The sequence below is a fragment of the Anabrus simplex genome, chromosome 5 (genome assembly GCF_040414725.1).
Source record: "Anabrus simplex isolate iqAnaSimp1 chromosome 5, ASM4041472v1, whole genome shotgun sequence".
NCBI classification, from domain to species: Eukaryota; Metazoa; Arthropoda; class Insecta; order Orthoptera; family Tettigoniidae; genus Anabrus; species Anabrus simplex.
Window position 1 is genome coordinate 408,073,895 of NC_090269.1, and position 144,179 is coordinate 408,218,073.

The 144,179-nt window shown below is 40.8% G+C and overlaps 1 protein-coding gene across 1 annotated transcript; it reads right to left on the reverse strand.

Moving 5' to 3' along the window:
- Positions 1 to 47,761: 47,761 nt before the first annotated feature.
- Positions 47,762 to 97,199, reverse strand: LOC136874579 (membrane-bound alkaline phosphatase-like). The gene is made up of 10 exons (XM_068227860.1): positions 97,121 to 97,199; positions 92,216 to 92,287; positions 88,700 to 88,920; positions 80,968 to 81,141; positions 78,775 to 78,966; positions 67,927 to 68,128; positions 57,168 to 57,302; positions 51,916 to 52,107; positions 51,237 to 51,359; positions 47,762 to 47,961 (listed from the first exon to the last, which is right to left on the reverse strand). The coding sequence occupies exons 1-10, from the start codon at positions 97,197 to 97,199 to the stop codon at positions 47,762 to 47,764; spliced, it is 1,590 nt and encodes a 529-aa protein (XP_068083961.1).
- Positions 97,200 to 144,179: the final 46,980 nt, after the last annotated feature.

Below are 144,179 nucleotides of genomic sequence, written 5' to 3' on the forward strand. Positions count from 1 at the left end.
CGCTCTCCAAGTTATCCTGTTCCACACTGCCTCCTTTAGTTGTTCCAGGGAGAGGATGGTTTCTGTTTCAATGGTGTCTAATCAACCAGTCCTCTAGAGACCTGGTCTTCTTGCACCACTGATCATACACCCAAGTATCCTTCCTTTGACACAAGTCCTTACGTTTTTATTTAGGATTGGTAAAACTATACCTGAAATGCAAAAATTACGATAAACGTTTTTGAAGGTATCTAAAAACTTGTAAAGTATATGTTTAAAAGGTATTTAAATCGTTTAAGGAAAAGAATCAAATGAATATTCTATCAACTGTAATGTCAAAAGATCTAAAATGCCATTTAGGAGCAAAATAAGAACATGTAAATATTATCAGTTTTCTGAAGGGAAATTCGAGGCTTTTTAAAATCTCAACATTACTTTTTTTTTAATTCAACCTAGCTTAAATATGGAAAATTTCGTCTCAGTTGTTTTCGGGACTATCGAGGCTTAGAATAATAGTAAATGTATGAGAGCGACAGGTGTATTTCTGTCATTAATCTCTTCGAATGAAAGGCTTTTATATCTAAATGCTTTCACTATCTGAGGGAAACAGTTTCCGACCTGCTGCTCACATTAGCTGACGGTAAATGCGTCTTTGCTGATCATGTGTGATCAATAGAAGCAGGTCACGCTTATTGCGTGCTGTTCCCCAACACCTACCACAGCTGGTCATTAATTATTAATGGTGATCTCTCCTTGGTGCTTCCTACTCACGTTCAGCAATCACAGAGTAGCTCATTTGTAAACTGGAGAAGATATTGGAGCAGAAAATGAGCTCTGCACCCGGAAGGGAAACCGTGCTCCCACATTTACTCTAGCCATAGTTCCACGTAATTCAAGAAGGGAAATGTTCAACGTTAAGAGATGACTGCTTTATAAAATAAAGATTCACCCCATTCGATGCACACCTTCAAAGAGAGCAAGCCTTCTCTTTTCCAATGTTAAATTACTGAATTTCCGGTTCGCTAAAATCACTAGACAAATGTATGATTTTCCGGCTGATCTTGTTACTCAAATTCTGAATATTGAACGTAATACTCAAAGACCAGTTATGATGGAATTTTGTACAGAATTTTGCTCTGCAAACGCACACTTTAAAACAATAAGGCATTTCCTTTTTTTTAAATCAAAATATGAATGATAAATTAACAAATATACTTAACAAGGTTAACAGAGACTGGATATATGCTGTATATGCCTTTAGGCAAGCAAATCAATGTTTAAAACATCCTATGGATATGAGCTAAGAATTTTAGGTAAATAAAATATAAAAGTATTAGAATATGTACCTTATTTATTTCTAAACATTACAAAAATTTTCCTAATCATCCTTAACTGGTCGATTAGATTAGCAGTTTGTCTTTTTCTAAAACTATGAGTGCTAATGTGAGTCAATACAGAGTTTCACTGAAGCCCTTATAACTACACTCGGTGAATACGCTTCACAAAAAAAAAATCTAAAAGAACCTGAGGATATTGAACCAAGGAACACATTGCAGAAAGAATTATGTGAATAAATTAATTTGGCTAGGATTTGAATAAAAAATAATACGAGTAAAGGAACAAGCGATTTTAGGCTGTTTTTCCTGAACTGAATTTAGACCGGAAGTGATTTTCGAAATTTAGATTTTAGTTAGATAGAGCTATCCAGGACTCATAATTTTAAACCTTTCCATGTCATTTAGCCCTCCAAAATTCGGCACAATTGAGGAAACTGCTTAATTTTACGTTTCTTGTAGTTTGGGGACCCTAACTTTGCCTGCTTTCAACATTAAAAATTAGGTAATAACTCCAATACTTTAGGACATGTACTTACAAAACGTCTAGAAATCACAAATTAAGAAATAGGAGTTTCAAGTTAAGGCAAGCAAAACACATGACTTATCTCGGGTTAAGAAATAATACCATATTTCAGGCATTTCACTTCCTATCCATTATTTTCCTTATGGCTGCTCACGCTTCCCAACCACATATAAATATGCAGTCCATCAGTCACATTTTCGCTGTGTACATTCTCCTATGATAATTTTTGAAGGAATATGAACATTACGCACCGAACTACTGGAATGTACGAATGTTTGTACGACGTACTCATGCACTCGTACCGTATAATACACTTTACACATAAGCACAGGAAAATAGGAAAATGAGCGAAACGAAAATCGTTCTACTGTACAGCAGTACCGTATGTGGCTGTGAGGCGTGACCAATCCTAAGGATAATAATGGTTAGAAAGAATACAGTCCGATACGTTGTATTGTTTCTTAACCAGAGATATGTTGATCCGAATCCCTACAAATGTTTTACAGTTCAGCAAATAGGAATGCTGAAACTTTCCCTTTCTTATAAGGTATGATCTGAAACTCTGAAAGAATAATTTCAAGATTTATAACTTACAAATTTAACATATTAAAAGAATGATCAACGGCGTAAGATTGTGCACACAAACGAACAAACTCATTTTAATCACGAATAATGCATTAAATTGAATACAACTTACGAATGTGATCTATGACATAATAAGTTGATATTTAAATAATTTATTTCATTTTGTAGGTCGTTTATAAACGCCATATTTAAAAGTACCAATGATAAAAACAATAGCATCTTGCTTTCTCTCTGATATTGTGTATGGAGAGTTGCAGAAGCGTTAGGAATTATAATGGTGACTGTTAATTCGAAGTCATTTCTTTAGTGCTTTGTGAAATAATCTTACTTGATAAAAGTCAGTAGAATTATTATTCCTAGCCAACATTAATATTCCTAACAATATGGCCCTCGTGCCTACAAAATCTGAGTAGGAAGTGCTCCTAAATATGCACACGTATTTAGCGAAAAGTTGTGTAAATCGGTAATATTATGATAAAATTAGAAATATAAAATATTTTAATATGATTATCAAAACAATATTTATGCACTGGATAACCAATTTATAACATATGTATTTAATACATCAAAATAAAATTATCATTCAATTTGTTCACTTAATCCTCCGTGGCTCAGACGACAGTGCGCCAGCCTCTGACTTATGGGGTCCGTGGTTCAAATCCCGGTCACTCCATGTGAGATTTGTGCTAGAGAAAGCGCAGGAGGGACAGGTTTTCTCCGGATATTCCGGTTTTTTCTGTCAACTTTCATTCCAGCTACACTCCCCAATAAAATTTCATCTGTCAGTCATTAATCATTGCCCTAGAGGAATGCGACAGGCTTCGGCAGCCGGCACAATTCTTAACCACTTCGCTAGATGGGACTTCAATCATTCCGTTCCTGATCCAGTTAAAACTGAAAACAGTCTGCCGATTTTCATTTTCAGTTCTAAACCCAATAAACAGGACAGGCATGGCAGTTTCTTGATGCCACCGCAAAATGGATTCACTGCATAATTTACAACTTCTAACAAAGAGTGCAAGGTGTTTAGAGAACACAATAAGCCGATCACACCTTCACTTCACGCCGGGGTAAAGTCGATGAGCTTATTATAACTTAAGATGAGGAGTTGTAATGGAGGAGAGTGAACGTGGAACAAGAGAAGAAGGAAAGGGAGGAAAGGGAAACATAAATCAGGAGATAGAAAGAGGGAGGTGGAATGGGTTCATGGGAGGAAGATAAAGGAGGACGAAGTAGGTTCCCTGGCTTTCAGGAAATATAAGGACGACCAGGAGAGGAGGGGATCTAATGATGTGGGCTGAGGCTGTTTTATTTAGTGCTTAGCAGAACATATCACAAATAATTATGAAATTAGATATAGTAATTACATTATGTACAACTTGACTTTTAAGATGTTAATAAAGTCTATTACAGTTGGACCTGCTTTCATAAAGCCACTGAAAATGCCTTTATATGAAAGTGACGGACAATCATATATGATATGTTGCAGAGTCAGTCTGGGAGCACCGTAACTGTATGAGAGAACCTATACCCACTTGCGAAGAAGATCAGCACATCTACCATGATTTGTCCTAATGCTGTTTAGGGTTGACTTAATTTTCCGGGGCAGACTGAAACCACTTGATTTGTTTGTTGTGTTTTTAAAGCCTTGTCAATATCCTGGAAGATTTTCCACCAAATTTTTCCTCCAGGTTTGCAGGAGGTTGAAATTATTACCCACTAGATGTCCCGCTGTCTTGATGAGTGGGTTTCGCAAACGTAATTTCCGGAATTCAGCAGCGATATTATGTGCTGGCATATTGATAACTGGTCGTTGTCATTTATCTCCTTATACTCCGGAACTAAGGCATGTTTACGTTTGAATTATGCTGGTGAAATGTGACTCAGAGCCGGTAGCCAGAATGTAGTCGTTGATTTGAATGCGTCACTCTCAATTCCCATTGCCTGATTCAATTGAGTATCAGCAAGTTTCGTACAGTTGCTCTTGAGCCACACTGGAACGCAATACGCAGACCAGACTGAGGGCGGTTGTGCGTAGAGTGTCAGCCGAGGAGCCCCATGTAGTACCACCGAGCTTCTAAAATATGTTATTTCTTGATTTAAGTTTTCCTGCATTTTTCTCCATTGTTAGACACGTGGGGAAAATATGCGGAAAAAGAGGATTAGGGATATTTTATTGGACAGACATTGGCTAGAGGGTGATCGGGGATTTAAATGAACCTATGGAGTGAGTATATGTGAAAATGGCTGTGAAATTTGTACTCTCAAAAGGTCTTCGCATGAACCGCAATGGGACGTATAAGTTAGGAAATTTGTTGAGAAGAGTATTAGGGAAGTGCGGTATAGGCCTTTTCCGCGAAATGGGGTAGATTAGGGAGAGGTGATGGGAGTACAAAGAAGCTGGAAGTCAAGTAAATATAACATGAAGATGTTAGTGTTAAACTGTAGGTGGGGATTATTCTGCCCGAAGGCAGGTCCGAACCTCCGCAGAGGTGTTCCTGAGCCGGAGTTTACGTGCGGTAGGGTGGCCAGTTCCTTTCCGCTCCTCAATTCCCTTACCCCCCCAGCAACCGCGCGTGGCAACCTGACCACGCCCAATGTTGCTTAACTTCGGAGATCTCACGAGATCCGGTGTTTCAACATGGCTGCGGCCGTTGGCTGTTAAACTGTAGAAGTACTGTAATCAAACGAACAGAATTAATCAATTTAATAGATAAAAAATTACCAGATATTTTAATAGATATTAAATCACTGCTAAAAACTGATATTATGGATACTATATTTTTCCTATTTTTCAATTTTCTTTCAATTTGCGTTAGGTCGCAACGATAGGGATGGGTGTTATGGCAGCTAATGTGATAGTACCAAACCAAAACCAAACCAAACCCCATGGCACTACAGCCCTTGAAGGGCCTTGGCCTACCAAACGACCGCTGCTCAGCCCGAAGGCCTGCAGATTACGAAGTGTCGTCTGTTCAGCACGACGAATCCTCTCGGCCTTTAATCTTGACTTCCTAGACCAGGGCCGCTATCTCACCGTCAGATAGCTCCTCAATCCTAATCACGTAGGCTGAGTGGACCTCGAACCAGCCCTCAGATCCAGGTAAAAATCCCTGACCTGGCCAGGAATCGAACCCGGGGCCTCCAGGTAAGAGGCAGACACGCTACACCTACACCACGGGTATTGTGATAGGAGTGGGAAGAAACCGGACGTGGCCTTAATTGAGGTACAACTCCAGCATTTGCCTGGTGTGAAAATGGGAAACCACTCAAAACCATCTTCAGGGTAGCCTACAGTGAGGTTCGAACACACTATCTACCGAATGCAAGCCCACAGCTATGCGATCCTAACCGCACGGCTAAGTTGCTCGGTGGAAATGTTTCCCCAGGAAATGGAGTGTTTATCGTAGACACGATAGATACGATAAGAGGGAGAGTGTTCATACTAGTGAGAGGTAAAGTGGTGAGTCCGAAAGTGTTAAGGGTGAGATACATGAAATTCTAAGAGCAAAGGTCATCGAAATATAATAGGCAACTTGATTTTTTTTGGTGTGTACAGAACTGGAAGGAGTGACGCTGAAGCTGACGTAAAATTATCTGATAAGGTAATCAGCTTTGTCGAGAACAACACAGAAAGGAACGTCATTCTAGCAGGTGCTCTTAATTATCCAATAATTAATGTTATTTGCTTTACATCCCACTAACTACTTTAATGGTTTTTCGGAGACGCCGAGATGTCAGAATTTTGTCCCTCAAGAGTTCTTTTACTTGCCAGTAAATCTACCGACACGAGGCTGACGTATTTGAGCACCTTCAAATACCACGGGCAGAGCCAAGATCAAACCTGCCAAGCTGATATCAGAAGGCCAACGCCTCTACAGTCTAAGCCACTCAGCCCAGCTTAATTAACCAAATGTCGACTGAGAAAGTAATGTAAATGAAAGTGTGCATGACCAAAATAACCGTTAATTTCGGAAGGAAAGCTGAATAAGTAAGTTCCAAAGAAAATTTAAAAGTAGTTTAGTGGGATGTAAAGCCGTTAACATTTTTAAAAATTCATTGAATCAGTAAAGAATGGAACCAACTACATGGAAGAATATTCTAGATGTGGTTTGATAAAAACAGATAAAGTGCTAGGTGATAGGTGTTATAGGTGATCACGAAGCTATTTCTGTTGTAGTTAAAAGTAAAAGCAACATAAAGGAAGTGTTGGGCAGCACCACATGGCTTAACAGGAAGGCATGGCCGATGACCTAGGTGTTAGGCCCCTTTATACAACAACAACAATAAAAACAAACAAAATAATGGCGTGGTTGAGTTTAACACTTTAATGGATGCACGGATGTGTGAGACCAGGAGTAAATTTGATACTTCTACAGTCATCAATATATTTGGTAAGGGTCGTTCCCTCGCGAAGTACATCGCCCCTTCTCGCCCTCTCCTCAGAATGCTCATCTGAGTTTAATTGGGTAGCATCGTTCAGTAGTAACATACGGAGAATTAAGAACGTACCGAACTCACATGCTGGATAGCTTTAGTAAACTGTAACTAGTGTTCATTACATCAATATTTTATTACAGTGTCTGTCGTACTTGATTAAATTTTACATATCAGCATGTTACAATGGTCTCTGTTCAGGAACCACGCATGCATAGTTTTTCTTCTCACCAGTCGTAAAGTATCTGCATTTATGACTGTCACTCAGGTGACAAATTCCCTATGAATTGCAAACCTAAAATTTTCTCAAACATTTTCAAAGAACTTCGAAATTTATGGAACATTTTCTTCGATAATTAATTCCAATCTCCTATTCCTAGTTCTGTAAGTGAATATCTGCCCCAATTTGTCCTCTCGAAGTCCGTCTTTATCTTCATATTATGATCATTCCTACTTTCAAAAGCTCCGCTCAAGCTTACTTTACTACTAATATTATTCCACGTCATCTCTCCACTGACAACTCGGAACATACCATGTAGTCGAGCATCTCGTCTCCTTACTCCCAAGTCTTCACAGCTCAAAGTTTGCATTATTTACGTAACACTACTCCTTTGTCGGAAAATCAACAGTAAAATTATGTTTGAAGTATTTTTTTGAGTGTGAGGGACGTGTATTATTCTAAACAAAATATTCAACATTGCCATGAATAATGTTTTAAAAATAAAGTTTCGTCCGCCTCTGTGGTGTAGTGGTTAGCGTGATTAGCTGCCACCCCCGGAGGCCCGGTTTCGATTCCCGGCTCTGCCACGAAATTTGAAAAAGTGGTATGAGGGCTGGAACGGGGTCCACTCAGCCTCGGGAGGTCAACTGAGTAGAGGTGGGTTCGATTCCCACCTCAGCTATCCTGGAAGTGGTTTTCCGTGGTTCCCCACTTCTCCTCCAGGCGAATGCCGGGATGGTACCTAACATAAGGCCACGGCCGCTTCCTTCCCTCTTCCTTGCCTATCCCTTCCAATCTTCCCATCCCTCCACCAGGCCCCTGTTGAGCATAGCAGGTGAGGCCGCCTGGGCGAGGTACTGGTCATTCTCCCCAGTTGTATCCCCGACCAAGAGTCTGAAGCTCCAGGACACTGCCCTTGAGGCGGTAGAGTTGGGATCCCTCGCTGTGTCCGAGGGAAAAGCCGACCCTGGAGGGTAAACAGATGATGATGATGATGATGATGAAATAAAGTTTCTCTCATTGTATTCAACATGTTCTGTAATTATATTTTAATTTAAACATAATTTCATAATGTAGAACCAGACAAATTTGAATTTTCAAATGAATGATTTATCAGTCTCAGGGACAGTATGGCTCTCATAATGTCTACAAGAGGGATGGCTGCATTGTACCATTAAGAAATAATTATGATCAATGTAAAACTGTAAATTCCCATGGGATTAGTTTAAAGCAATTGTTGAGCAGTGTGAAAACAGATGCCCCTCGAAATACCGTTATGTGACAATGTTGAAGGGAGAAATACTGACCCGCAGCGCATGTATCACTTGGAACGAAAACTCATTAATAATAATAATGTTATTTGTTTTACGTCCCACTAACTACTTTTTAAGGTCTTCGGAGACGCCGAGGTGCCGGAATTTAGTCCCGCAGGAGTTCTTTTACGTGCCAGTAAATCTACCGACACGGGGCTGTCGTATTTGAGCACCTTCAAATACCACCGGACTGAGCCAGGATCGAACCTGCCAAGTTGGGGTTAGAAGGCCAGCGCCTTAACCGTCTGAGCCACTCAGCCCGGCGAAAACTCATTGGTAATATAGTTCATGGAATACTGAACCTTAGATGACAGAACCTTTCTGGTCATAGTTCTAAGATGAACAATGTCACATAGCGTTTCTCTAGACACAATGACGATATGTACCTTTAAATGCGATATGTCTGGTAAGGATCCACTATATCGTCAGCGCTGGGACAAAATCTTAGCTTAGGACTTTGGCCGGTAAGGTTCTCTCATCTAAGGTGAAATATTGTCAAGGCATTCTCGCTCTTCATAATGTATGTGCTGCGGGTCAGTATATCTCCAAAAATATTATCACACAGGAGGTTTTGTCCCGGCAACGACGGTATTTTAACAGATAAATCTAGTGGTTGAGGAGCAGGTACACGTAGAATTAGGAATGCTTGTGGAAGTATGGAACTTACTAGAAAATTGAATTTAGTTTAGAAGTCAGCTAAGAATAACACGTGATGCCAAGATTAATTAGTAATCATCGTAATTTTGGCTCTTTTTACGGCCTGATGACCTTGATGATTCTAACGCTATGTCGCGAAATGTAATCACCGTTATGTGGGGGTTGTTAATGTGGTATGTTGGTTGAATATGAAAGAGTAGTGTCTTTGTACCAACACATACACCCACTCGCCGAGTTTGACAAGTATACCTGATGCTCTTAAAGTCTTCGAGACCATGCCGGGAATCGAACACGGCCCTTTTGACCGAAGGCTCAAATTTCAAAATTTACTGAATCCACCCAGAATCTAAATTTCATAAAATTACTTTCATAATTTTAGGGAAATGATTTGGTGTAAATGAGTTCATGAGTCTGCGTGAAATAAAATACATTAAAATGTCGGTACAAAACTTGGTGTGGTGTTGAATAACGTTCACTTTTGCGTACAGCTGCGGAGTAGTGAATGTGTTGACTCGTGAATTAATGAGCCTTAGAGGACACGGCACTGGGGAGTGCTAAAATCCATTAGAGGAGGTAATTCAATAGGCACCAATTAGTGTGGTGACATTTGATGAAAAGCACGTCTGATGCCTAATGATGCAATGAACAGCTGCTCCTTCTCAGATAAAATAACAGAACTGTATTGAGCAGTTCAGTAAGCTCACACTCAACCACTTTCCTGGGCCGTAGCTGGCTAGGAGGCGTGGGGGAAAGCATAACAAGCTGAATGCAAATTCATTGCTTTTGTATGGATCATCAGTCCATAGACCGATTTGATGCAGCGCTCCACACTACCCTGATCAGTGCTAAACGTTTCATATCTACGTAACGATTACATTCTTCATCTACAGCGATCTGCTTGTCATATTTATACCTTGGCCTACACATCCCTCAAAAACCAACTGAACAAATCCTGGGTGTCTTAAAATATCTGTCCTATCATTCTATCCCATCCTCTGTTCAAATTCCACCGGGCGAGTTGGCCGTGCCTGTAGAGGCGCGCGCCTGTGAGCTTGCCTCCGGGAGATAGTAGGTTCGAATTCCACTATCAGCAGCCCTGAATTTTTTTCCGTGGTTTCCCATTTTCACACCAGGCAAATGTTGGGGCTGTACCTTAATTAAGGCCACGGCCGCTTCCTTCGAACTACTAGGCCTTTCCTATCCCATCGTCGCCATAAGACCTATCTGTGTCGGTGCGACGTAAAGCCCCTAGCAAAAAAATGGTCTAATTCCTTAAAATCGCTCCTCTATCACCAATTCGATTCGGTATCCCTTCATTCTTGATTCGCTCTACCCTTCTCACCTTTAGCGTTCTTCTGAACACCACATTTAGAAAGCTTATAATTTATTTCCTTCTCAGCTAGTTATCGCCCGTGTTTCAATACCATACAATTCAACGGTCCACATAAACGTGTTCAACAAGGTATTCCTAATTCCTCTATCAACGTTTGAAGTGGGCTAAGTTCTTTTCTTATTAAAAGCCTTCCATGATTGTGCTAGTCTGTATTTTATGTCCTCCTTACTTCTGCCATCGTTAGTCATTTTACTGACCATTAAAATTATTCATCTACTTCATTTAGGACTTAGTACTACCTGGTCGAGGCGATTAAGGCGTGCTTGGCTCGCCTGGAAGGACGTGGGTTCGAATCCCCGTCAGGAAACCGTAAAATTTAAGAAATGAGATTTCCACTTCCGGAGGTGCATATTGCCCTGAGTTTCACTCAGCCTACACCAAAAATGAGTACCGGGTTAATTCCTGTGGGCAAAGGCGGCCGGGCGTAGAGTTAACCACCCTATCCCATCAAGTGCCGAGGTAACGGATAGTGGAAGCCTTTACCTTCCTCCCCTCCAAGGGCCTTCATGGCCTGCACGGAGATGACTTTGCTTTGCTTTTTGCCTTTAGAACTTAATTTTCTAAAGTAATGAAATATTACCTGCATCGCCTCCCTGCATTCGACTGCACTCTATTACTTTTGATTTGGATTAATTTATTTTTATCTTACATCTTTCTGCAGGACTATATTCAGATCATTCAGAAATTTTCCAAACCTTCTGCAAACCCAGGCAAAGTAATGGTATCATCATCAAATGTGAAGTTTTGATTTCCTTTCATTGGATTTTGATTACGTTCAAAAATTCCTTTTCAACCTTCTTTGCCGCCTCTTCTATATAGACACTGAAAATGAAATATATATTAATCACATTAAATGCTGCCTGTATATAAAAGCGCGGCCTAGTGTGACACCTAGATAAACTAGATTTGGGCAATATTTCAGTCTTTCCCCTCGCCATGTGACGTTCAGTTGTCGCCGCGCTTCCTTGCTTCGTAGATGAAGCGCACACACGCCTGTTTTACTGGTGTTTAGATGGTTGGCATCATAATACTTGGAGAGTTCATCCATCGCTGAAGTCAGCTTTCCTTCTACTTCTTCAAAGGATGATCCATGAGCAGCTACCGCTGTGTGGTCGTCATAGATGACGAGAATGGTGCTTGCTGGAATTGGCTAATCATGTGTGTAGATGTTGTACTACGCTGGAGCAAGCACTCTACCTTGGGGAAGACCGTTCTTCTGGGTTTGCCTTACCCTGTAGCGAGACTCGGAATCTTCTGTTCTGAACGAAGGTGCTGATGAGGGATGTTAGTTGGTGGCCCCTAGTAATCCTTTTGGATAGAGACCGGTTGTGAAAGGATCTGCCATCAGCATCGCATGACGTTGTTCAGGGACAGCAATGTCTGAACACGAAACAGAAGGTCAGTGCTCGCAATTGCATACTAAAGAAGGTGATCGGAAGCACCTAGAGAGCCAGCCCGCATATCCTGAGGACGTCAGCACTTGCGCTGTGTCTGTCTCTGCTATGTGGAACGCTTCATCACATGCTAAGCAGCTTGATACCGCAGTTAACGATACTGCAAGGATAATCTCGGGGTGCCTAACACCAACACCAGTGCAGACACTATGCCCGATTTAGGAACAGCCCCAACCCAATGTAGCAGACGCCTAGAGAACAAAGCGGGAGAATGATCATCGACGTCCACTCCATGGTCACCAAGCAGCAAGTTCTCGCCTCATATCCCGCAAGTGCTTCCTTGCTAGGAATTTGCCGTTGGAGGGAACACCGGAAACAACTCGTCTTAACAGATGGAGGAGCTCACTGCCCACGGACATGTTACCAAAAGAAGAACCTGCTCCTGGCACCGACCTACCTTACCCTGTATGGAGGTCCCTCAACCGCTTAAGAGTGGGCGTCCCTCGATGCAAGACCAGCCTGAAGAAATGGGGATCCTTCCAGCAAACGCAGACATCTTGCCTGAATGTGGTGTTGAACAAGACCGAATCCACCTACTTATCTGTCTCCTCGCGGACAACCCATGCCAATCACAAGATGTTTGTACGAAACAACGGCGCTATCGTAACTGCAGTTTTTCTGAAATCCTGACCAGACGCGGACATGAATGAAATAGTATAAAATGCCGTTTTGCTTAGTTGAAAATTATTACAGCCATATGTGTAAAACCTCTTTCTATTCCTGTCACTTTTCATAATGTCCTGGGGTTAGTACTCTGTGTTGATTTAGTCCACTTTCACGGTTGAATATTTCTCTAACTCTCCGTGGAAGAATGCGTTGTGTTACGTTTTTTTGTAGTGGATCGTAGTCTTGTTTATCGTATTTATACGAAGAGGTATAAAAACTAACCCCCATGGCACTACAGCCCTGTAGGGCTACCAAGCGACGCTGCTCATCCCGAGGTCTTCAGATTACCAGGTGCCGTGTGGTCAGCACGACAAATCCTCTCGACCATTATTCTTGGCTTTCAAGACCGGGGCCGCTATCTCACTGTCCGATAGCTCCTCAATTCTAACACGTAGACTGAGTGGACCTCGAACCAGACCTCAATTCCAGGTAAAGAATCCCTGACCTAGCCGGGAATCGAACCCGGGGGCTCCGAGTAAGAGGCAGGCACGCTACCACTACACAATGGGGCCGGCTACGAAGAGCAATGCATTAAGAAAAATAAAATAATCTTGTCCACTAGCCAGAGTTAAAATCAACGTCACGATGGGGATTCGAACCTAGGAGCCTTTGAACTGAACTTCAATAGGATAGGTTTCAAGGCACAAAGTTCAGAGTCGCGGGGATACATTCGCAGTTCATATAATAGATAAGGTTTCAGCTGCAAGTATTTCAGTGAGTCACATTGCACTCTTAAACAAGCTAAGGACCTGGTGAACTAATCTTTCCTCAGCTTACTCCGGTATTCTAACTAATTTTGGGAGTTTGACGGGTGTTGATGACCGGATGCCCTTCTTGATAATACGTGATTTCTGAGGAAAAAGCTGCAATACTCAATCGACTGGCCTTCTAGATAGGCAATCAGCAGCTGATTACGGCTCCAACCATGCCTAGGATAGTGTATAATTAATATCTAATGTATAAAGGATATGTCAGCCTCTGTGGTGTAGTGGTTAGTGTGGTTAGCTGCCAACCCCGTAGGCCCTGGTTCGATTCCCTGCTCTGCTACGAAATTTGAAAAGTGGTACGAGGGCTGGAACGGGCCTCATGAGGTCAACTGAGTAGAGGTGATTTCGATTCCCACCTCAGCCATCCTGGAAGTGGTTTTACGTGGTTTCGCACTTCTCCTCAAGGCAAATGGTACCTAACATAAGGCCACGGCCGCTTCCTTCCCTCTTCCTTGTCTATCCCTTCCAATCTTCCCATCCCCCGCAAGATCCCGGTTCAGCATAGCAGGTGAGGCCGCCTGGGCGAGGTACTGGTCATCCTCCCCAGTTGTATCCCCCGACCCAGAGTCTGAAGCTCCAGGACACTGCCCTTGATTTGGTAGAGGTGGGATCCCTTATTGATTCCGAGGGAAAATCCGAACGTGGAGGGTAAACAGAGAAAGAAGAATAAGAAGTATAGAGGATATTACAAGCTGTATCATTGGAACATACATTATAGGAGAAGGTGAAACATCTCAGTGAACTTGGGATCACATTGAACAGTTTACAAGTTAATGGTGTACGTATATGAATAAGAGATTGCTCTCTTGTTGGAACGTATTACACGGGGATACATTTGCTGTGCACGTACGAGAAGATAAGGTGTAGTGGTTAATGTGATTAGCTGCCACCCCCGGAGGCCCGGGTTCGATTCCCGGCTCTGCCACGAAATTTGAAAAGTGGTGCGAGGGCTGGAACGGGGTTCACTCAGCCTCGGGAGGTCAACTGAGTAGAGGTGGGTTCGATTCCCACCTAAGTCATCCTCAAAGCGATTTTCCGTGGTTTCCCACTTCTCCACCAGGCAAATGCCGGGATGGTACCTAACTAAAGGCCACGGCCGCTTCCTTCCCTCTTCCTTGTCTATTCCGTCCAATCATCGCCCCCTCCGCAAGGCGCCTGTTCAGCATAGCAGGTGAGGCCGCCTGGGCGAGGTACTGGTCATTCTCCTCAGTTGTATCACTCGACCCAGAATCTGAAGCTCCAGGACACTGCCCTTGAGGCGGTAGAGGTGGGATCCCTCGCTGAGTCCGAGGGAAAAACCGACCCTGGAGGGTAAACAGATTAAGAAAGAAAGATAGAAAGAAAGAAAGAAAGAAAGAAAGAAAGATTTCCGCGAAGTATTTTTCTTAACAATTAAATAAATTAATGGGAGAAATTATCTGGAAAAACAATAGAGATTGTAAAATGCTTTTTTTATAATTCCAAATTTCAGGGTTTTTTAAACTGTTAGGTTTTTCAGTCTGCTGAAACTAAACAAAAATCAGGTTGCTAAAATGGAATAAGTATTTGTTATTCTCCACAAAGTGGGGTCAAATGCGCCCCTCGTCCTCCCCCGACCTAATCGCCGCTACTGGAAATTGTACGAATCGTTCGCCGTGATACACCAAATTTCTTGCCGTTGCTGACATTTTCTAATTGCATATTAAACACTCCTTGACTTATGCGACATCATCACAGCGATACTTGCCTTACAGACAGACTAATCTGAAATTGACAATAACAAACGTTATAATGTTGTCAGCAACTCCAATTACGCAACAAACCAATATCAAAATTGGACGTTTATTTATGTAAAAATTTGATCAAACGTCGTTATATACGATATGTCGTAATAAGCGATTATAATGCAGTGATTATATACGATTTAGACGGGGACCGTTAGATTTGGCTGTTATATCCAATACCTCGTTATATGCCATATGTCGTAATAAGCGATTTTTTTTTGCAAGTTGCTTTACGTCGCACCGACACAGACAGGTCTTATGGCGAAACAGGGACAGGAAGGAGCTAGGAGCGGGAAGGAAACGTCCATGGCCTTAATTAAGGCACAGCCCCCGTATTTGCCTAGTATGAATATGGGAAACCACGGAAAGCCATTTTCAGGGCTGCCGACAGTGGGGTTCGAACCCACTGTCTTCGGAATACTGGACACTGCGACTGCAGCTATGGATCTCGGTAAAGCGGTTTATAATACAGTGTGTAACTTATATATGATTTAGACGGGGACCGTTAGATTTCGCTGTTATATCCAAAACGTCATTATATACGATATGTCGTAATAGGCGCTTTTAATGGAGTGTTTCTATTAGATTACGCTGTTATATCCAATACGTCTTTATATACGATATGTCTTAATAAGCGTTTTTAATGCAGTGTTTATATACGATTTAGACGGGGACTCGTTAGATTTCGCTGCTATATCCAATACGTCGTTATATACGAAATGTCGTAATAGGCGATTTTGAATGCGGTGTTTACATATTATTTAGACGGGGACCGGTAGATTTCACTGTTATATCCTGGCTCAGGCTGGTGGTATTTTAAGGTGCTGAATTCCGGCACCTCGTCGTCTCCGAAAACCGTCATAAAGTAGTCAGTGGGACGTAAAACCAATAAAATTGACATTATAAATTTTAGGTATAAAGTATTTCAAGTCAAATAAACGTATTGCCTAGTAGAATTTAGTTGTGAAGGTAAGGTATGTACGCTTACCTTTAGTTCTACAGGTCAGTTCATATTAAACAGGAGAGAACTGTGCAATGACACAACAAACGAAGAAGATATTCATGTAAAATGTAAATGTATATTTCTTTATTAGTTCGATCAGCAACTTAATGCAACTTTTCTCTTCAGTTTACTTGGTGGCACCGAGGCGTATCTCAATAATTTTAATTAAACTACAGTCAAGGTGAAATGCGATGTTTTGGTTCTAATTTAATTATTACATCAGAAATGAAGAACACTACATTAAAAAGATGAAATGAAATGGTGTAATGCTTTTAGTGTCGGGAGTGTCCGAGGACATGTTCCACTCGCCAGGCACAGATTGTTCGATTTGTCGCCCGTCGTGATGAGTATGAAATGATGATGAAGACAACATATACACTCAACCCCCATGCCAGCGAAATTAACCAATTATGTTTAAAATTTTCGACCATGCCGCGAATCGAACACGGGCCTCCTGTAACCAAAGGCCAGCACGCTAACCATTTAGACTTGGAGCGGGACTATTAAAGAGATAATAATACATATGCTCATCAAATAATGCGAAAGAGGTAAAACACGCATAAACTCTACTGTGTAGAGGACCAAAAGCTGGCCACGTCGAGAGCATTTGGCGTTGCCTTGAGCAGGTCTTCCACTGTAAACGGGCTGGGCAGTATGTGTGATGTGATCTGATGTTCTCCGCATTGATGCAAACTGGAATCTGCACTGAGGATCCACTTCTTCGGGCTTGACCTGCATCTAGTGACTTCCAAGTCACTAAACAGACTGCTATGTGACCAGGATGGAAATGTTAATTTATCATCATTAGAGTCCGGATTTTTAGGTACTGATATGTTAAAATTCAAATTTACTTAAGCGAACAGCAAGTATTTCCTACCCCGTATAGCGGTTATTCTATGAGATTTGCATAGATATTTTGGGGTATGGCCTATATAACTCCTTGAATTTATGTTAGTCTTACTACATTATGGTACAACGGGTCGCATGACACTTCCTACAAACCAAATTATTTTGCATTCTAACCTATTGCCACCTAAAAATCCGAGGTCTAATCATCATATATTCATTTGATTTTGTTTCAAGTTGCCTTACATCGCACCGACACAGACAGGTCTTATGCCGACGATGGGATAGCAAACGGCTACGAGTGAGAAGGAAGCAGTCGTGACCTTAATTAAGGTAAAGTGCCACCATTCACCTGGTATGATAATTAGAAACCACGGAAAACAATCTTCAGGGCTACCGAAAGTCGGGTTCGAACCCATGCAAACCATTCTTATACCTGTTCAGACTTATCTTATTCAGATGTTGTCGCTCGACTCCATCTTAAGGATTGATGTGATGCCCCATAGCACCCTGTTGGTCCTGAGATGTGTCCTCTTGATTCGGCAGCTTATAACGGTCCATGGTAGTTTCGTTCACCGGGTCCTTCTGGATTCCAGTTGGAAATTGTCTTTCATCGACTGGATCGGCGGTCGTTCGTTCACCGGGTTCACCTTCGCCTGTCGTCGCTGCACTCAGCGTGGATAGCGTGCTAGTTATCTGTGCAATTGGGTACTGGCATTTTGTTTAGTATTAAATAACAGATTCAAACAACGTTCATTACTTCCGCCTTTATCTGGTTTTCCCTTCGCGCTTTATTCGCTTACTGTCCTATAGTGGCCTTCGATGTCTGGTCACATGCTCTATCCTAGAATTCAACGCCGTAGTTTCAATTTCGACTTCAATTAAATACTCTTCTCTCCTAGTCCGTTCAGAGACTATATTGGATAATTGCTATTACTAGTAGTCTGCCGTAGTACGGATCTACAATTCTATTGTTTTATTGACTCGTACTAAGTCACACGCACAACCTTCTTCGTCGAGCTCAGGATCAAAATAGCCTGCGCGTTCCCTTGTCCTTCAACCTTTTATCATACACGTGGGACGACGCCTCACGAGGGGAGTCACTGACAGAACCACGTCAACTCTTTGTGTTGAATACGCTTCGGTTCCCACGGTATGTAATTTCGTGTCCTCCCCAGGATATGAACCCAGGACAGCGGTTCTCTCCGAGAATCGACCTGAAAGGAAGTAGGAGGAACTACTGTGACCTGACATATTAGAATTAACCGGCATAAAGGCTGGGACTTAGTACTTACTAAATGCAGTACTTGTAAATATGGTAAAACACTTTAAAATGTAATTCATAATTGGTAATTGTGGTTGAGAGTATGATGTTTCAGGATGTTGGGAAATCTTGAGAACAAGTCGGTCTGTCACTAATAATAATATTATTTGCTTTACGTCCCACTAACTACTTTTTCTAAGCTTTTCGGAGACGCCACGGTGTCGGAATTTAGTCTCGCAGGAGTTCTTTTACGTGCCAGTAAATCTACCGACACGAGGCTGACGTATTTGAGCACCTTCAAATACCACCGGACTGAGCCAGGACCGAACCTGCCCAGTTGGGGTCAGAAGGCCAACGCCTGAACCACCTGAGCCACTCAGCCTGGCAGGTCTGTCACGAAGCCTTTCCCCTGTGGGCGGGGGCAGTAGAATAACACACACGGTATCCCCTTCCTGTTTTGAGAGGAGGCTAAAAGGGGCCCCAGGGGCTTTGAACTTTTGAGCGTGGGTTGGCGACCACGGAACACTTAGCTGAGTCCTGGCATTGCTTCCACTTACTTGTGTCAGGCTCCTCAATTTCATCCATCCTGTCCGACCTCCCTTGGTCATCCTTTGTTCTTTTCCGACCCCGATTGTATGGTGGGGTGCCAGATGCGACCGTGCCGCATGCGACCCGTGCCACTAGCGACCGCATAATCTGTAACCGTGCCGGATGCGACCGGCGTTGACAGGATGCGACCGGCGTTGACAAGCAAATTGTCATTTTATAAGTTGTGTCATCACCCAAGATAAGGAAAGCTAAACGAAGTGCAATGTAATTTCAAAAAGTCTTATAAGCAGCTACTGCCCCTACTTTACATAACACTTCTGGGGGAAACTCGTTTTGCAACACGAAATATGGTGATGCGTTTACGTCTTTTCCCACCGGGCGAGTGGGCCATGCGGTTAGAGGCGCGCGGCTGTGAGCTTGCATGCGGGAGATAGTGGGTTCGAATTCCACTGTTGGCAGCCCTGAAGATGGTTTTCCGTGGTTTCCCATTTTCACAGCAGGCAAATGCTGGGGCTGTACCTTAATTAAGGCCACGGCCGTTTCCTATCCCATCGACGCCATAAGTCCTATCTGTGTCGGTGAGACGTAAAGCCATTAGCAAATAAATAGTATTTTCCTAAAATATCTTCATATATGGAACTGCGCCTCCACGTCTGGGAGAAGGTACCAAGCAGGTTAGGTCAGTGCGTTGCCGGACGACTAGTTACAGCTACTTCGGTAGGCTGCTGGGTTCGAATACCCCGTCGGCCACCCTCGAAAATTATTTCTCGTGGTTTCCCATTTTTCATCTCCAGGAAAATGGGCGTGGTATTTCATTTCGTAAATCCCACAAATATTGGCCGGGATTCAAACCCGGACTGCCTTGGTGAGAAGCGAGCAGTGATGCTACTGGGCTCGTTTCTATTACTCCCCACTCTATCCGGTTCTTACTGCGGGTCAGGGTGTGTAGCAGATTTGGCATTTGGCATTCTTTTACGGCTGGATGCTTTTCTTGACGCCAACCATTAGAGGAGAAATGCTACGTGTTAATGTGGTGGTGGTGGTGGTGGTGGTGGTGGTGGTGTTGGTGGTGGTGGTGATTATTGTTTTAAGAGGAAGTGCAACCAGGTGACCATCCTTTATTTAACACTAATCAGGGAGAAAAATGGAAGAAATCCGACACTGCGAAAGAGGAAGATATCAGCGAAAGAAAGACAAGAGCCACGAAGGGCGTGAAAACGAACGACTCTCTAGGCCTAGAAAGTTCTAATCCCATCGGGATTGGAATAGAACAAGATTTGACCAAGGAAAGTCGGATAGGATAGATGAAAATGAGGAGCCTGGCACAAGTAAGTGGAAGCAGTGCTAGGACTCAACTCAGTGCCCTCGTGGTCACTAACCCACGCTCCCAAGTTGAGAGCCCCTTACGACACGCAGGGAATACCGTGGGTGTGATTCTACCGCCCTCCACAGGGGAATGTGGAGTTAGATAACTTTCTTCTTTAGCATGACTTTCCTCTGGTTCATCGATTTTCTGGTACTACTGGTACGTAACATACTGGTTTATCATAGTACTCCACGCATTTGATTCCTTCTCTGTGGCACTGATTGGAATGAGCAGTGTGCACACTTAAAGGAATAATGGCAGAGGATTGTTCACGGCTGTCTGCGGCCTGGTCATTCCAGGTCGGGAACTTTGGACTGTTAGATCGGCAGCATAGTACTGTTAAAAATGAGAAAATGTGCGGTTTTATATTTTATCGAGTATTTCATAATTATGATAGCATTGCTTGTAACTGCGACATTTCTGTTGACTTCATTGTAATGACCTATGATGATTTCAGGTGGCAAAACCACAAAGACAGTCTTTCTCATGATGTAAAAAGTCAGGTAGAGAGTGAGTGCCTGCCATTATCATCAAACTGCCCAACTCCACTGACTGGCAGTAGGCAAGTGGGCCTACCATCATAATGAAAACTTACCAAGTTGATTGTGACTGACAGTAGGCAAGAGGACCTGCCATTATAATTTCCTAACCAAGTCTTCACATGCGAAAATACGTATGGTGACTTGCCCGTCGCTTTTCTGAGTAACTTTAAGAGCTATGTAGTTTAATATAATCTTATTCACAACGTGTAGAGTATTTAACCTAGAATTCTGAATACAATGTAGAATTCCGTAGCGAAGCACGGGTACATTAGCTAGTCATATCTAAATTTGTAATCAGAATCTAATTACGCTGTACCGGGGACTCCGAAATTAAGTTTGAATCCCTTTCAGAAAACGATAATGTTTGGTAACAAAACACACGAGTAGCGTTGCGAAAATATTGCAAATCTTGGGCTAGGAAGACTTAGAAGTAAGAAGACGAGCTGCACGACTAAGCGGGATATTCCGAGCTGTCAGTGGTGAGATGGCGTAGAATGACATTAGTAGACGAATAAGTAGGAGAGATCATAATATAAAGATAAAGTTAGAACTCAAGACGACATATTGCGGCAAATATTCGTTTATAGGACGAGGAGTTAGGGATTGGAATAATTTACCAAGGGGGATGTTCAATAAATTTCCTAGCGGGCGAGTTGGCCGTGCGGATAGGAGCGCGCAGCTGTGAGCTGGCATCCGGGAGAAAGTGGGTTCGAATCCCACTGTCGGCAGCCCTGAAGGTGGTTTTCCGTGGTTTCCCATTTTCACATCAGGCAAATGTGAAAGTCAATGTGTACTTTAATCAAGGACAAGGCCGCTTCCTTCCCACTCTTAGCCCTTTCCTATCCCATCGTCGCCTATAATATATATAATTTCGTGTGGCTATTTCTAGCCGAGTGCAGTCCTTGTAAGGCTGGGCGGCATCTGCCATATGTAGGGAACTGCGTGTTATTGTGGTGGAGGATAGTGTAATGTGTGGTGTGTGCGTTGCAGGGATGTTGGGGACAGCACAAACACCCAGCCCCCGGGCCATTGGAATTAACCAATGAAGGTTAAAATCCCCGACCCGGCCGGGAATCGAACCCGGGACCCTCTGAACCGAAGGCCAGTACGCTGACCATTCAGCCAACGAGTCGGACATCGTCGCATTAAAACCTGTCTGTGTCGGTGCGACGTTATACCACTAGCAAAAAACGAAGATCCTAATTCTCTGAAATTATTTACGACTTAGGCCTACTTACTTATCGTGTCCTATTAGTGCCGGGAGTGTCCGAGGACGTGTTCGGCTTGCCTGGTGCAGGTCTTTCTACCTGACGCACATGGGAGGCCTGCGCGTCTGTATGTGAGATTATGATAATGTGGTAGGAAAAGATGAAACCCGGTGTCGGCACGTACCCTACTCCTCTTGAATAATACCAAGGGGTCTGCTCAATGCTTTACGTCCCTATCCGACGGCCGAATCACCATCAACAGCATCATATTCCCCCACTTCATTTGAACACTGTGAAGAAGTTTAGATTTGAATCCAGGCTTTTGGTACGCAATCTAGTGATTACAAATTGTATACACCAACTTTCCTAACCTGCCGGCCTACATTCTCATGGTGAATTTTTTTTCATCCGGGCTAAGTGGCTAGACGGCTCAGACGGTTGAGATGCTGGTCTTCCGACTCCAACTTGGCAGGTTCGATCCTGGCTCAGTCTGGTGGTATTTGAAGGCGCTCAAATACGTCAGCTTTGTGTCGGTGGATTTACTGGCACGTAAAATAAGTCCTGCGGAACTAAACTCCGGCACCTCGGCGTCTCCTTAAATCATAAAAGTAATTACTGGGACGTAAAGCCAGCAACATTATCATATTTTTCTTTCGACCAACGGCACTCGAACCTGCTAACAACGGTGTCAGACCTTTATTTTAGAAAAGACCAAGTTAGCTACTGATAAGCAATCTGCTACTTGGTGACAGCCCTTACTGCAGATCAATTGTAAGTGATTGATGGGTCGCATGCGGCACGGTGCATATCCGCTCGGTCGCTATTGGCACGATAATGGCCGGGTCCTCCATGGCTAAATGGTTAGCGTGCTGGCCTTTGGTCACAGGGGTCCCGGGTTCGATTCCCGGCAGGGTCGGGAATTTTAACCTTAATTGGTTAATTTCGCTGGCACGGGGGCTGGGTGTATGTGTCGTCTTCACCATCATTTCATCCTCATCACGACGCACAGGTCACCTACGGGTGTCAAATCAAAAGACCTGCATCTGGCGAGCCGAACATGTCCTCGGACACTCCCGGCACTAAAAGCCATACGCCATTTCATGGCCGGGTCGCATCCGGCACGGTCGCATCTGGCACGTAACCGATTGTATTACGTATGGAGGCCAAGGGAGTCTTTCATTTTCATGCCATTTGTGGCCCTTGTCTTCCTTTGGCCTATATCTTCATTTTTCGAAGTGTCGGGTCGCTTTCATTTTTTCCCTCTGATTAGTGTTATATAGAAGATGGTTATCTAGTTGTACTTCCTCCTAAAACAGAAATCACCACCACTACAACCACCACCACTTGTCACGAGGCCATGACTCATGAGTACACAGACCAGAGGTTAGGCCGCTGACAATCTTGAGACGCAAAGGAATTATACATGGGATACAGGCCTCTGATTGGTTAGAACCATAGAATATTCTACGGTGAGGTCTCATAGAATATTCTAGGAGCTTCGGGAACATTAGGTGGTACCGGGAAGCCTATATAAGCCCCAGCAAACCCTCCTCGAGGCCTTCTGTTAGAAATTCACGGAGCAGTTGTTAGGATAATCCTTGTCGGTCGATAAAACGATTATGACCGAGCTCGATAGCTGCAGTCGCTTAGGTGCAGCCAGTATCCAGTAATCGGGAGATAGTGGGTTCCAGCCCCAATGTCGGCAGCCCTGAAGATGGTTTTCCGTGGTTTCCCATTTTCACACCAGGCAAATGCCGGGGCTGTACCTTAATTAAGGCCACGGCCGCTTCCTTCCAATTCCTAGGCCTTTCCTATCCCATCGTCGCCATAAGACGTCGGCGCGACGTAAAGCAAATAGCAAAAAAAAAAAAAAAAACGATTATGCAACTAATAATAATAAAAACAAGTTTTCATAACTTAGTAGCCAAGTGCTAAGGCTTTACTGGACCGACTTCAACTCAAGACTCAATCACTAAGAGTCTTATATCAACTGTATATAGTGTACATATTAAATTCAGAAGAATACAGTAATCTCTTCGAGGGACATCAACATCTTCTTTATATCCTTCTTCTCCCACCTTAGTTGGAGCTTCCTAACCCACACGTTCCAACCGCTCGGGAACTTTCCAATCTATCATCCTCTTACGAGGTCCAAACCCTGCCTATCACGACAGTCATATAATGACTAAATTTGAATATTTGTTATAACTTAATAGACCTAAGATATAATCAACTCGAGACTAGGAATCCCATCAATATTCTCTGTCGTTCCAGTTTTCCGTAATGTTGCTCCAAGGCGTAATTACCCGTTATTCTCACAAGCATTCAACTACTGTATCTCCCCGCTTTTTTATACTTGCAGTTGGCACTTGGGTGGCTTGGTTAGCAGAGTTTGAGGTTAATCTGTGAATCCCGATCGCGCTGGTCGACACGTCCCTCTCGTGGGTGGCTTAGATCAGGCGCACTTTCCTAAGTTCGCATCCCCCCGCTATGTTTAATACTGTATAAGCATGAAGTATTCAATAAATGACAATACCAAAAAGATGTGGCACGGTACAAAACTCATAGATTTAACAGAGGATCACCTGCCACATCCGTTCTCACGAGAACTGCTCTTGTTAGTTGTTAAAAACTCTTCCTCTGTATGACTGGATTCGTTTTACACACTCGTTATTAGTTGTAAGCCAAGGCCTTTGACACAATTCTCAAGAAGAATTACTGGAAGCATGTTCCAGAATGTTGCGCTAAACTTGTGAGAGACAATTTGATAGCTGCACAACCTTGCTTGCCAAAGGTAAGTCGGCATGGATACGGGGTCGAGTTCTTAGAGTGACTACAACCTCCTCATATTATATCACTTGGCAGCACGCATTGAATGTCCACCATCTTGAAACAATCCGTCTGCTCTCTTCTCTCCCTTGCGGTTTAGTATTTAAAAATACATCCTCGTTATTCCCTTCCTTTCATAGAAGGTAACTAGAAGGGGGGGGGGGGGGGTGGTTCACAACTTTTGAGCTTGGGTTGGCATTTACAGTTCTCTTTGCTAAATCTGGCGCAGCTTCAACTTACCTTTGTCAAGTTCATCGCTTTCTTCAACCGCTTTTCACACACACGATGGTTCGAGGGTATCACCTGTGACACACTTCTGGATTTGGCTTGTTTTATGGCCGGATGCCCTTCCTGTGTGGAGGGATGTAATCACTATTACCTGTTTCTGTGCTGGTTTATAGTCGTGCGGTGTGTTGTCTGAATATGAAGAGGACAATATTGGAAATAACACTCACGCCCAATCACTAGGACACAAGAATTAGTCATTCTTCTTCTTAAGACGTCGTCTCCAAACAGAGGTAGACGATCCACACGGCCAGCTCTGATCCTGACGTTGCAGCCATGCCATGTGAATTTATTGGAATATCTCTCAGGATCTTTAATGCAGTGGTTTCCCGTTGTCATCTGTATCCTAATGCCGTTGACCAAACTGGTTCCTCTGCCTTTGGGATCAATTTCTTGTCCCCAGGACGATAGAGTGCCCTTACACATACCTGCTCATTTACTCTCAAAGAGACTGTTGGCACTTGGTATAGGGGATCTCCTTATACCGGGAGATAATCGGTCCCTTCATTCGTTATCCGCCTGCATATAAAATATTATTTTTATATGCAGTCGTTGCCCCCTCTCTACCGCGGGGAGGTGAATGTCAGGATTTCACAGTCATTGAAACAAGGACCAAATGGCATTTCCTTGTATACATCATTAAAATCCCCGATCCATGGGGAATCGAACCCGGGTCGCTATGAAACGAGGGCCTCAATGCTGATTACTCAGTCAAGGAGTCAGGCAGGTTCCTCGCTTTCATATTTCTAGGAATTAGGCTTGCAAGACCTAGGGAGTTGTTTCATGCCTTTCGTGGACCAGCAATTTCTTTTGCCACTATCGTGATTATTCGAAGTGTCAGACCTCTTCCATTACAAAACGTTTTTCAGCTTTTTCCAGTTATTCAAAGCGTCACTGGAGCCTCCCATGCTCGGTTTCGCTTTTGCTGGGGGTTTAATATCTCGCCGAGGATCGACCGGGATTCGAACATCGACCTTCATGGTGGGAATACAACCGCTAAGCTGCTGAACTAATCACGCTCTCTTGTCAGACCTCATCCATTGTCCTTCTGAAAAAAATGTCAATTGAGAATGGTTGACCATTTGTACTTTTTCCCAAAATAATAACAACGAGCACCATCACCACTACTTGCATGCCATTTCAGCATCAATCTCTACCATTTCTAAGGTTTCACGTCCAAATGCATTGATGATATTGAGAACTCGCCCTATCAGATACATGTTTACAGCCAGTAGTAGTTATTAGGGGGTGCGAGGGGGGCTATTTCCCCCCACTTTGTGGAGAAAAATACTTATTCCATTGTAGCAACCTGATTTTTGTTTAGTTCCGGCAGACTGAAAAACCTAACAGTTCTTTAAAAATCGCCTGAAATTAGGAATTGTAAAAAAGCAATGTTTGTACATTCTCTAACGTTTTTCCAGCTAATTCCTTCATTTAATTGATTTATTTGTTGAGAAAAATACATGGCGGAAGTACGCACAAAATATCGCGTTCGTTGCGGGTAATCGAACAGTTCAGCGTCATAGCAAGTAGTGGAGACTTGCGCAGCAGCATGTAACTTGTCAGGAAGGTTAGCAGGGGTATAATTTTGTCAAGGTCACGGACACTGCATATTTGGTATGATTCACCCGCTTGCCGCGCGCGTACTTCAGTCTGGCAGTCTCACTCAGTGAACGCGCCTGTTAGTGTGTTAGTGTGTACTCAAATACTAAATGACATTTTAATTGTATTTAAACTTCTATTTAAATTTAATACATGCGTAATTATTGTCCCCTTGGTGAAAGTTTTATTGTGTAGCACTCTTGTTACCACACTAAAGTCGGTAGAGACAGAGCAAGTGGCCGTGCGGTTAGCTGTAAGCTTGTATTCGGGAGATAGTGGGTTCGAACCCCACTGTCGGCAGCCCTGAAGATAGTTTTCCGACGTTCCCCATTTTCACACCAGGCAAATGCTAGGGATGTATCTTAATTAAGTCCACGGCCGCTTCTTTCCCACTCCTAGGCCTTTCTTCTTCCGTCGTCGCCATAAGACCTATCTGTGTCGCTGCGACGTAAAACAAATTCCAAAATAACAGTTGGTAGGAATTCGCTATGTGACAGCATGAAAAATATTACCATTTTTTAGGATTTTTAATTAAATGTCTGATGTCCTCTCCTCCGCCACTATAGCCCTCGGACTCGGGTACTTTTGGTTGCCTGTACATATTTGTGCCCCGCCCCCACTTCAAACCCCCAATCACCGCTACTGATAATTTGGAAGGATAGAGAGAATATAAAGTATCTTTTCTAAAGAAAATCCTTTAAATAGCAAATGGACCATATCTTTTGAGTACAAAGATATTGAATAATCTTTACTTAGATCGTTTAAGCAGAAACGAACAAATAATGTGCACCTACTCTTCAAGTGAAAACCAACGAAATTACTCACAGTTGCACTCCACATAAACTGTAGTTACAGTGCAGTACTTATTTCAATTACTGGTACGTTCTTCAATTTCTAAGTGTGCAGCCTAAAATTTAAAGATATGTCACTTTTAGCAACACCAAAAAAAAAGTCGGTTTGTGCGGATATCGCCAATAAGGGCCATTCATTGGCGGTCGTTATACGCGAATTTGGCTGTAATATTCTCTTACAGTTACAGTGATTCAAAATTTGCTGGAAGAACATCGATAGAGACTGCTGCACTTAGTTAAACATCTCATGTTACTGGGCGACCACTATCAAAACAACTGTAGTCCCTATATAATGGGAACAACATTTTCAGAATAACCATTACTGTAACGAAGTATCAAAGCACCCAACGTTGCCTTCTACTTCGTTCATTCATCTCTTGAACCTGGAGATACACAGTGGTGTATTTAGGTGACCTAGTTGGGAACTTAATATGTCAGTACCCTCTGCTGTTATATCCCATTATCTTTGTTTAAAATTTGTTTCACATGTTACACAATTGTAATGCAGAAATGATGAAATCTCAAACGGACTAGAAAAGACAAAGGAAAGGTTTTCTTTGCTGGAAATATTCTCGTATTTCATTCTGTTACCAGTCCAGTAGAGCTGAAAGGAATCTCGATATCACCATTTATATTTAGACGCGTCGACCGCGCCTGCCTCTACCATTATGATTGTGTCTCTCTAAGAATAGAAAGTGGTCCGACAAGAAAAAGAGCAAGGATAGAAGAAGAAAAGTACGGGGGCAAGAAAAATGAATTCATAAAGAGAGAAAAAAGGAGAGCAGTCTCTGCTTCTGCTCCGTCGAGCACAGCATACAGAGAAATTCTGATTTTCCGCTCCAACTTTTCCCTAACTCAGTTTTAACAGCAGTCGGACTCTTTCTGCGCCCGATCGTGCAACGTGCTGAAGTGAAATACCCCGCTCTGGAAACACATGGTTTTTTGACGTTACTTAGCCTCAGCAAGATCTTGTCTGGCTTCTTCAACATGTAACCTTATATTCGAGAGGAAAAATGTACGGATCTTTGTTCATAGCGCAAGGAGTGTTCAATTGAAACTAGTCTCTTGCTTGATTTATGAAGGCTTAGGGTATGATATTGTCTTTAATGATCTTTTAGTTTCAGATTTTAACCGATAAACCTTAGTCATGGAGTGTTGTTTGTGTGACGATGCCAGAAAATTAATGACGGCATCTCTCCTACTTATCCCAATCAAGATTTTCTCGTTTATAACACATTCCTTGCTTAATGATATCTATCACTCACGTTCATCTTATTGCCCTTGGTATCAAAGTGTCCGTGATAATAAACGGTTGTGTTTTATAGTGATCTGAGAGACCGGACTTCATTAACTTTAGCCGGAGACAGAGCACCGTGAAGAGCGACGTCTCCTATCGTGGTATGTTCGCTCACAACAAGCAGTAATATTATTCCATTGGCATAAGTTCAACAACATATGAACGACTTAATTATTTTCCTCTTTATTTATTTTATGTCTCTGTATGGGACAATGTTAAGGCTCACGGCTCTCTCTTCCACCAGGAGAGTCATAACTTGAACAATAACATTTGGAGCTGATTAGTTAATTGCTTGTAATGTTACCAACAGATATCTCTTATTTGATATGTTGAATGAAATATTCTTTCCTGTACATTTTTCATTTCTTGCTATAATTTGGCAACCTTGTGAAAACTACTCTTATATAATTTTTCAATTTTTTCTTATTCATTCAGTAGACAAGAACTTAGTTTCGTGCTAATTTAGGAACAAAATTATTAAGGTAATATTGAACTCAAGATTTTTTGACAAGTATGTTTAAGTCGCACCGACACAGATAGGTCATATGGCGACGATGGGAAAGGAAAGGGCTTGGAGTGGAAAGGAAACGGCCGTGGATGTAATTAAGGTGGTTTTGCCTGGTGTGAAAATGGGAAACCACGGAAAACCATCTTCAGTGCTGCCGACAGTGGGGTTCGAAACGATTATCTCCCGAATACTGCATACTGGCCGCACTTGAGCGACTCCAGCTCTTGAGCTCAGTCAACTGATAATAAAATGCAAAAATACTTTTAATTCCTGTTCATATTCAAACAGTCTCTAAACATTTCACGTGAAACTGATAAGAACGCTGCCGCAAGGAGCATTTTATGCATGGAAAAGAACTGAGAACGTTTAAGATAGAAAAAAGCAATTGAAAGTTTTAAGAAACGTAATTGCTTTAAAACTGCCGTGGATTGGAAATTACTCCCTGAGATGTCTTTCTCCTCTTACACAAAGCGTAGACCTACTACAAGATAAATATATTCCAGTGGTACTATTGCAATGGTAGTCAGAAAGGACACTGAAGTTAATGTTGAATTGAATTGAATTTATTGATCATGATTTACATGCCACTGAGGCTGAAAAGCCCCTTTATGTAGCGTCTTCTTATAATACAATACAGATTTATGATCACAGTAACAACATTTTTATAATATTAAAGTATTAAACTAAACATGAAACAAAAAAAATGAAAATACAGATACCAAATCCAGTAAGGTTAATGTTGTATGTCCGGCGCTCCCTTCTCGCTCCGCCAGCCAGCTGCACGCGCGCCTGTGTATCATTCTGCTAGCTTCGACGCGCAGCCCTCAGTGCGCGTGCCTGACCATCGAGTGTACTATAAATAGGAGCTCCCGGCCTGCTCACTTGCCCACTTGCCCCGGTGTCCAGCTCCAGAATACACCCTACGTCGAGCACGGAGGCTACTCCTCTTGAAAATGTGCTTCGACCAGGTGGACTGAATTTCTGGCAGTACGAGGTCTCACCTCTGGTCACCGCTCCCTTACCTGTTTCCGCTGCCTAAGTCCCGTAATTCTTTTACAAGCCATTTTCATTCCCTAACTTATGCAAGCTCCCTTAGTTTCGCTAGGTGGAATTTCTTCAATCAATTGAACTTGCTTTTTAGGAATTCAGGCACTTCAACAAACAAGGACTCTCATGAACATTTATGTTAGTGTGCCAGATAGTTCTCGACTATCAACGTGTCAATTCTCAAGACTATCTTTTCAAGATAGAAGTGTATATAAAGACTGCAAACCTGTACATATTGTATAAAGACAGACTTTTCTCAAGATTCAATATTCCTTTTTGCTTCAAAATAAATTTCAGTTATTTGTGTAAATATCATAAAGTGAAGCAAATAAAGTTGTGTTCTGTAAACTTCAACCTTGGTTACAACACAACTCTATGGCGACGAGGTAAAAAAAGCAACAAACTACAATTCTTCGGCCCCAGTTGCCAACTCTATAGCGACGAGGTACACACGAAGCCAACACTACAATTCAACGGGCCCAGTTGTCAGCTCTACGGCGACGTGCTAAACAACAACGACACTCCAAACAGTTCTGACACACAGCTTACCTTACTATTTCTTGCACGCATCTCGCAATGGCTACTGCGGAACAACTCGCTACGGTTTTCCAAGCCTTACAGCAGCAACAACAACAGTTTATGCAACAACAACAGGCAGCATTAATTCAGGCTATTCAAGCTATTTCTGTCTCTACACAGCCATCAGCTATTCCTCCGTTCTCTGCTTTTGATCCGGCTAAGGAAGAATGGTCAGTTTATTTAGCCCGCTTGCAACAGCATTTCATCTGCCATTCTGTCACAGATGATCAACGCCGCCGCGCACTATTTCTTAGTTCGGTTGGCAATGCTACGTGTGAATTACTACGTAAATTAAGTCCAGAAGAACACTTATCTGAGGTACCCTTCACGCAGCTCTTGGCCCGTCTCACGGAACACTATGCCAAAGCTCCTCACATAGTGGCTGCTCGCTATAAATTTTTTCAGAGCAGAAAGCAACCCCATCAGACACATACTGAATGGATAACTGAATTGCGTGGTCTAGCTAAACCCTGCCAGTTCATCTGCTCCAAGGCCGGTTGTGGTTCATCCTACACTGATTCTCTCATTCGGGACATGATCATTTTACATACTCCTGAAGACAAAATACGTTTTGACGCTGTCAAGCAGAGTAACCCTTCTTTAGAAGACGTCCAGCGTATTGCTACGGTTTATGAGCTTACTACCAAGACTGCCGCAGCCATAGCTTCTACACACGAAGTTGCACAAGTCTCTCCTCAGGCCCGCAAGTCCTCTGCTACAGTGAACCGTACGGATAAGGCGCTCTCCACCAAGCATTCTCGCCAGGTTCCCTCTCGTAATGCTACACGGAAGCCCAATTCTAAAAACACCTCGAAACTCCTGCCTTCCTGCCGAGGTTGTTTCAAGCATCATGAACGTCGTGACTGTCGTTTTTTCAAAGCTACTTGTGAACGATGTAATAAACTTGGACACATTCAGACTGTCTGTCAAAGTTCGCTCCGCCCTGCAAAGACTACTGCAGCGCGCCGGAAGCATATACAGCCCCGCCAAGACATGGAAGTTGATCAGATCAATCTTATTCTTCCCACAAAGGATTCTCACAAAATCATCATTCCTCTCTCATTCTCTGATCGATCTGTCGATTTTCAATTAGACACTGGATCACCTGTCTCTATTATTAACCTGACTACCTACCACGACTTAGCTTCACCTGCATGCTCTCCAGCTGACATCCAGCTCGTGACATTTAACAAGAAGAAAATTGACATCAAAGGTCAAATTAAGCTTCAGGCTAGTTATAAAGGAATTCAGAAGGCCATTCCTCTTCTCGTAGTTAACAACTACACTGCATCAAACATTATGGGCATGGATCTATTTAACTTATTTGGTTTCCAGATACATGACAACATTAACGTCGTATCTACATTGCATCCTACTTCTGACGTTACCGCACTCCTAGCGCAGTTTCCTGAAGTCTTCGACTCTCAGCTCGGAACAGCAAAAGACTATACAGCTCACATACAGCTGAAATCCGGAGCTAAGCCTCGCTTCCTCAAAGCACGTCCAGTACCCCTAGCACTTCAAGACCAGGTCACGAAAGAATTAGAAAGATGGATACAAACTGGAATTGTAGTACCAGTTACTTCTAGTCAATGGGCTACTCCACTCGTGGTAATCAAGAAACCTGATGGTAATGTTCGACTTTGTGGCGATTTTCGATCTACAGTCAACGCACAACTCGAAACCGATATCTTTCCTATTCCACGTCCAGAAGACTTATTCCGTCGTCTCTCTGGTGGACAATTCTGCTCTCGAGTTGATCTTAAAGAAGCATATCTCCAGCTACTTTTAGACGAAGAATCTAAGAAATTTCTCACACTCAACACTCCTCTCGGACTGCTCCAGCTCCAGCGGCTCCCATTCGGTGTTTCATCCTCAGCGGCTATTTTTCAGCGCTATTTGGCTCAACTCACCGCCTCAATTCCCGGTTGTGCTAACTACCTGGATGATATTATTGTTACTGGAAAAGATCATCAGGAACATCTAACCAATCTCCGCCTTCTTCTTCAGAAATTGAAAGACAATGGCCTACGAGCGAATCTCGCTAAATGTACCTTCTTTCAGCCTCAAGTTCACTACCTCGGACATATACTTGATAAGAATGGAATTCGTCCTAGTATACAGAATGTCTCCGCGATAGTAAACATGCCAGCACCTCAGAACCTCAAGCAGCTTCAGTCCTTCATAGGCAAAGCGAACTATTATAATAAGTTCATTCCACACTTCGCTACAGTGGCAGCTCCATTAAACGCTCTACGTAAAAAAGGTGTTAAGTTTCAGTGGACTCCGCAATGCCAACAGGCATGGAAAACAATCAACAACGCCTTAATTCAAGCTATACAACTCACTCATTTTCAGCCCGACAAGATCATCACGCTAGCTACTGACGCTTCAGACTACGGTGTCGGTGCAGTTCTCTCCCAGAAGGATCGTCATGGACAAGAACGCCCCATCGCCTTCGCTTCGAAAACACTTAATGACCATCAACGTCGATACTCACAGATAGAGAAAGAAGCTTTAGCCATCATCTTTGGTATTCGCCGTTTCAATGAATATCTTTATGGCAACCATTTCCTGATCATTACCGATCATAAGCCTCTCGTACACTTATTCCATCCTGGTAATAAGATCCCAGAGAATTCCCTCAGAAAGCTTCAAAGATGGTCCATGTTCCTTTCTGATTATTCCTATCAGATTGTATATCGAGCCACATCCCAGCATTGTAATGCTGATGCCCTCTCCCGCTTACCCGTTGGTCCTGATACTGCCTTCGATTCTCAAGAATCTGAATGTCTTCAGTTGGACATAGAACTTGAAGATACTGTATCCAGTTTTCCTATTGATGCTACCTGCATAGCTAAAGCTACGGATAAGGACAGTACACTTGCTACTGTACGTACTTACATCCGCAACGGTTGGCCTCTTCAGAGCACACTTCCTGCCCACCTGGCACCTTATCATCGTATGCAGCATCGTCTCACGACTCGTGCCGGAGTTGTACTACTAGAAGCAGGCACCATCTTCCGAGTGGTTATCCCACTTAGCCTACAGAAACAAGTTCTCGAATTATTACACCAAAGCCATTGGGGTATCTCCAGAACAAAGCAACTCGCCCGTCAACACTGCTACTGTCCCGGTATTGATGCCGCCATCGAAAAGCTAATACGTCATTGTGAGCAATGTCAAACGAATCAGAACGCCCCGTCTTCTGATCTTGCTTCATGGCCTCCTGCTACTACTCCATGGGAACGAGTTCACATCGATTTCGCAGGTCCTTTCCTCAATTCCATGTGGTTAATAGTCATCGATTCACTGTCAAACTTTCCATATGTCGTGGATATGCATTCGACTACTACAACCGAAGCTACCATTCGTGCTCTCCAGAAAATCTTTACTACAGAAGGTTTACCGCAAGTACTCATTTCGGACAACGGACCTCAATTTACAGCTACTGCTTTTCAGAACTTTTGTACACATAATGGCATTCGTCATATCCTAGCACCACCTTTTCACCCTCAATCTAATGGTGAAGCTGAACGCTTCGTACAAACATTTAAAAGAAGTATGAAGAAAGCTGTCTCTTCAGGCTTAACTAAAGACCAAGCCTTGCTCCAACTCTTAAACAACTACAGAACTCTACCCGGCGCTGATAATATCACTCCTGCACAGAAGCTCCATGGACGACCTCACAGAACTTTACTTTCTCTGTTACAGCCTCTTCCGGCCCAGCATAAGACCTCACCAACGAAGTTCTCCCTCAACGACAAGGTCTACACCAGGACATTCAAATCCAACCCACTCTGGATACCTGGAGTCATCTGCAGATCTTTGGGTCATCGTCTCTACGAGATACAGACTACGGAGAAACGTATCTGCCGCCATCAAGATCAGATACGTCTGCGCTACCGCCCCTGTCCAGCTATTGATGCTATTGCTAAACCAGATAAATCTATTGCTGAACGCGCTTTAGATCATTTAATAACAATGGGTTCCTTTCAGGACGAGACAGCGCCACTCCGCCCAGTTCCAGCTCCGGACAATACAACAGAGATATCAGCAGCTCCGCCCCAGCATCGCAGTCGCCGCCAGCGCCGCCGCCGTTTCACGCCGTACCGGCGTATTTAGGAGGGGAGGGTGTTGTATGTCCGGCGCTCCCTTCTCGCTCCGCCAGCCAGCTGCACGCGCGCCTGTGTATCATTCTGCTAGCTTCGACGCGCAGCCCTCAGTGCGCGTGCCTGACCATCGAGTGTACTATAAATAGGAGCTCCCGGCCTGCTCACTTGCCCACTTGCCCCGGTGTCCAGCTCCAGAATACACCCTACGTCGAGCACGGAGGCTACTCCTCTTGAAAATGTGCTTCGACCAGGTGGACTGAATTTCTGGCAGTACGAGGTCTCACCTCTGGTCACCGCTCCCTTACCTGTTTCCGCTGCCTAAGTCCCGTAATTCTTTTACAAGCCATTTTCATTCCCTAACTTATGCAAGCTCCCTTAGTTTCGCTAGGTGGAATTTCTTCAATCAATTGAACTTGCTTTTTAGGAATTCAGGCACTTCAACAAACAAGGACTCTCATGAACATTTATGTTAGTGTGCCAGATAGTTCTCGACTATCAACGTGTCAATTCTCAAGACTATCTTTTCAAGATAGAAGTGTATATAAAGACTGCAAACCTGTACATATTGTATAAAGACAGACTTTTCTCAAGATTCAATATTCCTTTTTGCTTCAAAATAAATTTCAGTTATTTGTGTAAATATCATAAAGTGAAGCAAATAAAGTTGTGTTCTGTAAACTTCAACCTTGGTTACAACAGTTAAGACATACATTATATAATAAGTAAGAAAGTAAATCATTAAGCCCTTCTGTTATTTTGGACTACATGGATTTAAAGAATATAAAAAGGCACAGAAACAATTTTCTTCGAAATATACATATTTCTGATTGTTCGACACAAGAATGCCTGATCTCAGCCTCTTGCGTACTCCTCCAAAGAGATAGATGTTAAGGACTGCTTTAGTTGTGTACAGTTAGTGTTATTTGCGAAACGGTGAAGATTAAAGACGTTAAAGATACGTGATGCAGTGCAAACAAAGGATTTGTTAAATCTAGTGGTACGATGAAGGGGAATTTGAAGGGTGGTTTTTGTAAATCTATTAACTCTGTTATGTACCGACTCCATAGGTTTAAATCTATATAAATAAAATTTTACAACAGTTAAGACATACATTATATAATAAGTAAGAAAGTAAATCATTAAGCCCTTCTGTTATTTTGGACTACATGGATTTAAAGAATATAAAAAGGCACAGAAACAATTTTCTTCGAAATATACATATTTCTGATTGTTCGACACAAGAATGCCTGATCTCAGCCTCTTGCGTACTCCTCCAAAGAGATAGATGTTAAGGACTGCTTTAGTTGTGTACAGTTAGTGTTATTTGCGAAACGGTGAAGATTAAAGACGTTAAAGATACGTGATGCAGTGCAAACAAAGGATTTGTTAAATCTAGTGGTACGATGAAGGGGAATTTGAAGGGTGGTTTTTGTAAATCTATTAACTCTGTTATGTACCGACTCCATAGGTTTAAATCTATATAAATAAAATTGTTCGTGTCTGTTTGTCTGTCTGTTTGTCTGTTCCACCATCACGTCGAAACGGCTGGATAGATCTCAACCAAACTTCATATTTAGAGTATACTCATCCCGGGGAAGGTTTCGATATGCATATCATTTTAAAATCTTTGAACACACGGGGGGTTTATAGGAAAACCAGAATGGTTTTTCCACCATCACGTCGAAACGGCTGGATAGATGCCAACCAAATTTCATATTTAGAGTATACTCCTCCCGGGGAAGGTTTCGATATTCATATCATTTTAAAATCTTTGAATGGACGGGGGTTTATAGGAAAACCAGAATGGTTTTTCCACCATCACGTCGAAACGGCTGGATAGATCACAACCAAACTTCATATTTAGAGTATGCTCCTCCCGGGGAAGGTTTCGATGTGCATATCATTTTAAAATCTTTGAATACACGGGGGGTTTATAGGAAAACCAGAATTGTTTTTCCACCATCACGTCGAAACGGCTTTATAGATCTCAACCAAACTTCATATTTAGAGTATACTCCTCCCGGGGAAGGTTTCGATATGCATATCGTTTTAAAATCTTTGAATACACGGGGGGTTTATAGGAAAACCAGAATGGTTCTTCCAGCATCACGTCGAAACGGCTGGATAGATCTCAACCAAACTTCATATTCAGAGTATACTCCTCCCGGGAAAGGTTTCAATATGCATATCATTTTAAAATCTTTGAATACACGGGGGTTTATAGGAAAACCAGAATGGTTTTTTCCACCATAACGTCGAAACGGCTCTATAGATCTGAACTAAACTTCATATTTAGAGTATACTCCTCCCGGGGAAGGTTTCGATATGCATATCATTTTAAAATCTTTGAATACACGGGGGGTTTATAGAAAAACCAGAATGGTTTTTCCACCATCACGTCGAAACGGCTCGATAGATCTCAACTAAACTTCATATTTAGAGTATACTCCTCCCGTGGAAGGTTTCGATATGCATATCGTTTTAAAATCTTTGGGGGGTTTATAGGAAAACCAGAATGGCTTTTCCACCATCGCGTCGAAACGGCTGGATAGATCTCAACCAAATTTCATATTTAGAGTATACTCATCCCGGGGAAGGTTTCGATATGCATATCATTTTAAAATCTTTGAATACACGGGGGGTTATAAGGAAAACCAGAATGGTTTTTCCACCATCACGTCGAAACGGCTGGATAGATGTCAACCAAATTTCATATTTAGAGTATACTCCTCCCGGGGAAGGTTTCGATATGCATATCGTTTTAAAATCTTTGAATACACGGGGGGTTTATAAAGACCAGAATGGTTTCTTTCCACCATCACGTCGAAACGGCTGGATAGATCTCAACCAAACTACATATTTAGAGTATACTCCTCCCGGGGAAGGTTTCGATATGCATATCATTTTAAAATCTTTGAATACACGGGGGGTTTATAGGAAAACCAGAATGGTTTTTCCACCATCACGTCGAAACGGCTTGATAGATCTCAACCAAACTTCATATTTGGAGTATACTCCTCCCGGGGAAGGTTTCGATATGCATATCGTTTTAAAATCTTTGAATACACGGGGGGTTTATAGGAAAACCAGAATGGTTCTTCCAGCATCACGTCGAAACGGCTGGATAGATCTCAACCAAACTTCATATTTAGAGTATACTCCTCCCGGGAAAGGTTTCAATATGCATATCATTTTAAAATCTTTGAATACATGGGGGTTTATAGAAAAACCAGAATGGTTTTTCCACCATCACGTCGAAACGGCTCGATAGATCTCAACTAAACTTCATATTTAGAGTATACTCCTCCCGGGGAAGGTTTCGATATGCATATCGTTTTAAAATCTTTGGGGGGTTTATAGGAAAACCAGAATGGCTTTTCCACCATCACGTCGAAACGGCTGGATGGATCTCAACCAAACTTCATATTTAGAGTATACTCCTCCCGGGGAAGGTTTCGATATGCATGTCATTTTAGAAACTTTGAATACACGGGGTCTTTATAGGAAAACCAGAATGGTTTTTCCACCATCACGTCGAAACGGCTGGATAGATCTCAACCAAATTTCATATTTAGAGTATACTCATCCCGGGGAAGGTTTCGATATGCATATCATTTTCAAATCCTTGAATAGACGGGGGTTTATAGGAAAACCAGAATGGTTTTTCCACCATCACGTCGAAACGGCTCGATAGATCTCAACTAAACTTCATATTTAGAAATACTCATCCCGGGGAAGGTTTCAGTATGCATATCATTTTATAATCTTTGAATAGACGGGGGTTTATAGGAAAACCAGAATGGTTTTCCTCCATTTTCTCTTATACTATTGATTTTCTGTAAGCTTCGTTTACCGTACGTGAAACGTCTCTTTATTATAAACAACTTTCGTTATGTTCATAATTTACCTTACTCGTTACATGACGGAGAAATTTACAATTTTCTGCTGGTACCATGCTCTGCATTGAGTGACCGACAGACCGACAACGAACCTACAGGTTACCATGGCAACGTCTCTGCATACCAGCAGGGAAGTAACGTATTGCCATTTTCCTCATCATGCTTTTAAATTCGTGGTTGTTCCTTAGGTAGAAGGCAAGAGAGGCGTCAATCGGCCTATCTGCGGGATATTGGCGGAATATCGTTGGATGTTATAACCGCCTTCGAATAGATTAAGTAATAACACCATTAGTCATCTTCTTATTATTTGTTACCTAGGAATCAATGGACCTCACTTTCTCCTCTGTTACCGCTTTATTATATCCATAACTCACACTAGCATAATTTATTGAGGGGCATTTGATTTTCCAATACATTAACTTGGCATTTACATATTTGTCGTAAATGGCTGTCCTCAGTTATAATCCATTTTCTATTACTTTCAACTCTCTTAACTGTATTATTTTCTTCCTTAATTACGCCGTATGTACGCGAGTGCTACAAACTACTGGATGTATTTCCACCAATACTCATATTTAGAATACACCTGTCCTTGATAGGTTTTAGGGCGAATATTGTTTCTAAATCCCTGAACTGACTGGGGGTTTATACGAAACCGAAACAGTGATTTTGCACTTCCACAAAATATACACAACCAACGTTAATTTAAATCTACCTGCCTTGGTAGAAATAAATTTCTAAACCTTTTTTCTCATGTGCATCATTTCGATACGAGGATTAATAAGGGAGATGTCATTAACGGACCGTTTTTTTGTACAAGTCCCATCGGACTTAACTCACGAGCGGGTGCGTGTAAAGCGTATTCCTTACAACTTGAAAACTACTGAAGACATTCGAACCAAAATTCATATTTAGCATCCACCTGTCCAAAGGTAGGTTTTAAACGTAAATAACATTTCATGTTCCGGAATGGACTGGCGGTTTATAGGGAACCGAAGTGGTGATTTTACTCTTCCACAATATACACAGAATAAGACCAACCTGACTGGAAATCGACCAAACGTGATGGAATTCCACCTCTAAACCTTTTTTCATGTGCATTTTTTCGTCAGGAGGATTAATAAGGGAGATATCATGAATGGTCAGGTTTGCAGGTTTAAGTCCAGCGGACATAGCCAAAAAGGTGTTTTACATGGAGCAGATTCCTTATCTATATAAATCAAATCGTAACGACTGTGTGCCTCTACACTGACTATTTTGGCGAAATTTTCGTACAGCTTTCCGTTTAAGGGGTAATAATGACCATCTGCATAATTTTTCGTTTGGTTTCCTGAAAGTCCTAATTTTTACCCGCCTCGCCCAAAATCGAGATTTCGGCATAATCTGCCAGAAAAAAAGAAGATAATTGAAATTTGACAAAATTATACGTTTTAGCCTGTAACGAACGGAAAACATCCAAGATCATTACATTTTTCACTTTTTACCCCGAAGAATATCGAAATATGCAGGCAATTTTAATGATGGTGCAGACCTTCGGAAATTCCTATCACATAACAGATTGCACAATCTCCGTTCAATTTGGAATGATCTACAACCTTGGTCTTATGACTTTTTGCCGTATCTGTATCCCTTTTACGTTTCATTTTTCTCTATTAATGGATGTTAAGTCAATTTTGAATTTTCACATGCATAATTCATACCTTCGATTACTTATATGAAATACAGAATCATCAAACTGTTCACGAAAATTGGCCCACCCAATAGCCATATATGAGCCAAATGCTATGTATGTAGCTGTCACATAATTATCCGGAAAGTAATGTAATGTGAGATAATCTTACAAGAACGTTACCCTGTTCCAAGTTTCTAACTCAATCTGACCCAAGAATAGATGACATATCATAGGACCAGCCATTTAGGCCACTAAATCCGGCGTGTCTTATGGTATAATCCTTTGTCGATATGACGTACGTTTAGTAGCAGTTAATCTGTAAATGAAGGTCTTCAATATTGTAAACACGCATATACTTTCGTATGTCGATCTATATATATTCACTGATGTCGATTTTTAGTGATCGAGAAAGGGTTGGTCTGCTATTGTAATCAGTACTCCCCACACCGACTTTGACTGGCAATATGAAAGGGTTCCTTCTCCAACTCCTGTGTAACTGGCATTAGTAAGGAAGGTCTACAATTGTAATGAATAGTTCACTTCTCGATTTGACTTGCAGAAGGCAAGTGAGCATGCAGTTTTGTTTAAAACTCCCCTACCCGATTGTGTTTTGCAGTAGGCAAGGGTGCCCGCCATTATAAAGAAATGTCCTCATCTAAAATGTGACTGGCATTAGGCATAGTGGCCTGCTATTTTGATGGAAACTCACCAACTTGGTGTGACTGGCAGTAAGCTGGCTGGAAGTAGGAAAATGGGCCTGGCATTATAATGATAACTGCAGAACTCAATTTCGAGTGATAGTAGGGTAATTGCCTGCCATTATAATAAAAACTGTAATCTGTCTGGAAGTAGGAAAGGGGGGCTGCCATTTTAAGGATAACTCCCCAAATCGTTTCTGTCCGCATAGCAGGCAATGGGGCCTACAATTATAATGTAAACTTCCCAACTCGATTGTGAATGGCAGTAGGCAAGTGAGCCTGCCGTTATATCACAAGTCCATAACAAACACTTTACATTGGAAACAACGTACGGGACCTCCCCATGCTCTTTCTCGGATAACGCTAAGAGACATGCAATTTTAAAACAATCTTATTTACTGCATGCACACTATTTACTTCGATATTCGAATACAATGTAGAATACCGTAGCGAAGCACGGGTACATTCGCTAGTGCATTATAAAGGTAGGATGGTGTCTTCAGTTTGAGAATTTTCTGCGTGGCAACAGCTACTGAGATTTCACGACGTTCATGGAGTTTCAACCATTGTAGCTGTATGTAATATGGTGTTATGTGTTCATCACGCCTGGCATTTGTAACGTAACGAACACATGCGTTTTGTACCCTCTGTAGTTTTATGTTCAAAGTTTCAGGTAAGTCGTTCTATACGACTGCTCCAATGTTGTCTGACAGCGTGAGAAAAAGTAACGTGAGCTTGCTCTATATTCGCCATTCCTCCACCCTTTAAATCCGGCATTCAGAACTTTAGAAGTGGTATTACGGAGAAAAAGCTGATAGCGGGATTTTGAAGAGGAGAAATTAGATGATTTTTTAAGGTTAAACTTGAAAATTGAGTTTTTTGATCACAATCGCATAGTTTCAGCCATAACTCCTTTTAACCACAACATAGAGTACATAGTGACATAATTTTGAAAGATATTACGGTTTTATAGAGCAGGGATTGTGAACCTATTCCACGCGTGACACGCGAACATGATTCCAGTGGCACACCACATGCACATATTGTGATTTTTACATACGTCTTGTACTATAGACTATACATTTCTCGTGTATCGTATAGTCATAGTGTTTCAGATTTTAGATATATTCGCAAGTGCATTATGGCAACACTGATGGGTCTATTCGCTCACCCACATCAGTGAGTCAGCGAAGTTTGGCTTGTGCGTGCTTACCAGCAGTGCGTAATTGTTTTTAGTGTGTAACTGTTCACTGAATTTTGTAAGACACACAGTTGCCAGGAAATTGTCCCAATTACCACATTTGGAGAAATTATCGCACTTCATTTCGAAACCTCATATTGTACAAATCACAGATATTAAGGTCGTTTTCTTGAGTGGTTAGAAATTGACTGTTTACAAATGGAACTGACTGAATTTCAAGAAAGCAGTTCATGGTTGAACAAGTTCGTAGATTCGTGTGCTGATGATGGTGAATACTCTCTCAGAAGCTGTACAACTTAACAGTGGCACAGCCTCCCATAAATGTGTTCGGCCAGGAAGAAACTTGCTACACCGCTACTCACTTTGTTTGGGTCTTCATACGCCTGCGAGCAGCTGTTTTCTACAATAAACGTTGTGAAGTCAATAGTTATAAACCGTCTTGGTTCAGAGCTAAGTGCTTCTTGTGTGTTGTTGAGGACAACATTTTATGAGCCTAACATAAATGGTATGTATACTAAGATTCAGCAACAAGATTCACACTGAAGTACAGAACAATATTTCATATGTCCTTCGGCAATATTAGAATTTTTGATATCTGTATCTAATAATACTTAATGACGAAGTGTGTTACAATGGGCACTTATTATATATTTTACAGATAATATTAGGTATTCTTAAAACGTACTGGCAAAATACAACCACGGAACATGCAATCAATAGTATAATAGTACAATAGTAATTATAGTACAATATATATATGTCATAACGTATTATGAAACATAATTTGGAATTACGGGTAGAATTTGGGGGGTGGGGTGGGAGTTTGTAGCTATTTCAAAGAAAATGACAAATGGCACAGTAGACACTTGAGAGTAATAAACCATACTTAAAATGGCACAATAGTTGTAAAAGGTTCACCATCTCTGGTATATCTGGAAATTACCTAAATTAATGCCATAAATAATAAAAAGTTACCTTTCTACATTACCTACTAAATCATACTTGCTCCCCTTCAATCTAACTTTCACACAAGCTGTACATGTACTTAAAAGGAAACCCGAGGAGCCCAATCAAGTGCTGCTTCATACACTGGCAGTGGTACAGATCCATATTGTGTGTTCAAATTAGAATTATAAAAGGAAGTCATTCATTTTAAACCCTACAATTTTAACACGACTGTTTACAGCGATTTGGAATTATAAACATAAACTCTGTCTTCATCTCCCCAGTTCTAAGGTTGCTAGGTAACATGCAAGTATTCCAAACATATATTTTCTCTTGCCAACAGCTTCTAATGGCAACAGGAGTGCTTACCGTTAATGTTGTATATGAACAACAAATGTGGAGAAATAACTAAAGAGAATATCAAACGTTTCCTAACCTCATTCCTTGATGAACATGTAAGTAAAAAGAGACTACTGCTGTATGGTCCTCGGTTAGGCTATATAGATCGTCCCCTTCCATCTGAATATCTTTCAAACAAAGAAGTTACGAGAATCGAGCAAGTTCAAAATATTCAGGGCTGAATGTGAGAGAGCCTACGGACAATGGCAGAAAGGCGAGATCAGAAGTGAAAGAAGGTTCTGGGAAGAGAAGAAGAGTTTGACCAGATTCTGTACCGTCCATAGTTAGCCAAATATTTAAAAATAATCTTGGTTTTGTCACGGTTCAAATCCATTTACAAGTTTATATCTGTATTATTATTATTATTATTATTATTATTATTATTATTATTATTATTATTATTATTATTGGATTTGTGTTATTATTAGTAGTATCACTATTACTATTATTGTAACTATTATTGTTTAATTCAAGTCTGTAATCTGATTTTGCTCTGTAGTAATTGATTATCGCTTGCTTGACTGTAGTTAATTTGTGATGTATGTATATATATGTGTGTATGTGTGTTTGTGCTGCATAATATCAAGTATGGATGTATATTCTGTGAAATAACTTTTAACATTGCAACACATGTTGCAATACTGCTACTATAACTGTCAAGTCATCGCTCTGTCATCGTTTGCATTTAAGGATGAGATCAAACTTAGGAAACACCTATTGTATCCCAGGCAATTTCAACATAGTATGTGACATTTTTAGCCGGGTGGGAGTGATATCATTGTTATTTTTGGAGATTACATAGGTGTGACAGTTAATGGCTATGTAAGCTGTGTCAGTCAGTTGGAAGGAGAGTGAGGCCACAGTTGGTTGGAAGGAGAGACTTGCCATGAAGTATTGTAGCCTAGGTCGTTTGGAGAGTAAGGCCACAGTTGGTTGGAAGGAGAGACTTGCCATGAAGTATTGTAGTCAGAGGGATGGAGCCTTGGTCTATGGATAGTCGTATGGAGAGTAAGGCCACAGTTGGTCAGTCAGTGAAATGGAGAAGCAGCAGTCACATGGGTACTTAGTCGTCAGTCACCATATGGATTAAATGTACGAAATGTGTTTCGTATACCTGATCGGTCGATTTTTGTGTCAGTGCGGTGACAGCTGAATATTAAGTCGTCGCAATTCAGACTAACGGTTACCAGTGAATTACTTGTAAAGTTGGTTGTGAACCGTGAATTGAATTTCAAGCCATGTTATATCTCGTCAGTGAAAAAAAAGTATACATCACCAAATTGGGCTTGAGATACCTTCAAGATACCAATTCAAAGGAACACATCGTAATAACACTCAAAGTGTTCAAGGTACTGTAACGTGAACCAGTGAGGGATAAATTTCCTGTACAACTTTTAAATGTCCGATCAGTAGGATTTCAAATTTAATGCCTATTTTCTTTCAGTTATAATGCCATAGTTAGATATTATAATGTAAATTATCGCAGCAAATCATGCTATTTAAAGTCAAAATTTAAAGAATATTCTTTTTCAATGTCAAAATAATTTATCGTTTTATTTCAATGGTAGAATTAGATAACCTCAAATTTAATGGGGAAACCGAACACCAAACTCCTTTTCTCAGGACCTATATGTTATGCTGTCTATGTAAGCTTATTGCCTCACACCCTAGAGATATTCAAGACACTCATTCTATTATTGCTGCATTGAGTTGTAGCTGGCGCCCATCAAATATTTTATGTATAAGTAATCTGCTATCTGTTTTACGTCGTTCAACATAGATAGGTCTTATGGCGACAATGGGACAGGAAAGGCCTAGGAATGGAAAGGAAGCGGCCATGGCCTTTATTAAGGTACAGCCCCAGAATTTGCCTGGTGTGAAAATGGGAAACCACGGAAAATAATAATACCAATATAAATGGTCCGTTATTGGACATTATAAATTTTCCAGCTAACTCATTCCTGGTTGCCAGCGTTTCGCCCTCGTGTGCTAGGCTGGGCTCATCAGTTGGTACCTAGCACACCTAGCAAGACGCTGGCTAGTGCATACCGGGTAGGCCACTGCGTAGGCTAATTGTAGCCAGCGGCAGTGCCAATGCACTATGAGACACTTTGTCTCTTTATAAAAAATTGATGCCTGCTTGGCCATCAGATGATTAGATGTTGATCTGAAATATTTGTTCCGAATGAGTAAATTTATAATACCAATATAAATGGTCCGTTATTGGACATTATAAATTTTCCAGCTAACTCATTCCTGGTTGCCAGAAAAAGAGCCGGTCTAAAAGATGCCTTCTGCCGAGTCATAACCTGCCTGTGTGAACGATGTTACACTTTAGCTGACAACCGTGAGGTATTCTGAGGAAAATGTGTGTTTAAAGAAAGCTGAGAAGTTACGGAAAATATCAGTGAAAATAAAAACACAATATTTGTAAAAAACATTTATTAAAAGAGCGTATTAACCAGCACCTCATTTGTCAGTTTCTGGTATTATATTCCTTGTAGTGTACAAATTTTATCCGACAATGTGGAAAACAAAACAGACATTTATAAAATATCAAATTTCTACAACTGCTTTAAACTTTCTTCCTCAGTCTCTTGGTGGTTCTTACAATCTGTTTGGTTTCATCCTACAACTGAGTAGGAAAATTTCATATACTTCAGATAAAATAGAATAGATACACTGTATATACGAACCTATTGCTTTATTCCTCGTTGCTTGTTATAAGCCAACTTCGGGTTATTCCTACCAATGACTTTAAAAATCAATTTAACTCCATGCTTTTCTTTTATGTTATTTCGCAGCCAATGTAATAAGAGCGCTTAATTTGGCACAGAATCATTCTTCATATTTAAGTTCACAGCTCTTTAGATATTTTTAATATCTACATAGCTTTTCTACATGGTTATCTTCCGTTCTTGAACTTATTCACAAACTTGCGGTGTTATATGAGAAATTCTACATTTCAAAAGTGTAATTTTAATATATCCAATACAGACAACAACTTTTCTTCCAGGGTAGTAAGTGCCAAATTTAACCATTGGATGTACAATATTTCTGAGAATCCACGATATGTCATTCCAACATATGAAATATTTGTGCATTTTTAATTTTTCATGTGAATTAGTATAGACATGTACCTGTATAACGCTTTTAGTGCTCCTTTACTGGAAATCTTGAATATTGGAATTCTTCCAAAACTCAACTTAGAAATGTACACTACTCAGAAGTATTGTACACTGTAATCCTTCAAACATACTGCATCTAATCATGTACAAATTCCTAAAAGAAAAAATAATGCAAATATTTTGAAATCTTCTAAATTTGTAAGACTATTGTGCCAAAATAAGCATTTTAATTTCACAGTCGACGGTTTTCAATACACAAGTACATATAAATCCAGTCCATGCAAGGCTAATCTCCATGCATCTCTTCACCTAAACTGCAGAATTAGACTCAATACTAGATGCCCAGTTGTGTTACGAATTAAACTTCGACTTCATGTTCTGTATCCGGGTAAGCTCAGCCTCCAAATAACAACTGGAAAACTGTATCAATTGCTATATACTGATGTTAGGGACATTTAACAAAAAATATGTTATGATTTGTTTCGTTGACATAATTCAGCACCAAAGAAGAGATTATTTATATACGATTGGGCATAGGTCTAGACCCATAGGTCTAGAACATTAGATCGAAACCAGAGTCCGTGCATCCAAATACACAAAATCTTGGACTTTGTAGAAAAATTACTGTATTAAATATTAAAACGATGATTCAAACTAAGGTAAATAATAGTAAACTAACCTAAAGGATATTTTACTCATTGTACACATATTGCACATTTCCCAATATTTATGGCGTATGAGTCTATTTGGAGCCGCTAAAATCATGAGCAGTGGGAACTGAATTTTTCACGGCCTGAAATTCAAGTGTCGCTGATTAAGTGGAGTATTTCTTGCTTATCGCTTGTTATTGGAGCAAGCAGTAAGTCCCGATCCAATGCAGGAGGCGTATGCCATTGCATGTGGAATGTAGTTCTGCTCGTAGAGTCCAGTCAGTAGGTGAGCCCATGGCCCAGTAGCGAACACTGCAACATCATCTCCACCATGCGTCTCTGATAACAGAGGAACAAAGGCTGGGAATTTGTACGTGTCAGATCCTGCAACAAATAATAGCAAGTAAGTAAAGCTGTGTAGGAGAGGAATTAAGAACACAAATGGCGCACACGTAAAATACAATTGTAAAACCGTTGTAAAGAAAGAAAGAAAGAAAGAAAGAAAGAAAGAATTGAATTAGCGTCGTGTAATCTGGAATGTCAGCTCCATTCAAAGAACGGATAACGTTCCTCGAACAACTTCGTTAACTCTGTGTCTGCGTTCAGCGGGCTAGTATAAGGAGCAGGCACAGTACGTTAGAACAACACCTAGATCACAGGGGTTAATTGTTCATGTTCACTACATGATCATCCAATATCTACTGGCCATTGGTTAGACAGCATTCATCTAGTCATGCTAAGGTGATCTCTGGGTTGCATGTGCCAAGGGGTTAGTTACTGTTAGGTAGAAAAGAGTCAGTTCCTTCAAGGTCACTGTGGCTATTGCAAGCATGAATAAAGCAGTAGCATGAAAATCCGGAATACATTTTTAGGGGGTTTTAGAGAATATATCTTTTTACTGAAATGTACTTAAAAGAGCTCTGCGTTCGGTGAGCAATCGATATATACAGAGAGTCCGTTAAATTGTAGACCACCGGGCTAGTTGGCCGTGTGGTAAGGGGCACGCAGCTGTGAGCTTGCATCCGGGAGATAGTGGGTTCGAATCCCACTGTTGGCAGCCCTGAAGATGGTCTTCCGTGGTTACCCATTTTCACACCAGGCAAAAGCTGGGGCTGTAGCTTAATTAAGGCCACGACCACTTCCTTCCTATTCCTAGGCCTTTCCTATCCCATCATTGCCATAAGACCTATCTGTGTCGGTACGACGTAAAACCACTAGCAAAAAGGAAAGAAATTGTAGACCAACTTTAGGTCAGGAGAATGCTGGCAGTGAAGGGATGTGAACATAGTTTTTTTAAGATGGTCTATGTTGAGTGCAGTTTGAGGACAAAAATTAACTTGTACCTACAATAAACACTGCCGCTCTTTAAACAGTCCTGGAAAGGCGAACGCGCGCCTGCAGTATGTGAATTATCTGAATACAGGCGTAGTTGGAACACGTGCCAAGCAGACTCAGTGCCGCGCGTAGGCCGTGAGCATTGCTAAGTCGTAATCTTCACTACAATTTCAAGGTGCTATATATTCGAAACTGCACCCCATATAATTTTGAAGCGAAGTGAATTGTGGTTCTCTGAAAAAAATCCATGCCCTGCGGCTTGCTATACCATTTACCGGATACCCTGCACACATAAGTGTGATATGTCACTCACTGACGCCCTCATCACGATATTCCAGTTACCACCAAACTGAGAACAGTGAAATAGGAATTGGGTAGTCACGGGTTTCTCATCAAGGCGACCCTGGTTCGGATTCCAGCAATTCATGTGCAACATTTGAAATGAAATGTCACATCCTTGTTCTGCGTATGTCACGTAAGAAAGAGCAGGTTCTGAGGCTGTGCTCACCATGTCAACAACCACGTAAAAATATAAACTTAGTTTTTTTGAGGGAGTGAAATTTGATATAAAGATTCCTATTAGGACTTAATTAACAGGTAAGAAACTCTTCTAATAATTCATTACCTAAGAGGTAAAAGTAGGTTGCTAAAACGATGAATGACGAGCAAAATTAAGGAACGAGAGATCGTGGGATTCTATTGGTTCACTTTATGATACGTTCTACGTTCATTTCTCTTGCCGCATGTTTTCCTGTGCTGTTAAAGGCAGAAAACATACCTGTCAAAAACTAGTGATTTCGCTTGTAAAATATAAATCAGTGAAAATTATTTAAAATAACACTACAAGAGACACTACATCTCGGTTATGAAACATAATTTCTTGAATTATTGCTTTGTTTTGTCTTGTCGTACAGACTGCAGCACACTCAGTAAGCATTTCTTTCTTTTTACAAGTTTCTTTACGGCGCACCGACACAGAACGTCTTATCGTGATGAAGAGATAGGAAAGGGCTAGGAATGTGAAGGAATCGGCCGTGGCCTTAATTAAGGTACAGCGCCAGCATTTTTCTGGAGTGAAACCTCGGAGAAACTTCTTCAGGGCTGCCGACAGTGAGATTTGAACCCACTATCTTCCGAATGCAATTTCACAACTGCGCACCCTACCCGCATGGCCAACTCACTCGGTAGCGAGGAAACCCTTTTATGACTCAATACGGATATGCCATTTAATTTCTCGGTTTTTTCATAAACCTGACATTTTGATGGTGCTTTCTGAGAACCCAAGGAGCCTCCAGGCTCTTTTTAGATCAGTAACCGGGATTCTTATCTGCACTGTATGTATAGAACACACAGTACCCGTACTCCTCTACGAGTAACTTCTAGTATTCTAGTTATGCTGCTTGAAATGTTGTCAATTACTGTTGTAGCACTGTCCGAGAATAACCATTTCTAAATATTCTGTGAGTGTTCCCTGGAACATCGCACACACTCCTGGATGGTAGGCAACACCCCTCACTCAAAAGTAGTGCAACGGCAGATTGAGTGGGAACATATTCGTGATCAGCGCTATCATCAACTAGTCTAAGACCCTTGGTTATTATTTCACCCAAAACTAGAGATGTATTGGTAAACATGACAGATTTATCACTAGAAAAACTATGAAGATCCTTTCTGTTCGGCTCCATTCCACGGGTGGCAGGAGGGGGATGTGGTAGGTCGACGCTGAAAGCGGAGAGAAAGACGTCAGCGAGGTAAGGCGTACCAAGGTGAAGGCTTGTTTCTGCTCTGGAGATCAGATGAACTAGTGTGGATTCCTTGAACGTTTTAGTGCAGGCAAAAATGCAGGAAATCTAATAACATGATCAACGCCAGTTCGAAAATTAATCGATTTGAATGATCGCGAGAGTGCGAGAATTTAGTGCTTAAAAGTGGTTCCGTGACCTATTAGTAAATTCTTAACAACGAGCCTCTCACATTGCAGCACTTTCCAAAGTCATCTTACTGCGACGAGTTTTGAGCCCGTGACTTTAAGCACTGAAGGCCAGAATCTAGCCAATTATGCTGCAAAGCCGGGCTCTCGTAATCTATTGACGACTTCATAAATGAAGCAGCTGAGCTGGTGTTCGAGTGGTTGCTTGTCTGACTCTTATCTGGAGGAACCGTTGTGCAGGCCAGAGTTTGCATTCTAACTAAGTTCTGCTGTCTGATGGTTTTCGAAAAATATTCAATATATAAAAAAATTAATATGAGCTATAATGAGTTAATATCATCAAAACATTTTAAGATTGATGTTAATAGAACTGTTCATTCTGGTTCAGTCTTACCCATATTATCCCCGGAGAGATCATGTCGCTTGCAGCCATTCTTAAGAATTTTAAAACCAGGGCCATTGGCGTAGCTGAGTGTAGAGTACGGCAGACTGTCAACGTCAGATATGCCAGCCAGTCCTGTCAACATGAAATATATGCAATACATGTTACGTTCCCATTACCATGTCTATTAGTTTAGGAACAATTAGTGAAGTCAGGAGTACTCCCTTCTACACTGTTATTCAAAACCAGAGAAATCGGACCAAATTTTCATTTGTCTGTAGAAGCTGATGTATTCATGGATGTTACCAAACGATGCACAAGGAAAAAATAAAGCTCATTCTGGTGGCATTTGGAGGTGCTCAATTACGCTAGCCTCAAGCTGTTTCGGCACGTCAAGCACAGTTCCAGCCCGACAGCGTCTTCGGAAACCGTGAATGTAGTTAGTGGGACGTGAAAAAATAGACTTATTATTATTATTATTATTATTATTATTATTATTATTATTATTATTATTATCATTATTATTATTAGTATTATTATTATTATTATTGATTTTAAAAAGATTAAAGACCAGTTATTCCTTCATTAAGAATAATTTATATTATTTTTAAGAAGTAAAAAGTTCAGTTTGGCTCAAGTACCAATTCATAACCTGATTATTATTTAGATAAGGTTGTTGTTACTACTGTACCTAAAATGTCGTTGCCACGAGTCGGGTAGCCGCTGTAGGACATGGTGTGGGCATGATCTGCTGTCACAACGATCAGTGTGTCTTCATTATTCGTGAGGTCAACCGCCTTCTTAACAGCTTTGTCCATTTCCAGTGTCTCATCCAAAGCACGTTTAACTGTCGTTGAATGATGGGCATGATCAATTTTTCCTCCTGTAACAAGATATATTAACATTAGTAATAATAATGACAATCTTACTACTACTTATCATTAAATGTCATGTAGTGTTTGACCGTTTCAGTACCCATGATGCAACTGTGAGTGAGAAAAGTATTACTAAATAGAACTTAATAGAACTTGAGATAAGTTTTACTTATTCGGCGAATCACAGCTGAGTGTGGTTTGCTAGATATCTGACAATACTGTTCCTATGCATTACTTCCCTTAGACTGGTCTCGCCTCCCAGCCACATATGGTCCATCACAACAATTGTGTAAAGAAAAATTAACCTTACCGTATCGCACTGTACTAATGTTGTTTTATGATGTATTTCATCATCATCATCATCATCATCTGTTTACCCTCCAGGTTCGGTTTTTCCCTCGGACTTAGCGAGGGATCCCACCTCTACCGCCTCAAGAGCAGTGTCCTGGAGCTTCAGACTCTTGGTCGGGGGATACAACTGGGGAGTATGACCAGTACATCGCCCAGGCGGCCTCAGCTGCTATGCTGAACAGGGGCCTTGTGGAGGGATGGGAAGATTGGAAGGTATAGGCAAGGAAGAGGGAAGGAAGCGGCCGTGGCCTTAAGTTAGGTACCATCCCGGCATTCGCCTGGAGGAGAAGTGGGAAACCACGGAAAACCACTTCCAGGATGGTTGAGGTGGGAATCGAACCCACCTCTAGTCAGTTGACCTCCCGAGGCTGAGTGGACCCCGTTCCAGCCCTCGTACCACTTTTCAAATTTCGTGGCAGTGCCGGGAATCGAACCCGGGCCTCCGGGGGTGGCAGCTAATCACGCTAACCACTACACCACAGAGGATGATGTATTTACGCAATCGTATGGAATAATGTCTTGAGGTTAATTTTCCATTACATGTGAGAATAGAATGAGAATAGAATACATATTTATTTATTGTTTTTAAATGCTATTTGTTCGGGGCTTCGACCTAGAAAGATCTTGATATGTGAGGAACCTGCGTGTAATTTGTAAATGGCGGAAATGTAATGTGTTGAATGTGAGGGAAGGAACGTTAAGGACGATACCAGAACCCAGTCCCCAGGCCAGGAATATTAATCATTTACAATTAAAAACCCCTGCCCGGGTCTGGAATCGAACCAGGGAACGCCGGGTGACAGGCGGATGCGTTGCCCCCGGGGCCGGACATATTTAAAGTTGATTACAAGTTGGACCAGAGGTCCCCTTGGCTATAACCAACTGACACTTTAAATAAAATTTACTAATTTATATACAAAATCATTTTCTTCTTTCTTTCTTTCTTTCTTTCTTTCTTTCTTTCTTTCTTTCTTAAGGGGGCTGCCTGGCCGAGGCGGCAAAGGCGTGCTCGGTTCATCCGGAAGGACGGGGGTTCGAATCCCCGTCAGGAAGTCGTAAAATTTAAGAAACGATAGTTCCACTTCCGGAGGTGCATATGGCCCTGAGGTTCACTGAGCCTACACCGAAAATGAGTACCAGGTTAATTCCTGGGGGCAAAGGTGGCCGGGCGCAGAGCTAACCACTCTATCCCATCACGTGCCGAGGTTAACAATGGTGGAAGCTTTTACCTTCCCCTCCTCCAAGGGCCTTCATGGCCCGTACGGAGGTGACTTTGCTTTGCTTTACTTTCTTTCTTTCTTAATCTCTTTACCTTCCAGAGTTGGTTTTTTCCTCGGACTCAGCGAGAGATCCCACCTGTACCGCCTCAAGTGCACTGTCCTGGATCGTGAGAGTTTGCGTCGAGGGATATAACTGGGAGAATGACCAGTACCTCGCCCAGGCAACCTCACCAGCTATGCCTTGTGGAGGAATGGGTAGATTGGAAGGGTTAGACACGAGAGAGGGAAGGAAGGGACCGTGGCATTAAGTTAGGTACCATCCCGGAATTTGCCTGGAGGAGAAGTGGGAAACCACGGAAAACCACTTCGAGGATGGCTGAAGAGGGAATAGAAAACTATCTACACAGTTGACCTCCCTAGGCTGAGTGGAGCCCGTTCCAGCCCTCGTACAACTTTTCAAATTTCGTGGCAGAGCCGGGAATTGAACCCGGGCCTCCAGGGGTGGCAGCTAATCACACTAACTACTACACCACAGAGGTGGACATATACAAAATCTAAGAAAAATAATACATAAAAAGGCTTAAAATGTATTTTCCTACTGAGGATAAAATATAGACTAAAACTAAACATCCAGGAGATTACAATATTACCTTTACCACTCCATAAACATAGACTATACAAACAAGGAAGATGAGACATAAGAGAAATCTAACAATTTTAATGCCGGGGATGAATATTAAGAATAAAACTGAACATCGAAACTGTATCTAGGGGATTATGATATTTCGTACTATTTTATTAATTTGATGGAAATGCACTTACTTGGCTTAATAAGTGGAAAGGTGGCGGTACTTAAGACATTTTATCTGAGTTTCGACGCTACATTGCTGTACATCAAGTAGTTTACAGTAAGGTCGCAGTATGTTTGAGAGGCAGTGATCATTAACGACTTACTGCACTCAACCGGATGATGCTGTGAAACCTGAAGGTTGTTAGCTGTAAACTTATTGTCCCAATCATGCTCTTGGTTCATCTGAACAAAGGAAAATATGAGGGAGCATTAGATTTTAAAATTCTCAACAGTGAGCAAGCAGCTGGGAAAATGAACACAAAGAAAATTGTTCTGATCAGCTACATGGGAGGCGTGACCTGTCTTAACTTATAGATACTCGCGCTCAGTTATCCCCCTTTATTACTCGCGTGGGGTCTTTAAGGCCTCCGGGATAGTATGCATTGAAAAAATACTCTAATTACAATACAATTGCATCTTATTTTACTGCAAACTCTGCACCACATTCAAAAGCATGTTTACAAGAAATCAATACACATTAAGTAACATTAAGTTCATTACAGTGTTCTTTTTCTCACATTACACATACTTCTCACTTATTTTCTTCATGTGCTCTCCACAGACATTTTCTTTGCGTTTTTCACATCTAGCTTTTATTTTCCCTTCCTTTGACCTAGGGAAAATCACGCATCTCTTTCTTGAATTATCTGGCTCCTCTACATCTTCCTGTCACCATTATCTGTACGTAGTCTTTTCTTGAAATTTCTAGGCAGTCTAGTTATAGCAGCAAGCGCCAACAGCCATGGTTTAATGAGTTTTTTCGCCAGCTCTTTCAAAAATACTCTCGTTGGCATGTTTTTCTCGCAGCTGGAATTGAATTTCAATACAACGAAAGTGTTGATACCAACCACATTGAAGAGATGGTAGGAAACGAGTGTCCATCTGTTGGTTCGACGTACTAGGTTGTAAGTATGGCATAACTTGTCATTTGTGTCTACACCACTTTTCGTGCTGTTATAATACACCATCTGAATCCGAACTCACGAATTCACTTTCACTTCTTCACTTTCGGTGTTATAATTGCTGAATAGTTCACAGTCTGGATCAGAATCAGAAGCAACTGGGACATCACCATCATCATCATCATCATCATCATCGTGTTCTTCTTCTTCTTCGTCTTCTTTTCTTCTTCTTCTCCTTCCTCTCCTTCTTCTAAAAAGCCACTGTTCAATATCCTGTACTTGACGACTGTGCCTTCCAGCTGTATTAATATGAAAGCGAAATACAAATAGAAGTAACCCCGAAATTTGAGAGAAAAACGATAACACATCGCTCTATTTGCTGCACTGTATCTCATGTCAAAGTAGAAGCGCCTTATACTGCAGGTTATAGGCTTACTTCTTGTATATTAACAATTCCTCGACATCACAAGAGGTTCATATGATGGCCAAAATATGTGTATTACGCGTTCTCATCATCAAAACTAAATAAATAGTTAGTTATATGCAATAAGGGCAAGAATATGAAAAGAGTTACCTGATTTTATTTTCATACGTAATTACTCGCGTGGGGTCTTCCAGGCCTGGACAGTGCTCTCCACTGAGTACCTTACTTGGCAACAGTGAGCCAACTACTGAACTCAGCTCCACTCCCCACTACATGAAGCTATTGCATATGTCAAGGTCACACGTAGTCACTTCGGGAAAATATAACAATTTAAAAACGGGGTGGGGCCTCAAAGACCCCGCGCGAGTAATTAAAGGTTAAGGATAATAATGGATGTGAACAAAATTGTTAAATACGTGGTATTAGAACTACCCGTCAAAACGGTGCGCTCGCTCAACAGTAATACATGTTTTCATTCTATCATGTATTTTTTATCGCGGATACCTGTTCTATCGAAGGCATACTGCAGATCCAGTTCAATGCTACCAAGATCATTGCGGCTTTAGAAATACCAAGCGTCGCCAGTTTTGACGATGAGAGCCGTTGATACTTAAAATTATATTTTTAATATTTGCCTTACGTTGCAGCGACGCATATAGGACTTAAGCGATAATTTTTAAAATGTTCTTCCGTTATTAGCCTGAGTGTGATTCTCCCTGTTCAGTTATAAGTATTTAGAACCCATGTATACATAATGTAAGTAACAAATTGTTGAGGGCACGAGATTATTTACTTTACCACGACAATTATATGTGGCTCTTATTTGTACCCTAAATAATCATGCTCTCAGAACACAAACTGTCTGACTCGTTGGCTGAATGGTCAGCGTACTAGCCTTCGGTTCAGAGGGTCCCGAGTTCGAATCCCGGCTGGGTCGGGGATTTTAACCTTCATTGGTTAATTCCAATGGCCCGGGGGCTGGGTGTTTGTGTTGTCTCCAACATTCCTGCAATTCACACACCACACATAACACTATCCTCCACCACAACAACACGCAGTTTCCTACCCCTGGCAGATGCCGCCCACCCTCATCGGAGGGTCTGCCTTACAAGGGCTGCACTCGGCTAGTAATAACCAAACGAAATTAAAGAACACAAACTCATGAGCAGTACCTGTTCAATGCATTCTTATAAAAAAGATGGGTAAATTTATTGTTCACACACGTACTATTAAGGGCTTCATCTCTACTTATTCTTCAGACAGGTAGTAATAGTAGTAGAAGCATACTGATGTCGCTGTTACTTTTTTTCTCATCACTTACCTTCAATGAACAGGGCAAATCCATTTTCTTCCTTTGACAGTAACTTGATAGCAGCTTCTGTCATTTCAGCTAAAGTGGGCTCTGTTTCTTCGTTGGCTTCCAAATGGAATTTCATGTGACTCCCCTCGAATAAGCCTAAAGAAAGAAAAATAATCAGTTGAAAGTCGTCATAATAGAAGGTGGGACTCTGGAAACTGTTTCATTTCAGGTGTTAAAAAATAACTACAATGACCAGATTTCGAGGTATGATATATATTACTGACAGTGAGAGATCGATGTATGTTTTTAATCCAAAGTACCGGTACCTAAAGTTACCTAAGAGATTCTCACTAAACCGGCTAATTGTAAGTCAACCCTCCCGTAATAATTACTTTTGAGTGTGCTGTAGGGAAACCGACATGATTATGGAGTATTGGTATGCTTAAAAAAGCGTAAATTCCTAAATTTCATTTACCAGAAACCCACAACATCTTGGGTCTCATCTGCTATAATTTCAATCGAAGTAAATTATTTTCATATTCAGAATCATTAATTCTGTTATTAAGAAAAGTTATTTTACATAACCAATGATATAATACACAGGATAACTACCAACGTATTCTTATAATTCAGGAAACTGAATCTCGAAACAGTGTTGTCTGCCTTGACATGCCAATTTTTATTGAAATTGGCCGGGCACTGTAGGATTTATTTATTTATTTATTTATTTATTTATTTATTTATTTATTTATTTATTTATTTATTTATTTATTTATTTATTTATTTATTTATTTATTTATTTATTTATTTATTTATTTATTTTATTGTTCAACAGCCATTTTGTCCACCTACAGGACATCTCCATTTAATATTTCTAATGCTATAAATAATTGAAAATAGAAATTAAGATATGAAACCTAATTCTATACTTATCAAATATGGACAGTGGTAAGTGTGTGTTACAAATTAATATTTTAATTTCTCCTAAAATATGCATTGATAATCTGAATGAATCTAAGGAATAAACTATTCATGATACACAAGTATTCTACTCTATTTAATTTACGTCTTCTCTGTGTTTGATTTCCCCTCTGACTGACGTTAAGAAGACACACTGCTCGTGAAATATGTCCACGTTTGGCATTATATTAATTGACTGAAATTTTCTGCTTTACGGTAAATTCATGTTGTGATTTGTGTTTGACCTTTTAGTAAAGAAAGTCAAATTATTTCTATTATTTACAAACGGTGCATAGAGGTTTATTTTGTGGAATAACTCTCGGTTATCTGATTTACCTTTCAAAATTCCATATAGGTATTTTACACTCGTTAATGTTCACCTAGTATGCAACTTATCGATCCCAAAATTAGTTATTAAGTCACTATATGCCACATATTTTGCACTAGTTTTAAAGATACAGAAATACACATATCCTAACAATTTAGCTTGAACATTTTCGATTTTTTTTTTGCTAGGGGCTTTACGTCGCACCGACACAGATAGGTCTTATGGCGACGATGGGATAGGAAAGGCCTAGGAGTTGGAAGGAAGCGGCCGTGGCCTTAATTAAGGTACAGCCCCAGCATTTGCCTGGTGGGAAAATAGGAAACCACGTAAAACCATTTTCAGGGCTGCCGATAGTGGGATTCGAACCTACTATCTCCCGGATGCAAGTTCTACACGCCTCTACACGCACGGCCAACTCGCCCGGTCATTTGCGATTTCTTTGATACGTTTATTAACTGATGGATTCCAGACTAAGGTTGCATAATCTATTACCGTTCTAACTAGTGAATTGTATACCGGTTTAACAGCTTTGATATGTTTTAATTTGTTTGCGTTTCTCATAAGAAATCCTAGGTTCCTGCAGGCGACATTTACGGCGTTATTTATGTGTATATTGAATTAAAGTTTACTATCAAATATTACTTCTGAATCCTTCTTTCCTTCAACTCGTTTAAGGCTGACACTGTTCTTTTCTTAAGAATGGATTTTTGGTCGTCTTTTTCTAGTGAAGATCACTGATTTACATTTATTAATATTGAATTGAAAGTAGTTGTGTTTTCCCAATTCAATAAGTGCTGTGAGGTCATGTTGTAATTTTTCGTTATCCTGGTTTGAAGAAATTTGTCTTCAAATTTTCATGTCATCGGCACATAACTGAAATTTAGATGTTTTCAGTACAAAACCATTATCATTAACAAACAGAATGAATAACAGTGGACCTAATTTTGAACCTTGCATTATGGATGAAGCTACTCCTTTGAAACTAACAAACTGAATTCTATTCCTGAAGTAGGAGTTAAAAATTCGACCAGGTCAGGGAGAAAACCAAAACCGTGAAAATTGTTTAGAATTTTATGATGACCAGTCCTATCTAATGCTTTCTTCATGTCCGTATATATGGCATCGACTTCTCCTCCTTGATCTAAAATAGATGACGCATAATTTGTAAAGTTCACTAAATTTGAACTTGTCTATCTTCCTTGCATAAAGCCATGTTGTTGCTCTATGACGACTTTCTCAACCTGTCGACGGATATTACAGTAAAGTATATCCTCAAACAGTTTACATAAAACTGATAGTATTGGTGTAGGTCTATAATTATGTATGTTTTCAGTATTACTATCTTTGTGAATTTATTGGACACACTCTTGCTATCCTCCACAAATCAGGAAATATTTTTTGTTGCAGAGATTTGTTAATAATTGTATAAAGCGGATATGCAAGAGCGTCTCCACAACTTCTCACTACATACTGGGGAATATTATCTGGACCAGCACTCCTTTTAGACTGTAGTATATTTATGGCACATTTAATATCATCAACAGATACCTCTGAAATGTTGAACAGTCAAGTTATTTATATTGCAGTTCCTCTAGAATATACTGCTCATTGTTCTCGGTGTTATTTTTTGTGTATGTACTATTGAAGTATGAGGCAAATCCATCGGCTATTTCTCTCTTAGAAGTTAAGATATTATCATTCAGTACATATCTGTGACATTCTTGATTATTGGTCATCTCTTGCTTTAAAAAAGCCAGAAGTGCCTGCTATTACTAGCTATACTACTTTCTATACCTAGAATGTATTCGCTATACGCTATTCTTATTTTCTTTTAAAGGATTTCGCTCCTTGTTTTGAACTCTGTCATACTATACTCACTAGGATGTCATCTTTTCCTATGGTACTCCTTATTTCGAATTTGCTGTATCATTTCCTCATTATACCACACTGGATAAGTTATTTTACTATACTTGGTCAGAGGAACACAGCAATCACGAATCTCATAGACTTATCATAGAAGCACTGTTAACGTGTCATTCAATTCTGACCAATCACAAGTGTTTATTATTTCAAAGGGTAATTGAAAAATAATTCTATTTTAATGATGATGCCTGAAAGTTGATCTACCGTCCAATGTACTAACTTTTCTTACATTAACTTCCATTGAGAGAATCAGTGCAGGAAGATAGTCATATTCAGGTAATAAAGGCTGCTCATCTCACTCAATATGAATTTGCTCTGTTGTAGAGGCCAGAAGTAAATCTAAACATTATCCGAATTTATTCGAGACAGTATTCTAGACGTTAGATTCATGATATTTAGGGAGTTTTGAAGCTGCATTCCTGCTGATCTTGCTTTACTTGTACCAGCACCCTAATTTCCCTCAAATTGAACTCTCGTACAATGCAAATAGGACTTTTTATTCACTGTACTGATCAAAGTTGGAATTTGGTGGAAAACACACTACTCCTATAAAATATGACCTATATTTAAACTGAATTTTAACCATTACAAATTCTAATTCACTAGAGTAAGAAATAATCTGATGAGTTTTAAACATTTTATCAACGGCTATATCCACCCCACCTCCCCTCGGTTTACGTGTTACTTTATGTTCTCTATCTGCTCTAAAAACACAGTAATTATTAGGGAGGATTTCACTATCATATACAGACTTAGGGCCGGAATTATAATATCAGTCAATCAATCAATCAATCAATCAATCAATCAATCAATCAATCAATCAATCAATCAATCAATCAATCAATACTGATCTGCATTTAGGGCAGTCGCCCAGGTGGCAGATTCCCTATCTGTTGCTTTCCTAGCCTTTTCCTAAATGATTTCAAAGAAATTGGAAATTTATTAAACATCTCCCTTGGTAAGTTATTCCAATCCCTAACTCCCCTTCCTATAAATGAATATTTGCCCCAGTTTGTCCTCTTGAATTCCAACTTTATCTTCATATTGTGATCTTTCCTACTTTTATAAACGCCATTCAAACTTATTTGTATACTAATGTCATTCCACGCCATCTCTCCACTGACAGCTCGGAACATACCACTTAGTCGAGCAGCTCTTCTTCTTTCTCTCAATTCTTCCCAACCCAAACATTGCAACATTTTTGTAACGCTACTCTTTTGTCGGAAATCACCGAGAACAAATCAAGCTGCTTTTCTTTGGATTTTTTCCAGTTCTTGAATCAGGTAATCCTGGCGAGGGTCCCATACACTGGAACCATACTCTAGTTGGGGTCTTACCAGAGACTTATAATCCCTCTCCTTTACATCCTTACTACAACCCCTAAACACCCTCATAACCATGTGCAGAGATCTGTACCCTTTATTTACAATCTCATTTATGTCATTACCCCAATGAAGATCTTTCCTTATATTAACACCTAGATATTTACAATGATCCCCAAAAGGAACTTTCACCCCATCAACGCAGTAATTAACACTGAGAGGACTTTTCCTATTTGTGAAACTCACAACCTGACTTTTAACCCCGTTTATCAATATACCATTGCCTGCTGTCCATCTCACAACATTTTTGAGGTCACGTTGCAGTTGCTCACAATCTTGTAACTTATTTATCACTCTATAGAGAATAACATCATCCGCAAAAAAGCCTTACCTCCGATTCCACTCCTTTACTCATATCATTTATATATATAAGAAAACATAAAGTTCCAATAATACTGCCTTGAGGAATTCCCCTCTTAATTATTACAGGGTCAGATAAAGCTTTGCCTACTCTAATTCTCTGAGATCTATTTTCTAGAAATATAGCAACCCATTCAATCACTCTTTTGTCTAGTCCAATTGCACTCATTTTTGCCAGTAGTCTCCCATGAACCACCCTATCAAATGCTTTAGACAGGTCAATCGCGATACAGTCCATTTGACCCCCAGAATCCAAAATATCTGCTATATCTTGATGGAATCCTACAAGTTGAGCTTCAGTGGAATAACCTTTCCTAAAACCGAATTGCCTTCTATCGAACCAGTTATTAATTTCACAAACATGCCTAATATAATCAGAAAGAATGCCTTCACAAAGCTTACATACAATGCATGTCAAACTTACTGGCCTGTAATTTTCAGCTTTATGTCTATCACCCTTTCCTTTATACACCGGGGCTACAATAGCAACTCTCCATTCATCTGGTATAGCTCCTCCGACCAAACAATAATCAAATAAGTACTTCAGATATGGTACTATATCCCAACCCATTGTCTTTAGTATATCCCCAGAAATCTGATCAATTCCAGCCGCTTTTCTAGTTTTCAACTTTTGTATCTTATTGTAAATGTAATTGTTATCATACGTAAATTTTATTACTTCTTTGGCCTTAGTCTCCTCCTCTATCTCGACATCATCCTTGTAACCAACAATCTTTATATACTGCTGACTGAATACTTCTGCCTTTTGAAAATCATCACATACACATTCCCCTTGTTCATTAATTATTCCTGGAATGTCCTTCTTGGAACCTGTTTCTGCCTTAAAATACCTATACATACCCTTCCTTTTTTCACTAAAATTCGTATGACTGCCTATTATGATTGCCATCATGTTATCCTTAGCTGCCTTCTTTGCTAGATTCAATTTTCTAGTAAGTTCCTTCAATTTCTCCTGACTTCCACAGCCATTTCTAACTCTATTTCTTTCCAGTCTGCACCTCCTTCTTAGTCTCTTTATTTCTCTATTATAATAAGGTGGGTCTTTACCATTCCTTACCACCCTTAATGGTACAAACCTGTTTTCGCATTCCTCAACAATTTCTTTAAACCCATCCCAGAGTCTGTTTACATTTTATATACCGTTTTCCACAGATCATAGCTACTTTTTAGAAACTGCCTCATGCCTGCTTTATCTGCCATATGGTACTGCCTAACAGTCCTACTTTTAAGACCTTCCTTTCTATCACATTTATTTTTAACTACCACAAAAAACAGCTTCATGATCACTAATACCATCTATTACTTCAGTTTTCCTATAGAGCTCATCTGGTTTTATCAGCACCACATCCAGGATATTTTTCCCTCTGGTTGGTTCTATCACCATATTAACTTATTTGCCATTTGTTGGTCATGCTTCCTGTAGTTAGCATTTCCTTCCCAATTAACATCTGGCAAATTCAGATCTCCCGCTACAATCACATTTCTTTCCATGTCGTTTCCCACATAGCTGACTATCCTATCAAATAATTCCGAATCCGCGTCAGTGCTACCCTTTCGCGATCTGTATACTCCAAATATATCAAGTTGCCTATTATCTTTAGAAATGAGCCTTACACCTAGAATTTCATGTGTCTCATCTTTAACTTTTTCGTAGCTTACAAATTCTTCTTTCACCAGAATGAACACTCTCCCTCCCACCCTTCCTATCCTATCTCTACGATAGACACTCCAGTGCCGTGAGAAAATTTCTGCATCCATTATATCATTTCTCAGCCATGATTCAACTCCTATTACAATATCTGGTAAATATATATCTATTAAATTACTTAATTCTATTCCTTTCCTTACAATACTTCTACAGTTCAACACTAACAATTTTATGTCATCCCTACTTGATTTCCAGTTCCCTGTTCCCTTATCACCGCTCCCTAGGCCATCCCGTTTCCCTGAATGTACCTCCCTATTACCCTTCCAAACAAATTTCCTAACTTATACGTACCACTGCGGTTTAAATGAAGGCCATCTGAGCGCAGATCCCTATCTCCTACCCACCTATTAGGATCTAGAAATTTCACTCCCAGTTTCCCACATACCCACTCCATAGTCTCATTTAAATCCCCAATCACCCACCAGTCAGTATCCCTTCTACACAGTATTCCACTAATAACAATCTCCGCTTTCTTAAACTTCACCCGTGCTGCATTTACCAGATCCCACACACCTCCAACTATGTTGGTACTTACATCAGCTTGCCTTACATTGTTGGTACCAACGTGAAACACTACCACCTTCTCATTCCCCTCCTCCCTCTCTTCTACTTTCCTCAACATCTGCCTCAACCTAATTCCTGGATAACACTCTACTCTGGTACCCTTTCCTCCACACAATTTCCCCACGTCTCTAACGATGGAATCCCCCATGACCAGAGCCTCAACCCTACCCACCTCATTTGATCCCCTCCCCTCCTGGTCAGCCCTATCTTTCCTGATAGCTGCAGAAGCTACTTCCTCCTCCCTTTTCTCATTACCATGACCCTGTTCCACCTGCATTTTCCTATCCTCTACTCTACATTTTCCTTTCCTACCTTTTCCCTTCCTCCTACTTCCACACATCTCAGCAACAGTTCCCTGTCCCTCATCTTCCCTCTGTTGTTTACCTGGAGTGACTCGTACCGATTTCGCACAGACACCTGTCCTGAATTCTGATCCTGAATAGAGCCCTTAGCCTGCAATCTCCTTCCCCTTAGAACATTAGACCACCTGTCTTCTACAACTCCTCCCTTTCCTTCCCCTCCCTCTTGTACACCTACTGTAACCTGTAAATTGTTTGAGGGAGTCCTATCTTCTTTCCTGTCTTCTGTGAGAATCCTAATTATCTCCCTCAAACTTTCCAACTCCTCCCTCATACCCCTCAATGTCTCGTCACATCCACAGTAAGTACACTCGCGCTCCTTAGCCATTCTGTACGGGGGGAAAAATGAAATTCAAAATAAAATAACTTATTTGCAAAAAATAAATGAACGGAGGGATATACTGTCTGGGATAGTACACAGAGGTTTAAACTGTTGGTTCATTTTAAACTTCGGTTTACCTGTTAGTCGTGTATAATAAAACATAAGTTTAACTAGAGATTAATTTTACTGCCACCCATCTACGTTTAAGAAAACATAACCTTAAACATGCCAGAAAGAATGGATCTCGAAGGTATTTTTGAGGTGTTTGAAGAAATACTAAGCGATGACGAAGAAGTGGTTCGAATTATTGAACGACCACGGGCACTACGAGTTTTCTGAGCAAGGTGACGTCACTTTCATATATGGAATGAAAAATAGTTTCTAAATAGGTTTAGGCTTACAAAACAGACTGTAATAACCCTATTTCAGCAAATTTGTACTAGAATAAAACATGCAACGGAAAGGCAAGAATGTACAAATGACTTTTTTAACTGTTTCAATGTCAAAAGTATAAATTTTAGAAAATAAAGTAACTTCCTTCTATTTCAGAAATCATGCTGTAGAACCCCTCACTCAGCTACTAATATCATAGCGGTTTTATGCCTCCGGTAGTATGTTTATTACAATGGCAGATTTCGGAAGAATTCATGAGATCACTGTTTCACGAACTATATACATATTTCTGTACTAATTACACAATCAATTATATTTCCTTCCAAGTAAAATTAGGAAAACGGCTTTTGCTTTTATCCGCCATTTTACCTACAAGAAGTAAACAAAACATTATCGATAGTCATCTTTTCTCGCGAATCACTGCTACCAAGATCGTATATTTCCTTCTTCACCTCAGTTTAACTTAGGCTGGCCATTATAAGACACAACATCGGTTTAAACTCAAGTTACAGTTTAACTCAATCTTCAGTTTAAACCCTCATTATAATACCGGCCCTTAGTGAGCCAACTTTCGGTCATGCAGATTATTTAATGATTATTTTCGGAAGCAGCTAAAAATAACGCTTGATTTTCGTTGTAACTCCTCTCATATTCTGATGACTAATAGTTACCTATTCTTTACTACTATATCTATCTATGCTATTATTCGTGTTTGGTTTTGGCAATTTAATTCATCTTTTCAATGTCTTCTGAGCATTTAATCTGTAAGATTTGATCGCCTGGTTTCCTCCTAACAAATATCTTACCATTCCGCCACCCCCCCCCCCCCCCGCAGCAATTGACCGCTTTCCTCTTTGCTCTTACCTGTGCAAGGAACTTCTTCCCAGAAGGGGAAAGGCGTTCATTTATGAAGGTCGAGGGTTGTTATTATCTTCCCTCGTTTAGCTCTGGCATCCATCAGTTTCTCCTACCCGCTCTCAGCACGAACTTCACCATGATGCCACGAGGTGGTGTTGGAGAACCCGGTCCGGCAATTGTTCTCTATCTGCGCTTTTAAATACTAGGAAAACCAGTGGACTATAGAGAAGTAATTTAATTAATTCTGAAATTATTCGTAAATACTGCCACCGAGAAATATTGGTCAGTTCTGGAATTGGAGGAGCTTTTACTTGAGATAATAAAAATACCATTTTATTCCAGACTTTGCTTTTATTTGATCTAAAACTTAGCGGAAATATGCTAATTTCTTACATGAACTATGAGGTCACTGAGCTAACGATTCAAGTCATCGTCCCTCCCCGAGATATTTCTAACTTTACTCTGAAGGTAGCCCAAAAACGTATCTGTATAGCATTGCACTAACCCTCGATATTAGCCGGTCTTCAACAGTGGACGACAACAAAGAGTCAAGAATACATGGGCGGAAACTTACCGGCACCAGTAAGTGCAATAATCTCATAGAGGGGATAAATCTGTAGATACGTGAGAATAAGTGATGAGTTGGGAACATTTAAAGAAATCGTGCAGCTATCGTTAGACTGTTGCAGCCTTTGTAATTCAGACACCACGACAAGGGCGGGTGGCCACTGGCGTGTATGGGAAACTGCGCCTCCGAAAGCTTTTAAAATTTAATTGGTGAGGCATAAAGCCAATAAGATTACTATCTTACTGTTGTTTGTGGGATTTGAGTTGTAGAGATGTCGGGGACTGAACAAACACGCTGTCTGCGAGCCAACATAAAATTAAAATCCACGACCAGGCTGGGAATCGTTCCCTAGGCCCTCCGGACCGAACGACTCTGCACTGACCATTCAGCCAAAGATCTGGGATAATAAGTAGTAAAACGGTATTAATTACAAGGCCCACGCAGGTCTCACGACAACTTCAACACTGCATCAGCATTGGACAATAATTGTCGTCATTTCCTTACGAGATTACCAGTTATTTACATATATACGTACAGTAGGTTTGATCATTTTTCCCCATTTCACAGAATAAATTAAATATCCACTATCCAGATCACTAATTAAGTTTAAATTAAAAGTATGAATATGAGAAGCATATTAGAGCAGATGTAGGATGTAGCACTTACGTAGAAATGAAAAGTTTAGTATCAGGTAGGTTGGAATGGAACGCTGCATCTCACCAGTCTACAGACTGATGACTCAAGAACAACGACACAGACATAGATTTATGGTTAATTAAGCAATGAATAAAGTAAAATTTGCTCATTTTTACATGGTGGTCTTAAATTTTTCAGCGTTACTCTACACGGTACTGTACCAAGTACCGTAACTATTCTAGATTCGATAGTTTTTACCCCATTTCACAAAATAATTTTAATCTCCACTATTAAGACCACTAATGAAGTTGAAATTTACAGGAAATGATAGTGTCGGGCATCTTGTTTTCTCCTATAAATTCTACGTTATAACGGCTAGTATTAGCTTTGTTACATACCTAGCAAGTAGTCGACGTCCGTGTAGTTCAAAGAGAGGAGCTGTTCACGATTCCAGACGTACCGTCCTTGGAATCCACCGCTCTTCTTGTCATTTTGCCAATCCTGTATGAGATTTCGACCGTCGAGCCGTTTTCCGAACTTTCCTTCTTCATCAGCCATGTCAGCGGGAATGAAGACCCTGCGACCACCTCCCAATATAACCTACGAAGAATGTCAAGTTACATTCTTACAGTGGAACTCGACAATGTTGTGAGATCGACAGCAGGCAATGGTGTGAAGGTAAACAAGGTGAAAAGGCAGGTTGTGAGTTTCTCCAAGAGGAAAAGACTGTGTTGATGGAGTGAAAGCACCTCACAGGAATCACTTAAATGTTTAGGTTGGGGATATCGCATTAACATGACTGTAAGCAAAGAACACAGATCTTTTATAATTATATAGAGGTTATTAACGGTTCTTTGTAAGGCTGTGAAAGAGACGGCATGTAAATCACTCGTAAGACACCTCTCCAGAATTACTTGATTCCAGAAATGGAAAATGTCTACATGAAAGCAGCATGATTTTCTCTGGGTTATTTCTGATAAAGTAATGTTACGAAGTTGTTGCAAATTTTTGGACTCGGAAGGATAGGGATAAAGGAGACATCTGCTCGACTAACAGCTATGTTCCTAGCTGTCGGCGGAGATGTGGCGTGGAATGATATTAGTAGACGAATAAATCACGACAATTTTTAAAATAAAAGATGATAAAGCTGGAATTCAAGAGAGTAAACACAGAAAATATTAGTTTACTGGATGAGAACGGAACAATGTGCCAAGGAAAATGTTCGATAAATGTCCAAGTTCCTTGAAATAATTCACGAAGAGATTAATGAAACAACTGATAGGGAATCTACCAGCTAGGGGGACATAATTAAATGCTGGTCGGACTCAATTTTGCATCATAATGTCTCTGTAATGATGAGGACTTGTTTAGACAAGATTACACAGCGAAACTATAAATATTGGCTGCTAAATTTAGTAAGAAAAGAGATCTCTGGTATAAAAAAGTGACAATTACGCCATGTACAAGCGCGCCAGAAAATATTGATTGACAGCAATGTAAGCTTGTAGGTTCATGAGGCTTTTCATATCGTAATTATACGTATGAGAGCTCCAGTTCTACATGAGATCCGTAACAAACGGACGTCATTTTTGTACCAAAAATCATATGTGCATTTTTGAGAAACACTCGCCAAATATACTTCAAAGAAAACATAGCTGATGACACTAAGGAGTAGTACATCTTAGTACTACAAAAATCGTTTCATGTTAACCAGTCTATTTTAAATTAAAATTGTCTGATAGGTTGTAAATTGAAGTCATTATATGTATGTAGGTCAATGTATGTATGTATGTATGTATGTACGTATGTATGTATATATGTATGTATGTATGTGGATATACTTTTTCTCACAACTTCTCCTAAACCACAGACCCTACTTCAACAAAACTTAGAAAAATCATTAGTTACTAAGCGAGACCCGCTCGTGTGTGGTTCTAAAATTGTAGGGGGTTAACCTTGGTTACCCTCTTTAATTGAAGATCCTCTGCGTGGTGATGGGGACCAGCAGCCCTACTGGGTAACCATTCGGTATACAAGGAGGAGGAAGCTAAAGCACCACCCAACCCTAAGGTGTAACGAGACCCGTGCCGATGGGGTACATGGCACATGGGAGATGTGTCCTGAACGGAGCCTTCGAGATACTTGGCGCCCTCTCGAAGTAAGTAGCCTTACCCGGGTATGCGGGGCTCTGCCTGGGCGGACATATATTTCCCTAGCTACTCGCGGGACCTTAATGAGCACCGTAGCTACCCATAAACCGGAGAGCTCTTCTGGGTCCTCCGAGAGGAACACCAGTTCAGCAACAACCGATGGGGAATCTTCGGAGATACCCTCGGACAGCACGACCTCGACAGTAACAGAGCTCACTCTAGAGGTGGGCAATCTACTAGTCCAGAAGAAAAAGAAGAAACAGCGCTCCGGCGCTGATAAGAAGAGGTATAAGAAGGCTTTAAATGCCCGGGAGCAGGCCAAGGAGGGCCGAACTCCTGGAGCTGAGAGGCCTTCTACTGCCACGACAGCGACGACTGTGGGGGGAATCCAATGGGCACAAGATGCGGGACCCTGAAAAAGGCTCTGCTTCTAGGGACAGAGGACTCCACCCACCAAGATGCCAGTGGGGAAACGACTTCTGTCGGGGGCAACCCCAGAAGAAGATCGGCAGACCTACAAAAAACCCAAGGTGGAGTATGCTAGGATAGCTAAAGCTGGGATCAGGATGGCCATAGTACCTGTAGGATATCCTGACCAGCAGCTAACCGAGAAACAGGTGGAATCTGTGGAGGAGGCTATCACCAATCTGATACACGAGCTTCCGGAGCAGGGGTCCATTAAGCCTCAGTTCCTGGACTGCTATCTGTCGAGAGGTGCGGCCGTCATTATCGTAGAGAATGATGAGACTGTAGCATGGCTTTCTTGTCTTGTTACAGGTATACAACCGTGGGAAGGAGCCAGGCTCACAATTGTGGGCATGAATAAACTCCTTTCCTATAATAGAGTCATGGACTGGATACTAGGACAACCAAAGGACAACAACGTCCTTTCGGGAAGAATGGCTCGCCAGAACCATGGCTTAAATCCCAACAGCTGGAGGGTCTACGACCGCAAGGAGGAGAAGAGAGGTGTCCGACTTGTGGTCAGGATGGACTCCAGAGATGTGGAGAAAGTGGTGGGGAAGAAGATCTTCTGCGGGGTGCATGTTGCTACCTTCACCTTGGTGGAGGGCAAGCGCGACAAGCAGAGCACCATCCCCACCACAGACAACACTGAGACCAGCAGAGGCGAAGAGTGGGAGCCCGGACAGGAGCCGGGGCCAGCCAAGCCTCAAGATTCATCGCGGGAGACGGAGCTGCACGTTCCGGAGACCGCATAAGGTAAAGTATTGCATGAAAGTAAGGAATGATTACTTTCATACAAGCAAACATACAACATTGTATAGCGGCCTCTAGGGTACTTATCAGAAGTATCCAGAAAGGCAGGTTTTCGGTCGCCCTGATACAAGAACCCTGGTTTAGACAGGGGCATATCGTGGGACTAAAATGTGCAGGCTTCACTCTATTCAGTGGAGTAGCAGAGGAAAAGCCTCGAGCATGTATACTAGTTAAGGATCATAACGCTTGGGCTGTACCAGCCTTCATTACTAGAGACCTTGTAGCAGTTCTAGTGAGATATGAAGAGGGTGGACAGCCAAGAGATCTGGTTGTCTGTTCTGCATATTTCCAAGTAGACTCTGAATCTCCACCCCCGCCGGAGGAGTTCAAGAGACTGGTGATATATTGTAAGAAACAAGGACTAAACCTCATAGTAGGATGTGACGCCAATGCTCATCACAGCATTTGGGGAAATAAACACACAAACCAAAGGGGAGAGCATTTCATAGAATTTCTATGTACAACTGATCTTGAGATCATGAACATAGGTGATACCCCTACCTTCATCAACAACAGGAGTGAGGGGATCATAGATCTTACCCTGGGTTCCGTGGGAATGATACAGGAATTTAAAGACTGGGAAGTCTCTTTGGAGCCTTCCGTGTCAGACCATAGACTCATTGTGTTTCATATAGAGGGCTCCTTCGAGATCCCACTTTATGGAAACCCCAGACGAACCAATTGGACGTCCTTCAGGGAGGACGTGAGGAGGGGACTGGAAGGAGGACCCTCAAATATAATTAAGAACAAAGAGGAGCTGGAGTTCAGTGTGAGCTTTCTCACACAGACACTGGTTACCTCTTATGAATTAAACTGCCCAGTCGTTAAGGCAAAAAGAGTAACAGGAAGCTTCAAGTGGAATAGTTATCTTGAACATCTGAGGAGAAACACACGAAGGCTCTGGAATAAATACAGGGAACTTCAGGATCAAGAAAGCCTAGATTCTTATAAAGAATCACAAAGAAGATACAAGTCAGAAGTCAAAAAGGCCTCTAGGGAATCTTGGAGACAGTTTTGTGACTCCATTGAAAGTCAACATGAAACGGCAAGGCTTCATAAAATTCTAGCCTGGGATGGAAGGGAAAGGCTGGGCTCACTGGAGTCACCTTCGGGTGGATATACATCCACAGAGAGGGAGACTCTGAACTTACTGCTTGATGCCCACTTTCCAGGTTCAGCAGTCACTAATAGTGTAGTAGAATCGAGCGGATCCTTCAGACACGATCGAAGTGGCTGGAAGGAAGCCGCGGAGATTGTTATCCCAAGAAGGATGAAGTGGGCATTAGAATCTAATGCCCCCTCGAAAAGCCCAGGAATGGATGGGATCTTCCCGGCGCTTCTTCAGGAAGCGGGTGGGGTCCTTATACCATACCTGGTCAGAATTTTTAGAGCCTGTCTCACTGTGGGGTACGTGTACTCCTTGTGGCGTCAGGCGAAGGTAGTGTATATACCCAAACCCGGAAGGTCCTCATATACTAGACCTAAGGATTATAGACCCATTAGTCTAACGTACTTTCTTCTTAAGACCTTGGAAAGACTGGTGGATAGACATATCAGGGAGAAAGTATTAAGAGACTGTCCCCTGCATCCTCATCAACATGCATATCAACCAGTGAAGTCGGTTGAGACGGCACTACACCAGCTAGTTTCTAGGCTGGAGAGTGCCTTGGATCAGCAACAACTTGCTATGGTTGTATTCCTAGATATAGAAGGGGCCTTTAACTACACATAGAACTTAGTCTAGAGAGAAGAGGAGTGAGCAGGATGCTCATAAAATGGATCATGTTCTCACTGCAGGGCCGTCAAGTTCTGTTTACCCTCAACGCAGTTATGTTGAGAGCTAATATAGACAGGGGGTGTCCATAGGGAGGAGCATTATCACCAACATTATGGTGTCTGGTAGTGGATGAACAACTTACCAGGTTAAATGTTAGAGGAATTTACGCCCAAGGCTATGGAGATGACATTAGCCTGATGGCGGTGGGAAATTTCTCCAGTACGGTTTCAGAGGTCGTACAGAGCTCCCTACGTAGGGTGGAAAGATGGTGTCACGACACGGACTTGTCGGTTAATCCCGACAAGACGGGGCTCGTGGTATTTACCAGGAGGAGGAGGAGGCTAGACGGACTGTCAGAGCCTTTCCTATTTGGGAAAAATTTGGTTAAGACAACCTCAGTTAAGTACCTAGGGGTAATCCTTGAGGCAAGACTGAGTTGGAAGAAACATATAGACCATAAGGCGGATAAGGCTCGCAAGATTATGTGGGCCTGTCGGAGGGCCGTCGGAAAGACTTGGGGCCTAGGACCTAAGGTGGTCCAGTGGCTCTATGTTTCTATTGTACGGCCCTCGATCACCTACGCATCCTTAGTCTGGTGGCCAGGTTCGGAGAGTAAAACTGTGACCACCAAGTTAAACAGTGTCCAAAGGCTTGAGTGTCTAGGAATAACAGGGGCACTGGATACTACACCATTATGTCCAATGGAGGCCACCCTAGGTATTCCCCCCTTACATTTATATGTTAAGGTAATAGCGGGAATGAGTGCCTACCCCCCTCTGGTCACTCGGAGGATGGTCCTTCAAGAATGCGAATAGAGGTCATGCCTCCATTCTTACAAGGCTTCACCAGACCTGCCATACGACAATGATGATCGGGGACCTGATGAAGCCTAGTTTTAATTTGAATTATAAGTTCACAGTGGTGATACCCACAAGGGAGGAGTGGGCCGCGGATGCTGGGGCCCGTCTTAGGTCTGGGGGCTGTACATGGTACACATATGGCTCGCGAACAGAGACGGGTACAGGCGCCGGGTTCTGGGGGCCTAAGACAAGGCTCTCCCTTCCTATGGGTAAATACGCTACTGTTTTCCAGGCCGAAGTATACGCAATACTGGCCTGTGCTGTATATATATGGAACATGCCTGGACACAGAAGATGCATCACCATTTGCAGCGATAGCCAGGCAGCGTTAAAAGCACTATGTTCAGTTAAAACAACATCAAAAATGGTATGGGAATGCCAAAGGATGTTAGATCAGCTGTGTGAACTTAGCTCAGTTACACTATTATGGGTCCCTGGGCACACCGGTATCAGTGGAAATGAAGAAACTGACAAACTAGCGAAACAAGGCTCAAAAGGTCCTTTCATCGGACCAGAGCGCTTCCTGGGAGTGTCACTCCGAAGCGTGAAACTGGTAATATGCCAGTGGACAAACCAGTCTCACTTAAACATTTGGAAGAGGTTAACTATAGCAAGGCAGGCACGTGAACTTATCAAAGGGCCTAGCCAAAGTTATGAAAAGGTCCTGATAAATTTGAATAGGACCAGTTGGATTGTTGACAGGCCACAATACCTTACAAAGACACCTACACATCATGAAAATCAGTCAGGATCCGATGTGTAGAAGATGCGTTACGGAGGAGGAGACCTCCGCGCATGTGTTATGTCAGTGCGAGGCTCTTGTAAGCACTAGACATCGATACCTTGGCTCACATTTCGTGAGCCTGGAAGACATCAGGAATGCCAACATCCGGACACTGGTATCCTTTATAGGAGCACTAAGGCTGGACTAGGCAAACCCGTTTAAGGGACACAAAGGAAATTCACAGACCTACGTGTGGAGCCTTGCGAAGGCAGGGTTCACCCATTCTTTATCTATCTATCTACTAAGCGAGAAAAAGTATTGTTTAAGATATTCCTACCCCGGGTACTGGAGGGGTGAGGGTTATAAATCCTAAAATATTACAAGAAAATAATTGTAGGGGAAACTTGAAATATTAACAAAGGTTAACATTCTGGAAGTTTTACGTGGAAATTTGTAGAGCTTTCTGAAAGTTTCTAAGACATTTCCCTACCACCCGCAGCGGAAGAGATGAGGGGTGAAAACCTAAAAACATTATGAAAGTTTTCTGGCCAGCCACTCTGCTGCCCTCACAATAAACACATAGTTGTGAAAATCTTACTTCCTCTGCCATCTATCGCTCGCCATGGAATTATGTCAAACACATCTTTGACAGGTCGTGAAGGAGATTTATGCTTGTTGCGGAAATTTAGTGGCAATTTCTCTAAAAGAAAATGGATGTGTCTCTGAAGAACTCATGACTTCTAGGAACGTGGGTAATTATATCTAATATCTATACATACCTCATTTACCTTCATTATGCAACAAGAATAATCACGGTTTTGCATTATATTAGAAGGAAAAGTAGACCAAAGAGAACTGTCAAAGCCTTAAATGCTGGTCGGACTCAATTTTGAATCACAATGTCTCTGTAATGATGAGGACTTGTTTAGACAAGATTACACAGCGAAACTAAAGTATTGGCTGCTAAATTTAGCGAGAAAAGAGATCGCTGATACAAAAAATGACAACTACGCCATGTACAAGCATGCCAGAAAATATTGATTGACAGCAGTGTAAGCTTGTAGGTTTATGAGGCTTTTCATATCTTAATTGTACGTATGGGATCTCCAGTTTTACATGATTTCCGTAACAAACGGACGTCTATTTTTTGTTCCAAAAATCATACGTGCATGTTTGAGAAACACTCGCCAAACATACTTCAAAGAAAACATAGCCGACGACACTAAGGAATAATATATCTGAGTACTACAAAAATCGTTTCATGTTAATCAGTCTATTTTAAATTAAAATTGTGTGATAAGTTGTAAATTGAAGACATTATATGTATGTAGGTCAATGTATGTATGCATGTATGTATATATGTATGTATGTGGATATACTTTTTCTCACAACTTCTCCTAAACCTTCAACAAAACTTAGGACAATCATTAGTTACTAAGCGAGAAAAAGTATTGTTTAAGATATTCCTACCCCGGCTGCTGGAGGGGTGAGGGTTATGAATCCTAAAATATTATAGGAAAATAATTGTAGGGGAAACTTGAAATATTAACAAAGGTTAACATTCTGGAACTTTTACTTGGAAATTTGTAGAGCTTCCTAAAAGTTTCTAGGACATTTCCCTACCACCCACAGCAGAAGGGGTGAGGGCTGAGAACTTTAAAACATTATAAAAGTTTTTGCGCCAGCCACTCTGCTGCCCTCACAATAAATACACAGTTGAGAAAATCTTACTTCCTCTGCCATCCATCGCTTGCCATGGAACTATGTCAAACACATCGTTGACTGGTCGTGAAAGAGATTTATGGTTATTGCGTAAATTTAGTGGCAAATTCTCTAAAATAAAATGGATGGGTCTCTGAAGAAATCATGATTTCTACGACCGTGGGTAATTATATATAAATATCTATACATACTTCATTTACCTTCATTATGCAACAAGAATTATTATGGTTTTGCATTATATTAGAAGGAAAAGTAGAACGAAGGGAACTGTCAAAGACGAGTGCCAATCAGTTGATTACACTGGTAAAGAAACCAAATTCGGCCCGCACAGACCACATTGGGTTTAGCCTGCCAAGACTACTGGCGCTAGGGCTGACGGCCTGTACATTGTCATCGTAACGATATTGTCAGTTTCATTGCTTGACCGACTTCGTTGTCTCTCATATCAGACAGCTTCTAAGTTGTACTCTGGAAGTTGGGTCCACCCCGTTCCAGTTCTGGCAATGGTGGCACCCGTGGAATCTGAGTAAAAGGTATATACCCCTCTCCTAACACCGTGGGGCTGGTTGATTATGGCAGGAAAACATTCTCAAATTATTCTTCAAACAATTTCTCTCTTAAGCAGATTGTGAAATATTTTAATCACACAAATAAATACTGAGCTTGAATTCGAGTGAGATTGGGTTAGAACTCCCTTGTCAGTAACCCAGAAGTTGGTCTTCCGTGGGTTTTCATTTTCACACCATGATAATTGGTATTAACTTTGTGAGGTTTGGGACATCACTGCATGTTTTCAATTATTGAACTATATAATTAATTGATAAGATGTATATATTTTATCACTGATAGTTCATATATATATATATATATATATATATATATATATAGGGTTTTTATCATCCATTTCAATCATCATTTCATTTCTTTGTATCGCGGCTATAACGTATTCTGAACGAACAAATTATTGGGTAAAGTATTTCAACATCATTCATATTTATAACTTGCAGTAAATTTTCCAATAGCCGTTGTGAGGTGACCAGAGTCAGCAGGCTAATTTCAGCCCATTTCCTGGAAAAGTACGTCATCTAGGTTAAGAGAGACCTCACTCTCTCTACCTCATGAAGAGACAGTTGATACATTATAAACGCCCACTTTTCGAACTTCGCTACCTGACGCTTTATTTCAGCGGGAAAGTTCAGTCTGTGTGAATGAACGTAATGAAGCAACGTGATGGATTCACAGCAATACATAGGAGAAGGGATGAGACCTCGAATCTTACTGGACAATGTGATATGGCTGATGGAAGGAGACTTCTGAACGGATATACTTCAAAGACAAGAGCTGGGGAGGGCAGTCTTATTTTTACTCGTAAGCAGATTGTCACTCGCATTCGGACATTCTTATTCTCACTCCTGGAAGACACTCTTACTACGACTCTACGTCTGCATATCGGAGAAGATTTTAATTTAGTTCACTTCGCATCTGAGTATATTCTACTCAAAAGTTACTCTCATTGGGACTTGTTATCTCAATGACGAGAGGTAGTCAACGGGAGACCGGTTTTGACAAGTATAGGGGAGGAGAGCTTTTATTATGAGTATAGCTACGCTACTGTTCCGTAATACGGAAGAATACAAGTGTATTCTCTCCATTAACATAACCCATGGTGGTTTTGCACTTAAAATTTGGACCCATTACGACTTTATGTAAGGAGTAAAGTAGGAAGTGTTAAAGGCAAGAAAAGCGTAAGTAGGACTGGAATCCAACAACAGATGAGGCAGCCGGTAAGAGAGATCCACCCATCATCAGCTTCAAGACAACAGACTCTACATATGGTGAGCTTATGGCATAAGATTCTGCAAGTCTTCGCGCAACAGTTCATTTTCTTAGAGTTAAATTCATTCAATTTTTCTTTTGCTTCCGTAAGCTCAGATTTCGTTAACACGCCGTTACGTCACGTTTTTCATCCTAATAAATAGCTGTTTTAATTTGTATGTTCTGAAATTATTATTAATGATCCTTAAATTCCAAGTTAGTGTACTTAATGATTTGTGTTTCGTCACCTCACCCGTGGGAGTATTTTGAGTCTCATTACGTATTATTATTATTATTATTATTATTATTATTATTATTATTATTATTATTATTATTATTATTATTATTATTATTATTATTATTATTATTAATTATCAACTTTCGTTTTCAAGCCATAGGCTTGAAGGCTGGCGCCCATGGGATATTGTTTATGGAGAAACAATGAGATATCATTTATTTATTTTAATATTAAAATGACCCGCCACATTATATTTTGTCGAACATCTGTGGGCCGAGTGGATACGTCACAACTTGACAAACTTATACCCGTAAGAAGTGTTTTGGCAGAAAGTGCTAGAGGGAGGAGCATTGCACTGTGATGCCACGTTCCTGCATTATTTTTCTCCTTCCTTTCACTTCCGGCTCACTTATTCGTTCGTTCAGACAGCTGTGTTCTGTTGTACGTAACTCAGAAGTGAGAGGTTTGGCAACTCCAAGCAACACAAGCTGGTCAGCAGGTGCATCTCCATGGCAACCGCAGTGGATGCGGCCTAGCTTCCATGTCAACCATACCCTCTACTCTCTTCTCCCCAACCAGGCAGGGAGTAAACGGACCTCCCTCTAAGAACTGTCAGAATGTATCTTTCAATATTTTGACTACAGGACTATAGGAGTCAATAAATGAGGAGCTGTCCACGCACCTGGAGCTTCTTGCCCGTGCTACCGAACACCAGTTGCTCAGCGATGTCGTCACACTGCGAGGTATCTAGGCCAGCAGAAGCGATGTCAGCGTCACTTTCCCAGTTACGATCTGCGCTGCTAGCGTATGCTCCAGCTGGGGATGCGTGCGTCACGCGTGTGGTAGTAACGATACCTGTTGACTTGCCACTATCCTGCGTTTTATAAAACATACAATGAATTATTATCCAAAACCTTCTTCTGACTGGTATGGCGAAATGGACTGTGTGTTTGGGAGGTAAGTGCAAATATACATTCTGTTGATTATTTGTAGGGCCCTTAATATATATCACGTCAAAAATAAATAATACAATAATAATAAAAAATAAAAAATAAATATAAAAATTATGTTTGTAGTTTAGGTAGTATTTAATGGTCAACGACCTATGGCTTTGTTGGCGTACATAACAATATTGTCCAGTGTGAAAACGTTCGCTTCTTGTACGTCTTCACTAATCTTGCGCATTCCGCAAGCCGTACCCTATTGTTACATCCTGCATATTATACGGTTTGTGTTAGACTAACAAATCACTGATGACGAACGTTCAAGCAACAGGTTAATTGATTCAACCTTCTAAGTGATTCTTCATTGCATTCTCACGACAGTAGTATCAGGAGGGTCTGAGTGAATTCCCGTACTGGTCGGGTAAATTAGCCGCATCCGTCAGTTCCTGTGACTCGGGGAATATGTTTTTGTATAATATTTAAAGTATGATATTGTTACGTGCCAGCCCTGTGGTAGCTCCTTTTAGTATTTCTCGGAAGGGACTGTTGAGTCAGCCTGGAGGCCATGGCTGCCCTTTCCGTTAATTGCTCTCGTCCGCTGGCTTACCTGTGAGTTTCTTGGAGATGCAGCGAGAATATTCCATCTCTGATCACATCGCGAATATTCTGGTGTACATCGCCCGAGCTATAAAAATGGAGGATAGCCGCGGTCAGCCAGTTGGTGTTGTATTGTAGGTAAGTGTTGGACCCGTGGTGGAGTCAGTATGAAACTCAGTGTGTTGGGGTTCGGTGGCTGGGCTGGGCTGAAGGCGACACAGGTATTGACTGTCGCTAGAGTCCCACGGAGGTCTGAACGAGGAGCTCCGTGCGTGTGTCGGAGTGTCCAGTGAGTAGCCGGACTGTAGATTGACGGCACAGAAGACTTTGTACTGCCTTAGAGTACTTTGTGTGGGTGTACGACTGTGGACTGAGAATATTCGTAGAGTCGGTGACCGGAGCGGATATTGTGAGTGTTATTCGATCAGCGTTTTGTGAGTACTGTCCTGCTGGTTAGCACTGTTCAGCAGTTGATGTTTAGTTGTTCACTGCATGTGACTGTGTGCATTACTAGACTGTCTCTGGAGTCGAACCAAGGAACCGTTTTCGTGTGTTGTGTAGCTAACAGCACTATGTTTACACCCAGCGGTCTGCACACAGCTGCTGTATGAGGTGACTAGACTTGAAGATGTGAAAGTAAGGAATATAGCCGTCCCCAGGTAATAACAACTTGTTGGGAGTTCCTGATGTCTCTAAAGAAGAAAGACTCGTAAATGGATGGTATGGTCTTTCGGGGATGAATCGAATTGTGTGCGCATGTGTGTGTATATTTATTGGGTCATCCTGGAATAAATTAGAGTTTTAATCGTAACACTATAAAATTACCGCATCGTTTCAAATCAAAGTTATTTTTTACGTATCCCAGTACATATTTCATAAATGCTTTGAGATAATATTGCTGGTTATATGGTCAAATAAGACCGGAAAGCGACTTATTTAGGAACAGTTAGATGTATCCACATGATTACATTGCTTTTTTGTGTTAAAACCTGCTAAAACAATCATCAAATTTCTTGTATTCGGGGGATAGTGGGTTGGATCCCACTGTCGACAGCCCTAAAAAGGTTTCTCAGGCAATGCTCGAGCTGTATCTTAATTAAGACCACGGCCGCTACCTTCTCATTCCTAGACCTTTTCCTATTCCATTATCAACATAAAACCTGTCTTTGTCGGAGTGACAATAGACAAATTGTAAAAAGCAAGCTACATTTGTTAGATAGACACAATCTGTGTGAAAACGAAGGAAAGAATTAACACACATTATACATTTTCATAGCTTCTCGTTTGTAAAGGAAAGAATTTAAGTCACTGTGAAGTGAAGACTTGGTACTCACCTGAGCCCACTTCAACAGCGAAGACACTTGGTTGGATTGATTTTTCATGTCTTCGCAGCTTCCTCGGTCCACGGCAGCCGTAACTCCGATAGTCCCCATGTTACCCTTCACTCCACAGAGGTACGCTGTCGCCGTGCACGCTGAGTCAGCAACTTGCGAATTGACACAGTAGGTCTGCAATAAACAACATGTAATTCTTTGCCTACTTATTGATACCTACTTGTGATATACAACATAAAAAGTTCAGTTTTCTGCATTCATATTCCATTTAAAACATTAAAAAGTATTCTATATTCTACGATTGCTATTTTCTTTCCAACTAGCAAAGCAAAGTCACCTCCGTACAGGCCATGAAGGTCCTTGGAGGAGTGGAAGGTAAAGGCTTCCACCATTGTTAACCTCGGCACGTGATGGGGTAGAGTGTTTAGCTCTACGCCCGGCCGCCTTTGCTCCCAAGAATTAACCTGGTATTCATTTTGGTGTAGGCTGAGTGAATCCCAGGGCCATATTGTACCGGTTACGACCTGTACATAAGTATTTTTTTGAGCATAAGTTGCGTTTATTTACCACGCGTAATGTTCCGAGCGCGCCTGGTTTGTTTACCAGCAGCGAGGACCAGCTAGCGAGTGTATGACGACTGTGAGCTGTGACGTAGCCACAGGGACTAGCTAGACCGCCCGCTCGACTCAACGCGTGTTACCAGTCTTGACTGGTATTTTCTGGATTCCACGTCACTTGTTCTAGAGAGTTCGATGGAGAAAATTTTGAAATTTCTATAATAATGATGCTAGCGAATCAAGCGATATGTCATCTTGTTTGGGATCACCTAAACGTCCCAATGCTCGAGTTTCAAGCAAATCCATCGAGGGATTCGGGAGATATTCAATCAAACCGTATTATGACCTAGACATCCCGGATTGAATAAAAGGAGGACCTACTGTAGCCTATTCACACAGTCTCAGCTGAGTAGTCAGCGGGGACACTCTTGCTGCTACTATCATCGTGGAACTCTGTCATTATACAAGTGTGGGAAGACGATTCTTACAAGTACTATAAAGTGGACTCATAAGACTTCGAGTGTTGTAGAAAATTTTCTAAGTCTTCGTAATTGAACTTAGAATATTTACAGGTGTTCGTGAAATGGACTTGTATTATTTACATGGGTTCGAGACCAGAATTCTTCTAAGTGTTCATTGGATGGACTTGTATTATTTTCATGTGTTCATTGAATGGACTTGTATTATTTACGTGCCTTCGAGACTGAAACGTTTCTAAGAGTTCACTAAATGGACTTGTATTATTTACGCGTCTTCGAAGCTGGAATTTTTCTAAGTGTTCACTGAATGGACTTGTACTATTTTCATGTGTTCGAGACCAGAACTTTTCTACGTGATCATTGAATGGACTTGTATTATTTACGAGTACTCGAGATTGGAATTTTTCTAAGTGTTCGTGAAATGGACTTGTATTATTTACGTGGAATATTTGGGACTGTTGAAGAACTCATCCTTCTAATAGACAGTGATTGATTAACATTGCTAGTGATGAACTTTAACTTTCCAATGGCTTCAAACGAAGTTAGGATTTCACTTACATTTACTCAAAAACTTGTACATTTGCCAGTGTTGGTTTAAAAGACTTATAAATTTCGTCAGTGAATTTATTTATGTGGAAGGACTTGTGTTTTCGTCAGTGGTCATTCAAAGACTTTATGAATTTCACCAGTGATTAACTTTAAATATATTCAAACTTCCAAGTGAATGGACTTGTGTTTTCATTCGAGTTTAGGCAAAGACTTGCAGCTTCGCCAGTAATGAACTTTGAGTTTAACTATAATTTCACAAGAAAGGACTTGTATTTTTCGTTGCCAAAAGTTATTCAGGGACGAGGATTTTCCTAGTGATGAACTCTAAATTATTAATACCACTCATATCGTTTTAGGAGTGTTGGAAGTCTTGATGTACAATTATCAAGAACACTGCTCATAATTTGATCATCCAAGGTTTTCATGGACTCAGTGCTACTAGTGACCTTGGGAACATCAATCCTCTCAGTCTCATTGGGCTGAGGTTGTTCATGACTATCTACAACATCGCCTGGATCACCGGGGTTCAACCCGGGCCTCAGAGTTCGAGACATCTCTACTTGCCGTCAATCCAGACAGTCCAGCTGCCTCTGTCTGGAGTATCTGGAGTCCATGGAATCCCTGGAGTCTTCTGGAACGTGCTTCAACCAGCTTGGCTTGGTGAGCTGGAGAACCTGAGCCATACTATTGGAATACGAGGAAGACAATCCATTTCTACTTAGAGGTGATGTGCAAATTCATGACTTATTTGAATAAACTCTTGTGCAATCAGAGTCAAAGTTTTTCTGTAGATAGGACCCTACCTCCTGTACCGAGCCCTAGCTACAATTAATCCAGTTTTTCACCCTGAGAACTATAGTCATGCTACTTTAAAATTTAATCTGAGAGTCGGGCTCTTTTACTGGTACAATACGCACCTCCGGAAGTGGAAATCTCGTTTCTTAAATTATACGACTTCCTGGCGGGGATTCAAACCTACGTCCTTCCGGGCGAAGCGAGCACCCCTTTACCGCCTCGGCCAGGCAGCCCCTTCTTTCCCACTACCTAAACTAGAAGATTAAAGAGTAATTTCAACCTTATTGTGTAATGTCAAATACAGGATATGAAAGTGATACAGTCCACACAATAACTACGTTATTCTACCTACTTGCTAATTCAAAAGCTGTCATATTATTTATTGAAGTAGAAAGTTATATCTACTATTGAATCTTTCATTACAAATTTCAAGTACAAATATGTGAAAAATTGTATCAATTTTTAAATTAAACTATTTCACCATCAAAGTTGTTTATATCGCCGTTTGCATCATATTTTTCATCTAGTTTGTCTTCAGTTAGCAATTTTGGATTCTACAAATATAGATTAAACGAGAGTTTGGCCACAGTTCGTGGTAACTACCTCTTCGCACCAAATCGGGATACACTAGTCGGGTGGAAACATACAGATGGGAATGGGGAACATAAGGTGCTGTTGAATATTTTAATAATGCCGAGTAGGTTTACCAGGTGTACGATACAAGGCGAGAAATCTGTGCTATGAGATCTTTGTGCTACGTTATGTTTATTCTCTGAGAATATTGTTACGTGCTATCCCCGTGGTAGCCCCTTTCGGTACTTCAAGGAAGGGGCGAGTGACTCAAACGACCTGGGGCCGGCCTTTCTAGGAGATTCAACAGTAATTTTCTGGCCCTGGTGGCATCGCGAATTTTCAGGCTTAAATGACACGAGTTATAAAAATAGAGGCTAGCCGCGGAGAGTCAGTCAGTGTTGGACTTAGAGTCAGTGTGACACTCAGTGAGTTGGGGTTCGGTGGCTGGGCTGAGGGCGACAGAGTTGTTGGCGGTCTCTAGTGTCACACCGAGGTCTGAAAGAGGAGCTGCTGTTATGATGTAGTAGAGTCCATTGAGTAAGTGTAGATGACAGAACTGAAGTCTGTACTGTGTGTTGGTGCATTTCTGTGGACTGAGGATCGCCGTGAGCCACCGAGGAAACCCGCTATCGTGAGTGCGAGGATAAATGGACCTGTGTTAATGTTCGCTGTTGTGAGTATCGTCCTGCTGTTGAATACTGTCGAGCTGTTTAGTTGTTCACTGCATGTGACTGTGTGAATTACCGGACTGTCTGTGGAATCGAACCAACGAACAGTCATCGTGTATTGTGTAGCCAGTTGCACTGTGTTCAAATCCAGCGTTCTGCTCACAGCCGCTGTAGGAGGTGGCTGAACATGGAGAGACTAGTGAAAGTAGGATTATAGCTGTCTCCAGATAATTACATTTCATCCTCATCACGACGCGCAGGTCGCCTACGGGAGTCAATTGTAAAAGACCTGCATCTGACGAGCCGTACTTGTCATCGGACACTCCCGGCACTAGAAGCCATTCGCCATTTCATTTTTACAACCGGTCGGGGCTCCAGGGTGTGTGTACAGAAGAGAGATTTGTAAGTAGGCAGTAAATTCTAAGTGTGGCCATTGTCAGCTTGTTAGAATTGTGTGTGTTTATATATGTGTGTGTGCATTTATGAGGTCATATTGAAATAAATTAGAGTAATGAAAGTGATGGAGTTTTATTCGTAACAATACATTAACATTTATGGTGAAATCTCAAGGTAGTCCCTATGTTGTAACAATACGTAACTAACGACGGGGTAACATGGGATACCAGTCGCCACGTCATGTCAGTGTTATGACATATCACGTTTCATAGAGTTGGCGATGTCCTCTTATGTTCTTTCAGTTTGGGGATGAACTCAAAATCCCACGGAGACAAGTCCGGTAAGCATGGTGGGTGTTCCAGGACTTTTCACTCTGCTCTTGCCTCGTCACATCCATTCTGCACGGAGCCTAACTCACTGCTGTAGTCCCATTGTCCTGTGCGTTGTACCTGTCCAACACACTGCCATCTCGTGATGTGCTCATGTACTACGAACGTCATTCCTCAAAGACTGGAGGAAGAAAACTACGTGAAATTATGAGAAATCGATCCTTTCAGTCGTGGTGCCAGCTACCACATAAAAGAAAGGGAGTAGTGATATATTGAGACTATCCGAAAGTAAACTCAGGGATGACTCAGGAATCACCTCAGTCCTCTTCTGAATACATAAACGCAGTGAAAATATCATGCAGCCTCACCGCAGTCTAGTCGGTACCCAGTAGGTTATTCAACACAACCCGTTGTCGCTAAAATTGCTGCAACGAGATATAAACTCTTGGACAGGTGCTGCGATTCTGCCGGAGCTCTCAGCTAATGTGCAACCATCGCCACCACCGTGCAAGATCGTTGATTGCTCAAGACTTGAGACAGCGTGGATAGGAGGTGCACTAGGAGTTTCACTGGATCTCTACCGATAACTCTAACGGGCAGGCTGACATCATAGCCATCAATAGAAAGGATATTAAAGCAGTAATTTTAGATCTCACCATTCGCTTTGAAAGAGACCTAAATCAGGCTCGGGATGTAGACCTATGAAAGCAAGCTATTCTTATTCCGTGCTTCCCTTACCTGTCATCTAAATATAAATTACCTATCGATCGGTGGATTGTCAGAGGCCTGCTATTCGGAGCAGGGGGCATCTTCCCTAGTCAGACATAGACATTTCTACAAAATTTCTAAATTCCATTCTGCGAGTTAGAACATAATTCATACAGACACTGACGGAGAGTCTGCAAATCATTCATTTCCATCTATACCTGAAAACATGGTAAACAATCCTCCCCACTAACCATGGAGAGAAGAAATTATCCGATTAAATTTCCACTTGTTTAAATTTTTAAACTCCATTGAAATTGTAACTGTACTCCGGATTCGAATGAGTAGTAGGGAAACAGGGTTCTCACAGCCCTCCAATCAGAGGCCGCGAAGCGGCTTTCGTGACTTCTGAGTCAGCAGCGTGTGAAATTTGAATTCCACGTGCTCTTGTTTGTAAAAAGTCATGTGCTTTTTTGACAGCTGTCAGCTGCTATCTTTAAACAAGAGAGCATCGTGCTGGCATCCTGATGGGTCAAAAACCTCATAGCTGCCACCTTATGCATGTGGTGGCGGGCAATTTGAAATTCAACGTGCTTTTTTCTGACAGCTGTCATCTTGTAACCACGAGGGACATGGACTTCAAACATGGTTAACTTCAATGCTGCTATGTTAACAGACCTAAAACTTGACTGCTACTACCTTATGCATGTGGTCTGGCGGGCAATTTAAAAAGAAAACTACATGGTTTTTAACATCTGTCAAGATAACAGCCACCATCTTTAACCAAATGCACTTGTTTTGAACATGACTTACTTGAGTGCTGCTATGTTGACAGAGCTAAACCTTATTGCTACTAACTTACGGCGCGAAATTTAAATTGATCTTGATGGGACTTAGCCACGTCGCGGGGCTCTAACGCTGCTCTTCTCTACCTGAATCTTAGTTATAAAACAAGCTTCACTTGTCGACATACTACTATCTTAGAGCAAACTTCTGTTTTACTTACCATCTTATAGCGAGCTGCCTGTCGAGGCTTAGCCGCATTCCTCTACCTAACAGCGAGACGTTTATCAATTGCCTAGTGCGAAAAATCAAAAAACTGCAGAAACACATATTGCGATAACCGAGTAGTCAACTCGCTCGGTAAAAGCAAATATACAGAATATGAATAAAGCTAACGTACATCTTCTATCATTTGCATAGTGCGAAAATAAGGAACCGCGGAAACACATATTGCGCTAACCGCATAGCCAACTCGCTCGGTAAACGCAATAAGGTAGGCTACATCTTCCATAATTTTGCCTAGTGAGAAAATCAGAAACGCGGAAACACATATTGTTCTAACCACGCATCCAACTCGCTCGGTTAACACAAATTTACAATACATGAATACAGCTATGGTACATCTTCTATCATTTGCCTAGTGCGAAAATCAGAAACCGCGGAAACACGTATTGCGCTAACTGCGCAGCAAACTCACTCGGTAAACGCAAATTTACAGAATATGAATACAGCTAAGGTATATCTTTCATCATTTGTCTAGTGCGAAAATCAGAAAGCGCGGAAACACGTATTGCGCTAACTGCGCAGCAAAGTCGCTCGGTAAATGCAGATTCACAAAATATGAATACAGCAATGATACAGCTTCTATTATTTGCCTAGTGGGAAAGTGAGAAACCACAGAAACACATAGAGCCATCTAGCAACAATAATTGCTACCACATATTTCCAAAACATGTAGCTATAATGAAGCCCATCAAAACTGCGGGCGGGAATTTTAAATTAATCTAAATCTGGAGCACGTAGAAATTACGTTCTTGGATAATTTGAAAGGAATGTAAGCTCGTAGAATCTACGGCTAAGCACCTAATAGTCTTAACAAAAAATTACATATCAGTTAAATGGTTGAAAATATTACAGATTCCCTATTAAATTATATTTTCTTTCTTGGCCTGTATCGCTATCGCCCGAAGTAGTCACTACGTATGACATCCAGTTTTACGGCTGAATGGCCTCCGGACTCAAAATCTATGTGGTGAGGCGTATTCATTATTACGCATTCCTTCGGTTGTTGGTAGTGTGGTATGTTATTATTAAGAGGTGAGTGCTGAAATCAACACGGACATCCAGTCGTATGTATCGAACTGCTGGTCACTATGCTGTCTTTTGAAGCAGGTTGCCAGAGAGCTACCTCGCGATATAAAGTTCAGGATTTAGACTTACAGTAGTGTTGGTAGTGAATAATACTCAACCCAGACCCACAAGCAAATATGACAAGGAGTAAAAGTTGGCATCGTGATCATAGGTACAGAATGTACAGATTTAAGTGGAGTTCAAAATTCTGGGACATGATAAACGCTTTAAAAATGTACGCATGCCAGAAGGCGTTAGGAATGATATCTTGTGGTAAATCTATACTTACGGATATTGTTGACACTTTCCGAAGGAACTACGCCAGATTGAATGATGAAAGTTTGGATGCGGAGATTAAATGAAGCAAGATATAGGCCTAATACCGCTGAAAACGAAGAGCTAGAAATATTAATATTGGACTGATTAGAACGGGATAACTGCCTAGGAAATTTTCGGGCGCATTAAAAGCCGGCATGCAAGAGCTCACTGAAATCAGTTATCGATTCATTGCAAATAAACGAGGACTTTAGTGAACTAAAATACAATACCTTGGATAATCCCGTGTACGGGAAGTTCTCAAAGAAGAGGTTACTCTCCTCTCCCGTTCTGCCCTCCATTTGTCCCTGATACGTCCTGGCCGCAGCTAAGGTTGGTATCGACATGCCGTCTCCTAGGAACATGATCACATTGCGCGCTTTATTGGTGTTTGGAACTTCTTTCAAGCGGTTAATGAGGTTTTCTTGGGCTCCTTTCCACCAGAAGACAGCACCTGTTAAAATAAATGCATATCAAAATACAACACAAGTCAGTTTCGGAAAATACGTTTTATGTGTGTTACCAAACTCAAAGAATTAAGTCACTTATCCCAGGAAATAACATAATGGATAAATATTGATTTCGAGTCAAGATTTTTGTTTTTAAAGCAACAAAATGGTTTTTCGCCAAATGCTTCCAAAGCATTAGGAGTTTTATGAAACATTATTTTTAATAATGGCTTGGGTTTGATATTGTTTAATTTAATAAAATGAATGAGTTATCTTCTCTGTATTGTGGGTGAAAACAGCTCGTATTTTAATGACCAGGAATTCTTTTCTTATGTTATATCCTGGGCCGATGACCTTAGATATTAGGCCCCTTAAACAACAAGCATCATCATTATGCCGTAAACAAAGTGCTGTAAGTCATATTGGTGTACTGGTAGGTAATCAGGTTCATCAGTGGTCATTACCGAAGGCAGCTGGGTAAATTCACAACCATTAATTCATTTACAAGATAATAATGTCCTCGTACGCAATAACAACATAAAACACTACACGGACGATAAAGTGACTTATCTAAATGCAGGAACTTATATTAACGACATTCAGAAACAAACAAGGTAACTCAGTTTGGCTGGATGTTATCGGGGACTGTTTTGTACTGTTGAATTATCTCCAAGTAAAATTTGGCTATTTGTTCAATATCAAAAAGAAATCTCTTTTCTCGTTAGTGTGAAAAGATGGAGACCACTCAGTTTAGTAGGTTACAGAAAAAAATGAAAAGTCTGGTTTTTCAACAGTGAGAGATTAATATCCTGGAAATTATAAATCAAAGAGGAGGTTTCCCAGATTTATTAATCAGAAACAAAGAAACTTAAAAACAGAATCTTGCCACAGCCAAATATCCAAGTCACTGAACAGTGGTAGCGGGCAGAGGTTATATAATGATCCGCTTTCTGAAGACAGTAACACGGGATCCGTCATCATTCGCAGGACGATTGCGTATCTTCAAAAATTTCGGAAGTAGTGTCATGAATGACAAAGACCGTAATTACTCCGCATAACAATAACGCAGATTTTTTTAACGCAATTGATATAATGGTACTGGGGAACAAACTTGACCAGGGCATCTCATTCTAAGTTCAAATAAAAGAGACACAAACTTCACTCTATCAATAAGCGTTGAATTACCTAAATTAATATTATAGATTTGCACGAATTTGAACGCATTTCTTTTCAGTATCGACTTAATTATTTAAGACATAAAATATGTCTTATGTTTGCAGGTCGTTTAAAGATTTGCGTCACGAAATGTGTGACGCGATGTTACCTAGCTACCGAGCAGGCTGTGATGTGAAGTAGTGACTGATGGCCATGACTGAAAGACATACAAAGGACTACTTCATCAAAGAGGCCATATATCATAGTCTAGAGTGGTAGTTTCATAAGTCCTGGGTTAGTTTCTCCATTGCGACGCGCTGAATACTGCACTTGTTGACTCAAGATTCCATGCACATGTCTCTGGAGAAGGATTCATTACATACACATAAATTAATCATTATCAATTTGATAATAATAATATAATATTATTTGTTTTACGTCCCACTAACTACTTTTTTACGGTCTTCGGAGACGCCGAGGTACCGGAATTTAGTCCCGCAGGAGTTCTTTTACGTGCCAGTAAATCTGCCGACACGAGGCATTATCAACTTGAGTTTGATTTACTGAAACCCTTATTTACGATAATTTCATTTCCCTGAAGGTTTAATTTGACACCACTTTCCTTTTTCGTCACAAAGACACGAAGGCAATGACTTGACCGTAGCATTAATTAATGTACAGTCCCAGCATTTTACTGATTTGAAAATGGAAAACCATTGGAACCCATTTTCAGAGGAGCCGACAGTGGGGTGAGAAACCACTATCTCCCTATTGCAAACCACGTAGACAACTTGTTTGCTTAAATACAAATTTAAGTAACACTTTACAAAATACGGAAAGAAAAACACTACTGTTAGTAACAGAATGTCTAGTTTCGTTCTAAAACAATATTCTCAGATTTCAACTTTCAAACAGATTTTCGGCTTGTTCATAATCTCGTAAGTAGTTAGAAATGTAAGCAACGTTCCAACTTTTGTACATATATATAGGCTATACCTTGGGCGCCCATATGAGAGTTTCTAGACGGGGGCCCAGACCTGGGGGTACGTAGTAATTTTAGTATTTTGGAAGATAAATGGCGATTTATGTTCTGCGGTAGAATAACCCACGGTATCCCCTGCCTGTTAGTGGGGGTCGGTACTACCGCTTTTACGCAATACTGACATTTAAGTCATTTTCTTGAAAGGAAAACACGTGACTACACTAGATTTTTGCCTTTCCCTGAGAGCTAGAGGGGGCCATGGCCCCACCTTGCCCCCGGGTATCGGCGACCTTGAGCTATACGCACGATAAGAGAGTTGTTTGATAGAATCTGACGGCGTTCTTGTAAACGAAACTAGTCATTATGTTATTAATAATAATGAATGTTCAAGTATGTCATTGTGTTTCCTAATTTACTATTTTATGTTCGACAGACTCATAGGCAATGTCATGTTAATATTGTGATCGCAGCCAAAGGACCTCGACATTAAAATGGAAGAACGTCAGTAACGTGATAATTCATTTAAAAATCAACTTACATCGTCTGGGTTTCGAACCGAGACTACATTGGTAAGAAGCCACTCGGCTTTCAAACTCATCAGAATAAATTAGCCCCCCTACGTTTGGTAACTATATTGAAAAAAGTTACGCAATGATCGAGAAATTAAGCACTGTTCTTTATCTGTCTTAAGACGTTTATCTACAAAATATTAGGCCTGCAATAATAATGTTATTTCTCCTTCAATTTGCTTTACGTCGCACCGACACAGATAGGGGTTATGGTGACGGTGAGATAGAAAAGTACTATGAGTGGGAAAGTATCGGCCGTGGCATTAATTAAGGAACAGCCATAGCATAAACCTGGTGTGAAAAGGCGGAACCACGGAAAACAATCTTTACGGCTGTCGACAGTGGGGTTCGAACACACTAACTTCCGATTTGGCTTTACTAAACAGTAATTATATTTGCGGTTTTTGGTGATGCCGAGGTCTCGGAATATTTCTCGCAGGACCTATTTTACGTGCCGATAGTAACACTGACATGAGGCTGACGTATTTCAGCCCTTTCAGACACCACCGGACAGACCTGGGCTCTACCATCTGAGCTACACGGTCCGACAATCAAAATTTGGGATGAAAAACATAAAATGCAATTTATACTTACCTTCCTCATCAATGTTATGCCGTAAATTCTTCCTGGTTCTCTGAATTACTACAGGATGGAACAAGTCTTCATCTGCAACCAGAAATAAAGAGCAATTGTTAGAGCCAAATAAATTATGTATCACATGCTCTTCATTTATTGTAAGTAATTAATGTCATACGATGGTATTTTAATAACATTGTGCGTGTGAATCGATGCAAAGAACACTACAGTGCAGAATGAGCATTTCCGACAGTTGTTGGTGTTGATTCATTCTTCATTTATTTTTCTGGATGTTTGTAAACTCCGACCTCTGGAAAGGCAAAGGATGAGAGCCGCGAAGCTAGTGGCCATTTCTTTAATTAAAATATAGTCCCACTATTTGACAACTGTAAAAATTGGAAACAAACGTAAACAACAGTATTTGGAGTTTTTTATTATGGATTTTAAGCCTAAAATCTTCCCAGGGACTGACTGGATAACGAATGGCTCTATTCCATTAGCTCATACTTCAGTCACTTTTATGTGAGCAAAATCACGGTCAGGGTACAGATAGATTGAAACACCTGCATTGAAAAAACCCGTTACCTTGTTACCGATCTTTTGCACTCCATGATAACGCTGATGTACGTATTATAACTCTGCATATTATACCCTCCCTCAGAGGAGATCCATCTCGGTACAGGCCATGGAGGTGCTCAGACTAGTGGAATGAAAATGCTTCCGCCAACCACAACCTCAGTACCAAGTGTGGCGTATTAGTCAGCTAGCTCAGCCGACTTTATTATCATGAATTAACCTGGCACTCATTTTAATGTTAGGTTCAGTGAACCTCAGGACATACATGTCTCCCCATAAACAACTGGATATGCTGTACATGGATTAATTTTACTGACTGTAATGTCAATCAGCCACAAGTCTGCTGCAGATATAGCAAGATCTTTCAGAACTCTACAGTAGCCACTTCTTCACAAAGCTCGATAGCTGCAGTCGCTTAAGTGCGGCCGGTATCCAGTATTCGGGAGATAGTAGGTTCGAATCCCACTGTCGGCAGCCCTGAAAATGGTTTTCCGTGATTTTCCATTTTCACACCAGGCTGTACCTTAATTAAGGCCACGGCCGCTTCCTTCCCACTCCTAGCCCTTTCCTGTCCCATCGTCGCAATAAGACCTGTCTGTGTCGGTGCGACGTAAAGCGACTAGCAAAAAAAAAAGTAGCCACTTCCGTGTCTACCTCTGAATTATTAGAACACAGGTCTTCGTCTATAGGACCTCTCATATAAACTAAGTCCAAACGCACTGTGTTTTTTTACTCTGCGCTTCGGCAGATGCCTCATTCGAACTTACGTCGTACGCGGCCGGGTGTATACAATGTTATACGAAATCTTACCTTATAAAAGGTGCCGGAAAGTACGCCCTTCCTGTTTTATACACGGATTGTATCTGATAACCACCTCCTAGCTGATGCGAGTGAGTTCTGCCACTGTAACTTTTCTGATTTCATTCCTATGCTTTCTTTCATTTCCTCCAATGTGTGAGGATTTGTTCTCGGGTTCACTAGGCTAATTGGTGACCGCCCAATGACAGTTGAAATCGTGTACGTATGTATTGCGCGACACGTAAACACATAAGACCATCATCTAAGTTATTTGTATTATTTGTCTGAAAAGATTATGTATTTCGTAGACTATTTAGGCTGCAATGAAGGACAAACTTCCACCCGAAATTATCTAAAACTTTAATTACTTTAAAATGAATTAAACACATAACATTAATTCTAAATGTACAAATCGTTCGTAAAGTATCAGTGTCACAATAATTTACTTAACACATTAACAAGTAATATACGTCCCAAAAGAATGTTTTCAAAAAATTACCAGGGCAAAACAAGGGTTAATTTCATATCAAGATACGTTATTTGACTTATTATAATCTATTAGCTGGACTAATTTTACAAAAATGTAACGTCCCAGAATTAATGCAAGAAATGTAAAAACTTACTTGGTGTTTTTAGATTAGATACAATGAAACTATATGCCTCAATACTATAGATCTTTAAGCCTATACAGCAATTACAAACACTAGAGTATATAAGTGTAAACTTTATCTCAGTTTTATAATTAATGTGAGCAAGTGTAAAGCCCACTTGATGTTCAATAACCTAGACATAACAAAGTTATATACCTCACACAATGGTATTTTTAAGCCAATAGATGAATCCACTAATATCTCAACAACAAATTATCTTTCAATGTCTGATTCAATTGGACTATTAATGAAGGTATAATCTCTCATATGTGATGTTTTTTTAATTATATAAACCTTTTTGTGTGTCAGCTGAGGATGATCCCCTAGGGATCGAAAGCGGTACTGACAGAATTTACTACTTTAGTAAATAAATTAATGCATTGATAAGGTGAAGACTTCTCAATTACTTTTATATTTGACTTATTTACAGTGAAAGCTGAGGAGCAGCACATTTCCTCTAGCAGACACTCGTACTTGTGCAAATTTTGCGAGTGACATATTCGGTGACCGCTCAAAATTCGCAGCAGTGCCATCTAGCTTTTCCTCTGTTAAAACTCTTCGTAAGCGCTCATGTCTTTTATTGAGCACTGAGCCAATTTGGAATTTATTTACAATTAAGTTACGTGAACCTGTGCTCGTGAAGGTGGTACTAACCAGGAAATTGCTGAACAAATGCATCGCGCACACCTCGAAACGACTGGTACTTAAAATAACTTTTACTTTCGAAAATACTGTCATCCACTGAAAACTGTCTCACCGTGTCAACATCTGAGATTCAGACTAATGCTGGCAATGTCGAACATGTTCGAGCCCCTTGCGGGCCTCCAATACTGCGGCTTACGAATATGAGAGTACGCCGCTTTGACGTTCTTAGTTTGTATGAAAGACCCTGTATTTCTCTTAACCCGATCTAAGCTCGCTTCACATAATCACTTGAACGCAAACCGGCCCTTAGCAACAGTTTCATGGGAAGCATTCATTCCCTAACATTGATTTCATCTCGAACACTTTCTAGCCACTATTCTAAGGATACTTAATAGCAAGCATTATGACTATATTCATATTCGTTACCTTCAACCAAAACATGAAATATCCCGAGTCCTTTGGAATTGACGACAAAAGTAGCACTCAGTTACCAAAATGACGTCCAAGTACAAGATGCGTAACTTTTCCACATCAGTGGTAAAATAGCAAGCATCTAGCTATTCGCATATTGTCCCGATAAAGAGCATATATCAATTATGATTACAACACACATGTTTGGACAGTAATAGTTTAGAACGCAAACTAATTTCTCTAGTAGGGAGTGTCGCCCAGACCAAGCTTCCATAATGTAGCAAGAGTAACATTGCTTCCAGGGGTTCTATTAGGGTGAGCCCCTAACGTTTATGCAAACATCATAACAGAACTGTTGTCCGGGAAAGGGTATGCTTCTTATTTCCTTCAGTAAGTTAGTATTCTAAGCTATAAATGCTTAAATAGCTGATCAGTAGTTATAACAGATAATGGATTATACATAATGGACACATACAGACTGTTTGCCTTTCAGACTTCAGTCTGCAAGCCCTTTTGAATTATATACCCTTCTCCAACCAGCACTGTGGCATAATTTAATTCCACACGTCATATGTTGTTTCTATAGAATAGATTCGAACTGTGGCTCTCAAAACCAACCTATCTTAAGAAATGAGGTGTGAAAAGGTGGATAATTTCCCTGAGCACTGAAAACTTGTATTTTCACTTTATAAATATTGGTGATTTATTAAAAAACGCCTATAATTTTTGCCTCTAATAAGAGTGTCATGCTTCCCAGGCCATATTTATTTATTTATTTATTTATTTATTTATTTATTTATTTATTTATTTATTTATTTATTTATTTATGTCTTTATTTATTTATTTACATTAGCTGGGGCGAAGTTAGGGCTCTTGGCACCCTCTCACTCTTAACCACATAATTAATTTACAGATAATGCATATATAAAAGAAATGTACTATTCTATCATAAAATAAAGATAAGCTAACAATTACAGATTTGGACAATAGATAATGAAGGAAGAAATTCGGAGCTTAAAGATAATAAGAAAGAGACAAGGTCATAATGAAAAGTAAGATACAAACTGAAAAAATAAGCAATGCATAAAGAGAACACAATAAGTACTAAATTAAGTGGAAATAAAAGTATGGCCATAAAAGCGATCTATGTATAAGAGTAAGAAGCTAAATATTATGTACATTACACTATAAAAATCACAATCACACAACCTATCACACGTCATCATACACACGAAACAATCACACGAGACAATCAGCGGTATTCAACAGGTAATCTCTACACGCAGTCTTAAATTTCGACATTGAGTTCGAGTTTCTGACAGAAGCTGGGAGTGAATTCCAAAGTCGTGACCCAGCCACAACGAAGGATCTGTTATATATTGAAGAGTTGTTGACGGGAATAGCGAGGGAAGTGCCAGATCTAGTGTTACAATTATGGAATGAGGATAATAAATGGAATTTTGAAGAGATGTACTTGGGTAGATTTTCCTTCTGAGTTCAATATATCAACGTAAGTACGTGGAATTTCCGTCGCTTCTAGGGTTTCAGCCAGGAAAGAAATGTGTAGCTAGGGGTTATGTGAGGATCGTAACTCAAGTTAAAACAAGTCGAAGATCAAAGTTCAATGCTCGTTGAAGGTTCATAGTTTGTTCACGGGTCGCATCAACGAAGACAATGTCGCAGCAGTCAAGTATTGATAGTATCAAAATTTGGAGTAGTTTTATATCTACGTCTTGTGGCAAAATGTCCTTATGTCGTTTCAGAGGGTGTAGCGTCGTGTACATCATTCTACATGTATTTCTTACGTGTGCAGACCAGTCAAGAGTTTCAGTCAGGGTCATACCTAGGTTCTTCACTTCCTTAGTGAACGCGATTACGGTGGCATTCAATGTCACCGGAGGAATAGCATAATTTTTATACATGGTGTTTAATAATTTTTGAGAATATATAGTGACTGTTTGAGTTTTTTAGTGTTGAGGAGGAGAGAGTTTTCACTGGCGTACACAGTGAGTTGTTGAAGGTCGAAGTTAATATCTCTTATTGCATTCGATATATTATTTATATTAACGTGGCAGTAAATTTGGAGGCCATCGGCAAAGAGGTGATATCTATAATACTTTATTTTAGGGGAAATGTCATTAATATGGAGGACAAACAAAAGGGGTCCAAGAACAGAACCTTGGGGATTCCTGCCTTCCGGAGACGCCACTGACAAGCAGTATCTCTTACTATAACACTCTGCACACGATCTGTAAGATATACGGTGAAATGTTTTAAAGCAACATTACCGAAAAATGATTTGAGCTTCATCAGCAATGTCTGGTTGCTTCTCGTGTCAAAAGCACTGCTAAAGGCAAGGAGTGTGAGTATTGTCACTTGTCTTTCGTCCATTGCTTGTCTGATGTCCCCAGTCACTTTGAGTAAGGCAGTTGCTGTGCTATGACCCTTCTTGAAGCAAGATTGAAGCGGATCAAGACGAGAGTAAGCCTGAAGGTATTCCAGTATTTGCGCATGTAGCAACCGTTCTAACGCTTTGGAGAGAGCATAGAGAATCGAAATGGGACGGTAATCGGATAGGAGTTTAGAACCTGGGTTTTTAGGAAGTGGAATTACATTGGCGTACTTCCAATTTGTCGGTAATTGGCCGTTTTTGAGACAGCGATTAAGGTGATTATGGGTAGAATAAGGCCAATAATATTATGTATGAAAGTGACAGGAATTTCATCGATACCACTTGCTATGGATTTAATAGAATACAAGACTTTCTTAAGTTCATTAGTGCTGACGATACGAAAGGCAAAGCAGAGACGATTTTGTAGGACAGGTGCTGGGACGTTATTTAGGTGTGATCTGTTAAGCGGATTAGACTGAGCTCCCTCTTCCGTGAAATACTCATTTAAATCGTCGAGAGGAATGTCAAGTACCTGAAGCTGTTCATGTGTTTTTCCTATGCCCATGGCTCGGAGATGCCTTCAGGCACTATCCGTATTTAGGTTACTTACTGATTCGCGAACATATTTAAATTTAAGATTACGGATGATTTGTTTAGTTGTATTCCTAATTATTCTATACTGTTCATAGTCATTTGGTTCCTGAGTACGTTTGTAATCTCGGTAAAAGCATCACGTTGAGACATCATATTTTTAACTGCAGAAGTTATCCATGGATTAGATTTGCGGGATATCCTGATATGCCTTTTCAGTGCATATTTGTTGTGTAGATTGTGTATTAACGAATTAAATGTATTTATTTTTGCATCAGTGTCTGTCAGATTTAAAATGCTATTCCACGGAAGATTGTAGGCATCGTGTCATAATTCATACATGTCAATATCTTTCATAATCCTGCCCGTTATATACCTAGGTTTATATTTTGGAACGTGAAGTGAGTACACAAGAAATATAAGATCGTGGCTGGATACGGCCGGTACTGAAATTTGTCCGGGGTTACCACTTTCTGAGGATTGTTTGTTACTTTGAGATCTATTAAAGTGTGGGAAATGTTGGCAGTAAGTACATGGTTAGTAGGGTCAGAGGGAAGAGTAGTCAAGTCACATGAGGAAAACAAGTCTTCTAGTTCCTTAGTATCGTATTTCTTCGTAAGTAGATTTGTATTGAAGTCCCCTAATATAATGATACTAGCTGATGTACCCGTGCTTCGCTACGGGATTTTCAGAAAGACTTACTTCGTGGTTTTCCTAACTGAAGTCAACATATGTCATTACAAAAACGTCAGTAGGAAAGTAGCGATTAAATTCAATGTTATCATATAAAATACTCGATCAAATGAAAAACCGCACATTTTCTCACTTTTAAGGAACGGTACTGCGGTGCCGATCTATGTTATATATGCACACTGTTCATTCCAATCATTGCCTCAGAGTAGGGATTGAATAGCTTGAATGCTTTGATGAACCAGTGTGTTACGTACCAGTAGTATCAAAAAATTTATGAACCAGAGGAATGGGATGCTAAAGAAGAAAGTAATCTAACTCCCACCTTCTTCTCAACAATATTCAGGCAGGCTGTTACACTCGGTACGACGGGGTGAGTTGGCTGTGTGGTTAGGGGCTCGCAGCTGTGAGCTTGCGTCCGGGAGATAGTGGATTCGAACCACATTGTCGGCAGCCCTGAAGATGGTATTCCGTGTTTTCGCATTTTCGCACCACGCAAATGCTTTGGCTGTACCTTAAATAAGACCAAGGCCACTTCCTTCACACTCCTAGCACTTTACTATCCCATCATCGCCATAGGACCTATCTGTGTCGGTGTAACGTAGGCTAAATTTAAAAAAATACTCGGTACGCAGCAGTAATCCTATCTATCGGAGATGAGTGGCAACAGAAGACACAAAGCACATTACAACAAACAATGGTAAATATAATGTTATTGTTGATCAATTTTATGAGCTTTCTATATTGCAGGCCTTCAGATTTAGTTTTCTTTCGACTTTGTGATATTATGGCGTCTTAAAAAATTCCTGCGTAGACTGTAGTGCCTTATTCTCCGACTTTACACACCGATTTTCTTTAAATTCTGTTGACCCATTTTCTTGTGACTCGGCGCTGATATGGACTTGGTAAGAAAGATCCAAATTCAGTAATATCTCTGTGATAACAGCCGGTGCGTTAACAATGTATAAGATATAAATGATAGGAAATTTTATACTATATAACTTTAGTTATGTAGTATTTATATCAGTACGACCACTAATATCATAAATATCAATGGCTAAATGGTTAGCGTGCTAGACTTTAGTCACAGGGGTCCCGGGTTCGATTGGTTAATTCCCCTGGCACGGGGACTGGGTGTATGTGTTGTCTTCATCACCATCACGACGCGCAGGTCGCCTACGGGAGTCAAATCAAAAGACCTGCACCTGGCGAGCCGAAGTGCTCGGACACATCCCGGCACTAAAGCCATACACCAACGCATTTGAGAATTACATTTTAGACCTTCCCATAAAATACCATGTCACTCTGCGTGAGTGAAATTATTTATGGCCTAGATTATAGCGACGCATTTTTCGACTTTGAATACTGATACGACCACCAATAACACAAATATTTGAGAATTACATTTTAGGCCTTCCCTTAAACTACCATTTCACTCAGCGTGAATACAATTATTTATAGCATGGATTAGAGCGACTTATTCACCGACTTTGCATGCCGATTTTCATTAAGATACGACCAATAATAACATGAATATTTCAGAATTAAATTTTAAGCGTTCCCCCTAAACTACCATTTTACTCAGCGTGATTAAAATTATTTATAGCCTAGATTGTAGCGACTTATTGCCCGACTTTGCATACCGATTTTCATTAAATTCTCTTTGGCGGTTTTCTCGTGATGCGTGTACACACATACAGACAGACAGAAATTACGGAAAATTAAAAAGTGCATTTCCTTGTTACTGTGGACACGACTGGTACAGAAATACCATTCTTTTTAAATTCTGAGCAATGTACAGACAAAACTCTTATTTTATATATAGATGTTGATAGGCTGATAGCAAGTTAAGTAGGTGCGTTTCAAACTTGGTCAAGTAAGATACTTTAGGTGGTCGGTAAACCACTCCAATAAGTATTTTCTGTCCACTGGCAACTACTTCAACGAACATAAATTCCGTCCACGTCAAGTCACCGGTCGATGAGGTACAAATGATACGGCTCTTCAGGTCATCTCTACAGTAGAGAAAGTATACCTCCTCCCCTCTTATTTATACGATCATGGCGGTAGAGGTTATAGCCGTTAAGGCGAACCATGTTGTTTAGAACTGATGGCGATAACCAACTTTCACTAATACCTATCAAATGGACGCTATTTTAGTTAAATATTTCATCAATGTGTGCGGGCAAACTTAGGCTGTTCAAGTGACAACACTGGAGAGTATGAGGATATAGTGAAAGTTCTTGTTTCAAAAGATTACCGGCATCCATGTTCTGGGAAGGAATGAGGGGTGAGCTATTCATAGAGAGGTCATTGTCATGAGGAAATACCGTAGCTACCTGAATAACGGGCACACTTTAACTGAGACAAAAACAATCTTACCTGGATTTCCTGAAGAAATGGACAGCTGACTGGTTAACGCACCACACACACAATCACACACGTAAACCTAATAATAATAATAATAATAATAATAATAATAATAATAATAATAATAATAATAATAATAATAATAATAATAATAATAATAATAATATTTAGTGGGCACATAATAATGGTTAAATCACTCCGATAATCCACCTAACCGCCTCATATGTAAGTTCCATTCATTAGGTGAGCTAATGTGGATCGTTTTCCCGTCTTCTAAATGAACGATAATACGGTCGTCCTGCGTCGGAACCCGCCGCATAAACCAGAATTTCCGAGCTTTACGCAATACTTCTTTCCTTGTGGACGTCAGAGATTATATGTTTAATAATTTGGTCTCTTTCATGGTACCTGAGGAATTTAATGATGATCGGCCTATTTCCTGCAGACCCCACCTCAGCTGCTGTCTTCTTCATACGGCCCAGTCTATGACATATACTGTCTGTAGAAAATTCCATGTTCAGGCTGTTTTTCAACGTACCCAGCGCCACAGCGTACGTGTCCTCGTCGGGGGTCTCAAGGACCCATGAAGGAGTATTGTATTGTGTTGTAGCACCATGATGAAGAAAATAGTTGGCATGACTTATGCACCAAACCTCGTATTATATTATGACTGCCCAGAGCATTGCTGATTATCAATTTATGAAAATCTGTTTATGTAAATATTCATTAATAAAATATATTTAATGCCACAAGCTAAAAATAATTGAAAAATATAATTATTTAGAATAATAACGAAAGATGTCAACATGTATAAGATCTCTGGTGACGCACTTGGTGTTTGCTCGACAATTTTCGTTCAAACTCAAATATAAACTCTCAAGAAAAATTTGGTGCACTCTGCCGTCTAGTAGGCATTGAGTAAACCATAACGTGGAAAATGACGAGCAAGCAGCCATATGGCGTCAAATTAGAATGCTTGCGTACAATAGAGGCAATAGTTTATTATTATTATTATTATTATTATTATTATTATTATTATTATTATTATTATTATTATCAGTAGTAGTATAAGTAGTAGTAGTGTCCGCCTCCGTTGTGCAGTGGTTAGTGTGATTATCTGCCACCCCTGGAGGACCTGGTTCACAGCATCCTTTCATGCTCCTTGTTATCCCTTCCGATCTCGCTCCCCCCCCCCTACCCACAAGGCCACTGTTCAGCATAAATGTGGAGGCCATCGGTGCTATGTACTGGTCCTCCTCCCAAGTTGTATCAACAGACCCAAATTCTAACACTGCAGGACACTGTCCTTGAGGCGGTAGAGGTGGGATTCCTCGCTTAGTACGAGGGGAAAACCAGCCCTGTAGGGTAAACGGTTTAAGATACAAGAAGAGTTTTGTTTGCTAGTTGTTTTACGTCGCACCGACACAGATAGGTCTTATGGCGACGTTGGGACAAGAAAGAAATAGGAGTGGGAAGGAAGCAGCCGTAGCCTTAATTAAGGTACAGCCCCAGCATTTGCTTGGTGTGAAAATGGTAAACCACGGAAAACCATTTTCAGGGCTGCTGACAGTGGGGTTCGAACCTACGTACTATCTCCCGAATACTAGATACTGGCCGCAGTTAAGTGACTGCAGCTATCGAGCTCGGTACATGAAGAGTAGTAGCAGTAGTTGTAATAGTAGTTAGTGTTGTTATTTCAGCCGGTTGTTGCCCTTGTAACGCACACTAACTGACAAACGTTCGTGGTGTCTGTCGTGAACAGGGTATGTTATATATGGGTTTTCCATAAAAGATAATCTGGAAGATTCTTACCGTACTTTTGAAGCCTATAGCCTCGCGGCGCAGTCAGCGCGCTTCCCACCAGGGCTAGGAGAGCGCAGCTTATCAGGAAAGTTGTCTCCATCGCGATGATGACTTGTTCAACTCCTCGCGAGGGTCCTGTCTTTCAATAGGGTACCCCCACCACGACTAGCGATAGCATAATATTTAGTTAATTGAAGGTAGTATACAGTATTTAGCTGATCACGAGTGAAGCACTTACTGCCACAGTGCGTGATGAAGTAGCATTTTAACTAATCAGTCCCTACTACGTCTCAACTGCATAAGATTTATCACAACCGCGTGCTCAAGACTCCTAAACCATGCAAAATATTTTCATCTCACTCCATACCTGTGGAAGTATAGGAAGCACAAATTCAGTGCTTCGATTCCAGGCGATACTGATTACCTGTGATGTACTGAATGTAATTTTTCCCGTGTTTACTCTGGTTTTCTATTTAGAAAAACGGGAGTGAGGTCTAAACTCAACCTGGCACCAATGACATCACCGACAAATGGTTCAATGTTGGTAATCATCAGTGACAGTCATCACTAAGGCGGATGTTTAAGGTCTAAAATCACTGAAATTGATCAATAAAATGTTATTATATTTATGGAAAAATGTTATAAAATAAACCAAAATTGATTTCACGATAATTAAACAAACTGAGGTCTTCCATTTACTGCACAGCTCTTGTTTTACAGAAATAATTATCTACTAATTTAGTGCACTATTTACGAAATAAAACACGCCGGTCTGTCGTAAGCAGGTATTTCATAAATGCATTCACTAGCTGATTTAAAAATACATTTTGTGGTGGATTCACTTTTGGCATTTTTCATGCACAGAACTACAGTACACACTTGGGAGGATAATTATGTACTAAACGGGAAAGTTAACTGTTGTTTCCAAAGCCTTTCCCTTACTTTCTTGCGGGTGAATGACTGGCTATAGGGGTGGGTGCGAAGGCTGGTGCAATCCTTGTTCTTGAAAAACGCTAGGAAATACTTTCCCGTAATTATCGGATTTCTGTGTTCTGTTCATGCACATAACTCGGAAACACAAGACTTGTATGCATAACTACATTCCTTACCCTTTAGAGTCACCAGCAAATGCTTGGACATGGATGATATCTAGCAAGTTCAACCGTACGTAAGAACTAAGTTTATTTTTATATTGTTACTTGCGAATTGTATCAGTCTGACAATAAATAATTAAAGAATGGATTAATAACACATATTAAAATGACTTAAAATCTTCATTAAGTATGAAATAATTACTGCCTGGCTGAGTGGCTCAGACGGTTGAGGCGCTGGAATTCGGACGCCAACTTGGCAGGTCGATCCCGGCTCAGTTCGGTGGTATGTGAAGCTGCTCAAGTACTTCCACCTCGTGTCAGTAGATTTACTGGCACAGAAAATAATTCTTGCAGTACGAAATTCCGGCACCTCGGTGACTCCGAAAACCGTCAAAAAAGTAGTTAATCACACGTGAAAACAACAACATTATTAGCAGTAATACGGTAGTAGCGGTAGTAGTATTCAGTTAATGACTGATAAGCTCAAATCAGCAAAAGGAAAACAGAAGTGTAAAATAAAAAAAGTAATTATCTTTCGCTTTATCGGAGGATTTATTCTTTCCAATGCAAAGGTGAGAAAGATAAAATTACAACAACAATCTCTCATCACTATCCATTGAATTTAGACGAAGGCGGTCATTGTACCGTTTTCCAGTGTTTCCTCCTTTACTATTCAGAGAAATGTTACTACACCAACAGTTGCTTCTTCGAAATTCTAGAAAAAATATACTAGAGTGATTTTTAGTATACCTGTCCTCGGTTCAGGAGCTCACGGTGAAGGGAAAAGTCTAGGGTTGTGAATGTAATGGCCGTGAAGTATAAGTGCATTTGTCAGGTGTGAAAAAGTAAATCCACCGAAAACCATCCTCAGGGATACCGACGGTGGGATTCGAACGCACAATCTCCCGAATGCAAACCCAGAGCTACGTGACTGTGGCCGCGCGGCCAACTGGCGCGGCCCACACTACCAACTTCCACAAAAAAAGACAATAGCGAAAACACACCTTCACAGAGGGTTGCGTCGGGAAGGTCATCCGACCGTAAAACTGGTCCTAACCAACATCACATGTTGACCCCAATCATTGGAAACAGACCAGGAAGCGGCAGAAGAAGATTTAAGTATTCAAATTTAAATAAAAATAATCAACACCACACACGGCTGAAAGCGTCTCACTGATTCGTTTCCAAATTTCAGTATCACCTTCAAATAAGACGCAAAACCTCAATTTTGGTCCTCGTAAGTGAAATAGCTGTAACGTTCCCTCAATCTATACCAACAGATCACTCATCTGGGGAGAAACAAGATAAGCCAATTTTTTCGCTTTTATTTTTATTTTTGCAGTTACCTACTAAGGTTAATGCGCTCTATCCTTTGACACTGCATAGATTACTCATTCCGTGATAATACTGAAGAAATAGGAAATTTTACGTCCGGAATACAAAACAGTCCCGCGTAAGAACATTCTGCATATTGTTAATTAAAGTGGCTTCAACCAGGTAAGTCAGTTTGTGTTATGTGCCTTTTGTTGCCTAATATATTTTCGTGGACATTATTATTCGGTACATGAATTATTGGTAGAGAATTTACAAAGATTTTTCTTTTAAAGGAAACTATTAAATCTTACTAGCAAACACACAAATGTGACTCACTTGCTTTGGTTTTTACTGGTTCACATAAGGAAATAATGCCTTGTAAATATAGGACAAGTTAATTTCACTCATGATCCAAAGGAAATACCCCATGAATTTTTGAATTAAACAAAATCAAACCAAAACTATTTTTTATTTGTATCTATAATATTACTAATCCTAATAAAAATCATCATAGAAAAATATTCACGTTTATGGAAATTATCGGGAAAACGGCAAAATTACGGCTGTGATACACCGCCATTTCGAATAATGAATTACATATAATGGTATAGATTTATATGATTTCTAAATATGTAAGCGTATAATAAAGGAAAATGTGTTTTTCATACCAAGTTTCCTTTTGGCATTCATTCTATTGCTGCATAAAAGATTTGAATACACCCTAGTTTTCTATGTTCAAAGGTGTAGGTTCCCCCTTAACGATCCAACACTGCATTTTAACACTGAAACACCTCAGACATGATCGAACCCACTAGCTTGAGAACACAACAACAGCGACTAATAGCCACTGATATCAGCTCCACCATTCGTAAACTAGTGAGAGAGAGTAACTATTTCCATGCTTGAAGCTTCCATGAATTATTTTGGCGCTCATTTCTGTTGTTGGCTTAGTGGATAGTAATAATAGTAATAAAAACACTGAGTTAGAAAATGGATCTTTTTTCTAGGCTTTTAGTTTTGGTGGGTGATTGTAATGAAGTTTTGCCTCCTGTTTATGAATCTGAAATCAAATTTTATGAATCACGTAAGGATTTTACAGAATTTCAAATTAAGTATTTACTTAATCTGTAATATAACTTACAGCGAAGTTTGGGAATTAAACACCAGTAAAGTAACTATAACTAACTTAAAATAAAAGGAATCCAGAAAACAATTTATAATTTACGTTGTTTGTGAACATATAAAATTAAATTCTACAAATGGCAAGTCCAGGATACAATTTTCATGACTTAAACTCTCTTCCTTTTGCTGCGGAAGTGTGATCTTCGTGATCGTCTGACGTGCTGCAACTCCGGATTATCCCTCTTCATAGACCAGCAATAGTCAGCTAACATCACAGCATTCCACCTGCCCTGATAACGTGTTTCTATCTCTTTCATGTCCTGGTGGAACCGCTCCCCATGTTCTCCACTAAAATCTCCTTTTTCAGAGAAAAAGTCGAGGTGACCATGAAGGAAATGTAGCTTGATACTCATATTACAACCTAAATTTTTCATAGCCATCAACATATCTTCTACGATTTTCTTGTAATCTGGGTGCTTCCTGTTCCCCAAAAAACCGTTTATCACATTTTTGAAACCTATCCAAGCCAATCTTTCCTCAAAGGTCATCAACGCTCAAATTGTTCATCTGTCGTAAGGCTCCGTATCTGTGGTCCCACAAAGATTCCTTCTTTTAGTTTCGCATCAGACAGGAAGGAGAATTTCTGACAGATGTACTTAAAACAGTCACCATCTTCGTTCAATCCCTTTACGAACTGTTTCATGATCCCTAGTTTAATATGGAGAGGTGGCAGAATGATTTTTTTCTCGTTTCTCCAAACATGATCTCATTATATTCTTGTCTCCTGGATCCATTGTTGTTTTAGATGGCCATTCCTTTCTAACCCAGTGTGCATCACGTCTACGGCTGTCCCAAAGGCAGAGGAAACATGAATAATTTGTGTAACCTGACCGTTGTCCAAGAAGCATTCCTATAACTTTTAGATCACCACATACAATCCATTCGTGCTCTGAATACTTAATTGCTGTTAATAACATTGCAAGGGTTTCATAGTTTTCCTTCAAGACGTAAGAATACGCTACAGGTATCGAACCATACTTGTTGGTGGTGGGTAAGAGTACAGCTTTGATATTGTTTACGGTTCCATCGATAAATAACCTCCATTCATACTTGTATGTAATTCCATATTTTGATACTACTCCCTCTATGTTCTTACAGTAAACAAGAGGAACCTCTTCAGTGAAGTATTCACGGAATTCTTCTTCTCTTGTTCGGTACCGGGAAAATGTTGTACCTGGAGCCAGCAGCCTTTTCTCCTTTAAAGGAGAACCCAGCATTTGTGACAACTCCTTTGAGAGACCCAGATCTCTTACCAAGTCGTTTAGTTCACATTGAGTAAACAACTCTGGTTGTAGCTCTTCTGTGGTTATCAAGATTTCATCGCTGTCACTAGAACCAGACGATGATGATGATGATGATTGCAGGGTTGCTGGTGAGTTACGCACAGGAATGTCAGGTCCATGTGGTACAGGTGTGATTGCTGATTTCAGGTTTGGATATGCAATGCTTTAAAAACTTTTCTTGTTATGGCCTTCAACTTTTACCATACAAAAATAACAATCATCGGTGTGATTTGTTTGCTCTCTCCACACCATCGAAATTCCAAAAGGTAACGACTTCTGCTTCCCCTGAGTCCATTTTCTTAAACCCGTTCGAGCCTATGTATAGCCCTTAAGCCGTCCCATAAGAAGCTATGTATAGCCGCCATCTTGTAGCCGACATATTGCGCGAGCGTAGCTAGGGCGTGTCATAAGAGCCTATGTATAGCAGCCATCTTGCAGCCGCCATCTTGCGCAAGCATCCCTAGGGTGTCTCATAAGAGCCTATGTATAGCAGCCATCTTGCAGCCACCATCTTGCGCAAGCACCGTTAAGGCGTCTCATAAGGAGCTGTGTATAGCCGCCATCATTTGCAATTGGCGTCAGGAAGGGCATCCGGCCGTAAACGGAGGTTAATCCCCTCCATGAGGTTAGGCTAGCTCTCTTATGCTTAAAAAGTTAGGTTAATCCCCTCCATGACATTAGGCTAGCTCTCTTACGCATAAAAAGATTAAGCCCCTCGAAGATGGTGGATGCGAGGTTAGGTATGCAGTCTTAGCCAGCGCATTAAATGCGGTGGAGGCCTCTCCCGAGAGCGTGTGGTGGCGGTGGCGGTGGAGTCCTCTGCTTAGGGTCCTGCGGTGGCGGTGGCGGTGGCGGTGGCGGTGGCGGTGGCGGTAGAGGCCTCTCCCGAGAGCGTGTGGTGGCGGTGGAGCCCTCTGCTTAGGGTCCTGCGGTGGCGGTGGCGGTGGAGCCCTCTGCTTAGGGGCCTGCGGTGGCGGTAGCGGTGGAGGCCTCTGCTTAGGGGCCTGCGGTGGCGGTGGAACCCTCTGCTTAGGGGCCTGCGGTGTCGGTGGCGGTGGAGGCCTCTCCCGAGAGCCGGAGGTGGAGGTGGAGCTCGAACCCCCCACTTATACTACTGTACCCGTTCTTAGCACGGGAATTTGCAGTGGATTACACGTTACCTTAAGAAATGTAAGCGATATAAGCTGGCTCTAATCACACGTTTAATGCGGCATGCTAAAATGATATTTCTGTACGAAAACGTGCAGCAGTGACGTGAAATATCATGAAGCTGAAGAAAGTCGTGAGAGGATGATGACGATTTCCTAATTGAGTGTACGGTACAGTCCTGGTCCGAAGTTGTGCGAAGTTCTCCATGGTTCTCAGATTGCATATTGTATCTCTGACCACTGTCGTGGAGCTCTGACATTGAAGATACCTACCATGATATCTGTATTGTCCGCCTCTGTGGTGTAGTGGTTAGCGTGATTAGCTGCCACCCCCGGAGGTCCGGGTTCGATTCCCGGCTCTGCCACGAAATTTGAAAAGTGGTACGAGGGCTGGAACGGGGTCCACTCAGCCTCGGGAGGTCAACTGAGTAGAGGTGGGTTCGATTCCCACCTCAGCCATCCTGGAAGTGGTTTTCCGTGGTTTCCCACTTCTCCCCCAGGCGAATGCCGGGATGGTACCTAACTTAAGGCCACGGCCGCTTCCTTCCCTCTTCCTTGCCTATCCCATCCGATCATCCCATCCCTCCACAAGGCCCCTGTTCAGCATAGCAGGTGAGGCCGCCTGGGCGAGGTACTGGTCATTCTCCCCAGTTGTATCCCACGACCAAGAGTCTGAAGCTCCAGGACACTGCCCTTGAGGCGGTAGAGGTGGGATCCCTCGCTGAGTCCGAGGGTAAAACCGAACCTGGAGGGTAAACAGATGATGATGATGATGATGATGACGATGATGATGATATCTGTATTATGGAAAAGAGCAAAATGGCTCCGTTGCCCTCCTTGATGTGACATGCACGACATGCCCCACGGGGCTTGGATAAAAAACTAAATTTTTCGTAATCATCTGCATTATTATCCGTCGTACGATAAATACGTGCATGTCATAAAGGAACGGAAATAACATATTCTTAAACGTGTGTTGTATACAGTCTTTTGATAGACCTAATGTTAACGAATCTTCTTCTTCTGGTGCGTGCGAACTGAGTCGCACATGTGGATTTGGCCCTGTTTTATGGCCGGATGCCGTTCCTGACGCCAACCCTACATAGAGGGACGTCATCACTATTGCGTGTTTCTGTAGTGGATGGTAGTGTAGTACGTTGAGTGAATATGAAGAGGAAAGTGTTGGGACAAACACGAAAACCCAGTCCCCGAGCTAGTAGAATTAATCAGACGTGATTAATATCCCCGACCCGGCCGGGAATCGAACCTGGGACCAACTGAAACGAAGGCCTCATCGTTGAACTTTTAGCCAAGGATTCAGATTTATGGTAGGCAAGCTATTATTTTGTCTTTTTTGGCCTATTTTATTTTCCGTACACTATTTGATAGCTTAATGCCTTTTTTAAGTTATGTGGATATTTTCTAATGTTTTTGTATTAAAATTAAGCATGCCCGTCTCTGTGGTGTAGTTGTTAGTATGATTAGCTGCCACCCCCAGAGGCCTGGGTTCGATTCCCGGCTCTGCCACGAAATTTGGAAAGTGGTACGACGGCTGGAACGTAGTCCACTCAGCCTCGGGAGGTCAAGTGAGTTGAAGTTGGTTCGATTCCCACCTCAACCATCCTGGAAGTGGTTTTCCGTGGTTTCCCACTTGTCCTCCATGCAAAGGTCATATACACTTCCTTCCCTCTTCCTTGTCTATCCCTTGCAATCTTCCCATCCCTCCACAAGGCCCCTGTTCAGCATAGCTGGTGAGGCCGTCTGGGCGAGGTACTGGTCATCCTCCTCAGTTGTATCCACGACCCAGAGTCTGAAGCTCCAGGTGGGATCCCTCGCTGAGTCCGACGGAAAACCAACCCTGGATGGTAAACAAATTAAGAAAGAAACAATGAAAAACAATTAATCATTGGAAAGAAAAACTATATAATTACAATATTCTGTATTAACAATAAAGAACAATTATTTTAGCTTAGACCAGGGCCTCTCAGGGTGCATGCGCGTGGTGCATGCACTGTGCACGGTGCAATAGACGACTTCGCTTGGTTGACCAGAGTGCAGACCCCCCACTCCTCTCTCCCTACACCTGTCTCCCCGTTCGGCCTGTCTCCGCGTTCCTCACCTTCACTGCTGTTTCTCCCCCACTGCGAAATGTTTACGTGTGGTGAGCGGAGACGCACAGTTGTATGGGACAAGGTTACCAGTGTTATTAAAAAAATTAAAAAGTGAATTAGAAATACACATACATGTTTGAGAGGAATGTAAACATAATTTTAAAAAAATTCAGAACCTGTAACCAAAATGAAAATGCTACAGTACTGGAACAAACCTCATTTGTGGATATAGAATGCTCTTCTTCAAGCTGTTTCAACTTCCTTAATTCTTTCTCTCTGACGTCTCCTATGATTTCACAATAATTTTTCGAATGTAGTCTGTTGTAGTGTCTTTCAATAGACGATTTTCTTACGCACGTAATTATCGTCCCACAGATTAAACATTTGGCGTTATCGTCACGACAAACAAACAAAAAAAAAATACGAAAGTTCCCAGTTCGATTGAAATGGACTTTCGGAAGTTTTTGCTTTCTTCGAAACAGGTTGCTCCATTATTATGTTGTAGTCGTGCGCTTATCTATTTCACTGATAAACACGTCGTCTACCATCAAACGCTTCGTCGCACTCAGCACACTACACCATCCGAGTCAAGCCGAGTTGAGGCGAAGCGTACCGATGCACAGTGCACAGAGCCTATGCACCTCGCTCTGCACGCGTGAGAGTTTGGGCGTTTGAGAGGCCCTGGCTTAGACGATAAAAAATAAAGATATCATGGTTGCCAGGTCATACCTTGCTACGTAAAATTAGGTGCCGGTGGTGATTATTGCTTTGAGAGGAAGGACAACCTGGCAACCGTCCTCTACTAACACTAATCTATATAAATAAAATTGTTTCTGTTTGTCTGTTTGTCTGTTTGTCTGTTCCACCATCACGTCGAAACGGCTGGATAGATCTCAACCAAACTTCATATTTAGAGTATACTCATCCCGGGGAAGGTTTCGATATGCATATCATTTTAAAATCTTTGAATACACGGGGGGTTTATAGGAAAACCAGAATGGTTTTTCCACCATCACGTCGAAACGGCTGGATAGATCTCAACCAAACTTCATATTTAGAGTATACTCCTCCCGGGGAAGGTTTCGATATGCATATCATTTTGACATCTTTGAATACACGTGGGGTTTATAGGAAAACCAGAATGGTTTCTCCATCATCACGTCGAAACGGCTGGATAGATCTCAACCAAACTTAATATTTAGAGTATACTCCTCCCGGGGAAGGTTTCGATATGCATAACATTTTAAAATCTTTGAATACACGGGGGTTTTATACGAAAACCAGAACGGTTTTTCCACCATCACGTCGAAACGGCTGGATAGATCTCAACCAAATTTCATATTTAGAGTATACTCATCCCGGGGAAGGTTTCGATATGCATATCATTTTAAAATCTTTGAATACACGGGGGGTTTATAGGAAAACCGGAATGGTTTTTCCACCATCACGTCGAAACGGCTGGATAGATCTCAACCAAACTTCATATTTAGAGTATACTCCTCCCGGGGAAGGTTTCGATATGTATATCATTTTAAAATCTTTGAATACACGGGGGGTTTATAGGAAAAACAGAATGGTTTTTCCACCATCACGTCGAAACGGCTGGATAGATCTCAACCTTCATATTTAGAGTATACTCCTCCCGGGGAAGGTTTCGAAATGCATACCATTTTAAAATCTTTGAATACACGGGGGGTTTATAGGAAAACCAGAATGGTTTTTCCACCATCACGTCGAAACGGCTGGATAGATTTCAACCAAATTTCATATTTAGAGTATACTCATCCCTGGGAAGGTTTCGATATGCATATCATTTTAAAATCTTTAAATACACGGGGGGTTATAGGAAAACAAGAATGGTTTTTCCACCATCACGTCGAAACGCCTGGATAGATCTTAAGCAAACTTCATATTTGGAGTATACTCCTCCCGGGGAAGGTTTCGATATGCATATCATTTTAAAATCTTTGAATACACGGGGGGTTTATAGGAAAACCAGAATGGTTTTTCCACCATCACGTCGAAACGGCTCGATAGATCTCAACCAAACTTCATATTTAGAGTATACTCCTCCCGGGGAAGGTTTCGATATGCATATCATTTTAAAATCTTTGAATACACGGGGGGTTTATAGGGAAAACAGAATGGTTTTTCCACCATCACGTCGAAACGGCTGGATAGATCTCAACCAAATTTCATATTTAGAGTATACTCATCCCGGGGAAGGTTTCGATATGCATATCATTTTTAAATCTTTGAATACACGGGGAGTTTATAGGAAAACCAGAATGGTTTTTCCACCATCACGTCGAAACGGCTGGATAGATCTCAACCAAACTTCATATTTGGAGTATACTCCTCCCGGGAAAGGTTTCGATATGCATATTTTAAAATCTTTGAATACACGGGGGGTTTATACGAAAACCAGACTGGTTTTTCCACCATCACCTCGAGACGGCTGGATAGATCACAACCAAACTTCATATTAAGAGTATACTCCTCCCGGGGAAGGTTTCGATATGCATGTCATTTTAAAATCTTCGAATACACGGGGGGTTTATAGGAAAACCAGAATGGTTTTTCCACCATCACGTCGAAACGGCTGGATAGATCTCAACCAAATTTCATATTTAGAGTATACTCATCCCGGGGAAGGTTTCGATATGCATATCATTTTAAAATCTTTGAATACACGGGGGGTTTATAGGAAAACCAGAATGTTTTTTCCACCATCACGTCGAAACGGCTGGATAGATCTCAACCAAGCTTCATATTTAGAGTATACTCCTCCCGGGGAAGGTGTCGATATGCATATCATTTTAAAATTTTTGAATACACGGGGAGTTTATAGGAAAACCAGAATGGTTTTTCCACCATCACGTCGAAACGGCTGGATAGATCTCAACCAAACTTCATATTTAGAGTATACTCCTCCCGGGAAAGGTTTCGATATGCATATCATTTTAAAATCTTTGAATACACGGGGGGTTTATAGGAAAACCAGAATGGTTTTCCCACCATCACGTCGAAACGGCTGGATAGATCTCCACCAAACTTCATATTTAGAGTATACTCCTCCCGGGAAAGGTTTCGATATGCATATCATTTTAAAATCTTTGAATACACGGGGGGTTTATAGGAAAACCAGAATGGTTTTTCCACCATCACGTCGAAATGGCTGGATAGATCTAAACCAAATTTCATATTTAGAGTGTACTCATCCCAGGAAAGGTTTCGATAAGCATATCATTTTAAAATCTTTGAATACACGGGGAGTTTATAGGAAAACCAGAATGGTTTTTCCACCATCACGTCGAAACGGCTGGATAGATCCCAACCAAACTTCACATTTAGAGTATACTCCTCCCGGAGAAGGTTTCGATATGCATATCATTTTAAAATCTTTGAATACACGGGGGGTTTATAGGAAAACCAGAATGGTTTTTCCACCATCACGTCGAAACGGCTGGATAGATCTCAACCAAATTTCATATGTAGAGTATACTCATCCCGGGGAAGGTTTCGATATGCATATCATTTTAAAATCCTTGAATACACGGGGGTTTATAGGAAAACCAGAATGGTTTTTCCACCATCACGTCGAAATGGCTGGATAGATCTCAACCAAATTTCATATTTAGAGTGTACTCATCCCGGGAAAGGTTTCGATATGCATATCATTTTAAAATCTTTGAATACACGGGGAGTTTATAGGAAAACCAGAATGTTTTTTCCACATCACGTCGAAACGGCTGGATAGATCCCAACCAAACTTCATATTTAGAGTATACTCCTCCCGGAGAAGGTTTCGATATGCATATCATTTTAAAATCTTTGAATACACGGGGGGTATATAGGAAAACCAGAATGTTTTTTCCACATCACGTCGAAACGGCTGGATAGATCCCAACCAAACTTCATATTTAGAGTATACTCCTCCCGGAGAAGGTTTCGATATGCATATCATTTTAAAATCTTTGAATACACGGGGGGTATATAGGAAAACCAGAATGTTTTTTCCACATCACGTCGAAACGGCTGGATAGATCCCAACCAAACTTCATATTTAGAGTATACTCCTCCCGGAGAAGGTTTCGATATGCATATCATTTTAAAATCTTTGAATACACGGGGGGTTTATAGGAAAACCAGAATGGTTTTCCCACCATCACGTCGAAACGGCTGGATAGATCTCCACCAAACTTCATATTTAGAGTATACTCCTCCCGGGAAAGGTTTCGATATGCATATCATTTTAAAATCTTTGAATACACGGGGGGTTTATAGGAAAACCAGAATGGTTTTTCCACCATCACGTCGAAACGGCTGGATAGATCTCAACCAAACTTCATATTTAGAGTATACTCCTCCCGGGGAAGGTTTCGATATGCATATCATTTTGACATCTTTGAATACACGTGGGGTTTATAGGAAAACCAGAATGGTTTCTCCATCATCACGTCGAAACGGCTGGATAGATCTCAACCAAACTTAATATTTAGAGTATACTCCTCCCGGGGAAGGTTTCGATATGCATAACATTTTAAAATCTTTGAATACACGGGGGTTTTATACGAAAACCAGAACGGTTTTTCCACCATCACGTCGAAACGGCTGGATAGATCTCAACCAAATTTCATATTTAGAGTATACTCATCCCGGGGAAGGTTTCGATATGCATATCATTTTAAAATCTTTGAATACACGGGGGGTTTATAGGAAAACCGGAATGGTTTTTCCACCATCACGTCGAAACGGCTGGATAGATCTCAACCAAACTTCATATTTAGAGTATACTCCTCCCGGGGAAGGTTTCGATATGTATATCATTTTAAAATCTTTGAATACACGGGGGGTTTATAGGAAAAACAGAATGGTTTTTCCACCATCACGTCGAAACGGCTGGATAGATCTCAACCTTCATATTTAGAGTATACTCCTCCCGGGGAAGGTTTCGAAATGCATACCATTTTAAAATCTTTGAATACACGGGGGGTTTATAGGAAAACCAGAATGGTTTTTCCACCATCACGTCGAAACGGCTGGATAGATTTCAACCAAATTTCATATTTAGAGTATACTCATCCCTGGGAAGGTTTCGATATGCATATCATTTTAAAATCTTTAAATACACGGGGGGTTATAGGAAAACAAGAATGGTTTTTCCACCATCACGTCGAAACGCCTGGATAGATCTTAAGCAAACTTCATATTTGGAGTATACTCCTCCCGGGGAAGGTTTCGATATGCATATCATTTTAAAATCTTTGAATACACGGGGGGTTTATAGGAAAACCAGAATGGTTTTTCCACCATCACGTCGAAACGGCTCGATAGATCTCAACCAAACTTCATATTTAGAGTATACTCCTCCCGGGGAAGGTTTCGATATGCATATCATTTTAAAATCTTTGAATACACGGGGGGTTTATAGGGAAAACAGAATGGTTTTTCCACCATCACGTCGAAACGGCTGGATAGATCTCAACCAAATTTCATATTTAGAGTATACTCATCCCGGGGAAGGTTTCGATATGCATATCATTTTTAAATCTTTGAATACACGGGGAGTTTATAGGAAAACCAGAATGGTTTTTCCACCATCACGTCGAAACGGCTGGATAGATCTCAACCAAACTTCATATTTGGAGTATACTCCTCCCGGGAAAGGTTTCGATATGCATATTTTAAAATCTTTGAATACACGGGGGGTTTATACGAAAACCAGACTGGTTTTTCCACCATCACCTCGAGACGGCTGGATAGATCACAACCAAACTTCATATTAAGAGTATACTCCTCCCGGGGAAGGTTTCGATATGCATGTCATTTTAAAATCTTCGAATACACGGGGGGTTTATAGGAAAACCAGAATGGTTTTTCCACCATCACGTCGAAACGGCTGGATAGATCTCAACCAAATTTCATATTTAGAGTATACTCATCCCGGGGAAGGTTTCGATATGCATATCATTTTAAAATCTTTGAATACACGGGGGGTTTATAGGAAAACCAGAATGTTTTTTCCACCATCACGTCGAAACGGCTGGATAGATCTCAACCAAGCTTCATATTTAGAGTATACTCCTCCCGGGGAAGGTGTCGATATGCATATCATTTTAAAATTTTTGAATACACGGGGAGTTTATAGGAAAACCAGAATGGTTTTTCCACCATCACGTCGAAACGGCTGGATAGATCTCAACCAAACTTCATATTTAGAGTATACTCCTCCCGGGAAAGGTTTCGATATGCATATCATTTTAAAATCTTTGAATACACGGGGGGTTTATAGGAAAACCAGAATGGTTTTCCCACCATCACGTCGAAACGGCTGGATAGATCTCCACCAAACTTCATATTTAGAGTATACTCCTCCCGGGAAAGGTTTCGATATGCATATCATTTTAAAATCTTTGAATACACGGGGGGTTTATAGGAAAACCAGAATGGTTTTTCCACCATCACGTCGAAATGGCTGGATAGATCTAAACCAAATTTCATATTTAGAGTGTACTCATCCCAGGAAAGGTTTCGATAAGCATATCATTTTAAAATCTTTGAATACACGGGGAGTTTATAGGAAAACCAGAATGGTTTTTCCACCATCACGTCGAAACGGCTGGATAGATCCCAACCAAACTTCACATTTAGAGTATACTCCTCCCGGAGAAGGTTTCGATATGCATATCATTTTAAAATCTTTGAATACACGGGGGGTTTATAGGAAAACCAGAATGGTTTTTCCACCATCACGTCGAAACGGCTGGATAGATCTCAACCAAATTTCATATGTAGAGTATACTCATCCCGGGGAAGGTTTCGATATGCATATCATTTTAAAATCCTTGAATACACGGGGGTTTATAGGAAAACCAGAATGGTTTTTCCACCATCACGTCGAAATGGCTGGATAGATCTCAACCAAATTTCATATTTAGAGTGTACTCATCCCGGGAAAGGTTTCGATATGCATATCATTTTAAAATCTTTGAATACACGGGGAGTTTATAGGAAAACCAGAATGTTTTTTCCACATCACGTCGAAACGGCTGGATAGATCCCAACCAAACTTCATATTTAGAGTATACTCCTCCCGGAGAAGGTTTCGATATGCATATCATTTTAAAATCTTTGAATACACGGGGGGTATATAGGAAAACCAGAATGGTTTTTCCACCATCACGTCGAAACGGCTCGGTAGATCTCAACCAAATTTCATATTTAGAGTATACTCATCCCGGGGAAGGTTTCGATATGTATATCATTTTAAAATCTTTGAATAGACGGGGGTTTATGGGAAAACCAGAAAGGTTTTCCTCCATTTTCTCTTATACTATTAATTTTCTGTAAACTTCGTTTACCGTACGTGAAACGTCTCTTCATTATAAACAACTTTCGTTATGTTCATAATTTACCTTACTCTTTACATGACGTCGAAATTTACAATTTTCTGCTGGTAACATGCTCTGCATTGAGTGACCAACAGACCGACAACGAACTTACAGGTTACCATGGCAACGTCTCTGACTGCATGCCAGCAGGGAAGTAACGTATTGCCATTTTCCTCATCATGCTTTTAAATTCGTGGTTGTTCCTTGGGTAGAAGGCAAGAGAGGCGTCAATCGGCCTATCTGCGGGATATTGGCGGAATTTCGTTGGATGTTATAACCGCCTTCGAATAGATTAAGTAATAACACCATTAGTCATCTTCTTATTATTTGTTTACCTAGGAATCAATGGACCTGATTTTCTCCTCTGTTACCGCTTTATTATATCCATAACTCACACTAGCATAATTTTGTGAGGGGCATTTGATTTTCCAATACATTAACTTGGCATTTACATATTTGTCGTTATCCGGCTGTACTCAGTTATAATCCATTTTCTATTACTTTCAACTTTATTATTTTCTTCCTTAATTACGCCGTATGTACGCGAGTGCTATAAACTACTGGATGTATTTCCACCATGACTCATGTTTAGAATACACCTGTCCTTGATAGGTTTTAAGGCAAATATTGTTTCTAAATCCCTGAACTGACTGGTGGTTTATACGAAACCGAAACAGTGATTTTGCACTTCCACAAAATATACACAACCAACGTTAATTTAAATCTACCTGCCTTGGTAGAAATTAATTTCTAAACCTTTTTTCTCATGCCCATCATTTCGATACGAGGATTAATAAGGCAGATATCATTAACGGACCGTTTTTTTGTACAAGTCCCATCGGACTTAACTCACGAGCGGGTGCGTGTAAAGCGTATTCCTTACAACTTGAAAACTACTGAAGACATTCGAACCAAAATTCATATTTAGCATCCACCTGTCCAAAGGTAGGTTTTAAACGTAAATAACATTTCATGTTCCGGAATGGACGGGCGGTTTATAGGGAACCGAAATGGTGATTTTATTCTTCCACAATATATACAGAACCAGACCAACCTGACTGGAAATCGACCCAACGTGATGGAATTCCACCTCTAAACCTTTTTTTCATGTGCATTTTTTCGTCAGGAGGATTAATAAGGGAGATATCATGAATGGTCAGTTTTGCAGGTTAAGTCCGGCGGACATAGCCAAAAAGGTGTTTTACATGGAGCAGATTCCTTATCTATACAAATCCAATCGTAACGACTGTGTGCCTCTACACTGACTATTTTGGCGAAATTTTCGTACAGCTTTCCGTTTAAGGGGTAATAATGACCATCTGCATAATTTTTGGTTTAGTTTCCTGAAAGTCCTAATTTTTACCCACCTCACCCAAAATCCAGATTGCGGCATAATCTGCCAGAAGAAAAAGAAGATAATTGAAATTTGACAAAATTATACGTTTTAGCCTGTAACGAACGGAAAACATCGAAGATCATTAAATTTTTCACTTTTTATCCCCGAAGAATATCGAAATATGTAGGCTATTTTAATGATGGTGCAGACCTTCGGAAATTCCTGTCACATAACAGATTGCACAATCTCCGTTCAATTTGGAATGATCTACAACCTTGGTCTTATGACTTTTTGCCGTATCTGTATCCCTTTTACGTTTCATTTTTCTCTATTAATGGATGTTAAGTCAATTTGAAATTTTCACATGCATAATTCATACCTTCGATTACTTATATGAAATACAGAATCATCAAACTCTTCACGAAAATTGGCCCACCCAGTAGCCATATATGAGCCAAATGCTATGTATGTAGCTGTCACATAATTGTCCGAAAATTAATGTAATGTGAGATAATCTTACAAGAACGTTACCCTGTTCCACGTTTCTAACTCAATCTGACCCAACAATAGATGACATATCATAGGACCAGCCATTTAGGCCACTAAATCCGGCGTGTCTTATGGTATAATCCTTTGTCGATATGACGTACGTTTAGTAGCAGTTAATCTGTAAATGAAGGTCTTTAATATTGTAAACACGCATATACTTTCGTATGTCGATCTATATATATTCACTGATGTCGATTTGTAGCGATCGAGAAAGGGTGGGTCTGCTATTGTAATCAGTACTCCCCACACCGACTTTGACTGGCAGTATGAAAGGGTTCCTTCTCCAACTCCTGTGTAACTGTCATTAGTAAGGAAGGTCTACAATTGTAATGAATAGTTCACTTCTCGATTTGACTTGCAGAAGGCAAGTGAGCATGCAGTTTTGTTTAAAACTCTCCTACCCGATTGTGTTTGGCAGTAGGCAAGGGTGCCCGCCATTATAAAGAAATGTCCTCATCTAAAATGTGACTGGCATTAGGCATAGTGGCCTGCTATTTTGATGGAAACTCACCAACTTGGTGTGACTGGCAGTAAGCTGGCTGGAAGTAGGAAAATGGGCCTGGCATTATAATGATAACTGCACAACTCAATTTCGAGTGATAGTAGGGTAATTCCCTGCCATTATAATAAAAACTGTAATCTGTCTGGAAGTAGGAAAGGGGGGTACCATTTTAACGAAAACTCCCCAAATCGATTCTGTCCGCATAGTAGGCAATGGGGCCTGCAATTATAATGTAAACTTCCCAACTCGATTGTGAATGGCAGTAGGCAAGTGAGCCTGCCGTTATATCACAAATCCATAACAAACACTTTACATTGGAAACAACGTACGGGGACCTCCCCATGCTCTTTCTCGGATAACGCTAAGAGACATGAAATTTTAAAACAATCTTATTTACTGCATGCACACTATTTACTTCGATATTCGAATACAATGTAGAATACCGTAGCGAAGCACGGGTACATTCGCTAGTCAGAAATAAAATAGAAGAGGTCAGACCCTTGGGAAAAGAAAGGGGAGAACCGAAGAGCGCTAAAATGAAAGATTCCCGGGCGTTTCACATTTAGTCCACAGATTTTACATATAATCGATAGTGTAAGAGAAAACTGGGAGAAACTCTTCTCGTCTTCCTATTAACTCCCAGGCTATTCACTCATTTGTAAATGATATGCATATCGCAGCCTGTTCCGGAACAAGTAGACTCTAGATATGAAATTTGGACGAGATATAACCAATAGCGTGCGGTTAGAGGCACGCGGCTGTGAGCTTCCATCCGGGAGATAGTGGGTTCGAATCCCACTGTCGGCAGCCCTGAAGATGGTTTTCCGTGGTTTTCCATTTTCACACCAAGCAAATTCTGGGGCTATACCTTAATTAAGGCCACGGCCGCTTCCTTCCAACTCCTAGGCCTTTCCTATCCCATCGTTGCTCTAAGACCTATGTGTGTCGGTGCGACGTATAGCCACGAGAAATAAATATGTAGGAACTCAGACCAACAGACAAAAAAACACCAAAGCTAAAAATTATGTAGATGGTGATTATTACACCTGGAACAGATAACTGTACCGAAATTTCGTCAAAATGCTCAATGTACAGGCACACGATCGTTACGATTTTATGTCTATAGATTCCTGAATTTGTGGTGGATGAGCGGTGGAACGAAGCGTGAGGGATAAACAGCTGGACAAAACCGGTGCAAGACAGTACTTTTTTAAAAGTATCTTTACTGAAAAATGTTTTAATTTTCTTTGCTGGATAAACTTTTCAATTACCAGGAACAACAGTGATTTTTCAAAAGGAAGTATAAAACAGTCAAGCTTAGAATCTTAGTTAAATCACAAGCGGGCAGAACAGACTCCCATTTTCATAAGAACATTTCAACACTTAGATATGAAGAGAGAAGTGATGTACCAGTCCTTACAAATGAAGTTCCACAGCACAGAGAATAGTGAACGTAACTTTGTTCAAAAGAGAAAGAAGCAGGCGCTTCTAGAACACTGGGAAATCGAGCCCGAAATTACAAAGTTACATTCCAGAAAGGTCTCGATACCTGGACTACAATTTCAGTTTCCAACGGCCTTATGCGCAAAGAATACACATCAGATTTACATTAGAAAGTATATATCAGCAACACCTCTAATTATACCTAGAAGCTAATGAGCTCTTTTCACTCGCTACACATATTACATAGGGGAACCACAGACAGATAACGGATCGTTAAATCGAGAAACGTACGAGACGAAGCTCAATCTATACGACAAAGAAATGGAAAATAAAGGTTAATTGAAAAGCCGAGAAGAAAATGCAAGGGATGCTGAATACCTCAAGCGATCCTACGACATAACTTGACAATAAAATATAATGGGGCAGAAGGCCCGGTGACATTGGATAAGACGTACTACGTGGTGACTAAGACAGAAAAAAGTTTTTTGCTATTTGCTTTACGTCGCACCGACACAGATAGGTCTTATGGCGACGATGGGATAGGAAAGGCCTAGGAATTGGGAGGAAGTGGCCGTGGCCTTAATTAACGTACAGCCCCGGCATTTGCCTGGTGTGAAAATGGGAAACCACGGAAAACCATCTTCAGGGCTGCCGATAGTGGGACTCGAACCTACTATCTCCCGATTACTGGATACTGGCCGCAATTAAGCAGCGTTCGGTACAGAAAAAAAAAGTTAAAGTTCAAAACCCAGGATAGAAAATTTAGAGTTAGAAAATTTAGTCAACAAAAATCAAAGTAAATAAAGCAAACGAAGGTACACATTCGTACGTCCGTACATTTACCATGTCCCCACGAGGGATTTATATCATGTCCGTAGGCAGCCTAGAAAACCTGCATAATAAACTACGAAACCTTCATTAAAATTTAGGTGATTGCAGCACGTCCTAACTGTTACACGCTACAGGGGAACGCTGATATCTTCCCATCACCATACGTAGCTACCGCTAGCCGCAGCCTCGTCCACCGCCTCCCAGAAGTAGACCTCAGTTCATGTTGCACTCCCGACATTCGGATCAAGGATAGAGGGACGGGCGGAAGGCGGATTTCAAGTACGTCGTAATTAGTCAGTAGTCTGATAGGTTGATAATGTCGTCATAAGGCAGTAATCTGATTAGTTAGATAAGCGCCCAGGCTGGGCTACCTAATCTGGAAAACACAACAGTAGTTACATATTGTGATACACCAGTAAATTCGGTGGTCATAGTCCTGTTTAACTTGTCTCCGTTAGATTTCACTGCCAACAAATGTATGAAGGTTTGTTTAGATTCAGGGTGAGGCCGTACAACCGTCACAATTGTTATTATTATTATTATTATTATTATTATTATTATTATTATTATTATTATTATTATTATTATTATTATTATTATTATTATTATTATTATTATTAATTTTATTATTGCTATCGTGTTTTGGTACTTTTCAGAGGTGTATGAAGGTGCCAGGGTGAATGGGTGGACAGAGCAAAGATCAAAACATTATTTTGAAACTCTAACATTTGAAATTTTATTTTTTTCGTTTCTCTTTTTTCTGACTTTAAACTTCGATGAACAACAACAAATAACAGTTAAATATAATTACGATGAGATCTTCAGCTCTAATAACAGGAAATGCTTAAATCAAACTTCTGGTACCGGTACACTATTCCAAAGAGCACTTTTTCTCTACTCAATTGACACTCTAGGAGACAGTCCGACCTCTTATAGGCACAAGTTTCTTATCCAAATTTTACACTAGATGTACTTTGACAACATCGTTCACTGTCATTTCTGCTCGACACACTCATCCATAATTAATGGCACTTTATACAGAGGCAGTAAGTGCCTAATCTAAATGGCCTTAGTGGTCAAAAGAAAAGGTTTAAGGAAAGGGCCATAAACAAAATGTTAGGAGGTGAAACACTTGCGCTCCTTTTAAAATACACGTTAAGAAACAAAAATCCTATGTGGGCTTATAGCCCGAAGATACAGAGGCTACGCCTATACTAGATGGCAAAATAATTAAGTTCCAAAGAGTTTTGAAAACTTTAGAGTTTTAAAAATTCCTAGTCACGCCCACACCAAGTTGAATGGGAAGTGAACACTCTTTATTCCCAAAGTTACATATTTCCCAGCAGGGATTTGAATAGAGTACTTAGACTTGCCTGAAAATTTACATTTAAAAGGTGATATTGAACTTTAGAAATGTATATTAAGAATTCATTTTGAAACCTTCCCCCGAAGTTAACTTTCGGGAGCTGCCACATTTTTAAAATATGTCTGCCATTACCTTGAGCTGGTTGGCCTTCCAACGAAGGGCATGCCTTTTTCCTGCCTCCACGAACACCACATGCACTCTAGACTGGAGCGATGAAGAAGACAACATGACTCAAAAGCTTCCAGCTTTTATAGCAGAGAGGAAAGATCCAGAACTCTTTAGGCCGATGACCTGTACACAATTGACTACAAAAATATTTTCAAAATTTCTGATTGGTTGACAACTTTCGGAAGAAGGAAGCCATGTAGTGCTGCACATAAAAAAATTACAAACAATTCGAGTGTAAAAACGTAAAAACAGAGCATTCCCTTAAAAAATTATTTGTCCGTCCTCCCGCCAGAGTGGGCACATAAGTCGATAACAGAGACATCTGAAGATTAAAGGTCCAAACTTCTTCCAGTACATAGTTCAGGGTTGATAACACAGATGGCCTTCAAAAAGGCGATCAGTTCAAATGCGCGGAGAATGTACAATTTATTATTATTATTATTATTATTATTATTATTATTATTATTATTATTATTATTATTATTATTATTATTATTATTATTATTATTATTTGTCCGCCCCTGTGGTGTGGTGGTTAGTGTGATTACATGCCACCCCCGAGCTCTGCCACGAAATTTGAAAAGTGTTACGGGGACTGGAGCTGCGTCCGGTCAGCCTCAGAAGGTCAACTGAGTAGAGGGGTTCCGATTCCTCCCTCAGCCATTCTCGGAGTGCTTTTCCGTAGTTCCAAACCTCTTTTCCAATAAAATACCAGAATGGTACCTAACATAAGGACACGGCAGCTTCCTTCTCTCTTCCTTGCCTACCCCTTCCAATCTTCCTAAATTAAGGCCACGGCCGCTTCCTTCCCACTCCTAGCCCTTTCCCGTCCCATCGTCGCCATAAGACCCATCCATGTTGGTGCGACGTAAAGCAACTAGAAAAAAACAATCTTCCCAACTCCCACAAGGCTCCTTTTCAGCATAGGAGGTGAGGCAGCCTGAGGGCGTCACTGGTCCTCCTCCCCAGTTGTATACCGGACCAAATGTCTCACGCCTCAAGTCACTGCCCTTGCAAAGGAATTCCGAGCGGAGGAACTAAATCTGGTAAACTAACTAAATAGATGTATATTTTTATTGCAGAAGCCGAACGAGTGTAGAATATATAAAATATTTTTTAAACCCATGGCGCAACAGCGACTGCTGCTCAGCTTGAATGCCTGGAAGTTACGAAGTGTCGAATCCTCTCGGCCGTTAATCTTGTCTTTCTAGACCGGGGCTGGTAGCACACCGTCAGATAGCTCCTCAATGTAGGCTCAGTGGATCTATAACCATCCCTCAGACCCAGGTAAAAATCCCTCACCTTGCCAAGAATCGAATCCTTCGCGTAACAGGCAGGCATGCTACCCCTAGATCACGGAGACGGCACATAAAATAACTAATCAACTAAATAGTACGGCCTGATCTTATCAGGAACATGAAGAATGTCCACATCCGGTAGTTACAATTTTATGGCTAGAGCGTGAGGAAATGATGGCTTACTCCAGAAGACAGCTCTGGTTACCATGGCAACGTACCCCTTCCGCACGAGCTTACACCACCATTATTGGCTGTCACACTCATAAAGTTACGTTAATGGAACTGTAATTCAAACTTTATAATGGCAAAGGTGAAGCTCGGAATTGAGGTATAAAATAGGAAAATAAAAGGTTTCTTGCTTTGAATTAAAAGGAATGCCTATTCTGCTTTATACAGATGAATGAAACCGATGAGTGGTACTAGAAAAATGATTAGAGGTTTATAGCAAAGTGTATCTGTCATTATTACTGGTCTGGAAATGTTCTGGACGTTGGACTGTAGTAATGAAAAATTTAGGTACAGATTATAAAGACAGAATGCACATAAATAGTTGTGAATGGATGTGCAACAGAAGGAAATATTAGGGAGAGGTGTATAAGTACACATTCCTTCTCCGTATATATACAATATATTCTTCGAATTGATTCACTCATTATTTTATTTACCTTAAACATTTGCAGTATCTATGGAAGACCAGGGGAAAAAGAAAAGGACGTAGTGCCATGAAAACCAGGATTAGAAGTGTTAAGGTGAATCGGAAGAGGATAGACGCTGATGATCTTGTAGTCATGGCAGAATCGGAAAATTATAAAAACAGAACATTATACATATTGTCGAAAGGTTTCAAAAAACAAATTTTTTAAAAAATATTAGAAAATTTAAGACACGTTTAATGGTTGAGAGCGATAGGGGATATAATAACAGTTATTTATTTATTTATTTATTTATTCTACTTCTGCGCGAATGGATCACTTAAAACCACGCAGAATCAACATTTGTTGAGCTTTCCTCTTTGCCCAAGAGTTCTTCATTTTCGTCGATTGCTGTAATTTCTGTTCCGCGGATCAAGTACGTCGTGTTCGTTTCTTCTCATCTTCCTCAAATCCCCTCGTTGAACAACTTTCCTCACTACATTTCCATCCTGCAGATTTGGTGATCCTAATTCAGTGAGGTGTCCGACTCCATGGCTAAATGGTTGGCGTGCTGGCCTTTGACCACAGCGGTCCCGGGTTCGATTCCCGTTGGGGTCGGTAATTTTAACCATAATTGGTTAATTCCCTTGGCTCTGTGTCGTCTTCGTCATCATTTCATCCTCATCACGACGCGCAGGTCGCCTACGGGTGTCAGATCAAGAGACCTGCATCTGGCGAGCGGAAGTCATCGAACACATCCCGGCACTAAAAGCAATACACCATTTCATTCAGTGAGCTATTTCTCTGCTTGCTTATACCATTTTGATATCGTACGTTTGATTTGAAAAAAAATTGCGTATTCGACAATTGAGTCTGTTGTTATTCACTCCTTCCAAATTGCTTAAAAATTTAATTCGTCACCTTCCCATTGTACCTGTAAGTTTAGATAGATTTAAATATATTTCCGAGTTGGGTTTTGGGTAATGTATTCAACTTTTAATTCTTGGCCCTTAGGTTTTTCTCATGATTTTCCTTTCATTTAATCTCTAAATTGTTCCTTTAAATTTTTATGATTCAAATTGAGCATTTATTTATTTATTTATTTATTTATTTATTTATTTATTTATTTATTTATTTATTATCTATTTATTTATTTATTCAGCGCAACATGTTTTAAATGCATATTCAAATTATGTGGATAAAATAATATAGATACGAGAAATAACAAAATTATTTACAAATTTATATTAGAAACTGGACGGCTTCATTAGATGTAAAATAAGGATCTTTCCGTGTATCCCACACAAATTTTGTGAGTGTAGATCCCCACCTCCCTTGGGAAGTCCTGATTCGATTAAATATTCTTCACTCAGGTCTGGAAATGTGGAACCCATCTGACTGAACACATGCTAGGAACAGCAATAACAGATCAGGTGAAATAAGTGCTGTTATCTCGGAAAAATAATCATGAAAGGAAACGAGAGAACAGATGAAGTCAGAGGAAGGATAACACTTGCAAGGGAAGCCTTCAACAACATATGCAACATGCTAACAAATGTGTATAACGAAATTAGAAGATCATTTCGGTTGTCCATTTCTAATTCCACGTAAGCGACATTTGACGGGATTAAAAGCAAAGGGTTATAAGTGCCAAAATATCTCTCTGAGAAAAAGAGCCGCTAAGATTAGATCCTATTGTAAATTCTGGTGGACAAAGGATTATTAATATAATTTCTTCTATGTAGTGTTGTGCATTTGTATATTCGAAGGCACTTCATACAAAGTTAAAGCACTGGCTTCTACTCACCCAAACTTCTGATTGTTTTTTTCATGTCATAACTTTCAAACTTCTGATCTTTATTGAGCGACTGCCTGCAGTCTACTACTGAAATATTTTCATTTCTCCCCTGAAGGGGGAGGCAGGCCCCTTAGAGTGTGATGCCATCTCTCAGGCCGGAAATTTGTTACCGTGAAGGAGATGCTCGGAGAAGGTGAGGGGGTTGGCGGGCGTGGCCTATCAGTAGGAACTGTCCCGCCATTCACTTTAGTGCAGGAGAATGGAGAACCACGGAAAACCATTGCGAGAACTGCCGATAGTGGGGACCAGCCCTGTCCCGACTCCCAGCCCAGCCACAGTAGAGCCATGCCCACCGCACCTCCGCTCGGTTGGTCGGTCAGAGTGCAGAGCTGTCAGACCACGGACCAGCTGTGGTCACTTGTGGGCTGAGACCCACTCTGCATCCGCCTACTCAATGTTTCCATTCCTCACCTCGGGCCTTCTAGACGGTGACGCCGTCTCTCAGGCCGGGATATTTGTTACGGTGAAGGAGAATTTTCCATCGATGTCTAAATGTAGTAGACTACTGCCCAAGAAGGTGTGTCTTACTTCCTCTCTCATCTTTCTCCTATGATGCCAGAATCATGGTAAACTACCAAATTTTAATCTTTTATGTGTCATGTTTCAATTTTCTGTTTTCTCCTGATAGAGAAAGGCAAGAGTGTTTATATAGTTCATCAAACGGCACAAACTCAAAATATAAATCATGAACACTGATTCAGTGCTCAATAAAAAACATGCAAGCACACGAACAGTTTTAACAGAGGAAAAGCAAGATGACACTGGTGCGAATCTTGAACGGTCGTCAAATAAATCATTCACAACATTAGAACAACAAATAGGGGTTTCGGTTTCTTCTGCACACAGAGCTACAAAGCTGTTACACATCAAACGCATACGTTTACACGGGCCCACCTGCACGTCCAGCCACGAGAGTGAGATATTGTGAGTGGTATCTTCCATCATTGAATGATCGTTTATTCGACCCACAGCTTGTGTTCATTTCGAAGGGGGCCTGGTCTCATCTTAATGGTCGTAGGAAAAGTTATAACTCTCCCTATTGGTGTGCAGAAAATTCGAATGGTGTTTATGAAGTCCCTCATTATGAAGAATGACAATTTCAGCGTCGTATATAAGGTAAGATTACATATAAGATTGTATACACGCATAAAGCAGGGAGGCCGTGCTCGACGTAAGTGGGGCTGAGGCAGCTGCTCCAGCACCGAATACAAACCCCGTGCGCTCGGTCTGGATTTATAAGAGAACTAGGTAAATGGCTAATTCACAGAATTAAGTTAAAATTCAATCACAAATCAATCAATCACTATTGATCTGCATTTTGGGCAGTCGCTCAGGTGGCAGATTCCCTATCTGTTGTTTTCCTAGGCTTTTCTTAAATGATTTCAAAGAAATTGGAAGTTTATTGAACATTTTCCTTGGTAAGTTATTCTAACCTATAAACGAATATTTACCCAAATTTGTCATCTTTAATTCCAACTTTATCTTCAGCAGCTCGTCTCCTTTCTCCCAAATCTACGCAGCGCAAACTTTGCAACATTTTTGTAACGCTACTCCTTTGTCGGAAATCACCCAGTACTAACTGAGCTGCTTTTCTTTGGATTTTTCCAGTTCTTGAATCAAGTAATCCTGGTGAGGGCCCCATACACTGGAACCATACTGTAGTTGGTGTCTTAGCAGGGACGACGTGTATGCCCTCATAACCATGTGCAGAGATCTGTACCCTTTATTCACAATCTCATTTATGTGATTACCCCAATGGAAATCTTTCCTTATATTAACAGCTGGGTACTTAAAATGATTCCCATAAGGAAATTTCACCCCATTAACTCACTACTTAAAACTGAGAGAGGACATTTCTTAGCAGCGAATTTCACAACCTGAGTTTTAACCGCGTTTATCATCATACCATTACCTGCTGTCCATCTCAGAACTTTTTCAGTTGCTCACAATCTTGTAACTTATTTATTGCTCTATACAGAATCACATCATCCGCAAAAAGCCTTATTTCTGATTCCATCTCTTTACTTCAGAAGGCATAAGTGAAATAAATACTGTATTTGCAATACTGTAGGCCTATTTGTGATGTGATACCGAGAGGAATTTTTCTCCTAAAGTTTACACAGTATGTACAGTAATATGAACGTTATTCAGCTTATCTCAGGTATTTCTGGGGTCGCCGGAGCCTCGCAGGAATTAGCGGGGGTTTAAGACAGGATGCCCTTCCTGACGCCACAGGATTCTTGAGGTGAAAATCTCTACCCAGGATTGGCCGGGATTCGAGCCTCAGCCGTCCGGGTGGGAAGCCATCATCTAAGCCAGTGAGCTTATCAAGCCCCTATACACAACAGGCGGACATAAATGGGCAACTGGAAGCTGCTGGAATGTTGAAATGGAGTAAGATTAACGAAACAAGTTAACCAGAGAAGATAAACTATATGAAGGGTTATCCAGAAAGATGTTACAACTTATATGGGATTGCCTCGTATGTGAGTATCATAATAACACAATATATACACAATTCCAAATGAAGGTAGTACTCTCTTTGAACCTGCACACCGTTTTTTCTGAATGCATGTGGAAATTCCTTGCACAATAGAGTCCATACCTCGTTCACACATTGCCGTATTTATAGAGCGGATGACTCTGGTTATGCGTTCTTTCATCATTCCCCACAGCCGGAAATCACATGGCATTAAATCTGGTGACCGTGCTGGCCAAGCTACAGGTCCATCTCTTCCAATCCAGTCTTCACCAAATGTTTCATCGAGGAAATGCCGAACCGTTAATTAAAAATGTGGCGGTGCACCATCCTGCAGGAAGTAACCTGATGTTATTATCCAGAGGGGAAGATTATCAACAATCTAGATAAGGATCTCCCGTTACAGTCTGATCATTATAAAATATGGACCAAGTACTCCAAACTTTGAAATACTTCACCGTACGTTAACTTTCGGAGAGGATCGAGTGTGCTCTCTTACTGCATGCGGATTGTCTGCACGTTGCCGCTGACATGAAATGTGTCTTCATCCGACATAAAGAAGACGACATTAGGGTCTATGTGCATCTTCTCTAATAACACCGCTGCAGCTCCTACACGGGGGGTCTGTGTGATCTGAATGTTGTACGGCTTCAATCCCAGATCGAAGTGGAGAATTCTCAAGACACTTGTGCGTGCGATGCCGGTTTCCAATGCTAATCTCGTACTTGACGTCCCTGAGATTGAACATTTATGATGTTACTAGCAAGACACCCGTGCTTCGCTACGGTATTATACTGAAATTTATAATTGAATGCTTATTGTTTTAGATATATAATCCGCCGAAATTCGCGAACTGACTCGTTTTCTGCGAGAATCCACCAAAATTCCCGATCTGACTGGTTTTCTATTATTTCACGGCACGTTTCCTCCCATTTTTAAATCTTCCTTTCCAGCAATCGATTTTGTACTTCCAGGGTTAGGCTCAGGTACTGTATTCCTCCCGGTCAGTTGGGTCCGTAAATCTTTGCCATCTTTTCCTATAATCATTTTTAATATGGATAAAATCCTTCAGGAGATCCGGCGTGGTGTCATATTGGGTGCCTTGGCGGCACTGAACCCGCGGCCGGACTGCATTCTTAGTCATTTGTCCAGGAGCCGTTACCAGCGCGGTCCGCACATTTGACGATGGTCCGGAATATTATTATTATTATTATTATTATTATTATTATTATTATTATTTTTATTACTATTATGTGTTGCTGGAATGGCTGATGACAGGGAAAACCGGAGTATCCGGATAAAAACCTGTCCCGCCTCCGTTTTGTCCAGCACGAATGCCACATGGAGTGACCGGGATTTGAACCACGGCACCCAGCTGTGAGAGGCCGGCGCGCTGCCGCCTGAGCAACGGAGGATACTTATAAGTACATTAATAACAGTAAAATCAATTGGATACACCTCCTTCTACACCCCACCGCCGTTAAGTTTATTTACCGCCATGCCCCCCCCCCAAAAAAATATTAAAATAATGCTTGTTTCTTTATGTTTAAGGGAGATTACAAACACCAATGTTCACGTCTATTACCTTCAGTTTTGAGATATAAGTATCCCCATAAAAATAATTTACTTTTTTCACTTCTTTTCACAATACTCCCCCCCCCCCCCCGAAGTGAATTTTCCCCTCAAAAAATACTTGTTTCTTTAATAGTAAAGGATCTTCTAAATACCAATTATCACGACTCTAACTTCTTCAGAGTTTTTGATTTATGTGTCCTCATGAAAGGAATTCAACTCCTTTACACTCCCGCCCTCCAAAATGGTTTCCCCACCAAATGCGTTTTTCTTTGTTTTTAAAGGAGATCCAAATACGAATTTTGACGTCTGTAACAACTTTATATTTATTAGATGTATGTATTCTCATAGAATTAAGTCAATTAATTTTTCAATTCTTTCACCCCCCCCCCCTCCCCCCGCCTTCAAGGGATTTTCCGAGAATACGTGTTTCTTTACTTTTAAAGCAGATTGTAAATATCAAATTTCACGTCTGTAACATCTTCATTTTTGAGATATCAGTAGGCTAATTAAAAGAATTCAACACCATTTTCAGTCACTTTAATCCCCCCCTTCCACCCGAGTGGTATTTCCGGAAACTAAAAATACACGCTTCTTTATGTTTAATAGAGATAAAAAATACCATTTTTCACTTCTGTAACATGTTAAGTTTTTTAGATATACTGTAAAAAATCTTATTTTAAAATTTCACCCCTTTTGAGTTCCCCTTAAGCGGAGTTTCCAAAAACAAATCACCTATGTTTCTTTACATTTACAGGAGATTCCAAACACCCACTTTTTACGTCTGTAACATTTTACGTTTCCAAGATATTCCGTGTATATAGTCTTTCAAAAAATTCACCCCAATTTGTCACTCCTGTTTAACTGCCATTAATTGGATTTTCCAAAAACTAAAAAATACGTGTTTCTTTATTTTTAAAGGAGATCCCAAACACCAATTTTCAGGTCTGTAATATCTTTCGTTTCTGAGATATATGTATCCTCATTAAAGGCATTCAACCCATTTTTCACCCTTTTACACCCCTCCTATTAGGATTTACAGGAAACAAAAAATACATGTTCCTTTATTTTTAGAGGAGATTCGAACTACCAATTTTTACATCTGTAAATTTTAAAGTTTTAAGTTGTAGACACACTCATTTTAAAAAAATTCACCCCTCCCCCTTTTCACCCTCCATTATTTGGATTTTCCAAAAACGAAAAGAATACGTGTTTCTTTACTTTTAAAGAAGATCCAAAATACCAATTTTCAGGTCTGTAATATCTTCAGGTTCTGAAATATAAGTAGCCTCATTAAAGGCATTCAACCCATTATTAACCCTTTTACACCCTTCCTATTGGGATTTTCCGAAAACAAAAGAATACGTGTTTCTTTATTTTTAAAGGAGATCCGAAATACCAATTTTTACATCTATAAACTTTAAAATATTTGAGATATAGATGTACCCATTTTAAAAAATACCCCCTTTTCACCCCCCCCCCATTAATTGGATTTTCCACAAACAAAAGTATGTGTTTCTTTATTTTTAAAGGAGATCCCAAACACCAATTTTCAGGTCTGTAATATCTTCAGGTTCTGAAATATAAGTAGACTCATGAAATGCATTCGACCCCTTTTTCACCCCTTTTCACTCCTCCTATTGCGATTTTCCGAAAACAAAAAAATACATGTTTCTTTATTTGTAATGAAGATTCTAAATACCAATTTTTACATCTGCAAACTTTAAAAGTTTGCAGATATAGAATCACTCATTTTAAAAATCCCCCCCATTTTCACCCTCCCATTAATTGGATTTTCCAAAAACAAAAAAATACGTGTTTCTTTATTTTTAAAAGAGATCAAATGTACCAATTTTCAGGTCTGTAATATCTTCAGTTTCTGAGATATAAGTACCGGTATCCTGATTAAAGGCATTCAACCCATTTTCCCCCATTTTCGCCCTTTTTCACCCCTCCTATTGGGATTTTCTGAAAACAAAAAAATGCGTGTTTCCTTAATTTTAAAGAAGATTCTAAATACCAATTTTTACATCTGTAAACTTTTAAAGTTTTGAGATATGGATACACTCATTTTAAAATTTCACCCCCTTTTCACCCCCTTAGCGACGGAATATCCAAAAATCCTCTCTTAGCGAGCACCTACATCTTAATATGAATATATCCCCAAAATTTCATTCCTTTATGTCCAGTAGTTTTGGCTCGGCGATGATGAATCAGTCAGTCAGTCAGTCAGTCAGTCAGTCAGGACAAGTTATTTTATATATATAGATTTTCCGTTCGAATACTTCTTGGATGTCCACTCTTTCCTTTACAGTCATTGGTGAAAGACCCGGCGCGTACAAATTTCTCATTCAGTCGAGGGATAGTTATTTATTTATTTTTTGCTAGTTGTTTTACGTCGCACCGACACAGATAGGTCTTACTGCGACGATGGGACAGGAAAGGGCTAGGAGTGGGAAGGAAGCGGCCGTGACCTTAATTAAGGTACAGCCCCAGCATTTGCCTGGTGTGAAAATGGGAAACTACGGAAAACCATTTTCAGGGCTGCCGACAGTGGGGTTCGAACCTACTATCTCCCGAATACTGGATACTGGCCGCACTTAAGCGACTGCAGCTATCGAGCTCTGTGAGGGATAGTTAGACGGCCTGGAGGATCCTTCTCAAACCATTTCTTATATGTTTTTCGTACTATTGAGGGCGCACCAGACACTTCCATCCAAGCTACAATATTCGTTCTCTCTTCATAACTAAGTCGGGTGGCCATATCTCGTCTACAGCAAAAGAAATCAGATCATGTACTACCATACAAGTGGTAAAATATTTTTGGACAACCCATACAAATCTTGATATGATGTCATGTGGCCTCTTGAGATACGTAATGCAGGTCTATCCAGTCGACGCACGTTGGCGACCTGCGTATCGGGATGTGTGATGATCATGACGATGAGTGAAACTTGATGCAGACATAGAGCCTACCCCTGTCGAATAACACCTACGGGTTTGATCAAGGGTTAATTTTTCCGGACCGGATGAGTTGGCCGTGCGGTTAGGGTCGCGCAGCTGTAAGCTTGCATCCGGGAGATAGTGGGTTCGAACCCCACTGTCGACAGCCCTGAATATGGTTTTCCGTGGTTTCTCATTTTCGCACCAGGCAAATGCTTTAATTAAGGCCACGGCAGCTTCCTTCCCACCCGTAGGCCGTTCCTATCCCATCGTCGCTATAAGACCTATCTGTGTCGGTGTGACGTAAAGCAAATAGGAAAAAATCCCGGTCGAATTACCTTCAACAGATTCGTATGCTCTCACGACATATGAACACTGTGAAAAGGTTTAGAAATGAATCCAAGTGTTGGCACGTAATCTAGTTATTAAAAATTGTGTCCGGCTCAGTGGCTAAATGCTTAGCGTGTTGGCCTTTGTTCACAGTGGCCCCGGGTTCGATTCCCGGCATGCTTGGGAACTTTAACCATAAATGGTTAATTGTTCTGGCACGGGGGCTGGGTTTATGTATCATCTTCATCATAATTTCATTCTCATCACGACGCGCAGGTCACCTACGGGCTTCAGATCAAAAGACCTACTTCTGGGGAGCAAAACTTGTCCTAGGAAACTCCAGGCTCTGAAAGCCGTACGCCACGTCATTCCATTCCTAGCCTGCCGGCGAACCAGTGCCGGTGTCAAAGCATAAAGACTTAACGCATTAAGGACCACGGCGGGCTGTCATAAAGCAAGTGAATGAGAAGGGAGAAACATTGGAAGGAATGTAAAGGAGGAAGATTAACTTTCTATGACACATAAACAGCGAAGGGTAGCACGCGCTGCTCCGTCTACAAGGTATTTTAGGAGAAGATGTTGCTAGAAGCATCGGGAGAGGAAAGGAGATTGACTTTACCATTGTAAATCGCACGTTTTTCTCCTATGAATGCGTAAGAGAAACGAAGGAAAATTAGGCAGAGTTCTTAATGATTTAGGAAGTATGCAAGGTCAGAGGGCTAAAAAAAAGCAAAGCAAAGTCATCTCCGTACATGTCATGAAGGCCCTTGGAGGGGTGGAAGGTAAAAGCTTCCACTATCCGTAACCTCGGCACTTGATGGGGTAGAGGGGTTAGCTCCACGCCCGGCCGCCTTTGCCCCCAGGAATTAACATGGTACTCATTTTTTGTGTAGGCTAAGTGAACCTCAGGGCCATATCCACCTCCGGAAGTGGAAATCTCATTTCTTAAATTTTACGACTTCCTAACGGGGATTCGAACCCACGTCCTTCCGGGCGAACTGAGCACGTCTTTACCGCCTCGGCCAGGCAGTCCCTAGGTCAGAGGGCTGGTTTCCAATAAAGAATTGTCTGGGCACTCCTTTAAGAAGAGTATAAATGGACATATTTTTTGAAAATATTTGTTTTCAGTTTTTCATGCAGAAATATTATTTGGAATTTGCTGATTAATTCACTGTATTTTATACTAAATTTGGTTGAATGAAAGTATATTTTATTTAATTTAACTAGTTACATTGGGCATTTTTAGGATTTACTAAACCATTTGTCAGTTAAAAAATAATGCCTCAAGAACCATAAGGCCTAGAAGGATGTCGTTTGATTTACATTCTAGTGGTAACCTTGCACCAGACGTTGGTAGAACTGGTATAACAGTTATGATTATTGTTTCTGAGTTGTGCATGTGACATTCTGAGTATGGAGCTGTAGTACTGCCAAAACTCTTTGAGAAGGAAGGGGATATACTCGGAAAATGTAGACGATGATGAAGACTATAGTGATGGCGCGGTTTAGCTTTCCGTTGTATTTAAATTAAAATGTATTTTAGTTGCGATTTCTGAAAAACTTCTTTTTTTTCAGACAAATAATCCGTTGTCTCAGGAACTATTGAAGATAAACTCTTTATTTTTCAAAGTTCATTTATAAAACCTTTATGGTACAATGTGTCTAGAATGGTAGAGATAGCTTGTATGTTTGCAATAAAATGTACAAAAATGTAAATAAAAACAAGAGGGCAAACATCTATGCTAACTTCTATAATATATAACCTACTGCAATCAAAATAGAAGAATAAATAACCTGAAAATTGTCATTAAGTTGTGCATGAAGTACTTGTTGAGAAAATGGGTCATGAAATTATCAAATTTAACATTAATGGGATAGGCCATTCATAGACCCTACTCTCCTTAAGTCTATGAGGTTTACATTAGAACGCTGGAAGTCGGTAATGTTTTAGTGTAAGAATGGCAACATTGTCCCGCACGAGTTCTTTACCCTGATGGAAGTTGACGACAAAATACAATATCTTAGGACGATCAGTCCTATGTTATGGAGTGAAGCATGGTCAGCGGTAGAAGTGTCGGCCTCCAGATCCAAAGATAGCGGGTTCAAACCCGGCAGAGGTGGTCGGATTTTTGAAGGGCGGAAAAAAGTCCGTTCGACACTCCATGTCGTACGATGTCGGCATGTAAAAGATCTCTGGTGACACATTTGGTGTTTACCCGACAAAATTAATTAAATCTCAGCCATAGACGCCCAAGAGAGTTTCGGTTTACTCGGCCTGCCATCTAGTGGGAGCCTAGAGTAAAACGGAACGTCCAAATTGACGAGCAGACAGCCAGATGGCGTCAAACTGAAATGTCTGCACACAGTAGCTGAGGCCATACGATTATTATTATTATTATTATTATTATTATTATTATTATTATTATTATTATTATTATTATTATTATTATTATTATCATTATTATTATTATTATTATTATTATTATTATTATTATTATTATTATTATTATTATTATTATTATTATTATTATTAGTGCTAATAGAAACACCACTGATAAGCTAATATGCATGAGAGGAACAGTGGCAAAAAATCAATGAGATCGTAAAATAAATTAAGTGATTTTAAGGAGCTCTAAATGAATCAGCTGTAAGTTTCATGCATGCTTACCAAGAAATGTGGAAAATTCTTGCTCGAAAAATCGCTACAGGAACATTTTCCAGAGACATTCCCAAGTACTATCCTAAATGAATGAGATCCATCGGTCGCCCAATGAAACATAGGTACGGGAAATCTTTATCTTATCACAACAGGTCACTAGATCTAATGTCCCGCTCCATGGCTAAATGGTTAGCGTGCTGGCCTTTGGTCACAGGAGCTCCGGGTTCGATTCCCGAGGGGTCGGGCATTTTTACTCCAATTGGTTAATTTCGCTGACACGGGGGTTGGCTGTATGTGTCGTCTTGATCATCATTTCATCCTCATCACGACGCGCAGGTCACCTACTGGCGTCAAATCAAAAGACCTGCATCTGGCGAGCCGAACTTGTCCTCAGACAATCCCGGCACTAAAATCCATACGCGATTTCATTCTTCATTTTTATGGCACTACAGCCCTTGAAAGGCCTTGGCCTACCAAGCGACCGCTGATCATCCCGAAGGCCTGCAGATTACGAGGTGTCATGTGGTCAGCACGACGAATCCTTTCGGCCGTCATTCTTGGCTTTCTAGACCGGGGTTGCTATCTCACCGTCAGATATCTCCTCAATTCTAATCACGTAGGCTAAGTGGACCTCGAAACCAGCCCTCAGGTCCAGGTAAAATCCCTGGCCTGCCTGGGAATCGAACCCGAGGCCTCCGGGTAAGAGGTGGGCACGCTACTCCTACAACACGGGACCGGCTTCATTTTTCATACTAGGTCTAATACGTGAATAAATTATTATTATTGTTATTATTATTATTATTATTATTATTATTATTACCATTATTATTATTATTATTATTATTATTATTATTATTATTATTATTATTATTATTATTATTATTGTCCGCCTCTGTGGTGTAGTGGTTAGCGTGATTAGCTGCCACCCCCGGAGGCCCGGGTTCGATTCCCGGCTCTGCCACGAAATTTGAAAAGTGGTACGAGGGCTGGAACGGGGTCCACTCAGCCTCGGGAGGTCAACTGAGTAGAGGTGGGTTCGATTCCCACCTCAGCCATCCTGGAAGTGGTTTTCCGTGGTTTCCCACTTCTCCTCCAGGCGAATGCCGGGATGGTACCTAACTTAAGGCCACGGCCGATTCCTTCCCTCTTCCTTGCCTATCCGTTCCAATCTTCCCATCCCTCCACAAGGCCCCTGTTCAGCATAGCAGGTGAGGCCGCCTGGGCGAGGTACCGGTCATACTCCCCCGTTTCATCCCCCGACCAAGAGTCTGAAGCTCCAGGCGGTAGAGGTGGGATCCCTCGCTAAGTCCGAGGGAAAAACCGAACCTGGAGGTTAAACAGATGATGATGATGATGATGTAACAAAGGTTATATTTATATATATATTTTTTTTTAATCAAGTAACAATGTAACAGGTACCAGTAGCAATAAACAAGTCTTAGGAAAGACAAGACTGGTGGTTTAAACAGATCTTGGGCTTCAAGCCCTCACTTCACAATTCCTGAGTTACACGCTCAACTTTACAAAGATCACAACTTTGCTTAAGGGCAGAAATCCCCTAATACGTGGAGCCCTTGCTCCAGCAATTACAAGATCCGGCCCCCCAGAGGCACTTTTACAACACTAGAAAAAGAGCTAACGTGCTCTCTGTTCTCAAGCCTACTCAAGGCAATATCAGAACATTACAATTACTTGCCATCAAGGGACAACTTACAAAATTTGAAACAGGGGTATCTAGTACCCAACCTATTGGGCCGTAGTAGAAAAGAGCAGGTTAAGTAAACGGCCCAAAACACAAATAGAATGGAGGCGTGTATCTGCACTCCAAGATAGGAAATCTGAAAACCTAAGGGGCACTAGGCCGATGAAACAGGGGCTATTCCCAAACTATGGAGGTGACTCGCATAAGAATAATTTAAGACTTTACGGAAAGGAAAAAACCAGTTACAAAACTTAGTCAACTCAAACAAATATGAAGGGGAGCTCGAGAGGGTACGTCACTCTCTATCCCCGAATTACAGTTGGAGATTTTATGAAATGTTTATATAAGCCGGCAGAACTTACATTTTAGAGAAGTTGGTTACATAGTTAAGTTTTCGGACCTTTCCCTCAGGTTAAACTGCAGAGCTAGCAAAAAAGTAAGATGTTAGATGGCCATTACCTTGTTGAAGAACTGCTGCCTGATGAAAGAGGCGCCTCCCGCTTCCTGCTTGACACACACACTAAGTTAGATGATGATCAATTGGAAAAGAGACGTGAAAATCCGCAGTTTATAAACCCTCGGGGAAAGTTCGAGACCTTTCATGAATAATCAAGACACACCCACAGGGTTTTATTGGTCAAAGTTAAAAGTGACACCCAGAATCGAAGAAGAAATACGGGATTGGTTGGAAATTAATTACAAAAATTTGGGATTGGCTGGATTCAAAACTGGTGGAAAGAAAAGATCAACATTGCCAACCCAAACATAAATGAACGAAATTTAGGAAAGAAAGAAACTTATGAATACAAAACTTCTTCAAATCAAGGTTCTTCCACTTCGCACCACGGTGCATGATCATACTTTATGAGCAGTGACATCTGTTGAAGAAAGTTCAAACTTCTTGATAAAAGGGTAACAAAACAATTCGAAATTCACACAGTACTGGAAACTTCACAATAACAAATCTACGTCCAATTACTGTAGTGACATCTTCTGAGTAAAAGTTTAAGAAGGTCTTGTTTCAAGTTCACTGTTCCTCCCGTAGAGGAGTTCTATTAGGGGCAACATTTAAATGCGTGGCGTTGGGGTGTACCTCCCGGTACTATTATTATTATTATTATTATTATTATTATTATTATTATTATTATTATTATTATTATTATTATTATTATTATTATTATACCGTGTTTTAGTGGATCAGCAGAGGAGAAAAAAGGTGCGGGCTGGAATGGGTCTAACTACAAGTCCGAAAGATGAATTTAAAATTTAAATAAGTTATATTTTCAATAGACAACAAGGTTTAACAATTTTCACTAGGTGAAATACAAAGAAAAATCAGGTACAATGTAATTTTACAAACGAAAGCACAAGTTAAGGGGTCTTTACAAATTCTGGGCTACGAGCCCCAAAGTTTAACAATTTCTGAGCTCTCAGCTCACAACCACATATTTTAGAAAAGGGCAGAAATTCCCTCAATACAATGGAGCACTTGCTCCCAGCAATCAAAATGTCACGCCTCCCCGAGGCACCTTTCAAAATACAAGAAAGAGCTGACCCGCTCTCAATCTTTCAAGCCTATTCAAGGCCATACCATACATTACGATCGCTTGCCGTTACGGCACAACTTACAAGAATTAAACAGGGGTATCTTGTACCCAGCCTACTGGGCCTTCGTGGAAAAGGAACAGATTAATTAAATGGCCCAAAATATCAAGATGAATGGAGGCGTGTACTAGCACTCCTACATGAAAGCTTGTTAAAACCTACGTGGCGCTAAGCCGATTCACAGGGGCTATTCCCACACTATATAGGTGACTTGTATTAGAAAACTTTTAACACATTAGGAAAGATTAGAAAATCAGTTACGAAAACATAGTCACCTCAAGTGAAAATGAAGTGGAGCTCGAGAGGGTAAAGCACTCTCTATCCCCGATTTACATTTAAAGATATATGTTTTACAAAGATGGAATAAGATTTACATGTTTTAAGTTAAAGGTGACATATTAAAGGTTTCGGACCTGCCTCGCGGGTTAAACTGCTGAGCTAGCAAGGAAAAAGAAATATGTTAAAAGGCCATTACCTTGTTGAAGAGTTGCTGCCCTAAGAAAGAGGCGCTACCCGCCCCCTGCTATACTTCCATACACTAAGCTAGATGTTGTTGAAGTGGCCGGGAGACAAGAAAATCAGCAGTTTTTATACCCTCGTGAAAGATTCGAGACCTTTCATGAATAATTAAGACACACCCACAGACGTTTATTGGTCGGCTAAAGTTTACACATCAAATATGAAGAAGAAGAACACGATTGGTCCAAAATTAATTAAAGAAATTCGGGATTGGCTAAGGTTCAAAACTGGCGGAAAGAACGATTAATATTTCCAACCCATAGATGAAAGAACAAAATTTAGTAATGACCAAAACTTCTGAATACAAAATTTCTTCATAAAAGTTCCTTCACTTCGCACCTAGGGTGCGTAATCATAGTTTTTTTTTTTTTTTTTTTTTTTTTTTTTGTAGTGATATCTATAAGAGCATGTCCAGACTTCTTGATCAATGAAAAACAAAACAAATCGAAATACACACAGTGACATCTTCTGAGAAACAGTTGAGTTGATTCGGTTTTTAAAGTTCAGAGTTTCTCCAGTAGAGGAGTACTTTAAGGCGGAACATTCAAATGTGCGGCGTATAGGTGTACCAACCGGTACAATTATTATTATTATTATTATTATTATTATTATTATTATTATTATTATTATTATTATTATTATTAGTAGTAGTAGTAGTAGTAGTAGTAGTAGTAGTAGTAGTAGTAGTAGTAGTAGTAGTACTGGAAAGATGCATATGCGAACAATTTAAACATTTGCACATAAATGGAAATGTCTTTAGGAAATATCTCTATAATGAATAGTAAAAGAGATCTTATATTTATTCTCTTCGTGTATTCCCGTTCATGCGGGGTCGACATTTCTGACAATTCGTTTCCATTTCCCTCGGTCCGAAACGGCATTTCCTGTTATTTTTGGGGGGTGGGGGGCGAGATCCTCCTGCACACAATCCATCCACCTTCTTCTGGGTCTCCCTCGTACCTTCCACCTCCATGTCAAGCATCTTCCTTCCCACATAATTTTCATCCCTACGCTTAATGTGGCCACACCGGAACAATAGTCTTTCTTGCACACTTTCTAGATACTTTTTTTGCTATTGGCTTTACGTCGCACCAACACAGATAAGTCTTTTGGCGATGATGGGACAGGAAAGGGCTAGGACTGGGAAGGAAGTGGCCGTGGCATTAATTAAGGTACAGCCCCAGCTTTTGCCTGTTGTGAAAATGGGAAACCACGGAAAACCATTTTCAGGGCTGTCGACAGTGGGGTTCGAACCTACTATCTCCCGAATATTGGATACTGGCCGCACTTAAGCGACTGCAGCTATCGAGCTCAGGTTTCTAGATACTACAGTCACTTTCACGCTACCTCGAATAAAGGTGTTCTTTATGTGATCTTTCCTCTCTTTCCCTCTCAGCACCTTTATTTCAGATACTTCCAGCCGCTTGCATTGTGACTGCACTTTTCTGAGCCATATAGCATTGAAGATCTCACCGCACATTTATAGGCTATCCCCTTTATTCGGATGTTTATTCTACTGTGACAGGGAACACCAGACACCCTTTTCCAGTTAGACCAGGAAGCCTGAATTCGGCGGGTATATTTCTAGATCCACATGGTAATCAGCAGACATAGTGGACTCTAAGTATTTGAAACTGTTCCTTGCCTGGAGCTGGTTTCCATTCATCTGAACATTGTTAATCCCAGTTCATCCCAGACACATGCATTCAGTCTTATTCCGGCTGATTTTATGACATAT

Bases quoted from the DNA above. Each gene is read 5' to 3' on its own strand.
- LOC136874579 (XM_068227860.1), bottom strand. From the start codon at position 97,199: ATGTATAAAAATTATGCTATTCCTCCGGTGACATTGAATGCCACCGTA. The intron at 92,288-97,120 runs GTATGACCCTGA...TTCTGGTTGCAG, and splicing joins TAAGGAAGTGAAGAACCTAG to ATGAAGACTTGTTCCATCCT. The intron at 52,108-57,167 runs GTAAGTGATGAG...ATCTTGTTACAG, and splicing joins ATTTGCCCTGTTCATTGAAG to GAGGAAAAATTGATCATGCC.